Raw genomic sequence first — 102579 nt, forward strand, 5'->3', positions numbered from 1 at the left:
TTGGGTAGGGGCAAGGCTGGGGTTCTTCAGTGTCCTGAAGAAGTCAAGGGGGTAAGAGGTGGGTGAATGGAGGGGCTGAAGGCAGAGGTTGTCGAGGGAGAATCCTGCTGGGGAGACTGAGGGCTGAGTGTCTCAGCTCTGCCCTCATGAGCTCCCTCTCCCTGCACACCCTTCAACTGTGGTCTTTGTCTCCTACTTCCCAGGCTGGTTTCAAGAGGTCCTATGCAGCGACCTGTGGAAAGTTGTCCAGGAACACAAATCACCTCCATCAGTTAGCAGTGGGCGAGGGCCTTCTGGTAGGTGCAGCCGGTTGCGCCCCAAGCTCCAGTGTGAGGTCATTTCCCATAGAGCAGCTCTGGGCCCCAAGGGGCAAACTAGTCACAGTGTTCCTCCAGCTTTGCCCCAGGACAGTGTGACAGGCCGGGGCTCTTCATCGTTCGCTGCTCTCAGGTTGGCTCATGAGCTCTGTCTCGGTCATGAGATCAAGGTCACTGGTTCAAGCCCCATGTGTGAGGTGGAAGTGAACTTCCCTCCTTTCCATTCAGCTGGTTCTCTCCTAAACGGAAGGCCTCAGGGGGGAGGGCAAGGCCTCCGCATGCCAGGAGCTCCTTCTGAGGGCTGAGAACAGTCCTTTCTCCTCTGAGGGAGGCAAGGTGTCCAGTCTGGATTCTTCTAACCAGAGGATGTTTTTCCTGGAAGAACTTTCAGGATCATGGACCCAATCCCACCCCTGCAGGGCTGGGAAGGCTGGGCCCAAAGAGGGAGGCCTGGCACGTTGGGCTCTTGCTTGCTCAGCGTCCTCTGGCCTCCTATTTCTGGTAGCAGCACCCATTTCTTTTTGGAGATCCACTTTCCTGTAATAGGTGAGATCTAGGTCAAGTTCAGTCAGTACCCCATTTTCTCTAGCCAGTGGGGCTGGCATTTGACCCCATTTCACCAAAGAGGTTCTCTGAATTCAGTGTAATAAAGCCAAGAAACAGCTGGCAGTCGGTGCCTTGAAGGATCTTTGCAGCTAGACCTTTGCAGCTGGTCTGGAGCCTGAGCCCCCCGAGGTCTGGGTCTTCATCTGGCTTCAGAAACTGTGAACCACTCCAGATCCTTTTAGCTACTTCTGTTGGCTCAACTTAGTCATAGTCTGTTCCTGTGGTCTGTAGCCCCAGAAGAGTGATTACTGCAAGGAGGAACATGCAACCAGCGAGCTGGTGGCACTGCTGGGAGTGAAGCCCAGGTCCCTAGACTCCCAAGCAGTGCTCATGTCTCCTGGGAGGAGTCTCTGGCCTGAGAGGAGTGGGAGGACTGAAATGAAGAACTGAAGAGAAGAAATGAGTGTCCCATCTGTTGCCAGGCGTTGGGGTGGGGGTGTTGGTGGTTTGATGCCGGGCAGAATGTGAGGAAGCACATAGAAATTGGGCAGGCCGGGGGTGGGGAGGGGTCACCAGTGAGGCTCTCTGCGGCCTTCACACATGTCCTGACCCTGCCCAGTACATGTGGTGGGAACTCTGCCCTGGGGTGGGGGTGAGAGGTGTCACCCTCCTCACCCCCTCGCTCCAAGGAACAAGGATTTGGTAAATGGCATGCATACTGACCTGGTTCAGACAAGCCATGGTGGGTATGTGACTCTGTGCGGTGGGAGGACTCACATGGGGCCGTGTCTAACTCACTCTGAAAGCGAAACCAGCCACCCACCAAACACGAGGGCCTCAGCTAGTTCTGAGAGCTCTGGCAGCCTGTCTCCTTCTAACCAGCACTCAAAATGGAAACCATGAAGGCAGGCCACACCAGAGCCTTCTAACAGGTCCACGGCTTTGATGCTCATCGTGTAGCTTAAGTCAGGGTTAGTTTGTGACTGGCATTAGTTCAAGCCCTCTTACCAGTGTGCTGACACTTGCATCTTGCACAGCTCTAAATAAGCTTTCTGCTTCATATAAGGTTGATTTAAGTGTTTGACTTCTTTGCAAATGAGAAGGCATACAAATATAGCTCGTAGGCCACTTTATCTGACTAAAGATTTTCATTTTATATTTAAAAAAATGGCAATCAGCCACTGAGTCAAGATTCAAGATCTGTTAGCTAGCTGGGATGTGCATGGGCCTCACGTGGAAGTCAGGCATCAGCCTCGTAGCCAGCCGGGAGGACCTCAGCTGTGACCGCTCTCAGAGTACAGTAGGCAGGAGGGGGTTTTGTCCTGGTTCCTCCTGTGTTGCCTGAGATCCAGTGCCCACAGCTGGCTGTGGGGCCAACGTGGCGACTCTGATCCTATTCAAGGGCCCCGGCAGAGTGAAGACCTGTGGGGGTAGGCACACCCTCTGCTTCCCTCACTCGGTTCCCTCCTTCCCACCATCCCGGCTGGTCGGCCAGAGCCGAAGGGCAGGGTGGGGGGCTGGTAATTACAGATGACTTCAAGCCTTAATCTGTGTGTTAGGTGACCGTCCCTCCATGCTGGGCAAAAGCACCTACGTCTGCCAGGAGTAGCAGTTTCAAACCATAGAACGGAACCTGGCTAGTACTTTCCTTAGGAAAGGGATTCACAGTGTTCAGGATTTTCTGAAGCTCCGGAATGCCAGGCAGGCCTGGCAGACCCGTTTGAGGCGGGGTAGGGGCGGGGGCAGCATCGGAGACGCGGTGCTCTGATGCCACCCCCACCAGCCTCCCGAGATTCTCGGCCTCCTCATTTGTATCTCTCTCTCACACTGCGCTGCTGACTGGGGGAGCCTACTGGCATGCTCCAAGGGAGGCTGGGAAGTTGTTTTTGCTTGTTGCTTGGGACATACAACTCCTAAAGAAGTAAACAGCATAAACACAGGAAAGGTTTGCAAAGCTGCTGTGACCACAGTGTGAGATAAGTATCTAGCCAGCACTCAAGAGTCCCCGACTGAGGGTCCTCTGTCTGCCTGGGCCCTCAGCGCCACCGCTCCCTCAGCAAGCGGCCTCTCTGCGCAGCGTGCAGGCTGGCAGGCCTGGTGGTGGCGTTTTGTTGTGTGTTTAAGTTGAATTAATGACCGGTGTTTTAAGTGAGAGAATGTCACGTTTTAAAAAAAAAATCTCAGCCTGACCTGTGGTGGCGCAGTGGATAAAGCGTCGACCTGGAAATGCTGAGGTTGCCAGTTCGAAACCCTGGGCTTGCCTGGTCAAGGCACATATGGGAGTTGATGCTTCCTGCTCCTCCCCCCTCCTCTCTCTCTGTCTCTCTCTCTTTCTCCCTCTCTCTCTCCTCTCTAAAAATGAATAAAAAAAATTAAAAAAAAAAGAGATACATAACTCTAAAAAAAAAAAAAAAATCTCAGTTTACTGCTTTTCTTGAACATTCGGGATTTTTTGCCAGTACTGAGCCATTTCTCCCACAGTCCTCACCCCCCAGCCCCACACTTCGGTTCCTGCCTTCCCCGTGGGCGTCTTAGTGGGGCCCTCCTGCCCAAAGCCACTGTGAGGGAGACACTGGGCCACCTCCCTCACACGAAAGCCATTGATAATTGGGAGGTCAAGAGAGTAAGGTGTATTTTAATTAATTGCTGATTGTCCAAGAATGCCACTGGCCCATGATGCCTTCACAGCGCAGCTGGGGTGGCTCTTGGAGTGTGCCTACACACCTGAAAACACAGAGACAACATCAAGAGAGTCCTGTCTTCAAGTCAGTGGTACCCGTGTGAGCATGAGCACGCAGCTGGACAAGGCCGCGGGCTGCGAACACAGGCGCATGGGAGTAACGACGGGGACACACACCACCGTGCCTCCCGGGGGGCTCTCCGAAGGGGCTCCTCACACATCCCTGTGATGGCCCGCACATGCCGAAGCTCTGCACGTGCCCAGAACTCCCCTTGCCCTGGCTCACTTGGTCCCTTTATTCTGTGGAGGAGACCCTGCGCGTCGTGGCCTGTTTTAGGAGCTGTCAAAATATAGTTGCATCTCTTCTCTTAGGCCACCTTGTTTAGATTCTTGAGGTGTCAACGCGACCAACAAGACAGCAGGCCAGGAGTCAGGGGCTGGGGGAAGATTTTATGGTCTCATATCTGATGTAGGGCCAGGCGGCACCCCGAGCTGGCCCACCTTGCACCTGCACACTGCCTGAAGCTGTCCTCGTCACTGATAAGGCAGCTCAGGGTCCCCTGTCCTCTGGAGGTCCACGGTGCCTGGCCCTGGATTCAGGTTTGACTTGAGGGAGGTCATTCAAAACCCCCCAGAAATCCTGGTGCAGATTTCTGACCTTATTTATTGCTTTCCTCCAAGCAGACAGTGTAGGTAGGCTGTGGGGACAGCCAGACACAACCACCTTAGAGAGACATTTAAATGTTTCTGACTTTAAAAATGAAAACACTAAGAAAAAGAGGCAGTGAGAATGAGTGCTAGGTGGAGAGGAACTGCTCGCAGACACCTTGTAGACATCACACGTCCTCCTCCCCGCTGTAACACCTAGACTGAGTTCTGAGAAAGGTCACAGATCTTGGTGAAACCTGCTTAAGAATAAGAAAAAGTAAAAAAGATTCTTTTTTACTTGTTTCCCACGGGAAAGGAGGAAACCGTTGCAGGAGCTGTCGGAAGGCCTTGGAAGCTTTCCTGACTGTCCCCATGACAGGACCCTGGCTTGGCTGTTAGGAGGCAGAGACAGAATTAGGAGTCAGTGACTGTGGACCAAATATTTCCCTCCCTGGGCTCCCTGGTCCCCCTGGTCCCACTAGCCTGGTGACTCGAGTACATTTTCAGGTCCCTTGGGAGAAGTTAGAGATTATCGAGGTGCTAGGAGGGCTGGTGTTTGGGGAGCACCGAGGGGCACTCCATCTCCCATAAAGGGTCCCACACCTTTTATTTTGATTTGGTTGTAATTTTATTTATTCCCTTAAGTAGGCATATGTTCCCATGACACATGGCTCAAATAGCACATAAGATTGTTCAGGATAGTCCACTTTTCCCCGCCTCTGGGGTCTCCGAGCTCCCATCCCTGAAGGAAAACACTGTTATCTGTCCCTAAGGATTTCTTCCAGAGATACACAGAGCACATGCATGATAGTTCATGGACACGCTCACACACACATGCACACACACCACACACATACACCTTTGCAGCTTCACACACCGGACTTACCTTCACACATGCATACCACCTCACTCACAGAAGGCTCACCCTACACCCATCACATTCATCACCTTCACTCATGCATACTCAGACCTACTCGCCCTCACACCCTCACACACATGCACACCCATCCATACACACACAGTCAGGCTTGCTCTCTCTCACACACACGCCCTCACACGCCCTCTCACACCCTCACAACCCCCCCCCGCTTGCACATATGTTCTCACATTCACACACTCACTCACATATGCCCATTTTGCTTCCACACGAGCAGTGGCACACTACACATTTATTTCTGGACTTGGCTTCCCTCCCCGTGAATCTTGGAACTATTCCATGTCAGGAACAGAGAGCTGACCCTCCCTTTGTTTGGTCAGGGCTACACTGTACTCCACCAGGTGGGTGATCCCTAGTTTCATTTCTTTACAGCGGTCCTCTATGGATGCACATTTAGGCTGCCTCTAGTCTCAGTGCTGCGTGAATTCCTTGCAGATGCGTTTCCCACACGGGCGTGTGGTTCTCTGCAGGATGGGTCTTAGCTGTGGTACGAGATGTGAGGCATGTGCTGGAAATACTGATAGATGTTGTCAAACTTTTACCCCAAGGGTTTGGTGCCACTTTTAGTGCACACCAGCAAGGTGGCAGACCCTTTCAGACCGAGTTTGGTGGCAAATCTTTCAAAACTTCAAATACATTATTCCCCAGGTTGTATGTATTTTCTAGAAACTTTAGAGTGTTAAAGCTTTGGAAACTTTGATTCTTTCTCTTTTCCTTTGGTCATTCCATCCCTTCATCTTGACACCTTCTGTATGTCAGGCAATGTTTGAGGCTCTGGGACCGTTTGGAGGGATTGCACATGGGTCCTGCTCTCGGGGAGCTCTTCATGTAGACACGTGAACAGAAGATCGTGAGGCGACGCACTACATGCACCTGGCCTGGATGAGGTCACTGGTTGGGAAAGGACTGGCTTCAAACCAGGGATTTGAGTTAGTCTGGGAAGAGTGGGGTGGGAATGGGGCAACCAACTTTGTCCCAGTTTTAGCATTGAAAGTCCTATGTCTTGGAAACCCCTTCAGGCCCTGGCAAAGCAGGACAGCTGGTCCCTCGGAGTAGTCCTGCTAAGGAACCAGAACAAGGAGTGACTTTCTACAGGATCAGCATGGTTTGCATGAGACATGGGTGGCTCAGGGTGCCGGTGTTGGAGGGGCTGATGAACCAGGTGCCCGGAGAGGAGCACAGAGGAACGCAGGTAGTGAGGTCTGGGGCCTGGGGGGTCAGCGAGGAGGCGACTCTGTGGCAGAGCAGAGATGGTGAGGATGATAGCTTGGAAGTGGGGGGGGGGGAGGGGGAGGAAGTGCCACAGAGGATGGCCACATTCTGGCTTGGGGACTGGTGGGTGGGGTGTCCAGTGAAGGGTGGATGTCAGCTGAGGGGCTGAGTCAGAGGAGAGCCCTCCGGGTGGTCAGCCGCCAGGCTGCTCTTTCTCCTTGTCCTATCTGAGGTCTCCTCTCACCCTGCGATCTCCACTGACGTGAGGGCACCCCACAGGCTTGAGAAGGGTGACTACCCTGAGGGCTGGATGCAAACTTAGGTGTGGTGTTGCTCCCTGGCCAGGGACTAGGACTTGTCTCTGGTTGCCTGTGAAGCCTGGTTCTACGGAGGTAGGATTTTCTCCAGCTGAGGATCCAGCTACCTGTGGGGAAGCGTGGGGCACAAAGACGTGAGGGTGGGTGTGAGAGTGTCTGCTGGGTAAGCACCTATGCCATCCAGGCTGAGCAAGGGGAGGAGGGTGGCCTGGGAGATGCTGGAGGTCTTTGTGATGGCAGGGGACAGTTACGGCAGAGACAGCGAATGGTCCCTCCAAACATGTCCCCTTGGGCTGTGTATTCTCTATTCATCACTAGGCCCATTTCCCAGCCTTCTTTGTGGCTCTGTTGGTCATGTGACTCAGTGATAGCTAATGGGAGGTAAGAAGTGTCAAGGGCCACTTTGGGGAAGGGTCCTTAAGAGGCAGAGGCATGCCTTTCTTCACGCCTTCCTCCACCTTGTGGTCACAGACATGCAGATGCGATGGATGGAGCGTGGACAGCTCTCTCGCTCTATGAGGAAGGGGAGAGAGACTGGCGATGCTCTAGGAGCAAGACGGATTTAGCTCAGGATCCCAGTGGCATCATAAAGACCCCCAGCAGCTCCGGACTGCCTGTCCCTCAGCTTCTTTTATGTCAGATCCTCTCTATGTGTGAGTCTTCCTGATTTTATGACACTGCCATCGTCTTCTATTCTCTTTGGATGCCCACAGCTGCACTCCATCCTAACTGGGACACTACTGTGTGTGGAAGAGGGTGGCGGTAGGAAGGGGCAAGGTGGCAGTCTCAGAGCCCTGGGCTGGGACGAGTTGGAGTGATGACAATGTCCCAGTATGGGCTGGGCCTGGGCACGATGCGGAGGGGGACAGAGGAGCCGGGGAGAAGGTGGTACAGGAGTCGGAGGCTGAGACGGGGACCCTGCTGTCTCCTGGGAGTCGTAGTGGAGAAAGGGGTGGGGAGAGGGGGATGCCAGGGGTAAGGAGGGCACGGGGGTTCGATGGCCTGACTTGACCCCCAACGAAACAGCCCTATGGTGGGCAAGTAGAAAAGTCATGGTCAGAGTAGAACACGGAACCGGAAAACCCAGATTGGTGCTTGCCCCATGGCACCTATGAAAGTGGGGTCTCTGGGTGGGGGTAGGCTCAGTGGTTGTTGAGTGGCTGGCTGGGGCTGTGTCCACAGAAGCTGAGGGGCGGGGAACATGGTTCACAAAGGGATGCCGTAAGGATGCAGTGGGGAGGGATGTGGGGGTGTGGGGAAGCAGGAGAGGCAGTTGAAGGAACAAGGGTTGATGTACATGGTGGTTTGGGTGCGGAGGGGAGGGGTCCTGCTGGAGGAGGCTGAGTCTGACCCCCAGAGCTCCTGAGACAAAGCTCTGGGCAGGTATAACCAGACTGTCAGGCCCCTGCCATGAGAGAATCTTCTGGATCCTTCTGCAGGTTACCTCAGAGAGAGCCTTAATGTTCTCTGTTAAACAAAACAGACCCCCTCCACTTGAATTCTGACTGTCATATTCTGACTGGATGGCCTGTGAGCCTCGGTTTTCTTGCCTATAAAATGGGAAGGGAAAGGCTGCTCTCTACAGAGCAAGGGTCAGCATGCGAAAAGCCCCCAGGCACGGACAGCTTGGCATGTTGGCTGAACTCCAACAAAGCCTGAGCAGGAGGAAAGCTCAGGGATGACGCCAGGGCCTGCGTATGTGGGAATCTGAGTCCAGATGAAGAGTCCAGATATGATTGCTAATGCACTGGGAACTCCTAGAAGGTTTTAGAGGGGGAGGTGCAGTCAAGTGACCCAGTGACCTGATCTGGTCTGGAAAAGCATGTTCTGGCCACTGAGTGGAGAACAGACTGGAAGGGTCAGGGGAGAGAAGAGAGGCCAGTCAGGGGACCTGGCTGGGGAGCAGCAGAGAAGATGGCAGCTGGGACAGGGGTGGGGCCGCACAAAGTACTTGCACGTCTCTATGTACCTGGTCACCATCCCAGCCTGGCGACCTAAGCCTGGCATGCCCTTCTCACCCTCCTTACCTGGGGCCCTTTCTGTATTAGTCAGTTACTGCCCACTGGCTGCTGAGACCTCCAAACCTCAGAGGCAGAATGCAGTACAAGTTCATTTTTTGATCATGTCACAGCCTAGTATGGATTATCCAGGTTTCACATTGATCCAATGGATTCTTGCAAGGGATGGAGGGAAGGGAGACAGAGGAGAGAGGGTAGGGAAGGGAGGGTTGGTGGAGGAAGAGAGAGAGGCATTGAGAGACACAGAGAGGGATCAAAGCTGAGGGCTTTCAGGCCTGGAGGGAAATTAACTCACTTCCACTGATGCCCACTGGCCAGACTCAGTTCATGGCCCCATCTAACTTCAAGGGGGGCTGGGATATGGAGTCTAGTAGATGCCCAGTAGGGAGTGGGGACACACTCCCACCTTCTTTCTGGTGTGCCCCTCCATGTGGCCCCGCAGCTGGGATTTGGGTGGAGGATGCGAGGACTGTGCAGTGTTGAGGTTCTCACGGCTCAGTACAGCCCACCTGAGATGTTCCGGCCTGAGCCCCTTGGCAAGAGCAAGACCCACTGGGCCCGGGGTGGGGGGTGATGAGTGAGGGGGCTGTCACCTTTCCTCTTTAGTTCTACTGTTCAAGCAGCCTCAGGTGAACTCCTGTCCACCTCACCACAAGGACACCTGGCTGCTTAGAGAGACCTCCTTTCCCCCCTGCTCCTACTGTGGCCTGTGTGCTGCTCATAAAGGCAGAGCCTGTGCCAGTCACCTGGGCTCCTCTGCACCTGGCAGGGCCACTGGGACACCTCAGGTGCTCAGCAGATGTGTGCTGAATGAATGAAAGGAGGAAAGGGACAGAAGAGGAGGAGGAGCCTCGGGCAGCCGTGCAGGCCAGAACCATCCCCACGGGCAACATTGTTGGCAGAAGTGCTTATTACAAGCTGGGTTCATAATTTCTGGCTTTGCCTGAGAATGTCTTTTTTCTTTCTTTGTGTTTCTAAGTTTTAACTGAATTCACGTATTTTGGGGCAGAAAATACAATCATGTAGTACAAAAAGGTCTGCAGTGAAAAACAGCCTTCCTACCCCTTCCTCACCTGACTTTCTTTCCCAGGAGAACTACTGTTCCTGGTTTCTTTCTTTCTTTTCATTTTTAAATTTTATTTATTAATTTGAGATAGAGAAGAAAGGGGAGAGAGAGAGAGAAAGATAGAAATATTGATCTATTCCTACGGTTGCCCTGACCAGGGGATCAAACCCACAACCTGTGCTCATGAAGACGATGCTCTAACCAGCCGAGCTATACAGCCAGACGACATTCCTGGTTTCTCCCCCCCCCTTTTTTTGGTGCAGACCAAGGGAATCCGACTGTTATATTAAAACAAAGCATCGCGAAGGCCCATGGCGGGTGTTGACGCGATGTGATTTCTGCCCAGTGCTCTGAATGTCAAAGTGAAGAAATTCAATCCATTCCTGGTTTCTTAAGAAGCTTAAAGAACTGTGTCTTAGGTAGTATTTTCATCTTTGTGGTGGTTGTGTTATCACTGTCTCTTGCAGCTAGAAAGCTTTGCTAGGGAGGGTGGGAGAGGAACTGGTCTTTACTGCCTCCTGCTACCTGTGGTCACTGCCACGAGCCATTGTCAGCCCTCTCATAGTCAAACTCCACATACCCCACATACCTATATACCCGCAAAAACTGCGCTTGCCCAGCGAGGCAGGGGCACAGCTTCCAAGCAGCCTTGACGCAGGGCTTACTGGCAGCACTTCCCGCTCAGAAGGGGTTGGGCCTGGTTCTCTCTCAGTGGCGTCCATTCTGCTTTCTTGTTTCTGTGCAGAGGGGTCCTGCCGAGCACCCCCCCTCCTGCTTGTCTCGTTCCCTTCTTTGAAAGTGACAGCTGCTGACAAGCAGGGCTATTAGAATCAGGAGAAAGGGAAGGAATGGAGCTGCTTCTTTAGGATCCTGGTTGTAACTTCAGAGTAGTTGAGCCTGTGACACTCCACATGAATAAACATACACTGTTCTGAAGAGGGCTCCACCTTAAAGTTATAATCATTTTTAAAAAAAGCACCGAGCTGACCCCCAACCCCTCAAAAAAAGAGGGGAGAAATGGTTAAGAACCATGACTTGAAAAGAAGATTCTAGAATATTCAATAAGTGGTCATCAAATTGTTTGTAATGTCCCTCAAAACAATCACTTCTGAATGCTAAAGTGAATATGGGGCTTCATGAAGGGCCACAGTGGAAAGAAAGGTCTCAGAGACTTTTTTTGTGTGTGTGTTTTTTTTTGGGGGAGAAGTATTTTCCTTAAGTGAGAGCAGGGAGGCAGAGAGGCAAACTTCCGCATGTGCCCGACTGGGATCCACCTGGCAAGCCCACCAGGGGGCGATGCTCTGCCCATCTGGGGCTTTGTTCCCGTGCAACAGGAGCCATTCTAGCACCTGAGGCAGAGGCCACAGAGCCGTCCTCAGTGCCTGGGACAACTTTGCTCCAATGGAGCCTTGGCTGCGGGAGGGGAAGAGAGAGACAGAGAGGAAGGAGAGGGGGAAGGGTGGAGAAGCAGATGATCACTTTTCCTGTGTGCCCTGGCCGGGAATCAAACCTGGGACTTCCACACGCTGGGTTGATGCTATACCACTGAGCCAATTGGCCAGGGCCTCGGAGAGATGGGTTTGATGAGAGTGAGAAGCGCTGGGGGACCCCCAGAGAGACATGTTTGTGTGAGGCCTGGGTGTTAGTGGGCGGGTGTGTGGGGGATGAAGGTGTCAAAGGCAGCGTGAGGTGGTCTGTGTGGGATGGGGTGGGGTTGGTGTAGGAGGGAAGAGAAGGGGCTTCATCCCCTGGGCTCCTGTGTGCAGCAAGGTGTCTGAGAGTGTGCATGTGCACATGCCACAACACCCACGCCCCCACCCGCCCCCCCAGCGGGGGAGGGAGATCTTTATCTCACCCCTAGGTGCTTCAGGAGTTTCAGGCTTTCTCAGCAACCAGATCTATCCCGCCCCCCCACCCCAAGGCCTTGCCCCCTCCAGCCTCTGCACAGGAAGTGGGCTGGCCCTGGGATTTCAGTCTGCTGCCCCCATCAGTCTGCTACCCGAGTCACCAGAGGCGGAGTGGGACCCTGGGGAGATGGCTGTGGTCTCAGCAGCAGAGAGAGCCGGAGAGAGCTTGCCAGAGCCCCATGTCTCAGCCAGGTGATAACGCCACCTTACCCTCACCCTGCCTGGGCTGGTCCCCAAGAACCTATAGTTCCCTCCTGCCCCCTGCCACTAGCCCCAGCGGGCTGAGAGGGAAGGTCATGGGGATGGGGCCCACTCTGGGGAGGCTCCTCTGTAATGTGCTGCTGAGGAGGCTTGTGGGGTGAGGGAGGAGACCGGGCAGTGAACTGGAGGTGCTGGGAGGTCTCTGAGGTTTGGGTCTGGAATGGTTCCTTATTTGGCTGTGTAACTGGGCAGGTCAGGAGTGTCTCCAGGCATTGCTGGGAGGTGTGGTGGGACTCCCTCCCTGGGGCTGCCTGGAGGGCACACATTCTCTCTTCTCCTGGGAGCTAACGTGCTGCTCTTAGCTGTGTTTGGAGCACCCTGGGAATGGGGCCGCTGGAGGGCAGAGCCATCCTTAAGGTCCCCTTCCTTCCCTCACAACCAGGATCCCACGCCTGCTGGCAACCCCCGGCCGCACAGAGTGAGACAGCAAGAGTGAGCCCTGTGTGTGTGTGTGTGTGTGGGGGGGTCAGAAGGGATGAGGGATGGCCATGTCTGTCGAGATCAGAGGTCAGGTGGGACTCATCTCTGGCTACTGAGATCCTCTTTCACATCCTCTCAGTCCCCATGAACTTCCACATTCCACAGTATCTGTCCCTTGGAGCTCCTGCTACACCTGATGGGGTTCATTGCCCTGCTCCACCAGCCTCCAGCCTGGGCAAGAGGCTCACTCACATGCACCTCGGTCTCCTCTCTGAGAAAAGGGCTCATTAATAGTATCTACTCAGAGGGTTGCTGTGAGGATTAAATGAGGTATATATATATAATATAGATATATATATCTACAAAGTGCTAACGACAGTGCCGGGCACAGAGCAGGAGCTGAATATTAGTCATCCTCGTCATCCTCCTTGTCACTGTCATCATTATCAGCATCTTCTTCTAACTTGAAATCAGATGACCTGGTTTGAGTGCAGCCCCTTGGGCAGCTCTGTGTGTCAGTCTTGGTATCTGTTAAAAAGGAGACCATGACACCCACCTCCCGGGGTGATGCTGGGAACCTAATGAGTCAGTCAGGGTGAATGGCCCAGTAGTCATGGACAACACGTGTGGATGTGTGTGAGACCCTGGACAGAGGTGCTTGGAACTCAGAAGTCTGACTTGTCTTCTATTAGGCTGGATCTCTGTGACCTTGAGCAAGTTTCTTAAACTGAGACTCAGTTTCCTCTTCTGTGGGATGGTGCAGCCTCAGAGACTGCTAGGAGCCCCCAACCCCCGCCCTTCTGACACACTCTATACACTCCTGCTCTGTCCTGGTGTCTGTCCCTCCTCGTCCTCCTCCCATGCACTGTGCCCTCTTGGTACATGCTGCAGCCTCTGGCTGGGATGGCAGGAGCCCCAGACAATGCTGTCCCTGCGCCAGGCTCGCCGCAGTTGGGCTGTGGTTCTGACCTTCCAGCCGTCTTGTGTGTCTTGGCTCCCACTTCCTCTCACCCTGGGGCTTGGTATCAGGTCTTGTCCTGGGCATGGGGTGGCCTGTTGGCTGGTGATACCCTGCAGGGAACTGACAATGCCTGCACCCCGGAGTGATGATCAAATAACTAAGGGGAATGGGGGAAAGGGCTTGCTGGGAACCTTTTTGCTGGGCTCTATATATACTCTTTGGAGTCCCAACCCAGTACCCTGTGATATTTAGGGGGTCCAAAAAAAGAGGCAGCCAGCATTCACCTTTGGGAGCTTCCCCGCCAGTGAGGATGGTGGGCTGGGCATGGAGGAGCGCATGGGTCCCTCTTTGGGCTGCTCCCCGCCCCCCAGGTTAGATGCTGTCAGCTGGCCTGTGCCCATGTGGGCCCGCTGCCCCAGGGCAGGATGGCTATTGGCCTTGCCTTTGGGACCAGTGCCTGGAACAGGGGTTTCACAGTATGGAATGGTCTTGGTGAGAGAACAGACCTTGGGATACAGTATGGGGATTGGGTTCCAGCTTTGCCTTTTCTGTACACATGACCTTGGATGGGTTCATGACTTAGAGCCTTGGTTTCCTCATCTGTGTAAGGGAATAACACAGCACTCCTAAACCCCCAGCTGCTGGGCAGATTAGATGAGCCAGTGTACCGAAACCCTTGCTAAGCATGAGTGCTCAGTACACACAGCGAGTATTGTTATGAGGTAGTCAGTGTGTGTTTATTGATCTTGTGAATGTCCCAGTGGCTGGGAAGATCTAGTCAGAGAAGTCATAGGAGGGGCCCCACCGGGGTTCTGTGCTGCCTGTCCTGACTCAGACCCACATCTGCCTCTTACCAGCTGTGTGGCCCTGGGTAACTTGCTCTTCACTTTTCTGTGCCTCAGTTTCTTCATCTTAAAAAGGGGATAATAAGAGCATCTCCAATAGAGGCTCTATTGCTGCCTTTAGAGTTTAAAACAGAGCTTGACATATAGAACATCTTGACAAGTGGTTTTTGTGCAGGAAAGGGGGATGCAGAAAAGGGGGGCGCAGAGTAGAGAGGAGGTGGGCTCTCATCCCAGCTCTGTGCTGGCCTCCCTAGGTGGGTATGAGCAAGTCTTTCCCTTTCCTGAGCCTCAGTTTCCCCAATTTTGAAAAAGGGGTTGGTCTTACTCAGAGAGCCCTATCAGCAATGACAATGTGTGTGTCCCTGAATCTCTGAAGGAAGGGAATAAGCATGTGTGGGACAGAGGGACCAGCATGTGCAAAGGCCCTGAGGCTGAACTGTGTTGTGTAGTGGAGAGCAGACTTGCACATCCCAGGAAGGGCAGGGGCAATTGTTTACTTGTGCTCTCTCTCCCTCTTTCTTCCTCTAGGGCTTCCTTCCCCAGCTCCGACTTGTGGATGTGATGGCGGCTTCTGCTCTGTCCTGGTGTCTGTCCGTCCTCATCTTCCTCCTGAACCTGGACAGTCCTCAGGCGTCCACAGTTGTGAATGGTGAGGATCCTTGCATCTGAGCAGCTGTGCTTTCCCTCAGAAAGGAGGCCAAGACCCTTCTAGAGCCCTCCTGGGAGCTTGCTTCTGGGCAGAAGGTCCATCATCAAGGGCAGGAGGCGGGGGCAATGGGACCAGAGATCAGGTGTCCATCCTCTCCCTTCATCCTCTGTCCTACCCTCACTGCACCCACATGCCTCTCCAAGCCACAGAAGGACACTGACTTCTCATCCCTGTCCTGCCTCAGTCTGCCTGTGGGGACCTTGCAGCCTCTGGGGTTCAGTTTTGTCCTCTCTGAAATGGGTCGCTAACCCCTTCTCTGCCCATCAGGGCTGCTTACCTCCACATCTGGAAGGCTGATGGTGCAGGGAGCAGGGATGGTAGGTGGCCCCGAAGGGAAGGGCAGCGAGCGCCCTGCAGCTAACCCCTTAAACCTTGTCTTGCTAACAGATGCTTCCAAGCTCACTTGCTTCTACAACTCGAAAGCCAACATCTCCTGTGTCTGGAGCCAGGATGGGGGCCTGCAGGCCACATCCTGCCGCATCCATGCCCGGCCTGATAAGCGGTGAGTGTGGGACCGACTGGCTAAACCGCAGAATCTCAGGACAGTAGGATCTGACAAGCGCTGACGTTTAGACTTTCGGAATCTTAATTCTCTGACTCCAAGATGGCTTCTCTTTGAGAAGCTTGGACTCATAGCACCCACAGACTCTTGTTATTACAGGAGTCTGGAAAAGTCAGAATTAGATATTCAGACTCCTGAACCCTGGGTAGGAGCCGGGGTTTGGGAGTCTAGGCTGGAGATGTGCTAGACAAGGTGGACTGGGGACATGAGCTGTGAGCTTGCTGCTGAGGCTGGGCTCGATTTTAGGGGCTCAAAGGGGGCTCCCCAAGCTTTGTGAGTAACCTGGGATTTTGGGAGACTCTGACAGCAGCTGTGGGGACAGGGGACTAAGGAGTAGTTGGGGCACTTGAGGGGAGCTGACGAAGGGACTGCGGTGCTGCAAACATCTGGTGACAACAGCAAAGACTCCCATGGGCGGTGACTCCAGGAGGCTCCCAAAGCCCAGTCAAGCCCCATGGGAAGATTCTGCAAGGGGTTAGGTGGGGAGGCCGGGTGTCCTGAACCAGTGTGTTTCTAGCATATCAGTCTGGCTGCTGTGGGCCAGGCTGGGGTGGGGAGGGCAGAGAAGGGTGCTTGTGAGGGAGGTAGAGCAGATGGGGGAATTGGCACCCCAGCAATGTTGGCATAGAACAGACACAGAGGTTGGCCTCACCACGTGAAGGACCATCCCAGGAGCCAGCTCTGGGGTCTCTCCTTTTTTCTAAAGTGGTTCTTTCACCTTGAAAGGCCCTGGAACGCGTCCTGTGAGCTGCTCCCAGTGGTGCCTGCATCCTGGTCCTGCAACTTGATCCTTGGACCCCCAGATGTGAGTATCTGTAGCTGAGGGGGGAGGGCAGGGAGGAGGGTGGGTATCAAGGGTGTCCTTCCAGTATGACTGGGGCCCAGCAAGCCCATGGCCAGCAAGCTGCGGTGGAGCGGGCTGCCCGGGCTGGGAGGAGGCAGGAAGGAGGCGGCATGAGAGGCCAGAACGCAGGCCTGACCCTGGGGCAGTGAGGCTCCCAGTCCGCCTCTGCTCCCGCGGTCTCCCCCATGCTGTGGGTCTCCTGACACATCTGCATTCCTCATAAGGCAGGGAGAGCACCCCGGTAATAATAATAACCACCCGCCTGACTCTTCCCAAGGTCTTACCGAGTACAGGGTGGGGTGGGGTCAGGAGTGGATTCTGGAGCACTGGATGGTCTGGGTTCTAGCCCTGGATCTACTGTCCACCAGCTGGGTGACATCGGCAGCTTCTGTGCCCCAGTTTCCCCTCCTATAAAACGGGAATGAGAATGATGCCTACTTGTAGGGCTGATCTGAGTGTTAAAGCACTTGAAATGCTTCCCAGAGTATAGCATGTACCTGACACAATCGTCAGGGGATCCCTATGACTCTGGTGGGCACTGGCACTGTCCCTTTCTTAAATATTGAGGAAACTGAGGCTCAGAGAAGTGCAGTCCCTGCCCAAGGCCACACAGCCAGGGAGTGGTGGAGCTGGGTTGAACCCAGGTCTGTCACACCCCTAACCCGGACTTTTCACCATGGCACTAGTCTGCCTCTTGAAGAGCATGTGGCCGTGTCTATGTGGGTGTGCATCAAATTATTGTCTGGCAAACCCTCCTTGGCAGTGGGAGGGCACCAGGGATGCCCAGACCATATTTTCCAACCATCATCAAGTTACATACATTCCCAAGGGGCTGGCGCGAGTGGAGATGGCCCTGTACAGTGTGCCTGATAAAGGCTCAGCCTCTGCAGGTGGTCCCGCCTAACCTGTGTGATTTTTCTAACTGTGTGACCTTAAGAAAGTCCCTAAACCTCTCTGTGCTTCAGTCTCCTCCACTGTAGGATGAGGATGGTAACAGTACTTGTCTTATAGATACTGCGAAATTAAGCGAGATAACATTTATGAGTGCCCGTTGAGGCTAATTACTCAACAGAATGTATTATTAGTATCTTTACAACACCAACAATAATAGCAATAATAATAATGATAATACTATTATTCTCTGTGGCTCCCATAGAAGCAGGAAGAAGGCAAGGGCAGGGTCCTTGAGGTACAGAAGGAAGGACTGTTCCCAGCTCCAGGAACTCTGATGATCAGGTTCAGGGTTTGGTCACAGTGGGCCCTACAGAAGGCTGAGGGACTGTGCCCTGGGCCCTGGCCCTGCAAGCAGCACCCTGGCCAGAGCACAGATGCTAACTGCGCCCGCACCAGGCCTTCCTTCTGCAGGGCTGCCTCTGTGCAGGGAGGAGGCCGCCGTAAGCTGCTCACCTGGTGGCCCGCGGTCAGGTGTGGCGGGCCAGGCTGTGGCCTCTGTGGGACTCTGGACACAGAGTCTGGGTTTGAATCTGAGTTCCGCTGCTGATCCTATGTGTGACATTGGGCAAGTCCCTTAACCTACCTGAGCTGCAGGTTTCTCCCCTGCAGGGTGGGGATGGACTACCATAAGAATCAGACGGAGCAGTGGCTACAGCACCTGAGTGGAACCTGCCTACAGATGCTTAATACCTGGCCATTTCCTTCTAGAAAAGTTAGGGCGGGAGTGGGGGTGGGGGTGGGAGGGGTAGGCAGAGGTGGGGGAGGGGAGACTTCCACACTCAAAGCTATTACACAGGTATAGTCCCAGCCCTGCTCCTTCTTGAGAACTCATCCTCCTTGCACACCTCATGTGTCAGGGAACTTCCTCCTTTCCAAGGTAGCTCACTTCACTTTACATGAGGGGTCGACAAACTACTGTGGCCCATGCGCCAAAACCAGCCTGCTGTCTGTTTTTGTAAATAAAGTTTTATTGGCACATAGCCACACCCTTTCTCTTGCGTGTTGTCTATGGCAATGACAGAGTTGAGCAATTGTAACAGAGACCATATGACCAGCCAAACATATTTACTATCTAACCCTTTACAGGGAAAGTTTGAGCCCTTGCATATGCTGGCCACACAGTTTGGAAGGCTTTTCCCATCTGAGAAATTCCCACTCACCCTACCTTAAACAGCACATTGCAGTCTTGGTCTCCCCTCCTCTCCTCCCCCCAGCCCCCTCCCATCATCATCCCGATGGCCTCCCCCCCACTGCAGATGCCAGGTGTAGGATGTCTGCCCCTTTGCCTTGCAGAGTCAGAAGCTGACCTCAGCAGACATCGTCAACATGAATGTGATATGCCTTGAAGGGGAGAGGTGGAGGGTGATGATAACCCAGGACTTCAAGCCCTTTGAGTACCGTGAGTGGGGTGGGTGTGGGAGTGGGGGGTTGGCCACCTCCTTCCCCATCTTCTTGCTGGGATTGCACTGTTAGATTCTCTCTCCATTAACTTCCACACCTGTATCTGACAAGTTCACTGCCTGCTGCCCATGGGATGCAGTCCCAGCTCTTCACCCTGGCGTTCAAAGCCGCTTGGGAAGCTGCCTGGCTTCCCTCTCCAGCATCCTCCTCTATGGCCTGTATTTCTGCCACACCGAAGGCCAGCTCTCCGAACTCAGCTTGCCCATCCATGCCTTTGAGCCCTTACACATGCTGGCCACACAGTTTGGAAGGCTTTTCCCACCTGGGAAATTCCCACTCACCCTTCAAGGCTCAGTGAAGAGTCTCCTCCAGAAGGCCTTCCCAGACTCTCCCAGCCCTCTGTACCTCTTATTTCAGGGTGCTTATGTCCTGGGTCATTACTGCCTGATTAGGGTCTGCCTCCTTCACTGGGCTATGAGCTCCCTAAAGGCAGAACTTCTGCCATTCCTATGTCTCCATTCTGAGTACTCAGTATTCAGTTCTGGGAAGGTTTGTTGAATGACTGAGTGCCTGGCCCCGCCCCTAGGCCAGACCTTAGAGGCCATCTTTAGGTAAGAGGTGAAACAGAGGGTGAGATCCAGGCAAGGTTCTAAATGCACCACTGCCTTAACTGAGTGTGATCTGCCTAGCAGTGCATTTAACATGTCTGAGCTCAGTTTCCTCATTTGTAAAATGGGGATAACAAATTACCTGCTGACATGGTTGTTGTTAGGAGTCTATAAGCCAAGACTCAGAAACTGCTTAGCACATGCTCAGTAAAGATACATTCATTGTTCGTGGAGCTCTACAATCTGTCAGAATTATAAAACTTAGATCTATGTTTTTCAACCACTGGTTCGTGGACCGGTACCAGTCCACCAGAAATGTTGTGCAGTCAGTGTGGTTAACTCTTTCATCCTGGTTCAGCATGAAATCTCTGCCGAACCAGCACCAGTCCGTGGACTGGCAGTTGAAAACCACTGACTTAGATCAATCTAACATAAAATCTTAATCATATAAGATTAATGAGATTAAATTAAATTAAATGAATGAGATGATCCATTTAAAACTCTTAGGTTATTTCTGAGTGCAGAGAAAGGCTGCCCTGATTCATCCATTCAGCAGATACTGAATTAAGCACCTCTTGCACGCCAGGTAATGTTCCCAGCACTGAGAACACATGAGAGAACCAAGTCCCCACCTCCAGTGAGCTCAGTCTGGTGAGGGAGACAGAAAACAAAGACCCCAGGTGGTGGCAGTGATAGGAAGAAAAATGAAACAGGCGAGGAGGATGTGAAGAAGCGGTATTTCAGTGGTGACCTGTGGATTTCTGGGGAAAGGGCACGCCGGGAGGGAGGAACAGCAGATGCAAAGGTGGAGGTGGAAGCATGGCTAGACTCGATCATCTCAGCATCGTGATCCAGCATCCCCAACGCTAGCTCTCCCTTTCTCCCCCCCTCCAGTTCGCCTGATGGCCCCTAACGCCCTCCAAGTCACTCACAAAGAGACCCACAGATGCAACATAACCTGGAATGTCTCCCAGACGTCCCACTATCTTGAAAATAACCTGGAATTTGAGGCCAGGACAAGGTCTCCAGGCCACAGCTGGGAGGTGAGTACAGGGCCCAGTCTGAACTGTCCTGACTCCTCCTTCCTGCACTGGTCACCCTGTCCATCCTTCATCTCAGCAAAGGCACAGCAGCCCCCAGGCAACCCCTGCTGCTCCTCTGTACTGCCTGCTCCTGCCTCTCCCTCCGTCCATGTGACCCCTGACAACCCAGGCGTTCCAGCTCCTGGCAGATTCCAGATTGGCAACAGGGCAAGATTTATATAGCCAAGAGACAGGCGACTTCCCTCTCTGTGAGATTTCAGAGGCTCTGGGACACCACCTCTCCACTCTTCAAATTCAGCATTGTCCAGGTCCACACGGGTCTGTCTTTATTCATTCACTCATTCCTTTATTTGCTCACTCAGTTACTCAACAAACATTTACTGAATACTAAAATATGTTGAATGCTAGGGAGAGAGTGGAGGGCCAGACTGACAAGCTTTCTACTCTCAGGAAACTCACATGTATATGTATGTGTGTGTGTGGGGGGGAGCAGACAGTTGGCAAACACAGAAACAGAAGACTGTAGGATATTGATAAAAATTATCAAGAAAACAAAATGGGATCACACTTCTCAGAGAGACTGGGACAGGCCACTTCCCGGACAGGTGACCAGGGAAGGATGCTCTGGGATCTGAGGGTCAAGAAGGAACTGATCCTGCAAAGATCTGGGGAGGTTTTCCAAATAGAAGAAGCAGCCACTGCAAAAGCAAAACACTGCCTGGGTGTGGGGGAGATGGGAAGAATCATAAAGAAGGTGCAGAGGTAGGGAGGTCTGCGGAAAACCCCCTCTTTCTGGTCGTGTGGAGAACAGGCTGTAGTGAATGTGGTGGAAGCAGGGAGCGCAGCCTCAGACCTGAGAGGTGCTGGGAGCTCTGACCGGGAGCTGAGAGGAGAGAAGGGAGAGGTCCAGAGTAGGTCCCAGAGGTGGAACCAGATGCTGAAGGTGGAGCCTTTTGGTTGGCAGATGGCTTTGGATGGAGGGGATGAGTGAGAGGGAGGGATAAGATGACCCTAGAATTTAGGCCCCAGCCACTGGGTAGTCAAGGAGCCTTTTGGGAGGATGGGTTTGGGGTGGAGGAGGGAGGGTGGCTGGAGGGGAGAAAGGAAGGTGCTGCTTGGCTCAGCCTCCTGGTCAGCTCTGCCATTGGAGGTGAGGTACACAGTGGGGGTGCCCCCCTGTTCTGACAGCCCTGTCTCTGCTGCAGGAGGCCTCCCTGCTGAGCATCAGGCAGAACCAGCAATGGATATGCCTGGAGACACTCACTCCAAATACCCAGTATGAGCTTCAAGTGCGGGTCAGGGCCCAGCAGGGCAACCACGGGGCTTGGAGCCCCTGGAGCCAGCCGCTGGCCTTCAGGACAAGGCCTGAAGGTAAGGCAGAACTGGACAGGAAGGGGTGGCTGGGTGTGGCTCTGGGGGAAACGGCTGGGGGATGCCTGGAGCTGGGGCTGCAGTGCTCATCTGTCATCATTAGCTCACTCAATGTGACCTTGCAGGGTGGGCAGCGGGGGGATAATTGTGCCCATTTTACAGATGGGAACAGGGACTCACTGAAGGATGGGACTTGTTCATAACCTTTTGAGTTAGAGGGGAGGTCAGAGAGGCTTTTTTCACTTTCTCCATCCTGAAACTTCAAACTCCTGGTTTCTGCCAGGGTCAGGATGGGCTGCTTTCACCTCTCAGCCTCAGTTTCCTCATCTGTAAAGTGGGTACCATGATAGCGATGCAGGGCCTCTGTGATGAAAGCATGTATGCCTGGCACACAGCAGTTTGGCTGGGCCAGAGGGGTGCTGTGAAGGCCTTGGGTCAGAGATCAGCCTGCCCCTCAGCACAAATTGGAGTACTGGAGTGATTTGGGTGAGTCAGGGTACTTCTCTAACGCCCTCCCTGTTTCTCTTCCCACTCATGCACAGCCCCTTCCCCTTCGTGGGGCCATGTCTTCGTGGGCATCCTCGGTGCCTTTGGCTTCATCATCTTAGCCTCCCTGCTGGCCAACTGCCGGTACCTCGGGCCGTGGTAAGAGCGCCTGCTTCCCCACCGGTCCCGCACTCTCCGGTCTGACACACACCCCTCACCAGGTCCGGTTCTGGGCTGAGCCCCTGCTCCAACACACCAGTGCTTCCTCTGCCCTGCCAGGTGTCTGCCCTGCCTAACACCTGGCCTTTCCCTGCGATCTATCCTCGAAGGTGGAGCCCCATGGAGCTAGCTTGATGGGAGTGGGGGAGGGGAGTCCTGGGGGGTGAGGATCTGCCTGGAAAGTACTCTTAGGAATTGAGTGTGTGTGCATGCCAGCTGCTGTGCGTAGTGGCTCTGTCTGGGTCTGGGCATTCATTCATTCATTCATTCATTCCTTTATTTACTGAGCCCAACTCAGTGCCATGGCACTGAGTGCTGGAATCCAAGGGCTGGCCACAGGCATGTGATCCCATCTTCCTGGAGGGGAGGCAGATGCTGATTAGTCATATCCATATTAATGACACACTGTGATCAGGATAGTGAAGGAAGGTATTGGAAGCAGTCTAGAGAGAGAGGAACCTCAGGTGAAGGCTGACCAGGGGAAATTCCCTTGAAATCTGAAGGAGGAGATTGGGGAGGGGTGTGACAGGGAGAGCAGCGAAAACAGCATGTGCAAAGGCCCTGGGTGGGAAGAAGGGAGGAACATTTCAGAAACCGAGAGTACAGGGAGGTGGTTGTGGCTGGAGACCAGAAGTGGGTAGGCGAGAGGGCTGACTTGAGCGTGGGCATGTGGGCTGCAGCCAGGCTTTCTGGGTCTCCAGGCTGTAGCATTTATTTCAACACAGACGTATCCAGATACTGGCGCTCTCAGACTGAACTACTCACCTGCCCCCGACAGGTGCCTTGGGCAGTGTACAGCCTGAACCACTACCATGGCAGCCTGCATAGGAGGCCCACAGTCTCTGTCCTAACTCCCCCTTCCTGGCTCACTTTGCTCCAGCCTCTCTGTTCCTAACTACCCTGGCTCCTGTGGTCTTGCCCCACATCTTTCTCTTTCACAGCATGCTGTTCTTCATCTCCACAGAATGAATGGCAGTATTGCCAACACTGCCTGTCTCCCATTAGAACGTCAGCTTCTTGAGAGCAGAGACCTTCTCTGTCGTCCACTCTTGTGTCCCAGCACCCAGCACAGTGTCCTCCCTTACTGGACATTCAATAAACACTGACACATAAATGATCGAATGTAGAGTGGCTTCATGCCCCAGCCTCAGCACTGTGGGCTGACGGCAGGACACCGTGGTCCCCTCCCTTCTCACCCTCTTTCCCTCCCCCCTGTTCAGGCTGAAGAAGGTTCTGAAGTGTCACATCCCAGACCCCTCGGAGTTCTTTTTGCAGCTGAGCTCAGAGCATGGCGGAGATTTCCAGGTAGGAGTCTGCAGGTGGAGGGCATAGGTGGGCGCTGACCAGGGTGTAGGCAGTGGAGCAGCAGGCAGGAGTGGGGCAGGGGAGCGGCTTTTGCTCTGTGTGAGGGCAGACTAATGCCAAAGTGAGGTGGGGCCCTTCCCCCAGCATTCTCAAACTGCCTGGTTCTAATCCACGTCCTGGCTGTGTGACCTTGGGCTAGTTATAGAACATCTCTGTGCCTCAGTTTCCTCACCTATAAAATGGGAGCAACACTATGTGTAGGGCCCTCAGAACATTGCCTGGCCCACAGTTAGGCAGAGGGGCCCTAGCTAGAATTACTGTTACCAGTCTGTTGGCTGAACAGGTCTTGGCAAGTGGAGCATGGGCTGAAACTCAGCCTCCTCCCTAGCCCCAAACCAGGTGCCCGTGCCTTGTTCACAACCTGATCCACCATGGCTAGGTTCACAACCTGATCCATCTATGACCCCATGGCTAGGAGGCCTGCAGTCTGGCCTTTCTCCTAAATCCCTCCGCCCAGTTCACTCTGCTCTGTGGGTTGCAAGTGCTCCCCACACCAGAGTGCAGACCTGCTCTGTAGGGTTGGTGCTCTCTCTGTCCCTGGAAAGAATCCCTGCGTAAGCTCCCTCACTTCTCACAGATGCTCGCAAGCCCTCTGGTCACTTCCAGCCACAAAACACAGATTCATTTGAAAAGAGCTGGCCCGTATCATCATAGCGCTGAGTGCCATTCAAGGTTGTTGTCTCCCCTCCCCCGTCCACACCACTTCAGGAAGGAAGCTTCCAGGGGAGGGGGGATGTGGTGGGCTGCCTCCACCACCCCACCAGTGCCCCACCTCAGGCTCCCTAGATCTGGGGAGAGAGGATGAGGTGGGCATGGAGGGAGGTCAGGAGGAGTGTTGAAGGGCTGGCAAGTCATACTGGACTAGAGCTGTCATGCATGAGCTGGCTTTGGGGCTCTCTACCAGGTCTGGTCAGGGCCCCTGCTGGAATTCTTTGGAAAACTCCAAAGACTGGGATGTCTTACCCTCAGTACTCTCAGAGTGGGGGAATGTAGCAACTGAAAATTCCTCCTTCAGCCCTAAAGATAGTGATCTCCCCATCAACAAAGGTATGCAAGCAAGCCTTGCCTGATTTTGTGTCAAACATGGCTGAAGGGATTCCTACATTGGACCTGGTTGGAGGCTGGGCTAGATACATTCTCAGTCCTCCTTCAGCTTGAAGTGTTTCTGATTCTATGGGCTGAGGCATTTTGAGGTAAAAGTAGGGTCTTTAGAGAGCTTCAAACCACTCCATCTTCCTAGGAGGTCATCCCCAGTTATAGACATCAGCCCCAGGCCTAGTGTGTGGAGGAGTCCTTGGGACACACCATGTGGCTGGGGGGTGGGGCTGGCTGAGAGAGACCCTCCACCCTGCGTCAGAGTGGGAGGCCTGCTCCTCCTTCTCTCTCTATCCCAGGACCCCCAGCTGCAAGGCCACAGGCCCACTGCCCTGTCCATGGGGCTTGGGAGAGCATGTGAGTGTGTGTGAGCGTGAAGGAAGATGAGTTCCCCTTGTGCCCCTCTACCCCGCTTCAGGGCATTGTGGATGGAGGCACAGGCCTAGGAAGTGGCTGACCACACACACCTCTGTGCGGGCCCGGGTAGGCCTGGCACGCCAGTGCTGGCCACAGGACTGGCCTCTCCTCTGGCCGCATGCTCGGCGCAGCCTGGCTCTGCCCCCCGTGGCTCTGTGGACCCACCCAGCTGGTGCTCTTTCCATCTCTCCATCTTGGCAGCCCTTCCTTGCCATCCTCAGTTTGCCTTAGTTTCTCTCTTTCTCTCTCTCTCTCTTTCTCTTGCATTTTTCTCCTGTTACAAAGTCCTGGTGGGGGAGGGGTTATATTTTGTTGAGTAGTGTGTATGTGGTGCATGTGTGTGCATATATATGAATGGAGTATGTGCACACATATGTATGTGTGTGTGTCTGTATAACATCTGGCTTAGCTCCAGAAACTCACTCTGGGGAGAAAGAAACAGGACGTTTTTCTACTGGTCCATTAATTCATCTGAATACTGTATTGACTAGGCCCCTAGGCCCTGTGCTGGGCGTGAGAGGCAGGCAGGAGCTTACCAGCCATAGTCCCTGTGCTCTGGGGGCCATGGTCCAGCTGCTGAGGGCTCCCAGGAAAGAGAGCTGTTGGGGTTCTCAAATGCACTCACCTGAGGCCCCCATCACACCACCCTGTGGGATATACGCCCCCCACATCTCTGCTGTGTAGTCTGCCTTGTACCCTGTGCAAGCTATTTCCACATTCATTTTCTTACTTGACAGCGCCCTGCAGGTCCCCAGTGAGGAAGCAGGGGAGAGCCAGCTAACTGCTATGGAAGTGAGGTTCAGAGAGGTGCAGGGACCTGCCCAGGGTCACACAGCTAGTGTCTCCCCGCTCCTGGCCAGGGCTGTCTAGACTCTGGAGCACCTGAAGTGCTCTGGTGGGCACTTTCCTCTCTCTGTGGAGGCACAGGACCTTGGGAGGGAGAAGTGAATTTGGGGGCTATTAGCTTCCCACCAGAGATGTTTCTATGGCAATGTGAGTGGGGAGCTGCCAGCTGGCTGGTGATCAGGCCAGGGCAAATCTGTAAAGTAACAAGAGATGTTCTCTGTCCTTTCTGCTTCAGTACTGGTTGATTGGGTCACACATTCTCACTAGTCCTCACCAGACACTGATGCTCTACCCTCTGCTATGTCTTCAGTGCCTAGAGTAGTGCCAGGATTATATCGGGTGCTCAGTCAGCGGTCACTCATTGGGCCAGCACGCTCCCTGACCACCTGTAGTGAGCCAGGAAGGCCTGTGCTGGTGCTGGGAAGCCAGTGCCTCTGTGGGCTGACCTAGAGGGTTCCCTAAGTCAGCGGGCAGGGAGGTGGGTATGAGGGATAGTCAGGGAGACTTCCCCGAGGGGGCAGCTAGAGTGGCTGGCTGGAGCAGGAATTAGGAGTTGTTGCTAAGAATCTGGAGGAGGCCTCCCACTCACCCGTCACTGGTCTGTGTCCTGCAGAAGTGGCTGTCCTCGCCCTTCCCCTCGTCCTCCTTCAGCCCCAGCGGCCCAGCGCCTGAGATCTCCCCGCTGGAGGTGCTGGACCGAGACGCCAAGGCCACGCAGCTGCTCCTGCTGCAGCAAGACAAGGGGCGCTCACCCTCCCTTGAGACCAGTGGCCACTCACTGACCAGCTGCTTCACCAACCAAGGCTACTTCTTCTTCCACCTCCCGGACGCTCTGGAGATTGAGGCCTGCCAGGTGTACTTCACCTATGACCCTTGTGCCGAGGAGCTGGATGAGGGTGGGCCTGGAGCGCCCGAGGGGTCTCTCTTCCCACCCCTGCCACTGCTGCCAGGGGAGGATGATGCCTACTGCACCTTTCCTCCCAGGGATGATCTGCTGCTCTTCTCCCCCAGTCTCCTCGGTGGTCCAAGCCCCCTAAACACTGCCCTGGGGGGGCCTGGGGCTGGTAAAGAGGGGCTTCCCCCCTCTCTGCAGGAGGGAGTACCCAAAGACTGGGCCCCTCAGCCCCTGGGGTCTCCCACTGACCTGGTGGATTTCCAGTCACCCCTGGAGAATGCATTAGGAGAAGCAGGAGAGGTGGTCCCTGGCCCTGGCCCTGGCCCTGGGGAGGGGGCTGGCTTCCCCTGGGCCAGCCCTCCTGGGCAGTGCCAGGTCAGGGCCCCCGCCTCCTGCCTGACCCTGGACACTGATGTCTACCTGTCCCTCCAAGAGCTGCAGGATCAGGACCCAGCTCACTTGGTGTAGACAGATAGCCAGAGGTGGGGGGAGGGCAGGTGGCTGTCCACTGTTGCTCCAGGCCCAGTTGAGCTCTGTCTGTCTCCAAGGCTTGTCCACTGCTGAGATACTCGGTGTCCAGCTGCCCCATGGACATCTTCGCCCAGATGGCTCACTTGGCCATTCACTTCCAAACCTCAATTGCTGCTCCCCGGTCCTACTTAACTGTTTGAACAGGAACTGCAGGGGGGCATTTTGACTCCCCCCGTTGTCAGTCATGGAGTACTCTGGGTTTTACTCCTGAAGCGTCGCTCTCTCCACCCTGCCGCTGCTCCTCAAGGAGAGTTCTGTGGCTCCCCAGAGTCTGCACCGTCTCCTCACTGGGCTTCCTGACCAGTCTCACCCCATCACCCCTCTCACCCCCCCTCCATGGGTCAGCCAGAGCGCTCTTTCCAAAACACCAGTATGGCTATGCCGTCCTTGTTTAAAACCCTGCCGTGACTCCTCACTGTCCTCACTTCTCGGCCTGGCACTTGCCCCTTCAGCGTCACTTTGGGTCATTCCCTCCTAGAACCCTCTCAGGGGTCCTCCTGAGCCCCCGGGAGCCTCCTCATGCCCCCACACCTTTGCACACGCCACTCTCTGTGCCTGGAGTGCCCTCTCCTTTCTCATCTAGGTGACAAACGGCCCTTATCCTTCAAGTGTGGTTCAGCTTCCCCCGGAGGGAAACACTGCCTTCCTTAATGTGCCCAAACTGTGAGATTCAGTGCCGGGGTGGGGGGTGGGGGGCAACTTCTCAGGGTCACAAGGCAGCTGGGCAAGGAGGCCCTGTTACTTCCCTTTGGGATCTCTCATGACCTCAAAAAGCTTGGCTACTGCACCTTAAATACTGTGGCCCAAGTATGGTCACAAATCCCCCAACAAAGTGAACACTGGCTGGACCTTCCACAATGGTTTCACAGAGTCATAGCATGCTGCTGGAAAGAAAACCCTTCTGGTGATGGGTTCGATGCTGTCATAGGGAGCCCACTTCTGGGCCTCTTCTGCAGCCCAGAGGCTGGCACACCTCATCCAGAAGGGCAGCCCCATTCACTGCACTTGAAACAGTGCACTTGGCACTCCCGTCGTGTCCCCCAGATGAATTAATGAGCTATCTGGTACCACCTTGCCTGGGCTTTCTGTGCCCAGCTGCGTTCTCGCATGGGCAGAGGCAGATTAAGGTCAGTTGAGGCCCTAGGCGCAGAAGAAAATATTGAGCCCCTTACATTAGAAAAAAGTGTAAAGTTGGGCTTTTGTGGGGCTCTTTGTAAGTCAGGGCCCAGGGCACGTGCTCGGTGTGCCCTCTGTGCAGGGGGCATCATCCAATTCACAGAAGCACTCTGGCACCTTGACAGTTCTAAGGTCAGGACTCAGAGAAACAAAGCCCCATGCCTACCAGGCTCCAGCATGCCCACTCTAGCAAGAGTCTCATCCTCTCATGGCAGTTTTCCTCCCCCCACTTCCTTCTCATGGCCCCCAAATACCCCTCTACTTCTTTTCCCTCTGTCTGTGACACCAATTGCACCTGTGATGTCTGTCACAAACTTCTTCCTTGACTAGGGATCTTAAGAAGGCATCAACCTCGTACTTAGTGCCTGTATTTATAGGCCCTGCTCACAGCTGACTGGGTCTGGTACAAGTTCACCCATAGGCTGATCAGCAACCTATGACATGGTTTAGAACAGAGGCTCTGTCCAATCAGGGAGGCTGGATCTGTGCTGGCCAATTCAATTTCTCTCATTCTTGGGCATGGAAAGGGTGAGGTCCCTGGAAGTAGGCTCATATGGAAAAGGCACTGGAAAAGCCAAGAGAGGAGTTGAGTCCTGTCTGCTGATACAAAGACTCCAACTGCTGAGGGGCAACTGGCCCTTCATACGGGATGCCTGTTTCCCTTATTTCCCAAATAAACTACCCTTTCCTGAGGTTGCCTGAGTCTTGAATTCTTACTATGGAATAGCTTGATTAATTACGCTGCAGTCTCACTTCCCATTTCTGGCCATAGGGTGCCCTGTGTTCTGAGCCACTAGGCTCTTCAGTAATGGCCCAAGTATCAATGCCTTGACCTTTGCTGTGTGTCCTGGGCTAAACTAGGAAACCTCTCTGCAAGCCATCTTCCACTTTGCGGGGTTCTTGAGAGGGTTACATTTTTCAAGCCCTGATCCTTTTTAATATATATACAAATATTGATCGACTTATGACCTATGCAACTTACGACCATTAGATATTTGCTATAAATAAAAGGTAACTGTAAAAAGTAAATACAGCCTGACCAGGTGGTGGCGCAGTGGGTAGAGCATCGGACTGGGATGCGGAGGACCCAGGTTGAAACCCTGAGGTCACCAGCTTAAGCATGGGCTCATCTGGTTTGAGCAAGGCTCACCAGCTTAAGCCCAAGGTTGCTGCCTTGAGCAAGGGGTCACTCGGTCTGCTGTAGCCCCACGGTCAAGGCACATATGAGAAAGCAATCAATGAACAACTAAGGTGACACAACAAAGACTTGATGCTTCTTATCTCTCTCCTTTCCTGCCTATCTGTACCTCTCTCTGGCTCTCTCTGTCTCTGTCACAAAAAAACCCAAAAAACAAAAAAATTTAAGTACAATAAAGTTTTAATTCATGGCCTGCTGGGTATCTCTTCTGTCTCTTAGCTTAAAGGGGAGGTTACCAAGCATTGTGGAGGGTTGGAGACATGCCAGCACCCACCGGAGACTTCCTTCTCAAGGGAAAGCAGAAGGATTGCAACGGAAACTATCATTTTCACTAACAGAAGTCAGATTTTTCTTATCCTCTGTCCAGGCATCATCTGACATGGTCTCATGGGAAAATATTGCACTGACTTCTATGTGTCTTGGCTGTACCAACCATCAAATGCATTTCTTAACCTCCCCGAGCCTCAGTTTTATTATCTGCAAAATGTGGAACATAATGCCTGCCTCCCAGGGTCCTTTTCAGGTGATGAGAGATGATGCTTGAGAAGTATATACAAAAAATTTATGTATTTGTTTTTTTTAGCACCCTTGACTCTGAAAAGCTGGACCAGATCATGGATGGCAATATCTGGCATTCATAAAACTGCACTCATGACAGACATTGCTAATCAACTGCACCCATGCGTGGCAGACATTGCTAATGGATCACGCTCCTTTTTCCTCTGGAACTTAGGCGCTGCTTTAGATTCTGTAGACAGGTCCCGACAGATCAAAGCTAGCACCTGGTGACATCTCTGGACCATGTTCCTTTCACAACAGAAACTCTTATTTTTCTGGACTCACATTTTCCAGGCAGGAAAAACAGACTGAGATGATGGAGGCTGGAAAGCTGAGAGGGGCCTATTAGCAGGCAGGCCCAGGGGACCCAGCTGTCCTCACCATTTCTGATGAGAGACCTGAGCTGGCAGTGAGAGGAGTAAGGGGCCACCTTACACCAGGCGAAGATGGTCTGATGGTGCAGAGTGGATTGGCGTATGGGCCTGGGGGGCTGGAGCAAGGAGGGAGCAACTGGCAGGGGTGGAAGGAATAATGGAGAGATGGGCCCACCTGGGTCCAATTGCAGCGAGAGAAGCCGCAGCAGCTGGGGACCAGGCAGCCTAAGGGCTGGGAGCTGGCAGGTGCAGAGCAGGAAGCAGGAGGCAGCCAGGGCAGATTGGGGGATAAGAGAAGAGGGAGGAGAGGTAGGAAGGCCCTTCAACCTCTCGAGTCTCCAATTTCTTGAGCTGTATTTGTTCCCTCAACTCCCCAATCCCCCAGTATCTCATCTCTCTGCGCCCCTCCCCCGGCACACCACCCAGCTCCCGCTCCAAGCAACTTCCAGTGCCCACAGTTACGGAAACCTGTGCAGTAGACCATGCGGAGGGTGAGCAACCTACCACTGTCCTCCTACTTAGCGACACTCCAGATAGCTCCAAAACTAGTCAAGAGGCACATGAGGAAGGAGTAAGTAAACTAACTTTTGTACGTATTTTAGACACGGTGGCAGCCACTTTCCAAGCATCATCTCTCAGCACCTGCAAAGGACCCTGTGAGGCAGGCGTTATGTTCCACACTTTGCAGACCAGGAAACTGAGGTTCAGGGAGGTTAAGAATGCAGCTGCTGGTTGGTACAGCCAGCGCTCAAGCTCAGGTACATGTAACTCCAGAGCTTTCAGCCCTTTGCACGCACAAACCTGCACAGGAGACAATTACATTAAGGAAAAAAGAAATCAAGCAAAATTCCATTCTAAACTTACTGGCAACCAAAGAAAAAAAAAAAGGAAGGAAGGAAGGAAGAGAAAGAAAGGAAGAAAGAAAAAGGAAAGAAAGAAGAAAGGAAAGAAAGAAAGAAAAGAGAAGAAAAGAAAAAAGCGGCCCACATTCTATGATTATAATTGTGGTGAAATCAGCTCCACTCCAGTGACCTGGCAGCATCACCTCCAGACCAGATCCCTGCTCAGCCTCCTCCTTGGTCCACTTGTCCCTCTAATCTTTTCATCTCTGAGCCCTGCCAGGGTAGTTTTGCTCTGGGTGGTGTCTGGCCATACCACACCCTGCCTTACCCCCCAGTGACTCCCTGTTGTCTTCAAGACAATGGCTCAAATCCATGACTTGAGGGACCTCAGTAGATCCCATCTGCTCTCATGCCTTAGTCCAGGGGTCAGGAACCTATGGCTCACGAGCCAGATGTGGCTCTTTTGATGGCTACATCTGGCTCCCAGACAAATCTTCAATAAAAAATAATAACATTAAAAATAAAAAACATTCTCATGTATTACAATCCATTCATTTCCTACCACTCATATTCATGGTTGCGGGTGGCTGGAGCCAATCACAGCTGTCCTCCAGGACAACACCAAATTTTTATTGGATAATGTGTAAGGTACATGGGTCGTTGTATGGCTCTCACGGAATTACATTTTAAAATATGTGGCATTCATGGCTCTCTCAGCCAAAATGGTTCCTGACTCCTGCCTTAGTCTTTCCATCTGTGAATGGGGTGGTCAGACTGGATGATTTCTGAGTGCTCTCAGCTCTGATATTCTTTGGTTTCAGGTGCCACATTCTTGTGGCTAGGACTGCATGTATTTCACCTCGAGAGTAGAAGGCTAGGAATAAAGGCGAGGACCACATGTGACTCATTTAGTCTGGCATCTGTTGGTCCTTGGGCTTGAAATAGTCCTGACACCAAAATAATCCACTCCTAGACTCCTACACAGGACCCCACTCAAGCATCTCCACATCTGGGCATTCCTCTGATTTGTTCCAAGTAGCGTTGATTACTGCCTCCTTCTGTTCCCTTCTGAATTCCCTCTGGGAATGTAGGGGAGATAATAATAGTTGTGGCAGAGAATCAACCAGACTTCATTGGCACCAACCATTGTTCAGAGATACCGGCATGAGAAAACTGAAGGAATCCTTTAACTTAGGGAAGCAAGGTGAATGTTGTCCGGGGCTTTAGTAGGAGGGGCTTGCCACAGTTCAGCTAGTTTGGGAAATGGTTGGTTGAGGATGGTTCTTGGGAAAGGGAGGAATTGTCCTTGCAGATTAGCAGCCACTGTTAGGCAATTTGAATTCTATCAATAAGCAGTGGGGGAGGGACAACTGTGAGGTTCAAGGTGGAACCATCTCAGTCCTTCAGTCTCAGTCCTTCGGGGTCTCTTCAAGAGCTTTCCTCACTTAGTGTGCATCAGGCTCTGTTCTAAGCATTGTTATTAACTCACTTGATCTTTACAACAATGCCAGAAGGGAGGAAGGAGGAACCATTCTTGCTCCATTTTACAGCTGAGAAGGCAAAGAGTAGTTAATGACTTGGGCAAGGTAACACAGCTAGAACACAGGAGAACAAGGATTTGAACCTAGGCAGTCTTTTTTTTTTTTCTAAAAAATAAATTTATTGATTTTGCAGAGAGAGGAAGGGAGGGGAGCAAGAAGTATCAACTCAGTTGCTTCACTTTAGCTGTTCATTGTTTGCTTGCTGCTTGTCACAGTGCCTTGGCTGGGTAAGCCCAGGGTTTTGAACATGGTGATCTCAGCATTCCAGGTCGAGGTTCTATCCATAGCGCCACCAAAGGCCAGGCTGAACCCAGGCAGTCTTTAGCACTCACTTGGCAAGCTCTTTATAGCTCTTAAAGGGTATGCATGTATAGAGTCTTATAAAATCTCTCAGCGACCTAGCAAGACAAGAATTATGGAAAGTCTGAATCCTGCACTATCAGTGAAGACAGGAGGCCCCAAGAAGATGGTGCCATGTCTCAGGCCACACAGTGAACGTAGGGGCCAGAAGGGGAGGACTGGAATCCTGGGCTCTCACCCCTACATCCAACAACCTATGACCACTGTTATTGGGGACAAGGAACAGGCGTTGGGTTGTTGATTAAATGAGCTCAGCGCAGGTGGCCTTAGCCTGGCCCCTATGACGGTCTTGGGACATCCCCTTGCTGGCTTGCTCAGAGACATTTTCCACCACCACAGGTATGACACACTCGATGCTCCCATCACAGCACCGCAGAGGGGTGGCGGTGTTCAGGGCTGTGGGAAAGCAAGGCAGGAAGTGCTGAGAGGGGAGAGAGAGGCAAGGGGGTTGGGTACCCACTGTACAATTCCAGGAAGCCAGGACGCAGAGGTGAGGGAGGAGCTGGCAGGACACGCATCATCTTCCATTCCTCAGTGTAGCTGGCCTCACGCTGGGCACTGGCCACAGAGCCTGACTACTGCCCTGTGTGCACAGTCCCCAGCTCTGTGGGGGAGGGAGTGACCATGGAGGGCACCGACAAGAAAACTGACAGTCACACCCTGCCTCGTGGAAGAAAATCAGTCAGAGCTTTGATGAGAAATGCCTGGCTTGGGGAAGCTCTGAGAGGTCTCCTGACTTTGGGAGGGAACGTGAGAGTGGACCACCGTATGGCATGTTAGAGAGAGGGGCTCAGCGTGGCTCAGCTGGTTTGGGATACGGCTGCTTGAGGATGGCTCTTGCAAGGGGGGGGATTTTTCTTATTCATTTCTTCGTTCACTCAACATTCATTTACTGAGGGCCTATGAAGTGTGGATCACGGCACTAGGTCCTGGGGACCTTGTGGTCGACAAAACACCCTCCATCCTGCCCTGAGGCCCCTGCTCCCTCTGTGCGGCAGCTGGCGTGATGGTTAAAGCACTAACTCTGAACCTGGGCAGCCTGGATTAAATCCTGGTTCTGCTGACTACCAGCTGTGACCTTGGGCAAATGCCTAAATTTCTCTGTGCCTGTTTTCTCATCTGTAAGAAAGGGGAAGTCCTGGGGCAGTTGTGTGGATTCAAGATGTGCGTGTATGTAAAGTACTCGAAAGAAATGGGACAGGCAGGGACAGGGCTGTGACCAGGGGAAGCCCGGGGCTGCAGGTGTGGCGGCAGCTGGCTTGCTGTTGGGGCAGGGCTAACCTGGAATCATTGCAGGTGGGGGTTCTATTGCCCTTATCCCACCTCCCCACCCTTCCCAACCTCTTGCTCCTCACTGTCTGTCTTCCCCAAGCACCTGAGTAAGTCTCAGGGTGTACAGTTTTAGGGTGTGATTCTCTCTATGGTGTCTGAGCATCCAAAGGGATGAATCTCTGATGAGGGGGTTCCAGGAGGTATGACATGCTTCAGAAGTGACTTGAGGATCCAGGGTTACATGGCCCTTTGGAAGAGCAGTCCACTACATTGTCAATTATCAGCCTGCTTCCACCCCCCTGTCCCTGCCTGTAAAGGAATGAACTGTGTCCTCCCCCCCAAAGAGGTATTCAAGTCCTAACTCCCCCTCCAACTGTGAATGTGTCCTTATTTGGAAACAGGGGTCTTTGTAGGTGTAAATAAAATGAGGTAATTGGGGCAGATGCTAAACCAATATGACCTATGACCAGTGTCTGTAAGAAGAGGAGAAAGACACTGGGAAAAACACACAGGGGGATGGCCGTGTGACAACAGAGGCAGAGACTCATTGAAGTTAAGCTGCCACAACCCAAGGAACACCCAGGATTGCCAGCAGCACTGCAGCTAGGAAGAGGCAGAAAGGGTCCTTCCCTAGCGCCTTCAGAGAGACCACCGTCCTGCCAACACCTTGATCCTGGACTTCTAGCCTCCAGACTGTGAGACAATAAATTTCTGTTGTTTTAAGCCACCCTTTTGATGGCACTTTGTTAGGACAGTCCAAGGAAAGGAATACACTACCTTGAAACCCAGAGGAACTCGGTTCTCCCGAACTCTGCCTGTCTAGACAGTGTCTGGCTGCGGCGCACAGAGCCTGCCCCCTAGGTGAGCTGTGCACTCCCCCAGAGGGTTTCAGAGAGAAGCGTGGCCAGCGGACATCCTTCTTAGGATGGGCTGAAGTCTCAACCCCTCTGCCCCCAACAAGGTCTTTCTTGAGCTCTGAGGCTTGGCTGACCCACAAGACAGGATGATTAGGAGGGGCAGCTCTCTTGGGACCCCCACCCTGGTTTCCCAGAGTAGTACCTTCATTTCCTATACTTAATTGAATAGTGTCCCCCTGAAAATCTGGAACCTGTGACTATGACCTTATTTAGACACGGGACCTTTGCAGATACAAGCAAGTTAAGGTGAGCTCATATGGGATAGGATGGGCCCTAAATCCAACACTTCTGGTGTTCTTACAAGAAGAGGGAAATGGGGCACAGACTAGACACACAGAGAAGACAGAGGCAGAGAGTGCAGAGATGCTTCTCCAAGCCAAGAATTGCCGAGGACTACCAGCAACAACTGGAAGTTAGAGGGAGGAAAGGAAGGACTCTTTCCTAGAGCCGAGAATGGACCTGCTGACACTTGATTTTGGCCTCCAGAACTGGGAGAGAGGAAATTGTTTGAAGCCACCCAGTTAATGGTCATTTGTAATGGCAGTCCAGGAAACTGATACACCTCCCAGCAAAGGGAACAGAATGGAGTCCCTGTTTCACCTGCAATGGCCTGTGGGACCTGGGGCAGGTCAGCCTCTCCTCTCAGAACCTTGGTATCTTCTTCAGCTGAGTGGGGACATGTCACCCCCAAGCCCGGACTTGAGGCATCATGGTGAAGAGCCCAGCCTGGGGCCCAGAGAGCCACAGCCTTACTGTACTGTCATCGAAAGAGTTGACAGTGACTGTTATTTGTTCACTCAGCCAATGTTTGTTTGTCCCGTGTGCCAGGTACTGTTCTAGGCTGGGATCCAGTAGGGGACAAGACAGCGGGACTTTGTCTTCATGGGGCTCACAGTCTAGGGGTGGGCAGGGAGAGATGACAAGTAAACCGCTTAAGATATGGCACTGCCTGAGGCGTGGTAAAAATGCAGCCATCTTGGCCTCTTTGGTGAACAGTTGTGAGCACCTACTGTGTGCAGGGCTCTGGGAGGAAGCGGAGCACACAAACAGGTCTTGGTATCATTTACCCGAGGGTTTATTCAGCATTTGGTTAGTTTACTGGGATTGCATAACAAAGTACCACAAGTTACGTGGCTTCAACAACAGAGTTTATTGTCTCACAGTTTTGGAGGCAAGAAGTCCAAGATCAAGGTGTTGGCAGGGTTGGTTCTTTTTGAGGGCTGTGAGGGAGAACCTATTCCATACCTTTTTTCAATGTTCTAGTGGTTTGCTGGCAATCTTTGGCATTCCCTGGCTGAGAGAAACATCACCCTGATCTCTGCCTTCGTCTTCACGTGGTGTCCTCCTTGTGTGTACAGCTGTCTTCAAATTTCCCTTTTTTATAAGGACATCAGTCATTGGATTAGGGGCCCACCCCACCCCAGGGTGGCCTCATTTTAACTTGTTACATCTGCAGCAACCCATTTCCAGATAAGGACACATCTGAAGGGACTGAGGTTTTAGGACTTCCACATACGAATTTGGGGGACACAGTTCAACAAATCACAAACATCTTTTTTGTGCTTCCCGGAAGGCAGATAGTACCCATCTGATGGAAGGCACCATGACTGAGGCTAGGCCTCCCTCTGAGTGCCAGCTCATCTTTAGAATGTCTTAAGAAATGGGATGTTGGATGGCCATCTGTTTTCTTTCCAAACCAAGGACTTTTGTACAACGTTTGGCTCCTCTGGGCAAAATTCAGATATGTCTCCTTCATGTCCCTGTCCCCAGAGCCTAGTAAAGGCCTGAGGTATTGTAGGCACTTAATACAGGTTTGTGTAATTAATAAACCAGGAGTTGCAAGTTTACATTTCACCAGAGTCTTGCTTTCTGAACATTGGGGCTAAAATATGGCATCAACAAAAAGATTGCTGTGAGCAGTAAATGAAATACCCATGAAGGTCTGGGCACAGCAGCTGACCCATGGTAAGTGGTCTTCACAGCGTCCGCCAGGACCTGGATGACCTTTGTCACATGGCTGCTGTAGTGTGTGAGGGAGCACACAGCTGCCTTCCACCTCCCCCCAACTCTACTCAAACCTTAGAGAAAGGCAGCCAACTTTTCATAAGGGCCTCCCGCATGCTGGGCAGAGCACATGTAATTTACACTCAGTTCCATCTTTCTGTCTTCAACACCCAGCTTTATCCTCCCCACCCACAGATGACAAGAGGGCAGCTTGGAGAGGTGACATGTCTTGCCAGATCACCAACAGGTGGAGGGACTGGGATCCTGACCACATCCTCTCCTTCTCCAGCTCCTGGCTGGATCCTTGTCACCTGCGTGTGGTGGGCACGCTGAGGTCTGGCCTCCAAGCCTCACCAGCCAAGCCTCCTTCTAGACACCAAGGGCACCCAGGATTAGTATGAAAGATGGGCTCGCGGAGAACAGTGAGTTCTTCGTCTTCTGTCTGTGTGTGAGTTTGTTCCTCTGCTGTGGTGACAAGGGTATCCAGGCCACATGGTTGCCCTGTTGACAGAAGGAAACCCTCTCTCTGTGGCAGGCTGCCCATACCCATAGCTCTCTGAGCACTGGGGAGGTGGCACTCTTGCAAGTGTTTTATTTTTTATTTATTTATTTTATTTTTTATTTTTTTCTGAAGTTGGAAACAGGGAGGCAGTCAGACAGACTCCCGCATGCGCCCGACTGGGATCCACCCGGCATGCCCAAGGGGCGATGCTCTGCCCATCTGGGGCGTTGCTCTGTTGCAACCAGAGCCATTCTAGCGCCTGAGGCAGAGGCCACAGAGCCATCCCCAGTGCCCAGGCCAACTTTGTTCCAATGGAGCCTTGGCTGCGGGAGAGGAAGAGAGAGACAGAGAGGAAGGAGAGGGGGAGGGGTGGAGAAGCAGATGGGTGCTTCTCCTGTGTGCCCTGGCCGGGAATCGAACCTGGGACTCCTGCACGCCAGGCCGATGCTCTACCACTGAGCCAACCGGCCAGGGCCATTGCGTGTTCTTTTAAATACCTCCCTCCACATTTTGCTGCCCTCCATGCCAGCCGCTCCCCCAGGCTGTGGCTGATAAATCGATGATTGGGCAAGTGACAAGAACAGAGGACTCTGATTGTGCAAGATGTGCTTTTCAGACTCTCCAGCTATACAGGGCTTATTCCCAGACACCTTTGCGCACAACTTTCTCTTCTGATGGACACACCTTGGGACACATGTAGACCCCCTATACAGCAGGCTCATTACAGAGCACATGCAGGCGTATGACACTGTGAGGTGCCTCATGGTAGATATTGCACAACAGCCTTCCTTACCTTCACCCAGAACTCTGTGGATATGCTGATCTAGCCCAGACACACTGGACACAGCCACACACCTCACACACACATGCTGGGACCCACAGGTTATAGCATACAGGGTCTCAGGTATGCAACTTCCTCATCAGGACCAACCTCGGTCACCCTGCCTATATACACCCAGAAAACCCTAGTGCTCAACATGTGCTTTGGAGCTCATGGGGGTCAGGCCCACCATCTCCACTGTGGCTTTTCTCACTAGCATTGCAAATCACATTTGTGAATTTCAGTGTGACCACACTTGTGATTTCCATGTTCTAGTAGTCAAATTAAAGAATATGAAATCAAGCAGGTGAAACGAAGTTTAATAATATATTTTATTTAGCACAGTATAGCCAATGTGTTACCATTTCAACATGTGATCAATATAAATGAATCCTTCTTGGGTAGTTTGCATTCCTCTCTGTACTATACCTTCAAACCTGGTGCGTAACTCAGCTCAGACTGTCTCTCCCAGGGGCTCAAGAGCCACATAGGGTCAGTAGCCACCAAAATGGACAGCACAGTTCTATAGAATCAGGTAGAAATTCCAATAATTTTCAGCTAAACAGAAAATAGCATCAAGCCCAACCCAGCAAGAGAGTGGAGAGCCCGACTCCACTCTCTTCTCTTCTGTCCCAGGAGCCTCCTTTTTTCTCTTGGGCCACTGGCTCCTCTGGTCTTACCTGTCCAGGTATGGAGACCCACATGAACCTTTGCGTGCACCACAGAGGCCCCTCGCAGAGCCCCCCAGTCCTCACCACCCCCAGCTCATGCTCTAGGGGACCAGGGCCTGTAACCAGGCAGGAATGTCACCAGGCAACATGCCTCGGGGGACAGCTCAGATCTCCTGCACCTGCCTGCCAGCCTCTGGGGTGCCCATGGGGCGGGGCCAGGCAGGGCAGGCACGGCCTGTCTCCTGCCTCTAGACTGTTTACCTGAGCACAGTCACAGTGCTCTCCTGAACCTAGCAGTAGCTCCATGGAGCCTGGGGCCACAGGCCACAGAGGACAAGGGCCAGACACCCCAGCCATGGCTCTGGGCCATTGATCCAGCCCCAACTGGCCAGGTGGGGGTGGGGAGACCTTGGCCTGGACAAACAGGCTGTGAGGTCTGCATGCAGGCCCGGCATCCACTTGCCACTCCCAAAGGCAAGTGGGGGCCTCCAGGACAGGGGACCAGGATCTATGAATGACCCAGTGACAGCGTCTACTCTAAGAGCCAGGCCTTGCTCCCTGGAATCTGAGCTGTCTTCCTTGTCTGAGGCCAGCTCCGCAGGGCCTCGTCAGCCAGAGAGTGAGCAGGTAAGCGGAAGGCAAGGGGTCCACAGAGCTGGGGCTGGGGCAGGACAAGGTGGAGTGAGGCCAGGAGAGTGGACCGTCTAGGGGCAGTGGAGGAGCTGCAGGCTTCAGGTACTGGGAGGCCTGGGTGTAGGTGGGGCTGGTGGGTTCTAGGGCAGGGACAAGGCAGGGTAGAGGCCTGATTTGCTGGCTGAGCACCCCTAGTTCACTGTGCAGGACTGGACATGCTGTCTTCTCCATGCCCAGGGGCCCCAGCTGGGCTGTATGGTGAGGAAGGCAGGCCCAGAGTCCCACACTGCACTAAACAGGGGGCTCTTAGCTCCCAGGCTCAGGGTTGAATGGAGCTGGTAGGGTGTGTGTGTGTGTGTGTGTGTGTGTGTGTGTGTAGTGTTTATGAAGTAGAAGTGTGCATCTATGAACCATGTGTTTCCATCTGCATACATCTGTGTGTGAGTTTGTGTGTGAGGAAGGGAGACTCACCCACACCCCCGCATTTGGGAACACATGGTCACAGCAGCTCATAGCAGGGAATTACTCTGGGCCTAACTGGCCTCATTGGAAGGTTGTAGATGGGAATTCCAGTTCTTCCCTGCCTTAGCTAAGTACTTTGAGTGAGTAATTTCATCTCTCTATACCTCAGTTTCCCCACCATTAAATAGAAACAGCAAGGCAAACATCCCAGGCTGCTGAAGGGTGAGGTGGACTGTGGTTTGCGGTGTTGTCCGATATAGGCTGGCACGCAGGAGCTGTGGCCCAACCCCGCTGAGCTCAGCCTCCAGCAGGCAGACCGAGGACTCTCCAGTGGTCAGAAGGACAGGAAGAGAGAGGAGCAGATTCCAGGGTGGGGCCCACATACTCAGATCGTGGAGGAGCCCCGGGGCCCTGTGGCAGCTGGGGCAAACTTAGTCCCTTCTTCCAGCGGCTCACCATGAATGGGACAGAGAGAATGTCCCCAAAGGTGAACTGTCATTGATGAGGGCAGCCATCTGCCTCTCCTAGGGCACTCTGGGAGAGCTTCCAGGAGGAGGTGTGAAGGGCCATCTAGGAGAAGGCCAGGTCAGGAGGTGGGCAGCCCAGGCAGAAGGAAGGATGTATGGGAAAGCTAGGCAGTAAGCAAGAATTTTCGGTGTTTGAGAACCAGTCTGTGCTTTGCTCTTCCCCCAGAGCTGGTGAGGAGCCCTCGATTTGTTACAGTTTTCTACTACATTTATTATTAAAATTGATAACTGTAAAGTCCAACATCACCAAAGTGCAACAGGAAAAAGAGGGCATGGGGAGAAAGGAGGCAGGAGACATCGGCCAGCCACATGTGCACACAGCACCTCGGAGCCATGTGGGCAGAAACTGGGGTCTTAGCATTCATTCATTCAACAACAATTAGGGAGTGCCAAGTTCTGCTCTTGGAGCAGGGCACACGGCAGTGAAATGACTAAAGCCTCCACTCCCATGCAGCTCCCAGCCAGGGAGGGGACAGAGTAAGGACACATAAGCACCTCTGCAATTTAGGTCTGGAGAAGTGCTGTGAAGAAAAATGCAGCAGAGAGAGGGGCGTGGCCAGGCAAGGCCTCACTGAAGAGGTAACATGTGAGCAAAGACTTGAAGGAGGAAAAGGAGCAGCCATGAGGCAAACTGAAGGAAAAGCATTCCCGATGGTGGGAATAGCAAGTGCAAAGGCCCTTAAGTGGCATGTACTTGATACGTCGATGGTCTGGCAAGGAGCTGGGTGGGGTGCAGCAGAGGGAGGGCAAGGACAGAAAGGTGAGCCAAGGCAGAATCACATAGGCCCCTGTGGGCTGTGAAAAGGATGTTGGGCTCTGTTCTAGGTGGACGGGAGCCATGCAGGGCTTGTGAACAGGGCATGCGGTAAAAAGACCGTTCTGTTGGTTGTGTGGCTGTTTGCTACTGGGGGTGGCCAGATGGCTGGCTATTGCAGGAGTCAGGGTGACAGATGATGTTGACCTGGATGATTGATGGCAGGAGTCATGGAGGTACCAAGAAAGAGTTGCATTCTGGGAACATCTCGAAGGTAGAGCCAAAGACCTTTCTGATAGACTGGGCCCTTAAGACAATGGAGAAATCATTGTAAAAAATAGGAGCAGTGAAAAAAAAAAAAAAAAAGGAGCGGTGTGGTCATATTTGCAGCTGTCGGTTGTCACAGTTGGCCACTTCCTGCTGGGCTGTCAGCCCCAAGAGAATGAGAATGGGGTCTCATACTCACCAGTGTACCCCTCATGTCCAGTGCAGAGCCTGCCATCAAGCAGATATGCTCGACAAAAATGAGGTGGCTCAGTAACTGAGTTTAGGACTCCATGGCCAACACAATCATCCATGCAACAGCTCCAGACCACCCCAGTCCCGCTTCCTGGAGGTAGCGAGATGTAGGAGAGAGTCCAGAGACCTGCAGCTCTGTGCATTCATGCTTCCATTGAGCATTCACTCACACAGGCCCTGTGCTGTGTCCTCCAGGGAGCCAGGGGTGAAAAAGACACAGGCCCACTTCCTTGTGAGGGAGAGCGGCAAAGCCAAAAGACAGCCAAAGGCTTGATGTGACCAGAGGCTGCCCAGGGGCATAGGCAACGTACTACCTGGGACCCAGGGAACCACGGCCAGGCAGGTGGCCTTGGAGTTGCCTTTAAGGGTTCCCACAGTCCTTTAGGCAGAGGGTGTGGCTACACAAAGGTGAGGGTCTCCTGGGCCTGCAGAGTGATGTGCCTGACAGAAGTTAGGGCTGCAGGGGCGTGGGCAGAAGCCTGGCCAGGGAAGGTCTTGGTGCCATGGTGTGAGTTTAGGAGGTGGCTGGGAGCCATGAGAGGCTTGTGAGTGGTAAATGGCGGGAGGTGGGTAGGGGGCGTGGTCTGGTGACAATGTGTGAATAATGTACCAGAGGAGAGAGGGGAGGCAGAGAGCCCAGGCGGAAGACTGCCGCAGGAGGCCAGGTGGGAGGCAGCTGGAAGCCCAGGTGAACAGCACCCCCCACCTTTGGGGTGCATCTAATCTTGGGTTTTTATACAGTGGCTTTTCTTTTTCTTTCTTTTTAATTAATTGATTTTAGAGAAAGAGAGGAAGGGAGAGAATGAGACAGAGCATCAACTCGTTGTTCCTTTTAGTTGTTACTCACTGTGCCCTGGCAGGGATCGAACCTGCAACCTTGGTGTATCTGGATGATGCTCTAACCAACCGAGCTACCTGGCCAAGGGCACAGTGGATTTTCTGAAAGTGGGCTTTTCTGTGATGTTTATAGTCTTCCCAGGCAGACAGGAAGGGCATTCATTTATGAGGGAGGCGAAATCCTCAGAGTGCCAGTCTGGCCAGGATAAGGGGGAGAGGGAAGAGGAGGCCCTGTAAGTATACTACCCTGGACTGCTCCTCTCGCTGACTCTTCCAATGGATCTATGACCTCTGAGACTCGGTTTCCCCCTCAGTCACCAGGTGATACGTAAGGCAGTAGAGCATAGGGGCGGGTTGAGTTTGCAGCCTGACTCTGCTGTTAACCAACTGTCTGACCTTGGCCAAGATGCTCAGCCTCTCTGTGCTTCAACTTTCTCATCTGTGAAATGAAAGTATATATTAAATAACTTACCCTTCACAGGGTAAGGCTTACATGAAATAGTGGATATAAAATACTAGGGACAGTTGAAATAAATGCCAACTATTGTCACTTCTAGTGGCCCTGAGTCTCCATAGCTCTGTGGGTCATCCCAAAATATACTGCTTACAAAAATTAAGGGATATTTCAAAATGAATATGAAGCGATAAAAAGAAAGCATTTTTTTTTATTAAACAAGAACAGCAGAAAAGCAAACGACAAGTTAAAGAAAGTTGTTTGATTATGCAAATGTGGTGCAAAACCAACTTTTATTTCATTGGTGAAAATGCTCTATACAAAAGGCTGAAAATACTGGAGCATCTGCATGTTCCCTGATCCCCTAATTTTTGTGAGCAGGTCCTTGGCAATCTAGATTCAAGAATAAAATGGGTGTGGCCATGTCTGGAGGAGGGAGGGGACCCAGAACTGAGAGAGGATGAGGACCTGGGCCATAACAGGGCTCTCCTTGATCTAGCCACTCTGCTGAGCCAGTTTCTCACCAGGGGTGCTGTGGACACTTTGGAGAGTGGGAGGGGCTGGCCCACCCATTTTGGGATATTTACCATCCTTGGCCTAGCCCCATAAAGCCAGAGGGCCCGTCCCACATGTCTAGATGGCCTCTGGTTAGGGGTGGGGATGGGTTCCATACCCACTTGAGAATCCCTCTCTTTCTTGCATTGGGTAGAAGCCACTCAAGAGGGTCACCATGGCTGGATGCCAGAAACCCTTGACTGGGAACAATGCCAGGAGGAGTGGCAGAAACTGGGGACACATGTGGAGAGCTGGGTGCCCCTTGAATCCTGGTACAAGGTCTTTAAACATCACCAAGGAGTCTCATTTTGGGAAAACCCCTGTGTGAAAACTTCAGACACAGCCCAGAGGAACTCCCCACACCCACACACCTGGGGATGCTTTTCAAAGACATGGTGGCATTTATGGACCTGAGAAGAGACTAACTTCTCAGGCTCTGGAGCCCTCGCCCTGCTGGCGGGTGGGTGGGTGGAGGGCCTCTCTGGGCTGTGGGAAAACCTGTCCGAGAAGAAAGGTGATGCTCAGCAGTTTGCTTGGGGTGGGGGTTTGGGGGGGTCTGACGATAGAACTGCAGGCCCAGGGCCCTGAGACGGATGGCAGTCAGTTAATCAGTTATAACTTAATCATGATTTGTCATTTACCAGCTCATTTACAGGAGGCAGCCAGGAGTAGTGGAAGGATCAGGGAGTCGGACACCTGGATGCGCCCCCCACAGACCTGCTGTGTTTCCTTGGGCCAGTGGCTTAGGCTCTTGGTGCTTTGGTTTTCTTATCTGTAAAATGGGGCTGGTAGTGGGTGCTAGATGTTCAAATTGCGTTGGGAACATGAGGCTGGGTCAGGAAAGCTGTGGCCTGAATAATTTCTCAAACACTCTGGGTCTCAGTTTCCTCATCTATCAGATGGGTGCAGAAACTTGAAAGGTGACAGGGGCTTTGCAGGAGGATAATACACGTAAGTGCCCACACAAAGTGGGCCTGAGGAAGAAGAATGCTTGGGGACAATGGTCCCTGTATCCCTGGGTGACCAGAGAATTAAATGAGGTGATACCCGTGAAATGTCCTTCATAGACACTAAATAAACATTGGTTCTTGTCTCCTTCTGCCCCTAGGAGAATTTTGGGCTGGTGGGGAGACAGAAGCCAGCATTCTTTGAGGGATAGGTTCCTGGCCCAGCACAGCACTGCTCCAGGGGTTTGCGGGGGAGGGCTAAGTGAATTGACTGCGTTGGTGTTTTGGGAAGCTCTTCTACCGAGAACCTGGAGGAATGAAAAGCAGCCCCTGACTGAAGGGAAATGGGGCAACTTTTTGGACTCCCATGTTTGTACCATGTTGTTCAGTTTCATCTGTGGGTACAGCCACTGGGGGCAGGGTTCACACACTGAAACCTCCATCTGTCCTCTGACCACAGAGAGGCAGGTGCAAAGGTGAGGGTCGCAGAGCCAGGCCAGTCCAGCTCCGCCTCCTGCCTTGCTTTCTCCCCCATGAGTGGCTCACTGTCCACTTTCCATCACTGCTTACTACTGGGTACATAGGAGCATCCTACTCCAGAAGGCGGCCGTCTTATCTCTGTGCACTGTTGGCATTCAGCAAAGGCTCCCTTGCAAATCCCAGGCCATTTTCAACCCCGGTCTCTTTCCCTGCTAGGATGCCCATGGCTGAGGCCCCCCAGGTGGGTGACGGAGGTGATGGAGAGGAGGCAGAGCCAGAGGGGATGTTCAAGACCTCTGGGGACTCCAAGAGAAAAGTCCGGGACTACATCCGCTTGGCACCTCTGTGGCTGGCCCTGGTCGTGCTGGCTTCAGGGGGGTTCCTGCTCTGGTATTTCCTAGGTAAAGGTGTGGGCTTGCCCAGGAGAGGGACCTGGGAAGAATTTGGGGTGGTTGTGAGGGGCACAACAGAATAAACGAGGATTCCAAGTCAGCAATGCCTAGCAACTCACCTTGGGCAAGCACTTCCTCTCTCTGAGTCTCCCTTCCTGTCCTGTGAGATGGGAGTGTTGCTGCACCTATGTTGTAGGTCCTGGGACTTAGGCCAAGTGACCCCAGCTCATAGCAGCTAGGGAAGGAGTGATCTCCTGGCACCCAGTTCTGGTGAACAGACAACCAAAGGAGTACAGTATAAACATCGCCTCTCCTTGCCTGCACCCCCCAGTGTTGCCCCTGGGGCTCTGAGCCGACTGGCTCTGCAGGAGAAGGCCCAGTGGTGCCATGGTTCCTGGCACCAAGTAGCGTCTCTGCCTACCTGAGCCCCGCCCGGGAGCTCCTCTAGCATGGAGACCACAGCTCTAACGCCTCTGAGTCTCCAGGGCTGGCATGAACGAGGATGAAGGGGAGGAGAGACACAGGACTCAGGCATCCCGGAGGCTGTCCACACCCACAGAGGGCTTGCATCCCCCAGCTCGAGCACATGTGGACTTCAACACACAGGGAAAGGGGGGCCTGGAGTGTCCAAAGCAGGTGGCTCAGAGCTTCTCTCAGGTTCTGAATATTGGCCCCCCCTCTGTGGTATCACAGCCCTTAGTCAGTCACCTGGAAGAAAGTGGCCCATGTTCTGGGCCTATTTGTCTATTCATTCATTCATTCATTCATTCATTCATTCATTCATTCATTTACTCATTCATTCAATAAACACACCTATGTCTTTCTCTAAAACTGATCGAGACTGTCTCCTTCATTCCTCCAAGTCTTGGCTTTGGAAAATAATGGATGAACCAAGTTATATCGTGCCTGTGAAAATGCTTCATGTACACTCTCGAAAACTCTTCATTCATTCACTCATTCATTCATTCATTCACTCATTCCTGAGCACCTCCTATACACCAGTTCTGTATCAGGCTCTGAAGATAGTCCTGCCTCACCATAAAGCATGGCGTGTGTCAGGATAGAGGAAGCTGAGGAGTTTGAGAGCCATCGCAGGGACACATGATCAGAGACTTCCCATTAAACACTCGGCAAATGTTAGAAAGTATTCATACTGGCTAAATCTCATGGAATTTCAGGCCCATTGAAAGGAACAGGGACCCACTTTTGAGCAGTCATGGGGAGCTCAGCCTAGGCCCAGCTCCAGAGGGGGCTGAGGTGGGGGACGTCTGGAAACAGCCTCCTGTCAGACACTGTTAGGAAGCCCGGGTCTGATGTGAATCTGCCTGCCATGACCCGGAGTGGATGGTAGTTCTCTGCTCAGAACCGAGTAATGCCGGCAGGGAGTGGAAGCTGCGTGCATTTCACCACCGGCAGGAAGCCAGTGCCCCAAATAGCACAGAGCTGCTGAGGCCTCCTTAGACTGCGGGATAATTAGTCTTCAGGGTAAACCACAGAGCATCAGGCTGCAGGCCCAGGAACTCACCTGCCAATTGTCATTGTCTTTCTTTGCAGATAAGTCTACTTTCTCCTGATTATGCTCCGGGAGTAAACTGCTCTCCGGAGGGTGTGCTCCGTGGGGCTGAGGACCCAGGGCAGCATGCTCCCAAACCTCAGCTGGGGGAAGTCCATTTTCACCCAGCAAGGGGACTAGGGTAGAGGAGGCACTTCAGGAGATGTCTGAGCCATTCCTCTTGCCCCAGCCAGACTGTGCTCCAGGCAGCGGGCACTGGGTGAGGAGGCGAAGCAGAGACGTGCCCAGATGTGCCCTGCGCAGCCTGGAAGGGAAGACAGGAAGGGGCCTAGGACATTGGAGTAGGATAAGCCCAAAGCGAGTGGCAGCCTGGTCCAGAAAGCAGCCCAGGAGAGGAGAGGGTGGGGCGGGCTTCCCAGGGGAGATGGGCCCCAGTCCCTAATGTGTTTCCTGGTCCTTTCCCTCGCCTGCTGTCCTGCGTGACAGGTTTATACTTTCCTCTCAAACCTCCTGCACCCCCACCACTTTGCCACCTGTTCCAACGAGGAAGTGGAGCCAGTCAGAACTGAAGCCCCTCGATGTCCTCCCAGCAGCACCCACATGCTCTGCCCTCCCACCTGCCCCCGAGATGAACCATTGCTGCCTATTCTTAAGCTTTCCTGGGCCCCACGTGGGGAGGGCTGGGCTCCAGGAAGGCTCCTTCTCCATTTGCCAGCACACCTGGTCACCCCTAACTCCAAATTGTAGCTTGACTCCAAGCATTTTTCACCTGCATGCCTGTCCCAAGCTCCCTCGCCTCTGACCCTGGCCCCTCTCACCTGGACCACTGCCTGCAGGCTTCCCTGCTTCTGCCTCTGCCTCTTTAGACCCTGTTCTCAACACAGTAGCAAACCAAATCATCTAACTTCTCTTCTTTAAACCTCCCACGGCTCCCATCTCACTCAGAGTAAAACCATCCATCTGTGGGCTTCCCTTCTCCCTGCTACCTTGGGGCCAGTTTATCACTAAATAAACTTTGGATGATGATGATAACAATGTCAAAGATGAGGATGATGAGGGTGCCTTGGAGGCTGAGGTGAGGCGGGTGGAGGAGAGGGTCTGGGGGAGACGGCAGCATCCCTGCTGCGCCTTGGCTAACCTGTTGGTTTCTTCCTGGGCAGGGTACAAGGCAGAGGTGACCGTCAGCCAGGCGTACTCAGGGAGCCTCCGCGTGCTCAACCGCCACTTCTCCCAGGACCTTGCCCACCGGGAGTCCAGTGCCTTCCGCAGTGAAACTGCCAAAGCCCAGAAGATGGTAGGAGAGGATTTGGGGAATGGCAGGGAAGGAAGTGGCAGTAAAAAGGGAAGGAGGGGCCTGATCCTGTCAAACCCATTGGTCAGTCCATACAGACACTCACTGGGAGCAGAGAGAGGCCTGTTCTAGGTGTGATGGAAGGGGACATAGTGTAAGTCAGTGGGAGAGTTAGTGGACTCTGGCATCAAATACCCTTGGATTAAAACCTGATCGTGTCATTTACAAGTTATATGACCCTGGGGAAGCTAGGGCAGTGTGGGGGTGGCCTACCAAGGCCAGCACTTGCTCTAGGACAGGGGTCGGGAACCTATGGCTCACAAGCCAGATGTGGTTCTTTTGATGGCTGCATCTGGCTCGCAGACAAATCTTTAATAAAAAAATAATAACATTAAAAATATAAAACGTTCTCATGTATTACAATCCATTCATTTCCTACTGCTCATATTCATGGTTGCGGGTGGCTGGAGCCAATCACAGCTGTCCTCCGGGACAACACCAAATTTTTATTGGATAATGTGTAACATACACGGGTCGTTATATGGCTCACACAGAATTAAATTTTAAAATATGTGGTCTTCATGGCTGTCTCAGTCAAAAAGGTTCCCGACCTCTGCTATAGGGCCTCAGGACCGTGGGTAACAGAGCAGGGAATAAACACACCAGCAATCCTGACCTGGGGCGGTGCAGTTTTGAGTATGACCCCTTATCTCCCAGAGCTCCCTGTGGGTGGATGGTGCCGCAATAGCTCTACTTCATGACTTCACTGCTGTGCTAGCTGCTCCCTATTCCAGTCCCTCTCCCCCAACCCCTACTGGTGTTCCTCCGAGCCACCTCCATATAAACCACTTGCCTCACGTCCTTGACTCGATCTGCTTCAGGGGACCCCCCCCCCAAGGCTCTCTTTCCTCCTCTGTAAAGTGGGTGATGCTAACAGTGCCCATCCTCAGGGCCGCTGTGGGGTTGAAATGAGGTAAGGTGCACATCACCTCTATGCTGTTCCCAGTGCTACACTGCCACCCGCTCTACCACCCTGCCACCCTGTGTCCCTTCCTGCTGTCAGCACTGTAGTTGAACATATGCAAAAACCAGCCAGCTGAGCTCCATGCCTGGTGGCTGGAGATGAGGAGGGGACTCAGGAGCCACGTAGGGCTTCTCAGAATTGAGTGACATTCAACAAGGGGAGCCAGAGGTGTTTGGTGGTCTGATGGAGGCCAGAACTGGAGGAAGGGGTCGGTGTGAGTGCCTAGGGGGAGGGGAAAAAGTGGAGAGGGTCTGAGGTTTCCTGGTGTGGCTGCTGCCCACTGTGTGGCCACAGGTGAGACTCTACCCTGTAGGCTCCTTGAGATGAAAAACCATCTCAAGGTCGGAGGGGCTTCTGCAGACGGTCACCAGGGGGTTACTTTTCACCCTACTTTTAGCTCAAGGACCTCATCTCCAGCAGCCGCCTGGGCACTTACTACAACTCCAGCTCCGTCTACTCCTTTGGGTGAGTCACCTGGCCCCTCTGACCCACCCCCTGCTACAACAGGGTAGGGCAAATGACTTCTGATGTCATGCCTTCATTTTTTATTTATTTATTTATTTTCCTGAAGCTGGAAACGGGGAGAGACAGTCAGACAGACTCCTGCATGCACCCGACCGGGATCCACCCGGCACGCCCACCAGGGGCGAGGCTCTGCCCACCAGGGGGCTATGCTCTGCCCCTCCGGGGCGTTGCTCTGCCACGACCAGAGCCACTCTAGCGCCTGGGGCAGAGGCCAAGGAGCCATTCCCAGCGCCCAGGCCATCTTTGCTCCAATGGAGCCTTGGCTGCAGGAGGAGAAGAGAGAGACAGAGAGGAAGGGGGGGGGTGGAGAAGCAAATGGGCGCTTCTCCTGTGTGCCCTGGCGGGAATCAAACCCGGGTCCCCCGCACACCAGGCCGACGCTCTACCACTGAGCCAACCGGCCAGGGCCATGCCTTCATTTTTAAAAGTGAGGAAACTGAGATATGAAGAGGCAAGTTGGCTTTCTGCGTGTGACCTTCCTTCACTGCACTTGGTCTTCTCATCTACAAAGTGGGCACAGAGGTGTGGGAGGAATTGTCTAGACAATGGCTACAGTGTGCTCATTAAAGGCATGGCATGTATTAGATGAGGCCAGGGGGGGGGGTGTTAGTGGTGGGTGGCCCAACTCTTCCACTCATGTCTGAGTCTGCCACTTTGACATGGTCTGTAGCATACAACCAGTCTAGCCTCTTGTGCCTCAGTTTCCTCACCTCCAAAATGGGGATGAGGAGAACACCTGCCACAGAGCTGGTTAGAAGGCTTCCCTGTGGAGGTGGAGAGCAGTGCCTGGGAGGTAGTGAGTGCTCAGCATTCCCGAACCGCAGACGGTGCTTTCCCCGCAGGAGCAGGGGCTGGGCAGCGACGACTGCAGGCCCCTTCCCCAGCCCCTGTCATTTCTGCCCGCCTTAGGGAGGGACCTCTCACCTGCTTCTTCTGGTTCATCCTCCAAATTCCTGAGCACCGCCGGCCCATGCTGACCCCTGAAGTGGTGCGGGCACTGCTGGTGGAGGAGCTGCTGTCCACGGCCAACAGCTCGACCCCCACTTCCTACAGGGCAGAGTATGAGCCGGACCCCGAGGGCCTTGTGATTCTGGGTCAGTTCTGGGGAGGGTGAATGTGGGATGGTCTGATGAGGTCCAGGAAACTGCCCACTGGGATTGGGATGCCCTCAGGGTGGGCCCCCAGGGACCCAGGAGTCAGGACTGGGCCAGAGGCCGGTGTGGGTGGATGGCATTCAGGGGAAACCTCAGACAGGCTGGCTCTGATGGTCTCTTCTTATTTTTATTTTCATTTTATGCATTTAATATTTGTCTTTATTTATTCATATGTTCATTTCCTTTTAACAGAAGCCAGTGTAAAAGACATAGTTGCACTGAATTCCACGCTGGGTACGCTGCTTTTGTTTCTTCCACTTTTGAGTTGGTGTTTTTCTTGGCTTGGTCGAGTGTCAGGGGATCACATGGCTTTTATGGTCAGTGCAGGGGGCACTGGCCTAGAGTCACCTAGGGGATGCTATGATGGACTCGGTCAGTGAGGGGTCCCAAGCAAAGCGTGGGGCCTGTAGAAGGAGAGCAGGGAGTGTTGTGCATGTGTGAACACGTGTGAGTGTCTTGTACATAAGTATGTATGTGTTGCCTGTGTGGGGTATGAGAGTTTGACTCTACTTTTCTCTCATTGAGTTCAGCTTGCCCACAAGCCACTGTTTGCACAGTGGTAGAAAATAATCTTACCAATTCAAGGTATATTGGTCACTTTGGGTTTAAAACTTGGTCTTCTGGAGGTATTGCCATCTCAGTCAAGGATGCTCCCTCCACCTTTTCCTCCCCTTTCTCAGCCAGCTAGGCTATCTGCCCTAGGCCCCCACCCCACCCCTGGGCCATACTGCTGGAGTCACCTGGCTTTTTCCAAGAGGCTCCACAGTCTCCCTGTTGAGCCCTGGGGAGCACAGTGCCAGCAGGACCTTCCCTTCCTCCCATCGGGCTGGGCAAATGCTTACTTCCTTGGTGGATTGAGGTAATGGGGTCTGCAAACAACTTTTAGATAGTTAAAATAGTGATTTTCATATGCAGATATAGTGAGCACATGTCAGACGTTTATTTAATTCTGTAATGAGGGAACCAATAGAATAGTAAAGCTGATTCAAAGGAGAACACAGGAAACTGGTTATCTATCTATCTATCTATCTATCTATCTATCTATCTATCTATCTATCTATCTATCTTACACTGCATTGGTACACTCGTGGCCCTGATCCTTAGTCTGGGACAGGTCTTCCTGTTGCCCTTGCCTGTGCCAGGTGGCCATGTGTCCTCAAGTTTCTGGCAGTTTTTTGCAATTAACCATTATTTGGTTCCATGAATGTCTAGAGCTCTGGTCGGCAAACTGCGGCTCGCAAACCACATGAGGCTCTTTGGCCCCTTGAGTGTGGCTCTTCCACAAAATACCATGTGCGGACGCTACCTCAATAAGGAATGTACCTACCTATATAGTTTAAGTTTAAAAAATTTGGCTCTCAAAAGAAATTTCAATCGTTGTACTGTTGATATTTGGCTCTGTTGACTAATGAGTTTGCTGACCCCTGCCATAGTGTTTAATGGGATAAGAATGGCAATCAAAATCGTTTGAACAAGTTTTTGAGCATGTCTCCCAGGCCAGGCCCCATGCCCATGCTGGGGACACCAGATGACTGTGTCCTCAGCCCCGCTCTCAGAGGAGCTCAGAACTCCATGAGGGAGACAGACTCATAAACAGAATCTCACAACATCGAAAGTGCCAGTGCTGGAATAGAGTCCCCAGGGGCAGTGGAGAGAGGGCATCGTTGTGCCTGGGGACAGGGACTACAATCCAAAGCAGAGGAAGGGACATGCCTCTCAGAGGAAGGAGTTGCTCCTGCCTGGGGGGCCCTGGGGCCGCAGACTCAGGAGTGAGAAATAGGTGAGGATCTGTCAGGCAGGAGGGGAAAGGGCAGTCTGGGCAGAGGGAACAGCGTGAGCAGACACTAGATGAGGAAAGCGCATAAGGCAGTTCACTTACTTTCTTCCAGCGACCAGAGGTACTACGCTCCCTAAAGGTGTTTTTGATTATCAACAGACACCAGCACTTACCTCTCCATTTAATTAGCCTAAAAAGAAAAAGTAATTATTAAAATGGCAAAAGCAAAGCATCAGCTTGGAGCAAGATGTAAAGCATACAAACGCCTAGGAGCAGCCAGGCACCTTTCCCCAGCTGCTGGCTGGGGCAGATATCACAGGCCTTATCCCTGCCCCTCGAAGATGGCAGAGGTCTCTCCTTGGAGGAGGTCAGCTCCCCGCTGGCATCAGGATGGCCAGGGGTCAGGAAAAGGGAACTGAGCAACCGGCAGCAGGATCCGAGCAAAGCATGTTTACTGCCATTCCCTTCTCGGTCCTCAGAGCCTCTCAGAGAAGTAGGTAGGACAGGGAATATCGTTGTGTCCACTGACAGAACTCAGAGTGGCGAAGTAACTGACCCAGAGTCACACAGCGGTGAGAGGTGGTGTTGGGGCCGTTGTGCAGAGGGTGGATTCCCTGCACACTAGATTGCCTCTCACATTTGGGCCTCCGTCCCACATCCCTTCTGCTTCCTGGCAGAACACACAGGCCCCCTGTTTCATGGCCTTCTGGTGAGGTTTAAACGAGATAGTTACACAGCTGGTCCTTGGTACCCAAAACAAACACAGAGTAGGTTCCCAATAATGATGTTGAATGATTGAATGGTGTGGGTGGTCCTGCTTGCAAGTTCTAGAACTGCATACAAAGCCCACAGCTTCCACATAAGAGAGGAGGCACAAGCTGTGGGTGTGGGAGGATGTGTCTGTGTCGTGGAGGAGGTGTGAAGTGAGGGCAGTCAATGAGGTCAGCTATGTCTGAGCCTCCAGTGGGGTCAGCTGAAGGATGACAAGTCACAGGACTTTCACTCCAGCTTCACCTTCTCCCTCTCCCCCCCACACCTACAGAACAGCCACCGCATAGGCTGAGCATCTGCTGTGTACAAGGGACTGCGCTGGGCTCTTAAGCACGCATCATACTTAAGCTCTGTGACAGCCCTGCCAGGATGATGCCATTGTCCCCAAGGCCCCAGGAGAGATTAGGTGGAGATGCGGGGAACCCAGGCCTGTCTGTCCCAGGTCTGTAAAATGGGAACAATAATAGAAACTGTTTCCCCGAGGTATTAAATGAGGGGTAAGTGTACTGCCATTAGCTCGATGCCAGCATGTCAGACACTTGCTCAGTGCTATTGGTTTCATTCTCCTTGTTTCATTGCCATTAGCCAGAGCTCACTTCCTCTACCTGGGGCTGCCCCTTCTCTCCATCTGAAACGAAATCCTCACCCTGCTCCCTGTGTGGCACAGCTGCCCGGCGGGTCTCCAGCCCCCTCAATGTTGCCTCCAGCAGCCAGAGAGTCTGTGATCAAGCCTGCCTCTGCTCCTGCCCGCCTCGGCGGGCAGTGGGTTGCTCACCCTGTGACCCCCCAGGACTTCCCTGCCTCACTGGCCAGGCTGGAGACCTCACCTCCAAAACTATTGCTGCTGGGCTTTGTATCTGTCTCCACTGTTCCTGACACTCCCAGCAGTGGCTGGACCTTTCTTTGGTACTTACCGAGCATGGGGAGCTCAGTGAGTGCTGAGTGAATGGATGAATGAACCAATGAATGTGTGCGTGCATGAGGAGCCTGGAGACGGAAACACAGGGAACCAGGAAAATGGGACTTAGTACCCATAGGCTGACCTGCATCCAGCTGCTCTTCCCTCCCCACCCCTGCCCTGGCGAGAACCTGCAGGCTGGCTCCTCAGGTCTCTCCTCCCAGCTATTAGAGGTCAGAGGGCCTGTCCATTTTCCCACTCCAGGCTGCTACCGCTACAGCTACGTGAGCCAGGGCCAGGTCCTCCAGCTGAAGGGGCCCGACTACCTGGTCTCCAGCTGCCTGTGGCACCTGCAGGGCCCTGAGGATCTCATGCTTAAACTCCGGCTTGAGTGGACGCTGGCCGACTGCCGGGACCGGCTCGCCATATATGACGTGGCTGGGCCCCTGGAAAGAAGGCTCATTACCTCGTGAGTCCCTGGGGAGGTGGGGGTGGAAGTGGGGGTCTGTGAAGGAAATGGTGGTGTGGGGTCAACGGTCACACCAGGTGTTCTGAGCGCAGCGGCCCTGTGACCTCAGTTTCACTGTCTGGGAGATGGTAGGCTACCCCAGAGGGAGAGGAGAAGCTGGAAACGGCTGTGGCTATGGGCAGCCCCCTTCCCCTTCTAGTGTCCCCATTTGTAACAAACAGTTGTACTAGATGGCCCGAGGTCAGCTCCGGGACGCCACATGGCTTGTTGCCTCAGTCTGGCAGCCCCAACTTCCAGCTCCCACTCTGTTGCATCCTAGCTGTGTGCCCTAGGAGTCACTTTGCCTCCCTAAGCCTCAGTTTTCTCACCTGTAAAATGGATGCACAATCATGCTTACCTCGTAGGGTTGTTGTGAGGATTAAAATCTGCCCATTGGTGCCAAGACCCTCAGACACAGTAATGCTCTCTAGTTGCCAGGAGCAATTTAAACTTTGCTACTTGGGAAGTGGGGCACTGACTGCATGTTCTTGAGCAGAGGAGTAGGGCTTTGGGACACAGGGTATGATGTGGAGTGCAGCAGTGACCAGGTCAGAGGGCAGGTAGTGGGGGATGGGGCGACTGTAACAGGACTGCAAATGTCCTAGGCTCTGGGCTCCTCCCTGCAGAGTAGGGAGTAGGGATTGGGCCTCCAAGGCTCTGGAGCAGGTATGGGAGACCTGAGGGTGGGGCATCAGGCTACTGCCTTCTCTGTCCTGCTTGGGCTGGGCCAGCTTCCAGGCAGGGGATGTAGGGATGGGGGCGGGACCTGCATGTTTAGATCATGGGCAGTCCTTGGGGATGAGCTGGGGGAAGCTTCTTCCCAGGCCCCTCCCCGGGGCCTCCCTGAATCTCCAGGCTCGGAGGGGGCATGCGCCCTTAGCACCCAGCCCTGCCGCCCTGCCACCTGGTGACCTCAATCTGGGTGTGTGTGGGCTGGGTTCCTGGAGGGCTCTGGGAAGTGCAGAGAAGTCAGCTGATATCTGATTCTCAGGAGGGCGGGGATGCTTACAAACTTCCCCTGGGGCTTCTCGGAGTGTCCCCCACTTCCCCATCCTGCTGTTGTTGGGGCCTGGCTGCTGGGCACAGCTCGGTCCCTGTGGCACCTGGGCAGGTGTTTCACTCCACCTCAGACCCGAAGACAACGTCTAAAATGACAGGCTAGGTGGAGGAGAGGGTCCTCCAGCTGGCACCCCAGCGTGTGAGAGTAAATGTGGTGGTCTGTCGAGTAGACCCTTGCCCGTTTTACCTTCCTGGCTGGCTTTCATGTGTTCCACACCCTGGGAGGCTGAAGACATTTCAGTCACAACAAGCCTCTGCTGCTGAATAAGTAAAAGAAAATAAAAGAAACCTCCAACATTAAGAGCTGAAGCTTTGCCCCTGGCTGGGTACCTCAGTTGGTCATCCCGATACATCAAGGTTGTAGGTTCAATCTCCGGTCAGGCACCTACAGGAGGCAACTAAAGAATGCATAGATAAGTAGAGCAACAAATCGATGTTTCTCCCTCTTCTTTCTCTCTTCTTTGCTCTCTGTCTCTACAATCAATAATAATAATAATAATAATAAGCTGAAGCCCCCATTAAAGGTGACTTCCAGGCCCTGGCCGGTTGGCTCAGTGGTAGAGCGTCAGCCTGGCGTGCAGGAGTCCCAGGTTCGATTCCCGGCTGGGGCACACAGGAGAGGTGCCCATCTGCTTCTCCACCCCTCCCCCTCTCCTTCCTCTCTGTCTCTCTCTTCCCCTCCCGCAGCCAAGGCTCCATTGGAGCAAAGGTGGCCCCGGGCGCTAGGGATGGCTCCTCGGCCTCTGCCTCAGGCGCTAGAGCATCACCGCCGAGTGGATCCCAGTTGGGCGCATGCGGGAGTCTGTCTGACTGCCTCCCCATTTCCAACTTCAGAAAAATACAAAAAAAAAGAATAAAGGTGACTTCCAGATCCCTCTGAACCCTACTGTCTTATCTCTCACTGTCTGGGGGAGATGAGCAGATGAGGGAGAGGGGGGAAGGGTATGTGCGTGGGGAGGGGGCAGCCAGCAGTGAGAACAAACCAGGTGGTAAATGCAAGAGGAAAGAGAACTAGGGGAGCTAGGTCATCTCCCTCCCTGGCAAGAGCCGAGGCCCGCAGCCAGGTCCCCTTCCCGGGACACTTCAGCCCCAGGACCCTCCTGGGGAACTAACTCCTGGGCTCACTCACTCCACTGGCTTTTGAGGCTGGTTTGGATCTCAGGCATGCACTTGTTGGGATGCCTGCAGTGCCCCCATCGGCGCCCACTCCCTCTGGTCAAGTCCATGGCCAACACATCATAGATGAGTAGTAGCACGTTGTTGATGGATGCTGGTACACCCACTCTGGGAGACAAGGTTATTAGCTTCAGGGAATTGGATTGTGCATTAGCAATGGCTCGGAAGGTTCTTTTGGAGACAGAAGGTAGTTTGATGGAGGTAAGAAGGGATAGGAAGCCGGGAGCACCCTTGCTTGAGATTGCAGTCCAGGGGACACCTATGGGGAGAGGACACAAGGTGCTGTCACAGACAGTGACCAGCATACCTCTATCTCTGCTGTGAAACTGCCCTGGGGCCTAGACATGGTCCTGAGCCCCAGTTTTCCCACCTAGAAACCAAGTAGTTGACTTTGCCAATCTCCTAAAAGCCTTTGCAGGGCTGACACTCTAGATGCCATTATTCTGTGCAACCCAGGCACCGGGCTCTGGCTGGAGTCCTGCGGTGCCTGCCCGAGGGGGCACCAGACCATATTCCTGCCTCCTCTCTGTCCCAGCCCAGAACCCAAAGCAAGACCAGGGGTCAGGGTATGGCCAGCTGGAGGGTGTGGTCCCCACAGGTGCCAGTCTGGTCATCCTTTGGGAACAGGTTGGAAGGATACTCAGAGGTCAGGAAAATTCTGAGGGGATAGGAAAGACTGTGGGACTGGAGTCAGCTGGTATAGTCAAATATAAGCTCTAGAAGTCTGAGCATCCTCCTGGCTTTGTCACCTGCGATGCTAGCCTGACCCTTACAGATTATCCAATCAGTCCCCTGGGGCCAGAGAAGGTCAACAGCTTGTCTGTGAACACACAGCAGGCTGGCTGCACATTCAGATGCACAGGTTGCCCGTCAGCCCTCCTGTGCTCCTCCCAGGTACCTCCTGGCTCACCCTCTCCACCTTTCTCTGTCCCCCCAGGGTCTATGGCTGCAGCCGCCAGGAGCCCGTGGTGGAGGTCCTGGCGTCAGGTGCCATCATGGCGGTGGTGTGGAAGAAGGGCCTACACAGCTACTACGACCCCTTCGTGCTCTCCGTGCAGGCCGTGGCCTTCCAGGGTGCGGGCTCGGGTCCCTGGGGAGGGGACGAGTGAGGTGGCAGAGACTGAGCGTGCACCCCTGCACATGCCCTTCCCCTTCTTGGCTGTAGCTAATGTGGGGTGAGGGAGAGGACAGGTCCTGGAAGAGCTCTGCCCTCCACCCGTCTCCCTGCCCACACCCCAGCCCTTCTCCTCCTCCTTCTACTTTCCATCCACCTCCCTCATCTTCTCCACTCTCTCCCGAGACACTGGCCACTCACTCATCTCTCCCTCGCCTCTCTCCTGCCTTCTGATTTTCTTTCCTGAGTCTGTGTCTCCTCCGTCCTCATTCTCTCCACAGCCTGGCTCAATGTCTCCTCTCCGCAGCCACCTCCCTGTCCCCTCCTTTTACACCCACCACAGCTGAGCCTGGACAGTAGAGTCTGTGGTCAACAGGCCTGAGAAACTGAGATTCCCCTCCAGACAGTCATCACCTACCAAAGGTGTACCTGGAGATCTCTGGGGACATGGAGAGAGCGACTACACAGCACTCCATGGGAAAGGCTCTCCCCAGCTGCGCACTGGCCCTCCCCCAGCCCCCACCCTCCTGTTCCAGGCCCCCTCACCACCCCCTCTCTCGGGCTGTCCTGGGGTCTGCAGTAGCCACGCCTCTGGGCAGGCAAAGCACACTCAGCAGTTTTCGGAGCTCTGGGAAGGGAGGGACCCAGACAGGGACCACACAGCTGCTGCTCCCCCTTCCTCCTCTCCATGCCACCCACCGGCCTCTTCCCACTCAGTCTTCTCTCCCCCTCTGGTGTCACCCCCCATATCTCCTGGCAGTGGTGCAGGTGCACAGGTACTCCGCTGGGTGCTGGCTGCCCTCGAGGGGTCCCTGGAACTAAGGAGGTGCCTGAGCTGGCTCAGCTCTCAGGGGAGTCTTTGACACAGTTTTAGAGGGAAGGGAACAGGGGCTTTGGGAACCTTGACTCCACGGAGAGGTGGCAGGACAGCTGGGGACATTCCAGCTGCTGATCTCTCGCCCTCTCACTGTGTGATTTCAGCTAAGTCACTCCTCTTCTCCGAGCCCGTCTTTGAAAAGGGCACAGATTATTCTTCCTCTGAGGCCTGTGACTGAGGCTCTCCCGGTCATGGTCAGGCGTATTCTCAGTAAATGGTCCAATGCTGCATAGCACATGTCAATAGCTGACATTTACTGAGCACTTACTACATTCCAAGCTGTTTGAATATTTTTTGTCCATTTAATCCTCTCAACTACCCTATGAAGTATATATTATTATTGTCCCCATTTTACAGATGAGGTAACTAAGGCCCAAGATCAGTCACATGCAACCTCTAGGCTTTACTGTTTTACCACAGGAGGGGTGGTGGGGTTACAGCTGTCCCCTCCCCTGCTGGGAGGCGCAGTGGGAGGGGGCAGGGGACCGCCTGTGTAACCACTGCTCTCTGGACCAGCCTGCGAGGTGAACCTGACCTTGGAGAGCCAGGTGGAGACTCAGGGCGTCCTCAGCACACCATACTTCCCCAGCTACTACTCGCCCGGCACCCACTGCTCCTGGCACTTCATGGTGAGCTCTGCACTCTGCCCGTCCACCTGCTCTCTGTCCTAAGGACCTCCAGGGACCCTGGCTGGGAGGGGTTCCTTGTCCTGCTTCTGCTGAAGCACCCACAGGCTGAGCCCGGGTCCAGATTGCTCCAGGAGGGGGGATGGCAGGTATGGCCATCTTGGCTCTGCTAGCTACCACAATACCTGTTTGTTGACTAAGTAACAGACTTCAGCCCCAGCCAGCACTCTGTGTTGGCAGGCCTCCTTCTCTCTTTATTGTTCTAGAAGGTGCTCATCAGAGCAGCCCCAGTGCATGGGTCATCTGGTGACCAGCTTCTCTGTCACAGGTGCCCTCCCTAGACTATGGCTTGGCCCTCTGGTTTGACGCCTATGCACTGCGGAGGCAGAAATATGATCTGCCATGCACCCAGGGCCAGTGGATGATCCAGAACCGGAGGTACCCACCCCTTGGAGCCCCTCCTCTCCCCACAGGTACCCCCGTAGGAGCCCAGGTCCAGACCTCAGAAGAATAGCACAGGAGGACAGAGGAGGCAGGCTGTTCAGCCTGTGGCCTTACCCCTCGACCGTGTCCCTGTCATACTCCCACCTGGCCCCACCCTCCCTTCCTGCCTCCCAAGCGTCTCAGACACACATTTGTCATCAGACACCTTGGATGATCATCCTAGTTAGAGTGAAATGGTTTCATTTCCTTGGATGCTGTCACCCTACTGTCTGGTCCCCAAATTCTTAAATGAGGTGATATGACAGCCACAGGACCCACAGTGCCAGAACGCCCGTCCCTAAACCATGCTGGTGCTGTTGGAGGCCCTCCCTTAGCACTCTCCTTGCTCTTGAAAGCTGCATGAGTAGGCCCAACGCTTTTGCTAACCTGATGGCTCGGTAACCATGGTCACCCTGTGTCACCTGCATCCCCTGTGGGACACCTACCCTGCTACCTGTCCTGCCCTTGGCTCTTCTGGTGACAGAGTTTCTGAGGAAGTGAGTCCCTCAGGGAGATGGGCAGGACACAGTGGGACAAAGTCATTGGAGGGGCTGTCCTGGGGTCAGCCGTGGCTGCAGCTTGATCAGTAGGATGAGGACTGGTCAGTGCCCAGTGGAGTGGGCAGCCTGGGGCTGCTGGTGGACCTGACAGCTACAAAGGTGGGCAGGGAGGCGGTGCAATGGCAGAAGAGGAGACAGTAGACATTTAAGGCAGGGAATATTTACGTGGGAGGGCTCCATGTCTAAATGCCCTGTGGGAACTCCCGTAGAGAGAAAGAGAGGAGGATGAAGGTTCAGGTGCAGGTGATAACGCTTGGAGGGAAGAGCTGGGGGGGTAGTGGCGGCCTGGATGGGGAGCAGAGGCTTGGGGAAGAAAAGAAGGACCTTGACGTAGCCTTGTAGAGCCAGGAGACCTTCCCCACCTAGGGTCCACGGACACTGAATCAAAGATTCTACATCTGATAGATAGCAGTTTGGCCCACTGCCCTCCCTTCCAATGCTGGAGTTCTGGGGGTGTAACAGGCTGGGATCCTAATGCCAGGTCTGATTTCTTAGCTTCACAAATGTTGAATATACAAGATTCCAATAAATTAAAAGTCTGGAATGCTTGGGTTCTGGGGTTGGTGTTCACATTCGTCATTATACTTTGCTCATAGGTGGACCCTATTCTAAAGCATCAGCCAGACGAAGGTGACAGGGATTGACAATGCTGGTTGACTCGTCATCATCCTTCCCAGATCTTTTGAAATTTATCAGGGACTGTGATTAAAAAAACAAAGAAGAAATACAGATGGGGTGACTTCAGGCCAGTGCTGTTTTGAGGGTGACAGATGATGTGAGTTCAGGCCCAAACCGTTGGGGTGACATCAGAGAATATGAGTGGCACTGTGCTCTTCGAGGTAGTGCCAGAGGGTATAACTTCAGCCCGTGCTGCTTGGGGGATGATGTTAGATAGTGTGACTCTGGCCCTGTGCTGTGTTTGTTTTGTTTTTTATTTATTTATTTATTTTTTTGAGAGGTGACAGATGGTGTAACTTGAGGCCTGTGCTGTTTGGGGAGCAAAAGGCATCTTGTTCTACCCTTCCCAGCATGCAGGTGGCCTTTCTGGGCATGACTTCCTTGATCCTACATGTCGTTCCCTTGGGGTCCCTCTCCACTGCCTGGGGCCTGCCCAGACTGAGGAGAACTGGGCTCACCTCTCGGCCTCAGGAGTCCGCAGAGTGACCCTGATGGTGGCCCATGATTCACAGTTCTTTGAAGAATGATAATGTATTTTCCTGTAACCCTCTCAACCACAGAGCTGAATCTGATATCTCAGTGAGGGGCTAGGGAGGAGGGAGAAGGGTCTTGGGCCTGACAGTCCTGCCCTCACCCCTCCCTGCCCAGCGCCGTGGCCATTCCATGAGCCAGGAGCCAGCCCTGACCCCGGGCACTCGGCTGCACCCAGCTTGGTGCTCAGCAGCACAGGCATTCAGTCCACTAGAGTGGACTGTTCCCAGGGAAGGAGCTCGAGGCTCAGTGAGATTATGGGCTCGAGGCCCATATGGCCCACCGTCGGGGCCTCTCCCATGCCTTCCATCGTAAACAGCAGGACGCGTGACAGTCCACACCGTGCTCCCTACAGAGAGCCTTCTTCCTCCCTTCCTGATACAGCCAGGAGGGGTCGGGCAAGAGGGTGGGCACTGGGCACTAGGGACTTCAGGAGCTACCCTTGGGTTTAAAGTGTGGACCATGGGTGGGAACAATCTTAATTTAAATAAATGATGCCCTGATGGCAGGATTTCAGGCACTGTGACAGATTCTAATGGGGGTGGTGGGGGGCTCCCCTTCCCAGTGTCTCAACGAACCAGTGAGCTATAGAAAGTGTGAAGTGAACAGGCCATCGAACTCAACCCTCACCCATTATACAGGTGGGGAAACTGAGGCCCAGAGAGGACTAGGACTTGGCCTCTTGTCCTTGTCTTTTTGCCTTGCAATGGTGAGGAGGGACTTCAGGGTGCAGCCAGGTGGTAGCGGGAGGCTCAGTGCTCCCACCCCTTTCCTCTCTCTTCCATACCGCTTCTCTCCTCATGGGGGCCACCTGGCTTCTGCATGTAATCCCAGGGACACCCTTCCTCACCTGTAAACAAGGGGGTTAGGCCAGCCTAGGGCCCCAACTTATTATTATTTACCCATCAGAGAGAGGTGCCCAGTATGTTGTGTTTATTAGTTCCTAGTGAAATGTCATTGTGAAAAGAGCTTAGGTGTGGAAACCAGACAGAATAAGGTTCAGATCCTGGCTCCTTTCCTTCCCACTCTGCAAGGACCCACCTCTCCCAGCCTCAGGTGATTCACCTGGAAAATAGGCATAAAACAGCTCCCTACCCAGGAAAGGCTGAGACACTGAAGGGAGGACACAGGCTCCTACAGGCCTGGGAAAAGCCCCAGAAGGCACCAACCACAAATTAATAATTGGCTGATGACTCTGTGCCGGGCAAACCCCAAGCTAAGGGGTTTAGGTGCCATTTCCTTCATCCTCTACAATCTGATGAGGAAGCAGGTCTCCGCACTGCCTTCATGGACCACTGGGGAAACTGAGGTACAGAGAGGCAAAGTCACTTCCATAAAGTCACCCAGCTTGTAACTGGAGAAACAGAATTGAGCAAGGTAGTCTGATCCCAGACCTTATGTGTGGGTGTACATACATGTACCTGTGCATCCATGCGCATGCGTGCACACATGTAAGGGCTCACACTTGTGCAGATTCTTCCCGCAGAGTCTCTGAGCAACCGTGCTAGCTTTTCACCCTTTTGGCCAAGGCATGACTGACCCATCAGTTGGCATCCCGATGCGAGGGCTGACAGTTTCCATGGCTCTCACCAGTTCCAAGAGCAGCCTGGAAAGTCCCATCTCTGCGTTTTCAGACCTTCATTAAGGGTCTAGGGTCCCCAAGTGGAGGCTCATACCCCCTGCCCCCAGGCTTCTGCCCATGTGTGAGTGACTGTGGGAGGGAAGGCAGAGGCGTATCTCCACACTATACGCACCGGACAGACAGTTTCCTCTAGTTCTGATCTCTTTTTTGATAGTGATCATCCTATGTAGATGTGGGAAATTTTTTGATGAGCATTTGTTGGAAAATCTACTTGTGTGGGTGGTAAAGACATGAGAGGTCTGGGGAAGGGTGTCGGTTGCCACGCACGGTTTGTAGGAAGGGGGAGGCACTCTCCTTGGGTCCAGAGTGACCACTGATGAGTAGCAACAGAAGGTGGGTCAGGGAGAGGACGTCTTACCCCTCAGGTGCCAGCACAGTGAGGAGGAAAGGCTGGCCTGGGCTCCTTCCGCTGTCTGGGCTTCCTTGGGCATGTTGCCTCACTCCTCTGAGCCCTTTCTGTCCCCCCCCCACTTCCCTGTTTTCTACCCAGCTTCTCCTGGTGCCCACCTGAGGCCCTCTGCCCTTCGAGTGGCCTGGAGGCGGGGGCGGGGCTGGGCCTCATGAGACCCAGCCACCGGCTGCTGCTCAGTTTCACAGAACCCACTCTGGCTGGGCGTCACCGTGGCAAGGCTTCCCCCTTTCCGGGAACCTGCCTCTAGCCAGCTTCCTCTCCTCTGATGTCACTGTTTTTCTGATGGTCCAACCTCTTCTACTTCTCTCCTACTGATGGGGACAAGCAGAACCACTGGTTCCTTAGGCCTACTGGAACCCCGCTGGCCTGGCCTGGCTATGGGGTGGTGCTTCTGCTCCCCTGAGCCCTGGGGTGACCAGCACTGCCTGCAACCACCAAGGCTCCCTGGACACTGCTGAGCGTCAGGCCCTGCGCTGGGTGCTGGCCGTGAGGGAGGCAGAGCTCCAGCTGCTGTCCTCAATGAACTCACAGCCTGACGTCAGCGACTGGCTTTCAAAGAAGTCATTTTGGCATGTATTCCTTAAAATGTCCTGCAAGGGGATGATTTCACCTCTGTTTTACAGATGTGGAAACTGAAGCTTGCTGAGGTTGAGCTGTATGCCCAGGGTTACATAGCTGCTGCGTGTGGCAAAGCTGGGCCTGAAACTCAGCTCTGCAGCTGCAGGTCCAGGCCTCTGGCCATCATGCCAGATGCTGCTGTCCTCCCTCTTTACTGCTGTCTTCTCTGACCCTCCTTCCCATTTAACCTGCCCTAGAGAACGAACACATCCATCCACCTTCCTTCCTTCCTTCCTTCCTTCCTTCCTTCCTTCCTTCCTTCCTTCCTTCCTTCCTTCCTTCCTTCCTCCCTCCCTCCCTCCCTCCCTCCCTTCCTTCCTTCCTTCCTTCCTTCCTTCCTTCCTTCCTTCCTTCCCTCCTTCCCTCCTTCCCTCCTTCCCTCCTTCCCTCTCTCCCTCCTCCATCTTCCTCCCACTCTTCCTTCTTTCTTCCTTACAAACCCTGGCATCTATCCATCTATCCATCCATCCATCCACCATCCATCCATCCATTTATCCATCCACCCATTCACCCATCCAATCTTTCTTGAATTCTTCCCTGTGTGGAGTTGCTCATATGGAAGACGGTTGACAAGGTCTCTGCTTACCATATGAGACAGGAAGGAAGAATCCCCAAATCCAGAGGGAGAAGAAAGCAAGGCGGACCACAGTGTAAAAATGTGACTGAGAAGAGAAGTAGGCTCCTCAGCTTTCCGACTTCTGGGGATTTTTGGAGAAGGCTTGTAGGGAAAGAAGTGACATTTGGTGGGTGGGAAGGAATTGGAGAGCTAGAGGATGCATACCCTGCCCCCAAAGGCTCTGTAACAGAAACCAGAAACACAGAGGTGCCAAAGGACCAGGTGGGTGTGTAGTTCCATGAGGCTGGCTGCTTGGGGAAAGTGGGACAGATAGGGACCTGGTTAGCAGGGCCACAAGTGCCCTGCCTGATTCGGGTGGTCTAAACAACAGCCAGTGTTTCCAGGACTTATTTTTCAGGAGAACAAGAGTCTAGATTTTTATGTGAAATTAGCTAGCAACTAAATTTGGAAAAAAAAAAATACTGCATAGACTAAACAGGTCATCTTTAGTCTTCTCCAATCCCTGGCTCCTTTGTCCGCTCCCCAAAGCAGTTCTCTGGGACAACAATCCATGATAACATTTGTTTATCCCCTTTAAAAACAAAAGACAAAATTCCCTTGTTTCCTTAAAGATAAGAAGGGCCAGTCTTGCTCTGGGGTGCCCCCTAGTGGCGCCTTATCCCAGCCTGGTCACCCCCTGGGTTGTGGGAATTGAGCAGGGGTTCTCAAAATTTTCCACCTCAGGTCCACTTGACACTTTTTAAAATTATTGAGCACCCCAAAGAGTTTTTATACTGGTTATAAAATCTATATGTACAGTATTATAAATTAAAACTGAGAAAAATTTAAAATATTTGTCAATTCATTAAAAATAATAATAGACCCATTATATTTTAACGTATTTTCTTATAAATTATATTTTCCAAAACCAGTAACATTTGGTGAGAAAAATAATATCAGTTCACACTTTTGCACCTTTTTTAAAAAACTGGATTGCAAGACCACAACTAGGTCCCCACCTTCCTTCTGCATGTAATCGGGACCATCACATGATCTCTGGAAATTTCCACTATATTCTTGTGAGAGACAGTTGAAAAGGCAAATGATATCTGAATATTATTATGAAAATGATTTTTACTTTGAGAACTATTTGTTGGTATGGGGGCAAGAATATGGTCACTGTGGCCTCACAGTACAGGGAGGCTATACCTTAGGCCAGGTCTGCGGGGGCCGAGGGGAATGTGGAGGGCTCAGTCCCTGAAGTTCCTGTTGCAATGAGAGTCAGCAAGCCCACCTCCCCCTGAGCAGGCCGAATGGGTCCCCATAGGCCTGAGGAGGCTGGATTCTGGCCTTGGGGACAATTCCTTCCTCACAGGGTGAAATGGCTTCAAGAACCTCAAAACTCATACAATGAGAGTTTGCAAAGCCACAGCCAGTGAGGCAAGAGTGGGATAAGGCCCAGCCATGCCCAGCCCCAACCCCTCGCTTTGAAATGTTAACATAGCCCCCAAAGCTCATCCTCAGCTGTTCATTGATTAACTCACTGATTGATTAATTGAAGTGCTTAGCATGTTCTAGAAGTTCAGAGGAAGTACCTGGCCCCTGGGAATTAGGTGACCTCTTCTATGTGGGATATTCCCAGCATGCTTTGGGGCATTCCTACCTGCTCTCTTGACATCGACCTCTGCAGGGCATTTCTACCTCTCTCTGGAGATCTTTCCACTTGTGTTCTGGATGTGTCTCCTCATCTGTGCAGGCGTTCCTATTTGCTCTGAGGGGTACTCCCTCCCCGATGGGGGCATTCCATGAGTGCTCCATCAGTTCTGTGAGGGTCTCCCATCCGGAAGGTGGGGTCCCCTACGCTGCTCTCTGGGAAGGATCCCGCTGCTCTGGGGGTGTGGTTTTACCTGCTCCATGACAGTGTACCCACTTGCACTGAGAGATGGGGGTCCACCAGACTCCGTGTGGGGTAAGCTCCCTGTTTCCCATCACGGAGATGGAAATATCCCTACCTGTTCTCTGGAGAGCACTCTGCCTCTTGGTGGAGGTTCTCCTACCAGCTCTGCGGAAACAAGAGCATCTTCTTAAGAGGGAGGGGGTCCAGCAGAGATTTGAAGGTGCTCCCCTGGTGGGGGGATGGTTGTACTGGGCACGAGTGCACTGTTGGCCCTGGAGCAGGACCAGTGCCTCCCTCATGCCCAGAGGGTCACATGGAGACCACCAGGGCTATGGAGGTGTCTCTATGGGAGAGACAGTGCCTGAGCCAGATGGCCGCTGGCTTCTGACCCCACAGGGAGCACAGCGGAGACATCCTCTCCTGGCTACAGAGAGCAAAACAGTCAGGACTTCTGCCTCTACTGACACATTGAAGTCTTATTTTTGGATTTCAGGTCAACAGAGATCAAATATCCCTTATTTAATGAGAGGAAAGTAAGGCTCAGAGGACTCTGATTTGCTAGGTAACAGGAATTAGAATCCAGACTTTGAATTTTATCCTGTTGGCAATGGAGAGTCATTGAAGGGTTTTTGTTTGTTTGTTTGTTTGTTTTGTGTGTGTGTGTGTTTACAGAGACAGAGAGAGGGATAGACAGGGACAGACAGACAGGAAGGGAGAGAGATGAGAAGCATCAATCATCAGTTTTTCGTTGCAATACCTTAGTTGTTCATTGATTGCTTTCTCATATGTGCCTTGACCGGGGGGTTACAGCAGACCAAGTAACCCCTTGCTCGAGCCAGCGACCTTGGGTCCAAGCTGATGAGCTTTGCTCAAACCAGATAAGCCTGCGCTCAAGCTGGCAACCTCAGGGTCTTGAACCTGGGTCCTCCACATCCTGGTCCGACCCTCTATCCACTGCGCCACCGGCTGGTCAGGCCATTGAAGGTTTTTGAGCTGGGTAGTGACATAGCCAGGCTGCTTTCTAGAAGATGACTCTGGGGGTGAGAGGTCACTCAAGGGAAATTCAAGGCAGAGCAGGTGGGGGCGGCAGTGCAGCTCCTCCTTCCTCTTCGTCCTGTCCTTGCTCTGTCTGCACCAGGACTCAGGCTGCTCCCTCCCTTGGACAGGCCCCAGTGGCCCTGAGTCTGTCTCTTGTCACCCCCAGGCTGTGTGGCCTGCGCACCCTGCAGCCCTACGCTGAGAGGATTCCCGTGGTGGCCAGCGCCGGCATCACCATCAACTTCACCTCCCAGATCTCCCTCACCGGGCCCGGCGTGCAGGTGCACTACAGCTTGTACAACCAGTCAGATCGTGAGTATGAGCTGGCTGGGAGCAAGGCGGCAGCCCTAGCCCCGCCGCTTCTTCCGGCCTCTGCGGTCCCTGGAAACACCAAGAGGCTAGACAAAGGGAGTGTGTGTGTGTGTGTGTGTGTGTGTGTGAGTGCCTACACTTACAAACACATGTACATGTGTGCACAAAGATATGCAGCTTTGTGTGTGCCCACATATGCAAAGCAGTCACATGAGTTCATTAGGTATACACAGCCCTGCGTGTGTGCTGCATGCGTGTGACTGGACATGGATGTGCATATGTGTTTTCATGATGACATGTCTTGATGGCACTCTCTCCCCACCCCAGCTTGCCCTGGAGAGTTCCTCTGCTCTGTGAATGGACTCTGTGTGCCCGCCTGTGACGGGGTCAAGGACTGCCCCAATGGCCTGGATGAGAGAAATTGCGGTGAGCAGTCTGCTGCTTGCACCCCTCCCCTCTCCACACCTCCTCTGCACTGACTCGAGCCCACCCTTTTGACTAGAGACCCTCCGCACCTGCAGTTCTTATTCTGAGCATACAAGAAGTGGGGATCTCTCTGTGTGCTCAGATGGCCAGATGGCAGCACCTAGTGGGAAAGCGGCCTCCCAGGGCCACCCACTGGGGCAACGGTAGGGACAAACTGGGACCAGGCCTCCTGACTGCCAGCTCAGGGCTTCTCTCCACCAGGCCATCACCCTCGGCCTCTGTTCCAGCCAGCCATCCAAGAAGGAACAGAGCGGGTGAGGGCAGGACCCGGAGGGAGAGGCTACTAAGCAGGGACAGGCAGGCCCTGGGTGGCCAAGGACAGAATCCTCCATCTCCCTCCCTTGAGGGTGTCCTCACCCCTCCACTTCAGGTGTTCAGACTGGAGCTGACAACTCTTACTGGAGCTGTGCTCACCACTACTAGTCTTGTAAAAGAGGCTCAGGGACCTGGTGGTCGCCAAGCCAGGGCTCTCTTGGAATAATACCTCTTCCTCTGAATCCTGGCTTCTGATCCTGAGTCACTGTCAGGAAGCCTGTTCCAGTCTGACCTCCCCAGACTCACCTCCTCCCCTGTCCCATCAAAGTTTTCAATATGTGGGGAGAGAAGCCAGAAGGAAGGGAGATAAGCCTTCCTCCAGGATGATCCTGCCCAGGTGCTGGGAAGATGCCTCATTTGGAATCAAAACATCTGGCTTCAAGTTCTAGCTGAGCCAGCTGACCTTTGATGAGTCACTTTATTTCTATTTTCATCAATAAAATAGGGCATCTCACTAGGATGCCATGGAACTCGAGTGTAAAGTGGCTGAGAAAGAGATTTGTGATTATGACGTGCAATGCGTGGTCTACAGGCCTCATGAAGTCCCAGCTCGGCTCCTCCGGCTCCCTCCTACCTGCCCCCTCTCTGTGTCCCCATACAGTGTGCAGAGCCACATTCCAGTGCCAAGAGGACAGCACATGTATCTCACTGTCCAGGGTCTGTGATGGGCAGCCTGACTGTCTCAATGCAAGTGACGAAGAGCAGTGCCAAGAAGGTAAGGTGGGGCATGACCAGGTGTCTAGAGGGAAACCAAAGAATGGGTCTCAGCCAGACAGCCCAGCCCTTCTGCATGCTTCTTTAGCAGCAGTTTCTGCTCTCTCTCTCTCTCTCTCTCTCTCTCTCTCTCTCTCTCTCTCTCTCGACAGAGAAAGGGACAGGTAGGGACAGATAGACAGGAAGGGAGAGTGATGAGAAGCATGAATTCTTCCTTGTGGCACTTTAGTTGTTCATTGATTGCTTTTTTCATATGTGCCTTGACTGGGAGGCTACAGCAGAGCCAGTGACCTTGGACTCAAGCCAGAGGCCTTGGGCTTCAAGCCAGCAACCTTTGGGCTCAAGCTGGATGGGCCTGCACTCAAGTTGGCGACCTCAGGGTTTCGAATCTGGGTCCTCCAGGTCCCAGTCCAATGCTCAATCCACTGTGCCACTGCCTAGTCAGGCAAGGTTTCTGCTCTTTTGTCTAAATACTTGCTAATCCCTCTGTGTGTATGCTTACATGTCCATCCATCCAACCATCCATCTGTCCATCCAACCATCCATTCATTTATCCTTCCATCCTCTGTTCTCTCCAACAAGAACTTGAGTATACACAACTCATTTATCTATCCCTCGGTCTGTCCAACCGTCTGTCTTCCTATCCACTGAACCATCAATTTACCCATCTATTGGTTTACCCAGCTGTTTGTTAATTGGTCCATTCTCCACCCATAAGTGCATGTGTACATGCACCCATCCACTGATCTTTCCAACTGCCTGTCTGCCCATTGGTGTTTACATCCACTCGGTTATCCATCCTTCTAGCTGTTTGTCAGTCTCCCTGCTGGACCATCAATCCACCCATTTGTTAGTCTGCCCAACCTCCAATCTGTGTTCACTGGTTTATCCATTCGTTCATCCATCCATTCATCCATTCATCCATCCATCCATTCATCCATCCACCATCTATTCACCCATCCACTCGTCCACCCATCCATCTATCTATCCATCCACTGACCAATCATCCAGCACCGGCGGACTACCCAGTGAAAGGCAAGGCAGAGGGAGAGATTGGGAGTAAAAGATACCAGAGATATGATCCCTTCCCTCTGGGATTATCTGTTAGTAGGAAGACATGATGGGTGACTCTCTGCCCAAAACCTTCTGGACATTCTGTCCAGTAACATGGGAAGACTGGAGGGCAGAGAGGCAACCAAGCGGGAGAAGCTTCCAAGAGAGGGCAGGCTTTGACCTGGGCCTTGAAGAGAGGTAACATGCAAATAAGCAGGAGGAAAGGAGACCAGGGAAAAAACAGGTGGTGGAGCAGAAAGTTCTCCATAGCGAAGGCAGTGAGGAGCAGATGGGTGGCTAGGTGGGGCCAGGACCTGGAGGGCTGCCAGAGTAGGTACAGAACCTTAGTCCGATAAGAGAGGCGTAGCCGGGCTCTTTCGAGCCTAGTCTAAAAGTGGAGGCACAGTCCTGCCTTCAGGTGCCACACCGAAGGGGGAGGCATGACCCTATTGTTGGGGGTGCCAGTCTGAGGGAGAAGAGGTAGATAGCCCGGCTCTCAACATTTGGGTGGGGGCAGGGTAGAGGGAGGAGGGACAGAGCCTGCCTTTAGGAGACATTGAAGGAGCCTCAGGGGAACCATTATGATCAAGAGACCCTTTACCAATCACCTCCTGGCCTCTTCTAGGCTTCGTCTTCCCTGGGCCTTGATTTGGAGCTCCCTTGGGCTCAGGGACCCACCCACTGTGCCCTGCCCCCACCCCCTCTATCCCAGGGGTGCCCTGTGGGACGTTCACCTTCCAGTGTGAGGATCAAAGCTGCGTGAAGAAGCCCAACCCGCAGTGTGACGGGCAGCCCGACTGCAGGGATGGCTCCGATGAACAGCATTGTGGTGAGCCTGCCCTGCCAGCCTGCCCCCGAGGGCTCAGACAGGGTGGGTGGGCCAAAGACCCTCTCCACCCACTGGGCCCTAGAGCAGTGGTCCCCAACCCCCGGGCCGCAGACCGGTACTGGTCTGTGGGCCATTTGGTACCGGTCCGCAGAGAAAGAATAAATAACTTACATTATTTCCATTTTATTTATATTTAAGTCTGAACGATGTTTTATTTTTTAAAAATGACCAGATTCCCTCTGTTACATCCGTCTAAAACTCACTCTTGACGCTTGTCTCAGTCACGTGATACATTTATCCATCCCACCCTAAAGGCCAGTCCGTGAAAATATTTTCTGACATTAAACCGGTCCGTGGCCCAAAAAAGGTTGGGGACCACTGCCCTAGAGCATGGAAAGGAGGGAGGGAGGGAGGGAGGGAGGGAGGGAGGGAGGGAGGCAGGAGGTGCCCACATTGGGAAGCTGGAGGGAAGCTCACCATGTGTCCATCTGTCTATCCCATCTCTTCCCCCTTACCTCGGTCCTGCCTGCCTCTGTCCCTCCCTCTGTCCTTCATTCTTTCCCTCCCTGTCTTCCTTTGCTCTCCTACTTTCTCTCTCCCTCTCTGTCTCTCTCTGTCTCTGCATCTCACTCCCTCCTGCCCTCTCCCCCATCCCCAGACTGTGGCCTCCAGGGCCCATCTGGCCGCATTGTGGGCGGGGCTGTGTCCTCAGAGGGTGAGTGGCCATGGCAGGCCAGCCTCCAGGTCCGGGGCCGACACATCTGTGGGGGGGCCCTCATCGCTGACCGCTGGGTGATAACAGCTGCCCACTGCTTCCAGGAGGACAGGTGAGGGGGTGGACGTGGGCACTGAAACCAGAAGACATGGGGCAGGGAAGGCGTTTTAGGAGGTCTGGAGTCCCTAAGCGCTAAGCAGACAGAGGGAAGGTGGATGGAGAGCCACCCAAAATGGCCATTCCATACTTAGCTTTAGTCTTGGCTCCACCACAAACATACTCTGTGGCCCTGGACAGGCTGTTCAACCTCTCTGTGCTCTCCTTTCAGTATCTTGTTTTAAGATGGGTCAGTGATTCACTCATTCAGCCACTCTGCATCCATTCTGCAACATTTGTGGTGCTCCTGCTATGTGCCAGGGGCTGTGCTTGACGCTGGAGGTCAACAGAGAGCAGAGCTGCCTGGCCTGGTCACAGCTCCCCTCCTCCATGTGTGCCTCCTAGGGACATCTCATCTGGCCTCACAGAATCTTCCCCATCTGCATAGTGGTGGGCTTACAACGCCCCCTTCCCACCCCCAAGCCATCTGCTGGGCCCCCAGCACAGACAGCTCTAGACTCCTTTCCCGACACCTCCTCTTCTGTTCAGGGTCTACACAGTCCCCAGCCAAAGGTTTGGAGCTGCCAGGGCACCCCCTTCTTTGTACAGCCAGAGCCAGACAGCTGCTAGTCTTCTTAGTGCTCCAGACGAATCCTCAACCACTGCCCATCCACGCTGCCCGTCCACGCTGCCTGTCTATCCTGCCCGTCCATGCTGCCTGTCCATACTGCCTGTCCATCCTGCCCGTCCATGCTGCCTGTCCACACTGCCCACCACACTGCCCATCCATGCTGCCCATCCACACTGCCTGTCCACATTGCCCATCCATGCTGCTCGTCCACACTGCCTGTCCATCCTGCCCATCCACGCTGCCTGTCCACACTGCCTGTCCATCCTGCCCATCCACGCTGCCAGTTCACGCTGCCCATCCACGCTGCCCATCCACACTGCCTGTCCACACTGCCCATCCATGCTGCTCGTCCACACTGCCTGTCCACACTACCCATCCACACTGCCTGCCCACACTGCCTGTCCATGCTGCCCATCCACGCTGCCCGTCCACACTGCCTGTCCACATTGCCCATCCATGCTGCTCGTCCACACTGCCTGTCCACACTGCCTGTCCATCCTGCCCATCCACACTGCCTGCCCACACTACCTGTCCATGCTGCCCATCCACGCTGCCCGTCCACACTGCCTGTCCACACTGCCCATCCATGCTGCCAGTTCACGCTGCTTGTCCACGCTGCCCATCCAAGCTGCCTGTCCACACTGCCCATCCATGCTGCTCGTCCACACTGCCTGTCCATGCTGCCCGTCCATCCTATCCATCCACACTGCCACCACCACCCAGCAGCTCAGAACCCAGCTCCCTTTTGCATCCTCTGCCCAGGTACCCGTGGACTCTACCTAAGTGCAGTCTGACCACCTCACTCCACGCCTATCTCTCCAGTGAGGACTGACGAGTCTTAGCGAGTCCCGCAGCCTACAAAGCACAGATGAAAAAGAAGAGATATTGTCAGCTGCTTGTGCTGCGCTAATTTTTTTACATGCAGTCTTATTGCATTCCCTGAAAACATGAGTAGAAGATGCTAGTGCCAATTCACAGATGAGGAGACTGAGCCTTAGAGAGGCACATATCTAGGAAAGAATGGAGCTGGGGCTGGAACCCAGGCAGGTGGGCCCCAGGGTGGACAATGAACACTGCACCAGCTACCAGGTACCCGGCCTTCCAGAGCAGGAGGGGCTGAGTGTAGGGGGCGGTGTCCCAGGTGGGGAAGCTGGCTATTCTAAAGGTCTGGCATGGGAGAAAAAGCCACTAAGCAGGGCACCCTGCCCGCCCCCAGCATGGCCTCCCCAGCACTGTGGACGGTGTTCCTGGGCAAGGTGTGGCAGAGTGCACGCTGGCCGGGCGAGGTGTCCTTCAAGGTGAGCCGCCTGTTCCTGCACCCGTACCACGAGGAGGACAGCCACGACTACGACGTGGCCCTGCTGCAGCTGGACCACCCCGTGGTGCGCTCGGCCGCCGTGCGCCCCATCTGCCTGCCTGCGCGCTCCCACTTCTTCGAGCCGGGCCTGCACTGCTGGATCACGGGCTGGGGCGCCCTGCGCGAGGGAGGTGAGCAGGCCTGAGGGTGGGGCGATGGGTGCCCTGGGCCTCTCCCAATATGTAGCCTAGAGCAGGCAGGCAAGGGGGCCCAGGCTCTACCCCCCGAGGACTGCCACTCCTGGGATTAAGTTGGGTTGGATGTCACAGAAAAAAAGTCTTTTACTACCCGTGGGCCCCTGCCCTCCTGGCCCTTCCCTTCCTCCTGGACGGGCATTTAGGGAGAACCAAACACATGGAAGATTACCTTGAGGGATTTGTGTGGGGTAAAGGGGAAGGCCAAGGACCCCACAGCCCACAGGCAAGCTCCTTGGCAGTGGGGGGTGGGGGAGTGTGTGTTGCTGAGGAGGGAAGCAGGAGAGACTCCTAATTAAGGCTGGATTTTAAGGGAATGCAATGTCATTTAATTCACACAATAATCCTAGGGTGGGTATTATAGCTCCATTTTGGGGAAACCGAGGTTCAGAGGCATTTAGCAGTTGCTCAGACATATAACCAGAAAGGGTTGGAGCACACTGGAACCCAGGACTGCTTGACCTCAGAGTCCCTGCTGTTTCCGCTATTGTCTCTCAGAACAGGGAGGGTGCTTCTCCCTTTTCTGCCTAAACCACCCGGAGCCAGCCCTCCGGAGGCTGCCTCCAGTTCTGTGAACACAGGCCTGGGCTGGCAGAACTACAGCTGTGCCCTGAGCCCTTTCTGGCAGTGGCTTTAAGAATGTGTACAGTGATTTACAACGTGTAGGCAGGACTGTAGAAATCGTTTATCAGTGACGAAATAGGCTCAGATGAAAAGTGACTTGTCCAAGAGGGTGACGGTGGTAAAGCAAGGGCTGGTTCCCTCGCTCATTCATTCATTCAGTGACATAGTTATGAGCACATGCCAGACGTCAGGTTGGGTGAAGGAGATACAAAGATGAAAAGAGTGTTCATGGGGGAGGCAGCACTATGAGCTGACCTGGATGGGCAGGTACAGGCAGCCCAGCGGAGGTGTCTCCCAGGCGGGGTCAGGGGCTTCTGGGAGAGGGGTGGGGTAAGCTGAGGCTTGGAGGATGAATTGGCAGTATCCTGGCAAAGGGGAAAGGCCTTCCCAGTGAGGGGACAGATGGCAATCCAGGGAGCCTGAGAACACCCAGCACCAGAGGGAACCAGGGAAAGTGGATCTGTTTGAGCATCTGCAGGAAGAATCTTGACCAGTGGGCTTCAGGGAAAACACTGATGGTCGGGCCATCCCCCCAGGGTGAACAGATCTCTGAGTGAGACCAGGCACTGGGCATATTGAAGCTTCCTGGTGGTTCTACATGCAGCCTTTGTGGAGGAGCACAGGGTTGGGAGATGCTGAGTTTTAGAGGGAGAGTGGAGGGATCGGAAATGTGAGAACACATATCCTGTCTACTCTCTTTCTAAACTCTATGGGCTGTCACAGAGCAGAGGGGAGGTGGCCAAGAGGCCTCGAGCAGGAGGAGGAAAGGGAGGAAAAGCTGGAGAAGACACTAGTCCAGGCAGACAGGCGTCGGGTGGGGCTCTGTGCCCGCAGGCCATGCCGGGAAGGAGCCAGAACAGAGTGGCCATGATGTGGGAGTGGGGAGGGTGGGTGGGGCAGGACAGTGGAAGGAAGGGCATGAGCTCCCGGGCATCTTGGATCTTCTCACTCTGCCCTCTGGCCTCGACCCCACCGGGCAGGCCCCACCAGCAACGGTCTGCAGAAGGTGGATGTGCAGCTGATCCCACAGGACCTGTGCAATGAGGCCTATCGCTACCAGGTGACACCTCGCATGCTGTGCGCTGGCTACCACAAGGGCAAGAAGGATGCGTGCCAGGTGACTCCCCACAGGGCTGGGCGAGAGGAGGGAGAGGGTGATATCACATCACCCAGGGCCTGGCCATCACCTTGCTGAAGCTTCACAGGCTCCCAGCAAGGTGGGGATGGCTGCCCCACTTTACAGACAGCAAAACCAAGGCTCGAGGAGGTTGAGGGACTTGCCCGGGTTGCAGGCTGCAGGTCAGAAGAGACCTGTTGTGGGCAGGCAAGTCTGAGGCTCAAACCCAGTTCTGCTCCTTGCCCACCACAAGGCAATTTGCCTAAGGTGATAGGACTAGAAGGAGCCCACAGAAGGAGGCAGAGAAGGATGGGGGGTGTGGACACACATCCCCAGCTCAGGATAGTCAGGACACGCTGGAGGCCAGGCCAACATTTTGGAGAAGCTGAGGCTTTAAGAGACAATGTGACTTTCTTGCTGTCGCTCAGAAAATCCCCAGCAGTCAGGACTCCCTCCTGGAAGTGGGGGTGCCCTTCCCTTAATGCAGTCCTGTCTCTCCTTCCCCATTTAGGGCGACTCAGGTGGCCCACTGGTGTGCAGGGAGCCCAGCGGCCGCTGGTTCCTGGCGGGGCTGGTCAGCTGGGGCCTGGGCTGCGGCCGGCCCAACTACTTTGGCGTCTATACTCGCATCACCGGTGTGATTGGCTGGATCCGGCAGGTGCTGACCTGAGGAGCTGCCTCAGGGGCCCACCACCTGGACTCAGAGAGCCCAGGGCACCCGTTAGGCAGGGGAACAAGGATTCTGCAGTGGCAGGGTCCTGTGGAAGCCAGAAGTAGCCTCCTGTCCCCCTGCCTGCTCCCTGACATCACCCCAGAGAGGACACAAGGAAGGAGGAGGGCCGTCAAGTGGTGGTCAAGACTTTCTGGTGTCCAAATGGTCACCAGGCCAGCCTGTTGCCTCTGATTCTTTCTCCTCCTGCCCCGCCGTCCACTGCTGGCTTAGGGGGTAATGGTTCAGCAGTGAGGATGTGGCTTCCAGGTCCGAGTAGGAGTGTCTGAACCCCCACCACCTACCCCACCCCAGTACAGAGGCAGCACCCGCTCCAGAAAGCAAATTCCAGCCTGTGACACCCCTGGCCTAATGCAAGAGGGAGGGGTGGAAGTGACCTCAGGAGGGGCCCTCAGAGCCCTGGAGACAGCCAAGTGGGCTGGCTGCCACTGTGAGCCAAAGGGAGGCAGCACCGGTCCAGGGTTCTTGCCACACCCCTACCTGCCTCTGAACCTCCCTTGCCCACTCTCACCTCTAGGTGAGCTTGGCTGCCCTGGAATAAACCGTCTGACCCAAGGCCCTGTCTTGGAGATTGAATGGGGCCCTAGGCACCAACCTCGTACCCTTGACTGAGCCGACTCTACTTCCTGCTCAGCCTGTTTGCCAACTGCCCAGAGCCAGTGGGGTCAGTGGCAGCAAGGGCAGCCTCCAGGACAGCTGCCCAGGCCCCAGGAGCAACCCCAGGCAGGCAATGGTTGGTGACCGTAAGGCCAGTGGCTGTCTCCGTGGCCATGCAGGTTGACATTGAATTTGGGCAGACAGTAAAAGAACAGCGGGGCCGGAGGATGGTGGGCCATTCTGTTTATTAAAGTCTCGTAAGGGCCAACGAGCAAACAAGCAGGAAAGACCACTTCCCTTTCTTTTAGGGCTCCCAAAGGCTGGACTCACTCTCCAGCTCTACCGGAGGCCCCCACCAGCCTCAGCAGGGCTCCCAAGCCCCTCAGCGTGTGCTCTCTCTCTATCTCTCTATCTCTCTGCACTCTTCCTAGCAAAATAGGCTGGGGGAAAAAACAATCGCCCCTCCCAAGCAAGAAGGCAGTCCACAATTTGCAATCTGCTGCTCCGAGGGCAAGCACCAGCCTATAGACACATGGTGCTGCCTCAATACATGCAAGCAAACTTAAAAAACATTTCTTTACCCAACAGTGACCCTCAGGTCAGAGTGAAGAATGGGACAAGTGATGTACTCCTTCTGAAACCCTGGGAGGAAAATAAGGCTCAAAGAGGGGTAGAGATATCCTCATGGTCCCACCAGAGGTCAGGAGCAGAGCCTGGTGCTAAAAGCCCTGTTTCCTGGTTCCCAGTCTACCACTTTCCCACCAGCATGACCCTCTGCAGTCTGAGTCATTTATTCAGTAAGCATCTCACAGGTTTCTACTAAGTGTCAAGTACTGTGCTGGGGCCACAGTCACAGAACTTGACTCCTGATCTCAGAAGGGGTGGAGATGACAATTCCCTGTGAAGGCTCTGGAGTAGCCTCTAAGTCAGGGAAGTCAGGGAAGGCTACCTAGAGGTCAGACTTGAGTTGGGGCTCCAAGGTGGCCAAGGTGGGGTAGGACATTCCAGGCAGGGGAACAACATACGCAAAGGTATAGTGTCCCTCGGCCCTGGCAGTTGGTTCAGTGGTAGAGTGTTGGCCTGGCATGTGGATGTCCTGGGTTTGATTCCTGGTCAGGGCACACAGGAGAGGTGCCCATCTGCTTCTCCACCCCTCCCCCTCACACTTCTCTCTCTCTCTCTTTCTCTCTCTGTCTCCTCTCCTCCTGTAGCCATAGCTTGATTAGAGTGAGTTGATCCCAGGTGCTGAGGATGGCTCCATGGCCTCTGCCTCAGGCGCTAAAAAAATTGGCTCCAGTTGGAACCAAGCAAGGGCTCTGGATGGGCAGAGCACTGCCCCCTAGTGGGCTTGCCAGGTGGTTGCCAGTCAGGGCACATGCAGGAGTCTGTCTCTGCCTCCCTTCCTCTCACTAAATAAAAAAAGTAAGAAAGGTATAATGTCCCAAAGTATATGGTATATTAGGGAATGGTAAGCTGTTTTGTTGTTGTTTTTTTTCTTTTGACAAGAGAGAGACAGACAGGAAGGGAGAAAGATAAGAAGTATCAACTCATAGTTGCGGCACCTTAGTTCATTGATTGCTTTCTCATTTGTACCCAGAGGGCTGAGGGAGCTCCAGCTGAGCCAGCGACCTTGGGCTCAAGCCAGCAACCATGGGGTCATGTCTATGATCCCATGCTCAAGCCAGCGGCCTCGGGCTTTCGAACCTGGGTCCTCAGCATCCCAGGCTGACATTCTACCTACTGCGCCACCACCTGGTCAGGCATGGGAACAGCAAGCTGTTTTTAGTTAAACAGGGAGGTTGAGGGAGTACTGCTGAAGACTCTACAGCAGAGGTGTGACATACGAGTGATTCACATGTTCGAACAACCACTGGCACTCAGTGTGGATGGAGCGGGAGACAGGGAGGCCAGCGTAGAGGCCACTGCAGAACTCCAGGCAGGAGAGGATGGGGCCTGGCCTGGGTAGGGCTGTGGGGATGGACATAGGATTGAGATGAGTGAAGGAGGAGACGCCCAGGCCCACTCTTCCTGAGTGGTCTGGCATCTGGCCTGAGCAGCTGGCCACTGGAGGACCCACTTCCTCACTTGGGGCACCTGGGAGGAAAAGGCTGTGGCAAGTATCATGAGCCAGCACCTCTGGGAGGTGATTGGGAGGAAACAGAGGATGAGGGGAAGAGAGACACTAAAGACAATAGGAGGAGGAGGATGTAGCCAGAGACTGGAGGAAGACTGAGGAGGGGTCTTAGCACCAAGGCCATGGCCTCAGTCAGGGGTGGCCAGGCCCCAGGTCGCTGATGCCTCCAGGGTGCAGTGGTAGAGGAAGGCAAGAGCCAGTATGGATAAGCCTTTCTTGAAGCCTAGCTGGGAGGAGGTAGGGGAGCCTCAGAGGAGACCTGGACTTGAGGGAGGTGCTACCTGTCCACAGGTGTATGAGCAGCCCAGGAGCACACTTGCCTGCCAGCCCTGGGCGTGTCTGTGGGGGAGGAGCCAGCAGGTGGAGCAAATGCTGCGTGGGTGGACTCCTTTTGGCTGGGGCAGGATGTTGAAGCATTCCTACCCCAGTAGGCCCACAGGGCAGAGAATACTGTCGAGTCTTTTACTTAAACGTAAATCATGGGCCTACTCCAATCTTACTTAGAGTTGCAGGGGGAGTGGGGCAGGGGGATTAATCTGTGTTTAACAAGCCTCCTTCCTGGTGGACTTGTTTGCAGCAAAGTTGGACATAAAGGGTGAGTTCAGCTTCAGCAGAGTGCTCTGAGGGGAAGTGGTGAGGGCCTCCAACTGCTGAGCAGCAGGGCCTCACCTGGCCCTGGGGACAGCTTCTGCTTAGGGGATCACGGCTTTGCAGGGATGTCCCCCAGCAGCAATAAACTAAGCAGAGGACACTCAGCAGGACTAGGAAGAAGGAACTAGCCAGGTGGGATGGGATGTGTTCCTGGCAGGGCAGGAGAGAGATGCCAGGGTCCAGGGTACTCTAAGAGTGGAACGGGTTCTTGGGTGTATGTGTTTCCTGGGACTTGCGCTGAGGGTAGAGCAATGGCGGAGAGTGGGGTAGAGGTGACTAAGAGTTGTCAGCAGGAAGCAGGTTGGGATGGAGCAGAGGTGGCTCAGGCAGCAGTGATGCCAGCAAGCAGAGGGCCCTCTGAACAGTGGGACAAGGCTGGCCAGCAGGACAGGAGCCAGTCAGGAGGCCCTGGTCTGCTGGAGCCCGACTCCCTACCCCCTCAGCCACCACGGCAGGCCTAGGGCTGCCTGGAGGCAGAAACAGACCCTATGACTCAAGAGGCTTGGAAGTCATTTAATCCAACCACTTATTTTATAGATAAGGAAACTGAGGCCCAGAGAAGAGTGGGCACCAGCAAGGGAAAGTTGATGCTATTGGCATCTGGGCAGAGGATCCAGCCAGGAGTCCCCTATCCCCTACAGGGGATTGACAAACAGGGCAGTGTCCCTGGGCTTTAGGAAAAAGCCTCATTACCTTTGGGTCATCTATCCAATCCTGAGTTTAACCCATCCCCCAAAGTGATCCAGAATAAAAGAGGGAGGCGGCCAGGCTGGTTGTTTCTTCTGATTTTATTACACAGTGGGGCCAGACACAGCTGAGAAGTACCCAGCTGGTATGTCATAAATGCAGGAAGTCCCCTGAACAGAGGAGGGAGTGTCCCCCTTTCCCTTATCAGCAGTTCCTGACTGGCCCCACTGCCCCTGCCGAGCCACTGCCTGCCCACTCCTGGGCAGGGCACTCTGTCCCTGGCAGTACAGACATGTGGGAGCAGTCCAGGTGAAGGCCGAGTCACCCACGGCCCCTTCAGACAGGGCCAACCCACACCCTTCATCCTTCACCAACACCCAAACCTCCTCTGGGGCTAAACTGGTCCTTCCCCTCAAGGGAAGGGTGAAGGGGGACCACCCTGGGTGTGGCCCTTACTCCCTGAGGGAGTGCTTTCTGGGACTCTGCTCCCTTAGATGTAGCCTCACAACAACCCTGTGAGGTAGGTGAGGGGAAGAGTGAATCCATCAGACAGACAGGGAGACTAAGGCTCAAGGAGGTGACGTGACTGGGCCAGGAGGGAGTATATCCACCATGCAGCTGGGGGTCTGGGAGGAGGGGACATAGGGGCCTGGGAGACACAGCTGGACAGCGCCACACTTTGGCCACAGGCAGGCGGCCCTGCCCAGGGGTCCCAGGACCCACCAGGGAGGCAGGAGTAGATCACAGCCCCGCAGGTGTAGACAGAGGTGGCAGCGGGCAGAGCGCTTCCTCCACCTTGAGCTGGGGGCCCACCCCATGGTACAAAAATAAAGGACTTCAGATCGGAACCCCAACTGTCTGGAGGTGATCTGGGGCCTCACATCCGGGTGCCTCTGGCTTGTAACAGCTAGAAAATAAGAGGGAAAGGGGCAGGGGAACAGGTGGGGGGTGGTCAGAACACCGGGAAGGGATGAGGGGTGGGGCCGGTGAGGAGAGGGTGATGAGGGGCCAGAGGACAGAGAGGAGATTGAAATGGAAGGAGGGAGGGGTGGGGGAGAGAGGGAGAGAGAAAGAGGCAGGTGAGTCACAGGGTCCCTTCTGGAAGGAGGGAGGGGGGCTGAGGCCCAGAGAAGGTGGATTCAGAGCCCGGGGAAGGGGGGGACAGGAAAGGGACCCAGCTCTCCTGTCTGGGAGCCCCATGCCTCATTCTGGGCTGCTGGTAGCTGCCTAGGAGGCCAGGTGCTGCCAAGACTCTGGCCAACGGTTCAAGGCCAAGAGAGGCAGGTCACAGAGAACAGCTATCTATCCCCACTTTAGAGGCAACCAACATTTTAGAGGGGCAGTGACTTGCTCCAAGTCACACAGCAGGCAGGCAAGATTGAGTTGGGGCTTCCGGGCACCTGACCAGGGCCTTTTCAGCCACACCCCGATCCTTAGCTGACTCCTCCTAGGCCAAGGGAATCCAAGCACGGCCTGTGCTTCCCACCCCTGCAGAGACAGGGAACCCAGTGCCACAAGGCGTGAGGCAGGAGCTCCTCTGTGCAAGCGGGGAGACCAAGGCCCCTGACTTGTCTCCCTTCCCTCCTTCCCAGCCTGCTCTGGCACTGATGGGCAGATGCCAGTTTCCACCCCCAACTTTCCTCTCCTCTCAGAGCCTCCTACCCAAGGCCAAAATAGGCCAAGAAACTTTGGTGAGGGGAGAAAATCAGCCAAAAGTCTGGCCCAAGTCCAAGGAACAAGAGATGATCACCCTCCTGGCCTCCGCCCTCCCGCCAGCTCCACCAAGCAACAAACCAGGGGCGGCAGCTCTGGGGGCAGGCGAGGGGCGGAGCAGAGGCCCTCACTGCCAGCGAAGCCTCAGGTCTGAGGGGGTGCAGACGGGAACCTGCAAGGAGGAAATGTGAGGAGGAGGCGCAGAGGTGAGGTGCTGGGGCAGGCGGCCCAGCCTCAGAGGAGCCCGGTGGGGGCGGCAGGCCCAGAGGAGGGGCAGCCGCACTTCTCCTTCCCAGGCCAGGAGGCGGGAGCTGCCAGGAAGGGCGCAGGAGGTGGCAGGCAGGATGCTCTGAGAGGCAAGGCCGGGGCGCCTGGGTGCAGGGCGCAGGAGGCTGGGGCCAGGGTGGCCCCGGGATGGAGGTGTGAGCAGGCAGAGAGAAAACCCGGACAGGGGCAGAGAGGGAAGAGGCAGGGTGCAGATGAGATCCAGGAAGAAGAAGAGGTGGATGAAGATGAGGCAGGACCTCCAGCAGGAAGCGGAGGAGGAGGAGGCGGTGGTAGGAGGGAGAAAAGGTTAGCGGGATCCTGAGATGACTGGGCTGCAAAGAGAAGTGAGAGAAGGGATGGTTATGCAGGTGAGGCGCCAGGCAGACGGCTGAGCTAACCCTGGTGGCCCGCCCCCAGCAGCCCCCGGCCCCCCAGGTTCCGAGGCTGGCTCCGGCAGGGAGCAGGCGGGAGGCTCCGGCTCCTGTTAGCAATCATTCTCCTCGGGGGTGGGCTGCACCTTTCTCCTGTGTATCTGCCTCCACCTGCACCTGTTCCACCTCCACCTCCTCCTCCTCCTGCTGCTGCTCCTCCTCCAGCTGCTCCTCCGCGCTCTGTGAACCAGCCGGTGGACCCAGGGAAGAAAGAGTGGAGAACTAACGAGGGGGCCTGCGGGCGGCTGTCCCCATGGGGCCCAGCTCAGGGCAGGCGGGCGGGCTAGGGGAAGGGAACCTCCAGCAGAGGGGAGGGCTACAGCCAAAGAAGCCGGGCATCTTGTCCAGCCCCCCGGGAAGCCTGGGAAGGGACTGGAGGAACCAGCAGAGGACGGGCCCTGGTGGGGGGCTCGTGGTAGGTCTAGCGGCTGTGACATGGAGCAGGCTGAGTGAGGGGAGGAAGAGGACTGGGGTGGGTGTGTGGCTGGCTGGGGTCTCCTTGAGGAGGGCCTGGGAAGGCCTCATTTTAGGAGGGCTGCCTCAGAGTTGAAATGAAGCCAGGGAAGGGCAAGGGCAGACATCACCCAGACCTGGGATGCCAGCAACAGGCTCTGGCACCCCAGGCCCCAAGGCTCTGTCCCAGAGGCAGAAGCAGAAGGCTCTCTCTGCACCCCTGCAAGGCAGGGCCAGCCACTGGCCTTGATGGGGGAGATGGGCAAAAGAAGTCACAGGGAAGGCAGACAGACAGACAGGAAGCCAGAGTTCATGTCTCCAACACACAGGACAGGCCCAGAAGGAATAGTCTCCCTTCCTCCAGGCCTGGCTTGCTGCCTGTCCCATTGGCCCTATAGGAGGTCTTTGAGGCTTCCGACCAGCTGCGGGCCCAGGGTGGAAACACAGGGTAGACCCCCCAGAATCACGACCCCCCTCCTGCAGAGTGCCGAGGAGGGGGCCTGGGAAAGGGGCAGGACTAACAGACTTGGCATCCCCATCCTGGCCTAAGCCAGCTGGGGTCGCTGACCCGCCCCTGGGAATCAACTGGCCGTTAGGATCCCAGAAGTTCCAAGCTTGACAGCACCAGAGAGGATGTGATCTACCCCCTCAGTTTTCAGAGAATATAACGAAGGTGCCAAGGGTACAGGATTTGTCCAAGGTCACACAGAGTGAGGCACACCATGCCCAGACCCCAGTCCAGGGCATTCCTCCTGTGCCACGCTGCCCATGGTCACCAGGTGGCCACCATTTAAGTGGCAACTAAGTCACTCTCACTGGGCCCTTGGGATGGTCCCATCTCACTGCTCCCCGAGCCTAGGCCTGGGTGACCAGCGTGAGCAGACAGGACCACAGGTGGCATGGGATGTATGGCATTGGCTGTGACCAGGGGTTATGCATGTGCAGCGGGAGGGAGAAAGAAGAAGCAGGGATGGCTCCGTGGAGGACAGGGAGGGAGGGAGGGAAGCGGAAGGCTGAAGCTGGCGGCTCACCTTGGTTTTGCGGCTGGACTCAGAGCTCAGCCCGTGGGGGGAGCTGTGGAGCTCCTTGGATACCACGCACAGGAACTCCGCCTGGTCCTCACTGCCGTAGTTATAGGAAGAGCCGATGTTCACCAGCTAGAGGGGTGCCGCACGGGGAGAAAGATGACAGGTCCAGTTGGGGGGCAGTGAGAAGGGAGGAGGTGGACATTAGCACTTGTCAAGATACCAACTTGGGTCCTGACCTGGCTGCTTGCTCAGGCACATCCCTGGGTTTCCTGAGAACAACTCTGGGCTGAAAGTCAAATCTCCCCCCTCCCCCATCTCCACTGGGCCTGGCTGGGTCTGGGCCCTGGACGAAGGCGGTGGTATCACTGCTGCCCCTCCCTCCCACCCCACAGCCCTGGCCCAGCCTAGATCTAGCAGACCACTTCCTAAAAGCAGGAGACCTATCATGGGCAGGCTGTCACCTTCTGTACCAGATGTGCTGAAGCAGCCCTAGAACCAGCCTGGCCTGGGGGAGCCCCAAAGAATATTCTGTTCATTTTTGGAAGCAGAGGTAGGATGGCTCACTCACTCCTTAGGCCAGAGGGTAAATGACCAGTGGTCCCTGACCTACTGGCTCTGACTTGCAATTGCCAAAGACTTTCACAGGCTCTCAAGGGCGGTGCCACCTTTATTCTGGGGTTCCTAGAATAACCACACCCACTGGCCCTCTGGCTTGTTAAAGGCCCTGCACATGACAGGCCTCACTCAGCCCGCAGGGACCCTCAACCCACAGGCAGAGAAAAATACCAGCTGATCCGGCAGACAAGGCCTGGAGAGGGGGTGACCTGCTGAAAGGCCCCCAGCCAGGAAGAGTAGACCTGGAGTTAGACTCAGATCCCAAGGCCTCTCTGGGGTCTTACAAACTTAAATACTTCTAATTATTTGCATGATGTCAACTCATGCCAATGTCTAGAGTCCTACCCTGGGCTAGGGACTTTATCAGTAATCCTTCTAATCTTCATAACAGTGTGAATCATAGATTAGGAAACTGAGGCCCAGAGAGGAGATGTGATTGCATGTCACTGGTGAGGCCTAGATGTGAATCAGGCCTCTGGCTCCTGGATGGGGCTCCTTCCTCCACACTGGCCAGCTACCCCAGGGAGCCCAGCCTTCTCCCTCCTCCACCCTCCACAGGGAGCATGTCTGTGGCTGTGGATAAGGGGCTAGCCAGGCCTTTCTCCTTCTCTAAGGGCAAATCTGATCTCAGGTTAACTCACCAGCTCTGCTCCTCTGGAAACCGGAGGACGCCTGCTATAGTAATACCAGGGCAACACCGCTTATGATAATAAATTCCCTGATGGGGAGCCTGCATCTGGACTGGGAACTAGAGGTCACTATGAATTCCTCAGGAGAAGCCGCAGCTCTGGTCTCCCCTGAATGTGGCAACGCCTGTAACCAGGTACATCCCTTGCAGACGCAGGGAGCTGTGCTTATGGAATTGTCCCAGAAGGTGTTAACCTTACGCAGGCTTGGCTCACCTATGTGGATCTCAACTCCTTGCAACTGAGCTGTCACTTGGGACCAGAGACTCGCTCATACTACCGTATGGACTACTACCGGTTGCTGTGAGCACTCCCACCGAGGAGGATGCGTGGAGTTGCCTGGCAGCAAGTGGGGCTTCCACTCTCTCTGTCTCGGTCAATCTGTTGCCAAAGTGTGGCCTTTCCTAATTATTCTACTTAAACTTTTTTTTTGTCTACTTAAACTTAAGAAGACCTCCCCACCCCAGGTGGAGGCGGCAATGGAGAATTCAAGGCTGTTAGCTGCAGGAAGCGAGGGGCCTGCTTTGCCTGGAGACTGGGAGATCCTGGGCATGGCCCCCATGTCCCCAGCCCACCTGCTCAAAGCGCCAGCCATCAGACATGGTGGACACCATCTGTGTGAGCTCCTCTTCCTGGCACTGCAGCACGCGGTACACGTGCTTGGGCGGGACCTGGAGGCAGAAGGGCAGTATGAAGGGTACTTGTGGGGGCAATGGGCACCCCAGGAGGGGGATGAGCACCTGCCTTCCCCCTAGCTTCTCCCTCCTCCTACACCCTAGAAAGAGAAGAGGAGGGCGGCAGTGTGGGAAGACGGGAGCCATGTTCCAAGTGCCGACTGTGCCGGGCACTTGACATTCGTGATCTCAATCCTTCCAAACACTCTAAATTATGGGATTTTCATGGAGGCTCAGAGAGGGTCAGTTACTTGACCAAAGTCACCCAGCTAAAGAGTGGCAGAGCCAGAACTGGAACACAGGTGATGCCAGAGGGAAGGGAGGGACTTGGGGGGACATTCTGGATCATTAATGGAGACAGGACCTCCAGGAGGCACGGAGATGGTGCCTTACAACCTGTTTCCTACCACACCTGGCTCCTAGATGGGGCTCCTTCCTCCACACTGGCCAGCCACCCCAGGGAGCCCAGCCTTCTCCCTCCTCCACCCTCCACAGGGAGCATGTCTGTGGCTGTGGATAAGGGGCTAGCCAGGCCTTTCTCCTTCTCTAAGGGCAAATCTGACCTCAGGTTAACTCAGATTGTTTCTGCCAGGGCAGTGGACAATCTCTCCAGCTCCTCCTACAGACTTGTCACTGAGGCCCAGGGTTCAAGCTCAGAAATGCCAGCTCCAACAGGTGTACTGTGCCCACCAGGGGACCACCTCATTCCATGAAATAGACAATTTACTAATCCTGTATTGCTCCCCAAAGGGCTCCCTGTACCCCCACACTGAACCCATTTCGCCTGTGAGGAAGGGAAGGGCGGGCAGTTCTTGGCCCCTCTGTATTCCACCACAGGAAATCAAGGTCCTGAAAGGGGTATGCTTGGCCCAAGGTCACAGAGCAAACATCCAGGGCAGGGAAAGAACCAGTGTGTATCTCCCAGCCTGGGGCTTTGCTGGGCAGTCTGGGAGCTGGACAATTATCCTGCCCCCCCTAACCTTTCTCCCGCCTCCAGCCCTCTGCCCACCGCCCTCTCCCCATCACTAACTGCTCGGACTGTGGGTGCTGCCCCACTGCTCCCCTGCTCCCTGACCTGGGTGATGGTGTAGTCCTTCTCCTCCATCCGGTCTTTGATGATGCGAATCAGCGGGCCGATGTTGTAGAACTCGGCTTCCTCCAGGACCCCTGGCACAGACAGAACCGTCCCTGGATCACTCTCACTGCCCCCATGTCTTTTCCACCTCCAAATGTACCTCCTGTTCCAGTCACACGAGGGTGACAAGCATCTCTGAATTCAGGGGTCAAGCAAGAAGGAATATTTCCTTCCTCGTATCCTACACTCTCTGTGGAAAAGGTGAGATACCGCCACTCAGTGGCCCAACATGTCTGCCGTGATGAGCATGGTGACTGAGGGGTACCTACCAGTCTCCTAATCCGGGGGCTGCTCGGGAGCTATCAAGAGGCAGCAGACTTGTTGGAACTGGACCCTAGAATGCTACAATGAGAAGGGCCTTGGCTGACCCTTATTACAGGCTCCCCTCCATGAGGCACATGCCAAGGGCCAGGTGATAAGCTAGGCATTTTCTATTCTTTATTGCAGTTCATTCTCAGAACTAGAAGTAGGTAATTCCATTGCCCCACAGAAGAAATGGGAGCCAAGGGCCAGAAAGAGAAGCAGCTCATCTCAGTCCACACAGCCACTGAGCGGCAGCTCTGAGATTTAAACTCAAGCCCTACTAACTTCAGAGCCCACTGTAAATGCATGATCCTTGTGCAGGTGCATATCCCTGACCACCATACTTTACAGTTTGTGAAGCCCCTCCTGGGCTCATCCCAAGCCCTGGGGACATGAGGAAGCAGGCATTATTGTCCCCACACTGTTAAGGAAACGGAACCACCTCTCCAGTGAAGTGGACCGCCCCCAAGCCTTTGGACGCCCCTAAGCTCCTTCAGGTCAGGGACTCTTCTGATTGTTTCCATGACTGGTTTGTGGGCTTCCTAGGCACAGGGCCCATGTCTGACCCACCCGCTGTTCCCGGTGTCCACACAGCACCTAATACAGAGCTGGCGGTCAGTGAGTGGTACTGTATGAGGGCCCCTCGTGGAGCCCTGTGGATTGCAAACTAACACTGCATCACTGGTCCTCAGGGCACTGGTCCACATTGCACTAAGTGATGCGCTTGTGTCAGCTCCTCTTTTCCTCACAGCAGCTCAGCAAGTGGGTGCTACTGTCACCCCATTTCACAGATGTGGCACCAAGGCACAAAATGATAAGTGACTTTTCTGGTGTCACACCTAGAAAGTCTCCTCCCAGAACCCCCGGCCCCCTGCATGGAGGTCTAGCCTTGTCTGAAGGTGCTAGGATGGCAAAACAGGGAGAAACCCAGAAACTGTAAACAGGTGTTGGCTATGACGCAGCTGGAGTGTTTTTCTCCTCCCTAAGGGACATGCTCCTGGGCCCAGGCCATGCCCATGCTACCTGTGCTCCCAGAGGGGCTCTCCGGGAAGCTGTGGGCCCTGCTGAGCCAGTGTCCACAGTGGGCTCTGATTTTGAAGTCCTAGCCCACTGGGGACCCACAAGGGAAGAGAGATGGGCTGTGCTAGACACACACAGGGTACATGACATTAGCTGTTGTAAAATATGCTCTGCCCAGTGTAGATCACCACCTACACTTCATATCCAGGAGGTGGAGGCTCAGAAAGAAGAAGTGACAATGTCCAAGCTGGCCTGGCCAGGTCAGCTGACCCAGAGCCACACCCTGTGCCCCAAGGAACCGTTGACTAGGCACTGACTGTGGTCCCTGTCCCTGGCTGAGGCTCTTTCCAGAGGCCATCCCCCCAGGCAAGGTTTTCCCACTATTTACTGGGCCCAGAAGTCAGCATCTACAGGGCCTCAGCCACCCAGGTCTGGGAGGGTCGGAACCCCCGCTGGGGACAGGCTCCCTCCTTTCCTGCCTCTGCCCACAACCAGCACTCTGCTGCTGAAGTTGCTGAACCGGGGGAAGAGTCCTCCACCTGCTCCACTCACCTGCTGACTGCAAACCCTCCTCACCAGGCACCTGAGATGCTGGATCACCCTGCCCAGCTCCAACCCGCTCACACCTGGTCCCAGGAGGCCAGGAGAAAGGGCAGCCCTGTTCACAATGGAGGCTGCTAGCCTCATTGGCTCCCTCTAACCTCTGTCGGCATATTTCCATCACCTCCGCAACAGTGAAAGCACAGGCTGGTCAGCTTGGCAGAGCCCCTGGGCTCAGCCCAGGCAGAAGCTTTGGGATTCAGCCCTGTCAGGGATGGGAAGAGGCAGGGAACACTGAGGAAAGAAGCTGTTTCTCCAGGGTGGGAAAAATGGCTTTGGATCTCCACAGAAGGCCTGGCAGGCTGCAGAGGGCAGGGCTAGTATGTGTGCCCGGCCAGCCCCCTGAACCAACTCACCCTCCTCAGCCATGTCCTTGTCCAGCACCAGCTTGCCATGCCGAAGGAAGTTCAGGATGGGCCCGAAGTAGGTGGGGTCGCGGTCAATGAGGTAGGCCCCGGTCTCATCCTAGAGGTGAGGGGCACAGGCTGTGAGAGGGGAAGAGTGAGGCCTCCCCCTGTCCACCCCTCACTTCAGGACAGGAAGGAGGGAAGGAATAAGAGCACAGAGTCTGTTATTCCCTGGAACGAAGTAGCATGATGGAGGAAAAATACTCAAATTCTGCCTCTGCCTCTCCCTGACTGTGTGACCTTGGGCCAGTAATTTGGCCTCTCTGAATCTTACTCCTCTCCCCCATAACTAGGGGTCACTATGAGCATCCAGTGAGGTCTCAGTGGAACCCGACCCAAGGTAGGGCTCCTTAGAGGTATTGTTCCCCTGAAGCAAGCCCGACACTGTCTCCACCAAGTCCCCAGTCATTCTGGGTGTTTGTAGGTTTCTGAAGGAGCCGCTATCTCACTGGGCACCCTCAGTCTGCAGGGAGGCAGGGAGGCACAGTGGGCAGGTCTATAGGGAGAAAAGAGCATCAAGAGGTGAGGGAACTGGCTCAAGGTCACAACATCAGATGGTCAGGGATTGGGGCAGAAGGAGGCCTTAGAGGTCATCTCCAGACCAGTGTCCCCTGGTTACAGACAGGAGGCTGAGCCTGGACCAGGGAAGGGGCCGACCCTAAAGGTCAGGCAAGCAGTTTACAGCAGAACCAGATGGAACCCCAGACCAGGTGCCTGCCAGCCGAGCACCGCTCCCAATGCAGCCCAGCTCAGAGAGCGCCCTAGGCCTTCTCCACCCAGCTCCCTGCACACCTAGGCCTCCCACACCCCAAAGGGAGGGAGAAGCAGCCTGCCTCACCCACTCCTTCCCCCGTGCAGTGCGAAAGTCCCGTTTGGGAAGGACTGAGGGCCCTACGTGTCTGTCTGTCTGTCCCCACAGCCCCAAAGAAGGGGGGAGACTTGGATCCCATCCACCAGCCTCCTGGGGTGGGAGTCCAGGGAAGTCTCATAAGCTACAAATGACCGAGGCCCGGCGTTCTCCCGTTGCCAAGGCAATAGGCATATTCCTCGCTCTCGGATCCACTTCCTCCTCCCCTCCTCCAGCCAGTTCTTCCCGCTTCTGGCTCTTTGTAAATAAAACCTGCCGGTTCCCAGCCCGGAGGCCGTGGCGGACCAGAGAGCCCAAAGCCCTAGACCCCGAGCCCCACACCGCCCACCTAAAGGGCCTCACCCGGTCCGACTGCAGCTCTTCCCCCTGACACAGGCGGCTAAGAAAGGACTTCTGCTCCCGGCACAGAGTCTGCCGGGTGGTCAGGAACACCGTGCCCCCCACGTTGAGCCGCACCCACTTGCCCCAGCCGCCCGCAGCGCGGCCGCCCGCCCCCGCCGTCGGCGCTGCCTCCCCGGCCTCCATCCTCATTTCTGGGCCCCGTTTCTGCATCCTCCCGGCTCCCGAGGGCTGGAGGCGGGCAGGTACTGCGCGCGGGGCATGCTGGGAAATGTAGTCCGCGCCGCCGGGAGCTGGGGCGCCCGGGTTGAGGGTCCCCGGATGCCAGCAATCTGCCTTTCTGGGAGGCCCACAAACTGGGGTCTCTTGAAGAAGCCCAGTTGGCCAAATTACTGTGTTTATGCAAAAGTCAAGGTCGGGGTCACTGGGAAAATAGTGGGTGATACCCTAAATCAGCAATCCTCCCATTTATTTTCCACGTTATTGATTTCCCTTTGTCCAAGCTGGGTTATCAAACAGCTGATAAATGTGGGAAGAATTCCATAACACTTACCTGTATCTGTTTTCTAATATTCTTTCCTTCTGCCCTTTGTATGAGGGCGGGGTGGAGAGAGGGGAGCTGGTTCTTTCTCCACATCAGTTCTCTGAAGGCAACATAGATGGGCTTAAAGTTGACTGAGCACCCACTGTATTCCAGATGCTTCCTGTATCTATATTATTCACTGAAGCTCTCAGCAGCCCTGTGAGGCTGCTGTTACTATATCCATCGTATAGATGAGGACTCAAGTGAAGTGACTGGCAGCTGATGAGTGGCAGGCTGGCCCAAACCCAGGTGGGTTCCAAGTGCATTTCCAGCACCTTGGCCTTTCTCCTATTTCCTTGCCATGGATTGTCAGCACTCATTGGGCAAGATTTCTAGGAAGGAAAAGTGGACGGGGCACTGGATCAAAGTCTGGAGAACTGGTTTTCATCCTGACTTTTGTAAAATGAGGTAAGGGGAGAGGGGTCTCAGTTTTCTCAGCTATAATTCGGAAAGGGATAGGAGGAGCCAGATAACTCCAGAGGGGGCACTGACATGGTAGATACTGCAGGATGGGGAAAGAGAGGGGCAGCTCTTCATGAAATCTGGGACCAAGTAGGCACAAGGGCTAAAAGGGAAACTGTCCTTAACTTTCTCTCTGATGTTTCAGTCCTGGTTTTAGACTGAGAGGGAAGGGTCTGAGTCTACCCGCACTGATTGCAGTGTTACACACACAGGCCCTGCATATTGTGCAGCCTGACCCCGTGCCGGGGGAGGGTTCTCTGTTACCACCCAAGGCTCTGTTTTTCTCCATAAAGCAACTTCCTCTCTGAACCTCAGTTTTCTCTTTTGAAAATTAGAAATTGTGGTAGTCCTAGAGCATTGCTGTGAAAATCAAATTATATAATAATGTCTGGAAAACACCTGGCATAGTCCCTGGTTTTAGTATATTGAATGAATGGATGAACGAATGAATGAATGGAGTTACGAACTGGTCTTGAAAGACCAGCAGGGCTCCTGGCACTCAGTGAGCCTCAACCATTGTTAGCTAAAACAAAACCAGAGCAAATTGAAGGTTGTAGGCAGGGGGTGACATGGTCAGGTTTGCAACTGAGATCACTTTGGGGGCTCATTGCCATCCTACCACAGCTGCCCTGCTGATTGTGGCCCTGGAGGTGTCAATGGAGGCCGAACCAGCACCTCTGGTTTCAAAGTAAAGGGGGAAGCTTAACTGAGCCAGCCTGACCCCCCTTCTTCCTCAGAGCCCTCCCCACCCTCCCAATCCCAGGACACCAGCAACCCTCAGCCAGAATCTAAAATGTTCCCACCTGAAGCAACAACCTCACCGATGAGGGCCACAACTAAGAACCAGGTGGCAAGACCCAAGGTCCTTAAATAAAGCTGACAGATGACACACATCCTTACCTGTGGCTAGAATTTTGTCAGGAGGAAGCCATGTTTGGGTGGCAGAGATTGGGGGGTGGGGTACACTCACCGCTGGAAAGGGACTCCGGACCCCTCCCTCCCAACCAGCCATCATTCAGTGCCGTCACTGTTTGTTGAGTGATGACTGTGTACCAGATGTTAAAACACGGAGATGAAGAAAAATCTCAAGGGTGGTCCCTGGTCTAGAGGGGGCTTCTGTTTGGGGAGGTGAGTTCAAGAGGCTTTGACAAAACTCAGAATCCCAGACAGTGCTGTTTGTAACCACAGACTGGGACTCTTCAGAGTTGTTTGCAGCCTTCCCCATTAGAGGATAAAGCCAAACATTCCTTAGATGCTTTCTGGGTTGACAGTTACCCCGGAGGAAAGCCAAATGCTGGTTACACTGCCACCCTGCTGTCCCTTCCGGGAAGAGCAGCTCCAGGTGCTTTTTAATGTGGCTCTGAAATCAACTTGAAAGTGATCCAAGACAGAAGTCGCTGAGGGACAAAAGCTCCCAGACAAGGTTGCCAGCCCAGGCTTTGTGGCTTGCCAGTTGGGTGGCTTGGGAATGTCACTTCATCTCTGTGAACCCCAGTTGCCCCATTTCCAAATTGGAAATAATAATAGTCAGCTCTAACCAGCCTCCTCCAGGGATACCACTCTCATGCAAACGTCCCTCTGGCTCCTGTGGCTGTCATTCCACAGCTTGAAACAGGAATCACACAGAACCAGCTGCTACTCTCCATTCCCTGGGTCCCTCGGACCTCACCCTGCTGCGAGAGGGTCTATGCCAAGCCCTTTCCTCCATTATCTCTTTTAATCCTAACCCCACAGGGAGATGAACTGCAACTCCGATTTTACAGAGGACAAGCCCAGGGGGGATTCTGTGGGCTTTCCCAGCCCGGATTCTCCTCCTGCTCCTCTGCGCTCCACCGCCCTTTTCCTCCGTGGCAGCGTGGGATAAGGATGGGAAAAAAATAGGAAAGATTGCCCTTGCCTGGTGCCCACGTCCTCTGCTGTGGCTTTGCTCAGGCCAGAGCAATGATTCACACTGGCTCGTTTTTTGTTATTTTCCTGGAGGATTGTTTTTGAATGTTCTTTGGAGCCCCCATTGCTAGGAGTGGCTCACACCGCAATTTCCTCCTGGTTAGCTTCCTGGAACACTCCACTCAAGGACCACCTCCCTCCCACCCACCCTGCACCCTGCATGCATAAAGCCCCAAGCCACCTCCCTTTACCCAGGACCTCAGCTGATCCCCAGGAGGCCCACACCCTCCCCCCCTCCCCCGACGGGTTTAGCCTGCACCTCACCAGCTTGGACCTGTCTCCTGACTCCACTACTGAGCAACCAACAAGCCACCTGCAGGCTTCCCCCGCCTGGGTACCACCCAGCCTATGAGGCCCCCAGAATCCAGAACACACAGGTCAAGCTCAGCAAAGGGCCTGCTTGAAACCCCTCTCACTCAGCCTGCAGAGGGGGAGGCGCCTCCCCACATAAGGCCGGAGAAGTGAAGTGCCTCAGCATCCCAACATTACTTCCAGAGGAAGCCTGTCCACCTTCCGGTGCTCCCCCTGGCATCTTTCCTGTCTCTGCCCTAGGTGGGGTGAGGGGGTGGTTTCCTAAGATTTCTGAACTTCTAAGGTTTCCTAACCACCTTGGCAAGAACTGTGTTAGATGCTCCAGCACCTTGTTTTAGAATGTGGGTGCGGTTAGCAGCCCTGGCTGAAACTGAATCAGAAATACCTATGTTTTAAAAATAGCATTTTGTTTTGAACTAATTTTAGGCTTAGAGAAAAGTTGCAAAAATATCCTGTTTTCCATATCAAACTTATTTACCTCTTCATTAATGATTCTTGCCATAAAAATTGTGACTATGGGCCTGACCTGTGGTGGCGCAGTGGATAAAGCGTCGACCTGGAAATGCTGAGGTCGCTGGTTCAAAACCCTGGGCTTGCCTGGTCAAGGTACATATGGGAGTTGATGCTTACAGCTCCTCCCCCCTTCTCTCTCTCTCTCTCTCCTCTCTAAAAATGAATAATAAAAAAAAATTGTGACTATGATGATTGCCAAATTGTGATTTTTTTTCCCTTCTAATTCTAACATCCCCTCTACATTTATCAGGTGGCATTCTGTTGTAAGGGAGATACTTCCCTTCTCATTCATTCATTTCAGAATGGACTATTGGATTCTTATTGTATTATATGGGTTATAAACTGTTACTGTTAGTATGTATATATTTTGGTGCTCAAATTGTCTACAATTTGGTCAATGGAAACCCCTCTAAGCTGGCACCTATATATCCTTTTTAGAACATAGAACACTTCATATTTTTTGAAATTGTAGTAAACACACCTAACATGAAATTTACCATTGACGTGGTCCAGAATACAGCACCGTGGCATGAAAATTCTTTTGAGCTGAAAATATTTGAGAATAAATTTTTTCTCTGAACTCCTAAAAGCACAGACTCCCCAAAAGAATTCAAAGGAACTTAATTGTCTTAAGTCCCCTCTCTAGGAGCCACCAAGAAAGACTGATTCTTATCATTGGAGACTGGAAGTACGAACCACACCTAAATAGATATTGTCACAAAACTATCATATATCCTAGCTAGTCTCTAAGGACCCATTTAACTTTCTTCTTCTTCTTCTTCTTCTTCTTTTTTTTTTTTTTTTTTTTTTTTTTTTTTTGTGGGAGAGACAGAGAGAGTCAGAGAGAGGGATAGATAGGGACAGACAGACAGGAAGGGAGAGAGATGAGAAACATCAATTCTTTGTTGCGGTTCCTTAGTTGTTCATTGATTGATTTCTCATATGTTCCTTGACTGGGGGGCTACAGCAGACAGAGTGACCCCTTGCTCGAGCCAGCGACCTGAGGTCCAAGCTGGTGAGCCTTGCTCAAACCAGATAAGCCCGCGCTCAAGCTGGCGATCCCGGAGTCTCGAACCTGGGTCCTCCACATCTCAGTCCGACGCTCTATCCACTGCACCACTGCCTAGTCAGGCTATCTTTCTTAAAGGTAATTTGTTTTCCCATAAGTGTCCTTTCTCTATCCCCTATTAAGAAGTCATTTGTGCCCTGGCTGGTTGGCTCAATGGTAGAGTGTTTGCCTGGCGTGCAGAAGTCCCGGGTTTGATTCCCGGCCAGGGCACACAGGAGAAGCGCACATCTGCTTCTCCACCTCCCCCTCTCCTTCCTCTCTGTCTCTCTCTTCCCCTCCCGCAGCCAAGGCTCCATTGGAGCAAAGATGGCCCAGGCGCTGGGGATGGCTCCTTGGCCTCTGCCCCAGGCACTAGAGTGGCTCTAGTCGCAACAGAGCGATGCCCCGGATGGGCAGAGCATCGCCCCCTGGTGGCCGTGCCGGGTGGATCCCAGTCGGGCACATGCGGGAGTCTGTCTGACTGTCTCTCCCAGTTTCCAGCTTCAGAAAAAAAAAAAAAAAGAAAAAAAAAAGAAGTCATTTGTTTTCCTCAAAGTTCCCTTTTCCCCCTGTCCTTCCCCTTCCTAAAATGGTACATAAGCCCAAAATTCCCTCCTTGAGTCACATTGCTTTGTGAACTTCCATATGGGTGTACAGTTATATGTGAGAGAAATCTGTCTTTTCTCTTGCTAATCTGTCCTTTGTCGTTACAACTTGCAGGATCTCAAGCATAAACCTCTATGAGGTTAGAGGACAAGTTTCCCTGACACCGTCTTCACCATTGTAAGTGTAGACTTCAGTGGCACTAAGTAGATGCACACTTTTGTGATATCATCATCATCATTATCCCTCTTCATCTTGAAAAACTGAAATCTTTATCCACAAATAATGACTTTCTATTCCTCCTCCCCCAAGTGTCTTGTATCTTTCTGACCTGTCCCCATCACTCTCGGAGCACTTCCTTAGATTCTGGTTTACCCTAACGACCCAGGCTCACATTGCACTTGGCCTGCCCCAGAAGTGCCAGTTCCTTTCGATGGGGAATGGTAGATAGAGCCAAGATCTGAGCACTGGGGAGGCTCATTGCAGTCGGAGGGCATTGCTTCCAGGCCCTCTCAGGGAACAGAGCTAGAGCGAGGAGACATGCATGTGCAAGTACACATGCACACACACATTATATCTATTTCTATATCTGTCTTAGGAATCCTGAGTTCACCCTGGTTCCTCCAATTCCACTCCAGCACCACAGACTCTACCCCTGGCTTCCCCTTTCCATCTTTGTTTTTCCTCTCTCCAGTAGGGAGAATGTCAGTTCTCATATCCACAATATTTGCTCAGTCTTAGTTTCATAATGCTGACCCATAACTGTGTAAAACAAACAAATAAGAAGACTTCAATATTTATTTCCAGGGCATTTGTGTTTTGTTTGCTCTTTTTGCTAAGGACACAGTCAAAATAGCCCCAAATACCACATTCAAGTTACTTGGGTGGGCAGGGGAAGCCACTGGGTTAATTTCCCCTTGTTCTGTGTGGTTATATGATCTATTTGAAGGACAGTTTGCTATGCTTGTTTCTATATGTATTAACATTTCATCCCGCCCTTCCTTGTTATTTTATTTTTCTGAATATGTGAAACATAATAACACAATTCTAAAAGTCAAAGGATGCAAGAAATCACATATAGAAGAGTAGGCAGATATTACCACATCTGTCCCACTCTATTCCCACCCATCTCCAGAGGCAGCCAATCCCACTAGTGTCTGGTTTATTCTTCCTGTGTTTTCCTTCACTGGAATGAAGAGATACATGCATACTTTCTTACTTCTTTCTTACACAAAAGGCAGCTGAGTATAGTTGCTTTTTTGCCCTTTGCTCTTTTTTCACTTAACAATACATCTCAGAAATCAGTTCACACATTTCATAGAGCCCTTCCTCATTCCTTCACAGCAACACAGCTCACCATTGTGGGATCTTACCATAGTTTATTCAAACGTCCCTGTATATATTAGGTGGTTTTCAAAAGTTTACCATGAGAAACAATGCTATTACAAGTAACTCAATTATGCATACTTTCATACTGTTGGAAGTGTATCTTCAGGGTGAATTCCTAGAATTGGGATTGCTGGATCATAAGGTAAGTGCATATATAGTTTCATTAGATACTTTTGTGACTTTTAAGCCTTTCATGGTTCAGAAATGGGGAAAGGCTACGAGACGCAGAAGTGAGAGGGAGCAAAGGTTGTCAGAGAAGCGATGACAAGAAAGTGCACATGAATCAGTGTCACTGGGGTAATAACTCTCCCCTCTGCTCCAGCTCGGGGTACCCAGCTCACCTGGAAATTCTTGGAGGCCCCTCCCACCTCAGTCTGATACATACAATTCTGCGGTTTACCACATTCTTTCAGCCAATTATTGCGCCTGATTTTTAGCACCTGATGATTGCTTTTTTCTTTGCTTTCTTCTCTGCTGATTGTTACTACATACTTTAAAGAGAGGGAATACATCTCTCTCTCTCTTTTTTTTTTTTCTTTCTGAAGCTGGAAACGGGGAGAAACAGTCAGACAGATTCCCGCATGCGCCCGACTGGGATCCACCCGGCACGCCCACCAGGGGCGATGCTCTGTCCCTCTGGGGCGTCGCTCTGCCGCGACCAGAGCCACTCCAGCGCCTGGGGCAGAGGCCAAGGAGCCTTGGCTGCGGGAGGGGAAGAGAGAGACAGAGAGGAAGGAGGGGGTGGGGGGTGGAGAAGCAAATGGGCGCTTCTCCTATGTGCCCTGGCCGGGAATCGAACCCCGGTCCCCCGCACGCCAGGCCGACGCTCTACCGTTGAGCCAACCAGCCAGGGCCGGAATACATCTCTTATACAAGAGTCCTGGAGAAACTGATTGGAATGCACATGTAGCCTGGAAGTCATTTAGCTTCTGGTTCCCCTTATTCCTCATCTGTGAACAAAGGTGTGAGCATGTGTGCATGTGAGTGCATTTGTAGGAAGGGCTTATGACCCCCCCATCCAGAGAGAACCCCCACTCCTCTTCTATGACCCACTCCCCAATTCTATAGTCATTCTAGCCAGGATTCCAATCCCAGCCCTAATCTTCATGTGACCGATTTTCCTTACCTGTAAAACTGGGGTTAATAATACCTATTTCTGAGTTGTTGGGTTAAATGGATACAGAGCATTTAGCATCCTCCCTGGACATGGAAATTGCTCAGTAAATAGGAGGGATTATTAGGGTCTCTCTTAGCCCTACATATTTATGCATATGCCAAACATTCATTCAGCTCTGTTCATGTCCATCACTGTGCTGAGGCCAGGAAGAAGAACCATGAATAAGATGTTACCCTGGCCTGGCCAGATAGCTCAGTTGATTACAGCATTGCCCCAAAGTACAGAGGTTGCCAGTTTGATCCCCGGTTAGGGCACATACAAGAACAGATTGATGTTCCTGCCTCTCCCTATCTCTCCTTTCCTCTCTCTAAAATCTATAAAATAAAGAATAAACAAAAAAGATGTTACACTCAAGGGCATACTGGCTGGCACAGGGAGGCAGGAGTGGGAGCAGGACAGGCTATGAGTAAGGGCTCTGTTCTCAGTGTAGGAAACTGATCCTATGAGGCAGGTATTGGATTATCCCCATTTCACAGATGAGGAAATTGAGGCACCTGCCCACCCACACTCAGAGCCAGGGAGTAGGAGGTACCGATGCCTCCAGGGGCTATGCTTTGAATGCTGTCCCTGGCTGTGTCTCCACATGGAGAGGAGACAGGGCCCAGGAATTCATAAAGGGGCTGTCAGCCTGGGCAGAGGTGCCTCTCAAACCAGCAACCAGCTCCCCCTCTCCTGCTCTGTGTACTCCTCACCACACCTGTCAAGAGCTGTTGGTCAGCCACTCTCTCCTAGGCCGATTCCCGATTCCCGAGGGTCTGTCTTCAGCCTCCACTGCCCCACCCAGGTCCTGTGAGGCAAGGCCTATCCCTCAGGGTATACTGGAGCTGACGGATGACACAGGCCGTATCTGTGAGTTTTGGGGATGCTAGGCCAGGGACCTGGACCAAGGCCGTAGAAACAGAGGTAAAAATCCAAAGCCCTCAGTGCTTGCTGGCTGTGGACAAGGGAGGTGGAGTCTCCGAAAACTCTGGGCTCAGATGGCCCCGTGTGGTGACCATGCAGAGTCACCATGCAGAGTCAGAGAACACAGATTGCGGAGCAGGCAGTGGACACGAAGATCTGAGTCTAGCCAGCCACTGCAGGCCCAGAGTCGAGAGTCTCCAGCTCAACACACTGGTGTAAGCCACTGGAATGGGCGGTGGCATCAACCAGAGACAGTGGTCCCACCTAGAAGCAGGTGGAGCTTCTGGAGGAGTCAGCAAGGCTGGCCTGAGACAGAGGTGCAGGGACATGAGCCCTGGAAAGGCACATCAGTCGAGGCCAGTTAGTTCAGGGGCAAACAGTCCTTGAAGGTATCACTGTGCAATAAAGACCTGAAACAAAGCCACTGGGAGTTCAAATCCTCTCAGTATATATGTTCCACAACCTCATAGGTTAATATGTGAAAGATTTTGGTGCTTAAAATTATAAAGCATCAGTTAACCTGAAAACTTCATCTCTACCTGAATGACTCATTCGCCATGAGTTAAGGATAAGAAAGCTCTGTTGCCTTATATAGCTGGGGTTATTCTAGTAGATGTGATACTTCATATTGTTCTGAGCATCACCTTATTTGACATCACACCCACTCTGTGCATGGCAGGGCTGTCTGCTCCCATTGTTCAGAGGAGATGACTGAGGCCATGACCAGCAGGGCCTGGAAGGCAGACCTTCTGGGGTCTTGCCGAGTTGATTCCAGTGTGGGATAGGGGCTTCTTCAGACTATGATCCCTCTAGTGAATGACCCAGAGAATGGCCATATTCCAGTGCAGCTGGTTAGA

At 53.7% G+C, this 102579-nt stretch overlaps 3 protein-coding genes across 12 annotated transcripts; 2 read left to right on the forward strand and 1 right to left on the reverse strand.

Moving 5' to 3' along the window:
* The first annotated feature begins 6529 nt into the window (after window positions 1-6529).
* Window positions 6530-29349, forward strand: IL2RB (interleukin 2 receptor subunit beta). Of its 2 annotated transcripts, none has more exons than XM_066259037.1 (10): window positions 6530-6732; window positions 14664-14784; window positions 15232-15346; window positions 16133-16211; window positions 18498-18603; window positions 20108-20256; window positions 21462-21627; window positions 22170-22272; window positions 23553-23637; window positions 26669-29349. In XM_066259037.1, exons 2-10 carry the CDS (start codon window positions 14697-14699, stop codon window positions 27416-27418), a joined length of 1641 nt encoding a protein of 546 aa, XP_066115134.1. In that variant the 5' UTR covers window positions 6530-6732; window positions 14664-14696; the 3' UTR covers window positions 27419-29349. The 2 variants fall into 2 exon arrangements, with proteins under 2 accessions (XP_066115134.1, XP_066115126.1); XM_066259029.1 differs by lacking the exon at window positions 6530-6732 and adding an exon at window positions 11710-11840.
* A 5966-nt stretch (window positions 29350-35315) lies between these two features.
* On the forward strand, window positions 35316-80182 carry TMPRSS6 (transmembrane serine protease 6). 4 transcript variants are annotated; one of them, XM_066259072.1, is made up of 18 exons: window positions 35316-35497; window positions 46101-46285; window positions 48950-49083; window positions 50502-50569; window positions 51539-51723; window positions 51976-52017; window positions 55494-55698; window positions 58910-59046; window positions 60480-60592; window positions 60918-61027; window positions 69171-69316; window positions 69644-69742; window positions 70719-70832; window positions 72597-72713; window positions 73372-73540; window positions 75372-75643; window positions 77311-77447; window positions 77959-80182. In XM_066259072.1, exons 2-18 carry the CDS (start codon window positions 46102-46104, stop codon window positions 78115-78117), a joined length of 2391 nt encoding a protein of 796 aa, XP_066115169.1. In that variant the 5' UTR covers window positions 35316-35497; window position 46101; the 3' UTR covers window positions 78118-80182. The 4 variants fall into 4 exon arrangements, with proteins under 4 accessions (XP_066115169.1, XP_066115179.1, XP_066115159.1 ...); XM_066259082.1 differs by lacking the exon at window positions 35316-35497 and adding an exon at window positions 35512-35663; XM_066259062.1 differs by lacking the exon at window positions 35316-35497 and adding an exon at window positions 39997-40343 and having other exon boundaries at window positions 77959-80181.
* A 2147-nt stretch (window positions 80183-82329) lies between these two features.
* On the reverse strand, window positions 82330-93012 carry KCTD17 (potassium channel tetramerization domain containing 17). Of its 6 annotated transcripts, XM_066259150.1 has the most exons (9): window positions 92789-93012; window positions 91528-91636; window positions 89189-89280; window positions 88015-88110; window positions 86142-86267; window positions 84744-84837; window positions 84484-84558; window positions 84041-84131; window positions 82935-83153 (listed from the first exon to the last, which is right to left on the reverse strand). In XM_066259150.1, the coding sequence occupies exons 1-9, from the start codon at window positions 92996-92998 to the stop codon at window positions 83084-83086; spliced, it is 963 nt and encodes a 320-aa protein (XP_066115247.1). In that variant the 5' UTR covers window positions 92999-93012; the 3' UTR covers window positions 82935-83083. The 6 variants fall into 6 exon arrangements, with proteins under 6 accessions (XP_066115211.1, XP_066115247.1, XP_066115228.1 ...); XM_066259131.1 differs by lacking the exon at window positions 84484-84558; XM_066259114.1 differs by lacking the exons at window positions 84041-84131; window positions 84484-84558 and having other exon boundaries at window positions 82330-83153.
* Between the last annotated feature and the right edge of the window lie 9567 nt (window positions 93013-102579).

The sequence above is a fragment of the Saccopteryx bilineata genome, chromosome 1 (assembly GCF_036850765.1).
Source record: "Saccopteryx bilineata isolate mSacBil1 chromosome 1, mSacBil1_pri_phased_curated, whole genome shotgun sequence".
NCBI lineage: Eukaryota > Metazoa > Chordata > Mammalia > Chiroptera > Emballonuridae > Saccopteryx > Saccopteryx bilineata.

Excerpts from the sequence above, each read along its gene's own strand:
- IL2RB (XM_066259037.1), top strand. The coding sequence starts at position 14,697 with ATGGCGGCTTCTGCTCTGTCCTGGTGTCTGTCCGTCCTCATCTTCCTC. Across the intron at positions 15,347-16,132 it reads CATGCCCGGCCTGATAAGCG|GCCCTGGAACGCGTCCTGTG; the intron begins GTGAGTGTGGGA and ends TCACCTTGAAAG. Across the intron at positions 16,212-18,497 it reads TGATCCTTGGACCCCCAGAT|AGTCAGAAGCTGACCTCAGC; the intron begins GTGAGTATCTGT and ends TTTGCCTTGCAG.
- TMPRSS6 (XM_066259072.1), top strand. The coding sequence starts at position 46,102 with ATGCCCATGGCTGAGGCCCCCCAGGTGGGTGACGGAGGTGATGGAGAG. Across the intron at positions 70,833-72,596 it reads CGAAGAGCAGTGCCAAGAAG|GGGTGCCCTGTGGGACGTTC; the intron begins GTAAGGTGGGGC and ends CCTCTATCCCAG. Across the intron at positions 72,714-73,371 it reads CTCCGATGAACAGCATTGTG|ACTGTGGCCTCCAGGGCCCA; the intron begins GTGAGCCTGCCC and ends CCCCATCCCCAG.
- KCTD17 (XM_066259104.1), bottom strand. The coding sequence starts at position 92,998 with ATGCAGAAACGGGGCCCAGAAATGAGGATGGAGGCCGGGGAGGCAGCG. Across the intron at positions 89,281-91,527 it reads CAAGGACATGGCTGAGGAGG|GGGTCCTGGAGGAAGCCGAG; the intron begins GTGAGTTGGTTC and ends TGTCTGTGCCAG. Across the intron at positions 84,559-84,743 it reads GGCAGATACACAGGAGAAAG|CCCAGTCATCTCAGGATCCC; the intron begins GTGCAGCCCACC and ends TTCTCTTTGCAG.